Source organism: Garra rufa, chromosome 6 (genome assembly GCF_049309525.1).
Source record: "Garra rufa chromosome 6, GarRuf1.0, whole genome shotgun sequence".
In the NCBI taxonomy this organism is placed as follows: Eukaryota; Metazoa; Chordata; class Actinopteri; order Cypriniformes; family Cyprinidae; genus Garra; species Garra rufa.
The window spans coordinates 10,268,051-10,412,229 of record NC_133366.1 but is presented as its reverse complement, the minus strand read 5'-3'; the positions used below and the strand labels follow the sequence as shown (position 1 = coordinate 10,412,229).

The window sequence follows — 144,179 nt, the reverse complement described above, 5'->3', positions numbered from 1 at the left end:
GTGTGTGTGTGTGTGTGTGTGTGTTCTATGTATATTAAAAATAGGCATTGTTTTCTTAAAGTATAATATAGAAAATGTCAGTGTGGTTGTTTACATGTTGCACTGTGATGTCATGGTGGACTTTGTTCAGAGAGAGAATGGCATCTGTTTTTGCTCATTTCTGTGTCTGAGATGTTTCTAGGATACGGCACGTTCTGTCGTTTAGTTTGAGACTGTTGTCATTGTCAGGTGGACAATCCCCCCTCAACATTGTTGAAAGGAACATATTGTCTCTCAGTGAAATAGGTAACAGATTTCATCTAAACTAAACAAGGAACCCACGCCTGGGGGAAGTCTAATATTTCCACTCACACACACCCACATGGACACAAACGGACACACACACACACACACACACACACACACACACACACACACACACACACACACACACACACACACACACACACACACACACACACACACACACATGTTGGGTTTACATGTTTTATGGGGACATTCCATAGGCGTAATGGTTTTTATACTGTACAAACCGTACTTTCTATCACCCTACACCTAAACCTAGCCCTCACAGGAGATTGTGCACACTTTTACTTCATCAAAAAACTCATTGTGCATGATTTATAAGCCTGTTTCCTCATGGGGACCTGAGAAATGTCCCCACAAGGTCAAAATCTACTGGTATTCCTATCCTTGTGGGGACATTTGGTCCCCACAACATGATGAATACCAGGTACACACACACACACACACACACACACACACACACACACACACAGTACATGTCCAACACATAGTCTGTTATTCAGATGGGCCTTGTGCGCTTAATAAATACTGTGTAATAATGTATTCATCACTCTTTTTTTAGTTCTGTAGGTATTGTAGACTTTTTAAAAATTAATATCATTTGAGTTTTAGTTTTATTTATTGTAGTACATAAGCTTAGTACTTATTAAATAGAACCTAGACACAATATGATGATATTTAAGTAAATACATTACACAAAAAGCATTATAATAAAAGAAAAAAGTGTGTGTATATATGTGTATATGTGTGTATAAATATATATATATGTATATATATACACATATACATATATGTGTGTGTGTATGTATATATATACTTTAAATTATATATTTAATAACATTTATATTATTATTACATATATAATTACAATAATATAAGTATATACATAATAATAAAATATATTTTATTTATTAAATTAAACAATAGATTCATTATATTTAAAATAAATAGATTACACAAAGTATTATAATAAAATAAATATTTTATTAAATGTGACACTATATGAAGATATTTTAAATATATTACACAAAAAGCATTACAGTAAAAAGAAAACATTTCTAATAAATGTTACAATATATACAAATATAATTACTGTAAATGTTATTTTATATTACACAATATATGATTATATTTCTAAGTAAATACATTACACAAAAAGCATTATTATAAAATAAAAAATGTGTAGTGTATATATACATAAATATAAACATAATAAAACATTTTATATTTTTTATACATATTTACTAAATTATATATTTAATATCATTTATATTATTATATTATAATATTACATATTACATAAATCTAATTTATAATGTATGTATATAATTATAATAAAATATATTTAATTTATTAAATTACACAATACATGAAGATATTTTAAATAAACAGATTACACAAATTATAATAAAGAGAAAAGGTGTATATATTACAATAAACAAAATATTGTATTAAATTTGACACTATATTAAGATATTTTAAATACTTTACACAAAAAGCATTAAAAAGAAAACATATTTCTAATAAATATGTTACAATATATACAAATATAAGACCTGAGCTCATTATCGTTTTATTTTTTAAAATCTCCCAGAAATCTGGGCTCTGAGCTCTGGCTCTGGTTCGTGAGATTGACTCGTGCTGGGCGCCACCTACATATAGGTTTACTCCAGTTCGGAGCGCAAAGGGTTAACGTGCTTCTCCCTCAGAGTGAGAAGATATATTACACACGCGTATGTACTCTCCAGGCTAGTACACAGTGTGTATGTGGATCCCTCGGCAAAGGCGGTAGTAGCTAGTGCAGATTCCACGCGTAGCCTACTCATCAGTACAGCACAGGAAGGAATGATTACTGTACTTCATTCAGAAAGAAGCTCACGGAGACAATCAGAGCAGGATGCATTTCACATAAATGATGCCATTACTGCTCCAGCTGCCAGGGAATATGATATGATGTCGATGTCCTCTGGGGGACAGACTGTGGTCCATTAGTGCGGCTGGATATCTCGTTAGTGCTCCAGATGTCCAAAAGGACCTCTCTTTGAAAGCACGCGCCTCGGTCGCGCCCCCGCGGACTGAGAAAGTGAAGATCAAGATCACTCAAGATGAATCTTTTATTTGCTTCTCGCCGTAAAAACCAGGCACTTTGACCCTGGGCATTGAAATCGGAGCGTTTTAATTATTATTAAACGATATTCCGGGTTTTTTTAACAGTTATCTGGTGTTACTTCACATTAGCCGGGTGTTTGTTGTTGATGTGTTGTGCTTCGCAACGCCCATGATCTTCTTTACCTGAGGTGGGAAATGCAAACGGGGAGAAACTTCTGAACATCAGCTGTAGGCGTCTGTCACCACGTGGACTTGGATGTGATCTTAGAAGGATTTTTTTAGGCTGACACGACAAGATGAGCGATACCATGGATGACTCCGGGATTATCCGCAGGCGGAGGATGCAGGTGAGATGACGTTTTGTATCATTTTAGTTTACAAGCAATTTACATAAAATGTTTCTTATCAGATCTGATATGGCTTAAAGGAACACTCCACTTTTTTTGGAAATAGGCTAATTCTCCAACTCCCCCAGAGTTAATAAGTTGATTTTTACCGTTTTGAAATTCATTCAGCCGTTCTCCTGTTCTGGCGATATCACTTTTAGCATAGCTTAGCATAGATCATTGAATCCTATTAGACCAATAGCATCACGTTCAAAAATGACCAATGAGTTTCGGTATTTGTCCTATTTAATGCCGCGTTCCATGCAACCCGTGACTCGTGTTTTTCCAACCTTCTACCCGTGAAAGTGCACCCGAACTGCAGTCAAACCCGTGACTTCCCACTGGTGAACTCGTACTAGATCTATGTACTCCCAGTTCCGAGTTCTGACGTGACATAGCCCGAGAAACAACAATGTCAGCACCTACGGGTGCGGTGTTTATGCAAGTGGTATACAGTGAAAAAATAGACTTTAGGACAATATAACGTTGCAAACAAATTAATAATAATGTAATAATAATAAATGCGCTCAGGCAGTTTGGGGTGACTTGCCTGGAACGCTATAAAGTCGTGAGTCGTGATTTGCAGTCGTGATTTACCAGCTCAAAAACCTGCCTGGAAAGCAGCATTACACTTGACTCTTCTGCAGTTGTATCGTGTACTAATGCCGCGTTCCAGGCAACCCATTACTCGTGTTTTTCCAACCTTCTACCCGTGAAAGTGCAGCCAAACTGCAGTCAAACCCGTGACTTCCCACTCGTGAACTCGTACTAAATGATATACTCCCAGTTCCGAGTTCTGATGTAACATAGCCCGCGAAACAGTCAGCCCTAATGGGTGCGGTGTTTATGCAAGTGGCACACGGTGGAAAAATAGAGCTTAGGACAATATAACGTTGCAATCAAATTAATAATAATATAAAAATAATAATAATTCATAAATGTGCCCACGCAGTTTGGCGTGACTTGCCTGGAACGCTACAAAGTTGTGAGTCGTGGTTTGAAGTGGTGATTTACCAGTTAAAAAACATGCCTGGAATGCAGCATTAGACTGGCGGAAAATGTAAAAATGCGATTTTCTAGGCCGATAAGATTAGGAACAACACTCCCATTCCGGCGTAATAGTCAAGGAAGTTTGCTGCCGTAACATGGCCGAAGCAGGTGCAGTAATATCACGCAGCACAATGTGACCAACTGCATGCACAGGGAGCATTCCTCGTTGAAAGTTACCTAGCTGGGAACTAATTTCAGGCGCTGCGTGATATTACTGCGCCTGCTGCGTCCATATAACGGCAACAAACTTCCTTGCCTATAACACAGGAATGGGAGTGTAGTTCCCAATCTTATTGGACTAGAAAATCGCATCTTTACATTTTCTGCCGGTCTTAGTACACGATATAACTGCAGAAGAGTCAAGTTTTAAATAGGACAAATATCGAAACTCGTTGATCATTTTTGAACGCGATGCTATTGGTCTAATAGGATTTAATGATCTATGCTAAGCTATGCTAAAAGTGATCTCGCCAGAACAGAACAGCCAGAACGGCTGAATGGATTTCAAATCAGTAAAACTCAACTTATTAACTTGGGGGGAGTTGGAGAATGAGCCTATTTCCAAAAAAAGTGGAGTGTTCCTTTAAGTCGATAACCTGAGAAACCACAGCTGTCAGTCATTTGGCGCGGTCAAGTCGAGGAACCAATCAGAAACGCTCTCTATCTGTCAATCATTTGGCGCGTCCGATTTGCTGACATCTGATTGGCTGGCGCGTCAACGGAGGGCGGGGTTCTGAAGAAGGCGTGTCATTTAAGTTTATAAAATGGCAGAAGTTAGCAAAACGGTTAATTGTTTTTTGGACTGGAGCTTTATAGCCTTAAAGGGAAAGTTAAACCAAAAATGAAAATTAGCCAATTTTTTACTCACCCCCCAGGCATCCTACTGTAGGAGTATAGTGCTGCGTCCGAAATCGCATACTGCTTCAGTAGTACTACATTTAAATTTGAATGTACTCCGGACTGTTAAAAAAGTACATTCTATATAGTATGAACAATGGTGCGTTCACACCAGACGCGACTTGCGTGAATAAATCGCGCTATTCGTGCGTAGTTGGACGCTTGAACATTCTGAGTTTACTCGCTTCATTCGCGCATGAAATTCATTTCACAACAGATGCGAATTCGCATCAAGGAGGGGCTTCTGCCACTTTTCAGCGGGAAAGTAGTTGTCCTGTAGCGAATCAATGCATTTTTATGAGAAGAAAATCCATGTTTTAAACTTAATCACTTTCATGTAGCTTGCAACAACTGTTGTACACGGAAGCTACTCAGGGTGGATGACGTAGGATGTCGGCGTGTGTCTCATTAAAAAAAACAAACGTTTGTTTACAGGAGCAAAGGAAGCAAAGTTTCCATACTTTAGCAAAGGAAAAACAGTCTCTTTATGGTTTATATCAAATAATATAAACCATAATTTTTAATATAACTCCGATTAGATTCGCCTGAAAGAAGGAAGTCATATACACCTATAGAATGCCTAAAGAGTGAGTAAATAATGGGCTAATTTTAATTTTTGGGTGAACTAACCCTTTAAAAAAAGCAAAAAAGTATTACATATTTGGTCCTTATGAGTTATTCCTGTATTTTAAAGAGTAAAATGGCAATGTGAATGTAAAGTGCAAGTGTAAATGTGCTTTCCATTGGGGCGAATGAAGTCTGGTTTCGTGCTATGTCATGTGACCTGCCGCACACAGTCTGCTCCGGTCCAGAGACACGATAGCATAGAGCCATTTTTGGAGTATGACGACTCCTCTCCCGGAGCCTCATGGGATAGGAAAGTGTCCATGTTATGCGTACTGCAGAATTTGGGCGGAAGCAGTAGGTCATCCGGGTACTTCTCGCCTACTGTATTTCGAATACTATGAATTCGGACATACTACTCGCCTTGCATACTGTTTTTCGTATACTATTAGTAGGGAAGTATGCGATTTCGGACGCAGCTTATGACGACTTCTTTCAGGTGAAACCAATCGGAGTTATATTAAAAATTATCCTGGCACTTTCAAGCTCTGTCATAGGTGAGTGTTTCTCTTCATCAGTCCAAAGCAAGCCTCCATCCTTAATTAAAAAATTGCCTCACACAGCCCTGGAGGGTAAATAAAGGCCTCCTGTAGCGAATAAATGCGTTTTTATAAGAAGAAAATCCATGTTTTAAACTTAATCACTTTAATGTAGCTTGCAACAACCGTTGTACACAGAAGCTACTCAGGGTGGATGACGTAGGATGTCGGTGTGTGTCTCATTAAAAAAAACAAACGTTTGTTTACAGGAGCAAAAGGAAGCAAAGTTTCCATACTTTAGCAAAGGAAAAACAGTCTCCTTATGGTTTATATCAAAATCCTCTTATGTTTTTCTTTACAAATCCTCGTTTTGTACTTCTAATTCGACTCTCCACTTGTGCTTCCTTGTGCGTCACGTCTGAGCGGCGCATTGGCAATGGCGACATCCTACATCATCCTCCCGAAGCGGCTTCTGTGTACAACAGTTGGTGCAAGCTAAATTAAAGTGATTATTACGATTTAAACATGGATATTTTTCTCACAAAAATGCATCAATTCACTACAGGAGGCCTTTATTCACCCCCAGAGTTGTGTGAGGCACTAGTTATTATGGACGGACGCACTTTATTGGACTTGTTTGGGACTGATGAAGAGAAACACCCATCTGTTGCAATGATAGAGCTTGAAAGTGCCAGGATAATTTTTAATATAACTCAGATTGGATTCGTCTGAAAGAAAGAAGTCATATACACCTAGGATGCCTAAATAATGAGTAAATAATGGGCTGATTTTCATTTTTGGGTGAACTAACCCTTTAAAAACGCAAATTTGGTCCTTATAAGTTATTCCTATATTTTAAGGAGTAAAATGGCAATGTGAATGTAAAGTGCAAGTGTAAATGTGCTTTCCATTGTCTGGTTTCACACAGTCTGCTCCGGTCCAGAGACACGATAGCATAGAGCAGATCATATGCGTGAATCTGCGCAGACCACAAAACGTATTGGATACACTGTCAAATGTGGCTTTACCGAGCTCAGCAACTTTGGCCTAAGCTGTGATTTAAACAAAATGCTATTGGCTGTTTAAAAAAAAACTGCTTGATATAAGCCCTGCTCCGCCCTGTCTTCCTGTTTCAGATGAAATTACATCAACGCAGAACAACGCTGCATGTTTCAGAGCACTTCAGTGGACTTTTAAGTTAGCAAAATGATTCAATTTTTGGGGGGCTGGAGCTCTTTAAGATTGAATATGCAAAAAATATTATATATTTGGTCTTTATGAGTTATTTCTATATTTTAAGGAGTAAAATGGCAGTGTGAATGTAAAGTGCATCAAAAAGACCTGAATCTACTTTAAAGTGGAAAAACGTTTTACTTGGTTTACTTTTTAGTGCACTTAAAGTCTAAAAAATAAATAAAACAAACAAACTGGCTGGTATTAATTTAATGTGGCTTCTTATTAATCTAGTTTGCACAATCTGTTAATGCTGAAATAACACCCAACAGAATGTAAATGTGAAGAGTTATCTAAACCATAATAGTTAGATTGGATTTGTTTTCACTGTCAGTTACTCCGTAGGTTCCAGCATACACACAGGAGTTTATATTTGCTTTGTGTTTGGGAGTTATTGTTTTCATCTCTCCGGTTCTTGCCTAGAGCAACATAAACAGAAAAAAGAAAAACATAAAAGAGGTTTTGAGTTGTCGTATTATTGTTGGTACAGTGCGGAAACCATCTGCTCTTATATGAAGTCAAAACAAAATGTGTGCGTATTACTTTCACTTCCCCTCTTTCATTGCCGAAAATAAACAAGCCGTTTTCAAGCTCCAGCTGATCTGAGTTTCGGAGCGCCGCTGCACTCCACCCCAGACTGTTAGACATTTTCCAAAAAGGTCAGCACCTTTCAGCTCCTTTACTGGAAAATAAGAGAATCAGTGTTTATACTTTAGCCTAAAGTGCTGGTCATCAGTTTTAGCTGCTCATATTGACAGTAACTTTTTACTGCAACTAAACTTCAGAGCGTAACATTATGTATTTCATACAAGCATTACAGCGAAAATGGCATTACACTGAAATGAGTCATTTCAATGAGGAATAAAGTATTCCCTGATCCCTTTTGTGATAAAGAGTTCATTGTATTATGAAAACATACAGTACGTTTCAAAAAATAAAAAGAGCATTTATTGAAACTAAGCTGTAAAAATGGCTTGTTTCATTATATTCTCCTGCAACTTTTGACATTTAATGCAATGAACACCTATCTGGTGTTCTAATGTTTTTTTTAAAAAGTCTCTTATGCTCATCAAAGTTCCATTTATTTAATCAAAAATACAGAAAAAAATAATACTATGAAATATTATTGCAAACATTTTAATTTACTTTAAAATAAAATTTATTTCTGTGATGAAAGCTGAATTTTCATCAGCCATTATTCCAGTCTTCAGTGTCGCGTGATTCTTCAGAAATCATTGTAATATACTGATTTATTACTTTTATCATCAATGTTGGAAACAGTTGTGCTGTTTAATATTTTTTTGAACCTTTTTTCAGGATTCTTTGATGAATAAAAAGTTAAAAAGAACAGCATTTATTTAAAATAGAAAGCTTTTCTAACAATATTAGTTAGAACTTTACTATCACTTTTTATCAAACACATCCTTGCTGAATAAAAGTATTAATTTCTTTCAAAGAGAGAAAGAAAGAAAATATTTACTGACCCCAAAACTTTAAACAAGGTGTTTATTGTTACAAATTTATTTTTATTTTTTTAAATAAATGCTGTTCTTTTTTTAACATTTTATTTATTAAAGAATCCTGAAAAAAGTATCACTGGTTCCAAAAAAAAAAAAAAAAAAAAAACAGTTTCCACCACTGATAATGAATCAGCATATTAGAATAATTTCTGAAGGATCATGTGACACTAAATACTGGAGTAATGATGCTGAAAATTCAGCTTTGCATCACAGAAATAAATTTAGATTTTAAAGGTGCCATAGAATGCATTTATACAATATTTTAAATTGTTCTCTGATATCTACATAGAAGGTATATGGCATAGGAAAGGGCAAAAAATTTCCAGAAATGGTTTTACAGACGTAAATCACTGACAAGCTACGCTAAATCGCGCTCAAAATCGCATTCGATTTCGAGCGCGATTTGGCGTAGGTTGTCAGTGGTTTACGCCTTTGTGTATTAATTGCCGAACGCTGAACGCACGTGATGGAGATTTACTACTAATCAAAGTACCGGCTTCATTGACTAAACGCGCCTCACAACATCGTGCGATTAATCGTGCAGCCCTAATTCAAATAGAAAACCACTATTTTAAATTGCATTAACATTTCACAATATGACAGCTTTTTCTGTATTTTTATCAAATAAACGCAGGCTTAATGAGCAGAAAAGTCTCCTTTAAAAAGCATTAAAAATCTTATTGATTCTAAGCTTTTGAGCGGCAGTGTGTATTTAACTCAACAGAAAAGTCTTAAAGGCACATCAGCGTTTAATTCTAAAAGTGGGATGGAAATGGAATGGAAATTGGTCATAGAAACACTAAATGACTGTTTAGCAACTGTTTTTCATGCAAAAGAATACTAAAAATATAATTGGACCTCCGGGGGAACATTTTTATGATATAAATATGAACATTTAAAATGTCCTCTGTAGGCCTAATGAAAACATTAACATAATTTCACTCTCTTATTCAGGATCTATACCCAACGAGACACTTATCCAGGTTTTCAGCTCTGCTTTCTGCCAGAAAGCCATCTGGATCTATGAGATGCGTAGTTGCAATGGCTTTCAGCCTGCCAGGCATTATGAGAGATTAAATGTAGACCACAAATTAGTGGTTGCTTTCAGGGATGCCAGAGAGTTTTGAGCAACTTAAGGCTTTGTTTTAGGGAGCACTTCTGAGAAACCTGTCCACTTGAGAATTGACCCCTTGGGAAGTCTGGGAAGACGACGTAACAATTGGATGCAGCTTTATTGTGTAGAGGTGCATCAAAGCTATAGCTAGGTAGTAAACGTTTGGATCAGTGTGTGTGCGTGTGTGTACATACAGGATGCATAGATTTCACTAGCAACCACTTTGAATCTTAGAAATGCTTACTGAGGCATAGGCTTACAGGAAATGCTTGCAGAGACAGATACACACACCTCCTCAACACACATTCAGGTCCATACCATCAAGCGATCAGAGCCCCCTGTGCTGGATATTGAGATGGACTTTAGGGAGAGTCTGATTTTCCTGGGAAAATACAATTTGGTCTTCAAGCCCCATTAGGACGTTAATGGCAGCCTTACAGCTTACAGCCTTGGGGAATTAAATTCGTAGTGTTTATATAAAGTAGGCTGGGCAATAAAAATATCATGATATTTTTCAGCCGTTTGATGATTTTCAGTATATTTCTTAATATAATGTGATGTTTATGTAAATGAAAAGATGTAAAATAGTAAAATCTAGTTAAAAATAACAAATGCATTTTTCCACATTTTGTCACTAAATAAAGTAGGCCTAATTTTAATATTTTTAATTATATTAATTTCTTTTATATGCACAAATTTAACCATACATAGTAAAATAATGTGTAAAAATTGATGTGATCATAAATATAGTAAAAAGAGTAATATTGTCAAATATTATTACAATTTAAAATTACAATTTCCTATTTTAATTTTAACATTTTTAGCAGCCGTTATTTCAGTGTCACATGATCCTTCAGAAATCATTCTAATATGCTGATTTGCTACTCAAGGAACATTTATTGTTATTAAAAATGTTAAAAACAGTTGTGTTGAAACAATGATTGAAAACAGTAGATTATGACGCGTAGTGTATTTTTACTAAAACACAAAAAACTCACAAGCAGACTGGGCTTTTTTTGAATCATGACTTATGTGAATCGTTCAGTTAGAGTTTTGAATCAGTGTGAACTGATTCACTCAAATGAATCAAAACCTTTTATCCAACGATTCTGACTTTTTTTCTAGCAATTGCAAATTTGCATCTTAAAGTTCAGACTTTTTTTGTCAGAATTGCGAAATATAAATTCACATTTGTGAGTTTTTATCTCACAATTCTGACTTTATTACTTACAGTTGTGAGTTCATATCGCACAATTCTGAGAAAAAAGTCAGAATTGCAAATTTATCTTAAAAACTCCCAATTACAAGTTTGTATCACACAATTTTGAGAAACAAAGTCAGAATTGCAAGTTTATTTCTTAAACTCTCAGTTGCAAGTTTATATCGCACAATTCTGAGAAATTACGTCAGAATTGTGAGATATAAATTCACATTTTCAACAAAAAAGTGTTCTGACTTTATAACTCGCAATTGCAAGTTCATGTCACACAATTCTGAGGAAAAAAGTTAAAATTGTGAGTTTAGATCTCAAAAAGTCAGAATTTGCAAAAAAGAAAAAGTCATTGCAAGTTTGCATCTCAAAAATTCAACTGGGAGTTTATATCTCACAGTTCTGAGAGAAAAAGTGAGAATTGTGAGTTTATATCTCAAAAACTCTTAATTACGAGTTTATATTCAATATTCAATTCTGAGGAAAAAAGTCAAAACTGCAAGATATAAATTCACATTTTCAACAAAAAAGTCAGAATTGCAGGTTTTCATCTCATAATTCTGACTTCAAGTTCATATCACACAATTCTGAGAAAAAAGTCAGAATTATGAGTTAAAATCGAAAAAACTCTCAAATGCGAGCTCATATCTCACAATTCTGAGAAAATTGTTAGAATTGTAAATTTAAATCTCAAAAACTCTCAAATACAAATTTATATTTCACAATTCTGAGAAAAAAGTTAGAATAAAGTCAGAATTTCGAGATATAAATTCACATTTTCAACAAAAAAGTCAGAATTGCAAGTTTTCATCTCAAAATTCTGACTTTATAACTCGCAGTTGCAAGTTCATATCTCACATTTCTGAGAAAATAGTTGGAATTATGAGTTTAAATTTTAAAAACTCAATTGCGAGTTTTTATCTCACAGTTCTGAGAAAAAAAGTTAGAATTGTGAGTTTAAATCTCAAAAATTCTCAATTGCAAGTTTAGATCTTACATTTATGAGAAAAAAGTTAGGATTATGAATTTAAATTTAAAAAACTCAATTGCTAGTTTTTATCTCAGAATTCTGCAGGAAAATAAGTCTCAATTGTGAGATTAAAAGTCACTATAACTTTTTTTTATTCAGTGGAGGAAATGGGCTTCCATAGTCACACGAGCACTAAACAGCGCTGTGAGATCCAGTGTAAAGTGCCTGAATTCAGCAAAAACACAAATGACTAGTTTAAACATGATGAAACAGCGCTTGACAAACAAGAGAAACACTTTGCGCAACAATAAAAGCCTTTCGGTCAACAAATTGCCATCATTTACCATGGATTTACTGTAGTAACACTAACTGCAGCATGGTATTGTGGCAGAAATGGGATATTCACATCGAGTTTTATTATAGAGGTGTGTGATATATGTTTTTGGATCATATTCTGACTGCTAAAAGTTTGAAAAACTAAATGATTTAGTAAATACCCGCTGGTGTAAATTTCTGGAGTCATTTAAATTGAATCTTTCTAGTTGCTTTTTGATTGACAGCTTAGTCTGGCATTGTGGCGACTCTGTTATTACCCTCATTCCTCTTTTCTGTCCCTTGTTTAATCTCCAGTTGGAGGGATGGGGCTTTCTTTTTTCTGGGCGCGGAGCCCAGTCTGTTTGATTAGTCTCAGCTGTAGGCTGGATGTTATTCATCACCGGTCTGGAAGTTCACAGACTTAATGAGCCCGGTGTTTGTCAATATCGTCTTTTGCCATTATGTCAAGTGCATGCAATGGATATGTTACTTTCTGCATCTTATATTGATTCTGTTTAGCCACTCCATTGGGCGTGAGAGAAACATAGCCTTGAGAAGGCGGTTGCATTGCAATTTCCATACTTATTTGGCTCAAGTTTGTACGTACAGCAGTATTGAGACATTATCACGTCATAAAATCGTCTGGTTGTTGATATTACAGACTTATATTAGTCTAGTCTAATCTATTGCTAGGTCACTTCAAATGACGGATCAATAGCTGTTCTGTACTGCAGCGGATAGCTGGAGGATTACTGGTTTAAAGCCACTAGGGACGGATGTAGTTTAAATGCAGGTAGTAACCGAGCAACTTTGATTAAAATATCAAATGTCTCTTTAGCCTTTGCTAAAGACACTGAGACAGTAGGGAAGATGGTTTTAGCGAAGATCCCTTTTCAACCCTAACCTTTGACCTAAACATCCAAACAAGGTGCAGAAAACATTGTTCTAGTGAATAAATAATTAAAATACAGCAGGATCAGCAGAGCAGAGAATCTCAGCTTTTTTTCAACAGTTCCTAGAATAGAGTTCAAAGAGGAGAACAGAGCTACATGAAAATGTAAATGAAGTGCGGCTGCGGAGAAAATAACAGCTTCTTTTTCCTGTTCTCTCACTCCCTGCAGAGAGGAGCAGAAACACGCAAAGAGCATGGCACAACTTTAAGATTTTGTCTGAGAGATAAAGCCACACAAAGTCTTGAAATGGAAACCAGAGCCCAGTTTAAGGTGGTTTTCATTATTTTTAGGTCAGGGGTTGCTGCTTAAGTTTTTATAATAGCAATTTGCATATACTCCAGAATGTTATGAAGAGTGATCAGATGAATTGCATAGTCCTTCTTTGCCATGAAAATTAACTTAATCCCGAAAAAAATTGTCCACTGCATTGTTAAGGCGGCTTCAGGGCGTCCAAGAAAGTCCAGCAAGCGCCAGGATGGTCTCCTAAAGAGGATTCAGCTGTGGGATCGGAGTGCCACCAGTGCAGAGCTTGCTCAGGAATGGCAGCAGGCAGGTGTGAGCGCATCTGCACGCACAGTGAGGACAAGACTTTTGGAAGATGGCCCCATCAGGGACAGATTGATCTTCTGCAAAAAGTATGGCGAATGGACTGCTGAGGACTGGGGCAAAGTCATATTCTCCGATGAAGCCTCTTTCCGATTGTTTGGGGCATCTGGAAAAAGGCTTGTCCGGAGAAGAAAAGGTGAGCGCTACCATCAGTCCTGTGTCATGCCAACAGTAAAGCATCCTGAGACCATTCATGTGTGGGGTTGCTTCTCATCCAAGGGAGTGGGCTCACTCACAATTTTGCCCAAAAACACAGCCATGAATAAAGAATGGTACCAAAACACCCTCCAACAGCAACTTCTTCCAACAATCCAACAACAGTTTGGTGAAGAACAATGCATTTTCCAGCACGATGGAGCACCGTGCCATAAGGCAAAAGTGATAACTAAGTGGCTCGGGGACCAAAACGTTGACATTTTGGGTCCATGGCCTGGAAACTCCCCAGATCTTAAAACTTGTGGTCAATCCTCAAGAGGCGGGTGGACAGACAAAAACCCAGTAATTCTGACAAACTCCAAGAAGTGATTATGAAAGAATGGGTTGCTATCAGTCAGGATTTGGCCCAGAAGTTGATTGAGAGCATGCCCAGTCGAATTGCAGAGGTCCTGAAAAAGAAGGGCCAACACTGCAAATACTGACTCTTTGCATAAATATCATGTAATTGTCGATAAAAGCCTTTGAAACGTATGAAGTGCTTGTAATTATATTTCAGTACATCACAGAAACAACTGAAACAAAGATCTAAAAGCAGTTGAGCAGCAAACTTTGTGAAAATTTATATTTGTGTCATTCTCAAAACTTTTGGCCACGACTGTATATGTATATACTGTATATGTACACCACAAAACCAGTCACAAGTAGCATGGGTATATTTGTAGAAATAGGCAACAATACATTGTATGTCCAAATTATTGATTTTTATTTTATGCCAAAAATCATTAGGATTTTAATTCTGAGAAAAAAGTCAGATTTGCGAGTTTGTATCTCAAAAATTCAAATGCGAGTTTATATCTCACAATTCTAAGAGAAAGTGAGAATTGTGAGTTTATATCTCAAAAACTCTTAATTACGAGTTTATATTGCATAATTCGGAGAAACTGCGAGATATAAATTCACATTTTCAACAAAAAAGTCATTGCAAGTTCATATCACACAATTCTGAGAAAAAAGTCAATCTTTCTGTTTCTGTTTCTTCTGTCTGTATAAATCTTATTTTAATTCTTTTAATTGATTATCTTTAAATTAATTTTTACTCTAATCTATCTGTCTATCTATCTATAATCTAAATCTGTATTAAACACCTTCTGTCAGCTATTGGTTTCATATCATGCTTGTTTTTACTGCTTTTATATGTTTAATTTGCCGATTGTAATACTTAAAGTATATTATAGCTTTTTTTTTACCATTATGACAATAAATTATAAAATATAAAGTGTCTATAAAGTGTAGAATGCAGCACACACACACAGTGGCCACAGACTATTTGTCCACTTAATCCTCCATTAGTTGCTCAGTGGCGCCAGTCATGCTGGCAGGGAAGTCCTTGTCACACACGATGTCATCAAAGTGAGTCACAGTGGGTGAAGTCATTTCCCCCCGACTGAAGCCCTTAGTGTACCATCACATGCACCAGCATGGCCTCTTTCCCGCTATCTAACGTGCACACTCTCTCTGGCTCTCTCCAGTGACCTTGTTTGTGTAATTGGCCAGTTTAATGTTTTGGGGATTGTTCTCCCCTAAGTGCTGTCCTCCCTCTCAGAGATCTGAAGAGCATTATGGGTCATAATGAATGTCAGCTGGCATAAGATTATTCCAGTTTGGATTCATCAAGATATTTATGGCCTGAAGCAAACTGGTATTGAGCAGTTATTGATGTTATCATTTTACACTGGGTAATATGATCACTCAGTCTATCATTTCTCTCTCTCTCTTTTCCAGAAGGATCTTCCCTTGCCCAGGAAGAGCAGTGGGTGAGTGTAGCAAATCCACTTTACCTGATTTAATTCTGCATTTGTTTGTCCAAATGTTGTCTGTGGATTTTTTTTTTTTTTTTGCTGAGACCTAGCATAATGTGGTACTGAGTAAAAGCACTTTTCCAAAACACAATCTTAAATAAACAACCCTGGACTTGTGTCCATTTTCACTCCACCTGTCAACATTGAAATTACTGATGTGTTGAATGAAAGTGACAGACAGCTGGAAATCAAAGACTGGCCTTGTGCAGAGACAGTGATACACTAGTGCAGGGATGCATGGACACAGTGATGCACTAGTGCAGGGATGCAGTGGTGCAGAGACAGTGATACACTAGTGCTCTCTCACTACTGCAGGGACACAGTGATGCACTAGTGCAGGGATGCAGGGACACAGTGATGCACTACTGCAGGGACACAGTGATGCACTACTGCAGGGATGCAGTGATACACTAGTGCAGGGATGCAGGGACACAGTGATGTACTAGTGCAGGGATGCAGGGACACAGTGATGCACTACTGCAGGGATGCATGGACACAGTGATGCACTACTGCAGGGACACAGTGATGCACTACTGCAGGGATGCATGGACACAGTGATGCACTACTGCAGGGACACAGTGATGCACTACTGCAGGGATGCAGTGATACACTAGTGCAGGGATGCAGGGACACAGTGATGTACTAGTGCAGGGATGCAGTGATACACTAGCGCAGTGATGCAGGGACACAGTGATGTACTAGTGCAGGGATGCAGTGATACACTAGTGCAGGGATGCAGGGACACAGTGATGTACTAGTGCAGGGATGCAGTGACACAGTGATGCACTACTGCAGGGACACAGTGATGCACTACTGCAGGGATGCAGTGATACACTAGTGCAGGGATGCAGGGACACAGTGATGTACTAGTGCAGGGATGCAGGGACGCAGTGATACACTAGTGCAGGGATGCAGGGACACAGTGATGCACTACTGCAGGGATGCATGGACACAGTGATGCACTACTGCAGGGACACAGTGATGCACTACTGCAGGGATGCAGTGATACACTAGTGCAGGGATGCAGTGATACACTAGTGCAGGGATGCAGGGACACAGTGATGCACTACTGCAGGGATGCAGTGATACACTAGTGCAGGGATGCAGGGACACAGTGATGTACTAGTGCAGGGATGCAGGGACGCAGTGATACACTAGTGCAGGGATGCAGGGACACAGTGATGCACTACTGCAGGGATGCATGGACACAGTGATGCACTACTGCAGGGACACAGTGATGCACTACTGCAGGGATGCAGTGATACACTAGTGCAGGGATGCAGTGATACACTAGTGCAGGGATGCAGGGACACAGTGATGCACTACTGCAGGAATGCAGTGATACACTAGTGCAGGGATGCAGGGACACAGTGATGTACTAGTGCAGGGATGCAGGGACACAGTGATGCACTACTGCAGGGACACAGTGATGCACTACTGCAGGGATGCAGTGATACACTAGTGCAGGGATGCAGGGACACAGTGATGTACTAGTGCAGGGATGCAGGGACACAGTGATGCACTACTGCAGGGACACAGTGATGCACTACTGCAGGGATACACTAGTGCAGGGATGCAGGGACACAGTGATGCACTACTGCAGGGATGCAGTGATACACTAGTGCAGGGATGCAGTGATACACTAGTGCAGGGATGCAGGGACACAGTGATGCACTACTGCAGGGATGCAGTGATACACTAGTGCAGGGACACAGTGATGCACTACTGCAGGGACACAGTGATGCACTACTGCAGGGATGCAGTGATACACTACTGCAGGGATGCAGTGATACACTAGTGCAGGGATGCAGGGACACAGTGATGCACTACTGCAGGGATGCAGTGATACACTAGTGCAGGGATGCAGGGACACAGTGATGCACTACTGCAGGGATGCAGTGATACACTACTGCAGGGATGCAGTGATACACTAGTGCAGGGATGCAGGGACACAGTGATGCACTACTGCAGGGATGCAGTGATACACTAGTGCAGGGACACAGTGATGCACTACTGCAGGGACGCAGTGATACACTAGTGCAGGGATGCAGGGACACAGTGATGCACTACTGCAGGGATGCAGTGATACACTAGTGCAGGGATGCAGGGACACAGTGATGTACTAGTGCAGTGATGCAGGGACACAGTGATGCACTACTGCAGGGACACAGTGATGCACTACTGCAGGGATGCAGTGATACACTAGCGCAGTGATGCAGGGACACAGTGATGCACTACTGCAGGGATGCAGTGACACAGTGAGTGATGCACTACTGCAGTGATGCAGTGACACACTAGCGCAGTGATGCAGGGACACACTAGCGCAGTGATGCAGGGACACAGTGATGCACTACTGCAGGGATACAGTGATGCACTACTGTGCAATTTAGTGCAATTTATACACTAGGACAGTTATCCAGGGATGCAACACCACACCTGTGCAGTACTGCAGTAATACATTATGCAAAAAATAAAGTTTTTGTGGCAGTGCAGTAATGCAGGAGTTCTGGAGAACAGTGGTTCTCAAATGATGGTCATGAGCTCAAAATGGATCTGTCCTGATAGTTTCGCGGACAGCAGTGGTAAAATGCTACATGCAAATAATAAAATGCAACCATCCATAAATGTGCATAATTGTTGTAGCAACATGAATAGAGATTTATCAAATTTTACAAGAAAGGAGAAACCTCTTCTCATATTTTCATCTTTTAATGCTAACTTCAAAGACTGTACATTCAGTCAACCTACTTTGGCACAATATCAAAGATGCCAACATCAGCAAAAGCCATAAATTCAACACAGACTAAATTAGATACTTGCACATGAGTATCCATGGTTTCTGGCAACTACAGTGTGCTTTGCGCAGTGAATTATTGGCTTCAAAGAAAACTAAATCTTGAAATTCAAAAGTTAATCACTTTAAGAGTTTATCTGAAGGACCTTTTTGTTAACTTTTAAGCAATATGTAATTTTATCACTGTGTTGCTCTCTGATGTGAAATCAGTTGAGAGCCAGTTCTGTAGAGTTTAAGCTGCACAGATAATGAATGAAGCGCTGGCCTTGGTGCTGAACCCTTCTCAGGCGTGAGAGACTCCCTGGATGTTTTTCTTATGCCTGTCTATACTGAACACTTGTGTGTGTGTGTGATCTTCTGCCTGTTTATTGCCTATATATAGCACCACAACACCTCCATTTCACACATTTAGTGTCAAAGAGTGTGTGAGCGTGTGGGCTTCGTTAGCTCCTGTGAGAGTTTTGGCTTTTTGTATGCTGATCAGCTCCCAATGGCTGTTGTTTGTAATGGGCTCTATTGTGGACAGTGCCACTAACCATTAGCATTCACATACCTGCTATAAAGAGCCTCTCCAATGACTGGCACACACAATACAGGTGCTCAAATGTGTGTCTGTGTGTGTGTGTGTGTGTGTGTGTGTGTGTGTGTGTGTGTGTGTGTGTGTGTGTGTGTGTATGAATAGAGCTCTCTTGGGAGGTTTGTGAAGAGTCAAGAAAATGTGGAAGGTTTTTTGTAGGCTGCTTATGGCAGCTAATAACGGATGGGTCTTTTGTGCTCAGTACGGGTCACGCTGTTTAATTGGGCTGATACAGTAGATTAATCAGCAGACGATCAATATGACATTTCCAGGACTGCTGAACCGTGCCAGCTATAATCAGGGTACGTCTCACCACTGTCTGGACTGCTATGACTTTCAGAACGTCTTGCATCCAGTCTAGGAAAGCTTTAGATGTCTTTGATTTCTTTGGATGTTTTTGATGTGATTTTTAATCAAATTGTCAATTTAAGTCCTGCTAGTGTGACGTTTCCATTGTGCGACTGGACAGGTCACCGCATCCTCCCTCCATCCATTATTCCAGGTCATATTTTCCCTTCTATGAATTTGACCCGGTAACTCCTAAAAGCTCATCTGCATCTCTCTCTCTCATCTATATTTCATCTCTCTTTCCACCATCCAGATCATTTATTATTGAAATGAGCAGCTTTTAATGTGTGTCTGCGCCGGTGCGCAGCTGAGTGCGTGTGCTTTGGGAGACGGCGGCCCTCCCCGTCCCAACAGACCCTCCCGACTGTGACATGACGCGATTCGAAGGTTCAGACAAGGTTTATTGTGGTGAGCTATCTAGGGCACAGAGATGATGTCAGTTCTTATATAGCCTGGCATACAGGGAGAGATGGGCGGGGCTCTGTAGCCACATCACAATGGAATCGACCAATCGAATGCAAGCATAGAAATATAAGCATCCCGAAACCCTGTGGTGTGATCTCTGCATAAGAGCCCATTAATATAATGTACTTCTCTCTTTTTTTGACCCTTCCTATGCGTCTGATTTAAACTTGGTTAGTCAAAATTACATTGGAATTAGAAAGTAACATTCATCTGCTTGTTTTAGTGAACTCTTACAAAACTCATTAATTTTGCTTTATTTATTTTTATTTATTCACATCTTTGTCTTTTTGTGAAAATGTTCTTATATTTAAAATGTTCAATGAAAAATAGAAATACAGATTTCCATGAACTATCATTTATTGTTATAGTAATTATTTCATATTTTCTAAATATATTTTAAAATGAATGTTAAATATATTCATTTTAATCTATCTATCGTTTTAGTCTGTCTATCAACATTATCATTACTTTTTTATTATAAATGATTAATACATGATTCTTTTTATTATTGTCTCATTATTTTGTATTATTGAATCAAAACACAGATCTGGAATTTTTGGAAAAATGCTTAAATAAATTTTAAATGATTAAATAAAAAATCTAAGTAAAGGTTTGCATTATACATTATTATTAAACAAATTAAAAATAGTATTTTAAATATATTGTAAACAATGTATTAATATTTTGTAAATATATGTTTTTCTCTGTTCAAAATGGTGTGCAAAACATATCCTTATGTTTAATTGGATTTGTATTATATTCACTATATACTATACTTAACTGTATTAACTATATTTGGTCCAAATGATGGTTTTCTGAAAAAAAAATATTATCTTAATCATTATTATTATTATTATTTATTACTAGTGAGACAATTTAGACTGTCTCAGTGAATTTAATCAAAACTCCTTTTCAGTGATTAATTGTGCTTTATTTTTTTAATTTTCACAATTTTTTTTAGTTTATGATTTCTATATATATATATATATATATATATATATATATATATATATATATATGTGTAAAAAATCTGTTCAAAACAGTGTGCAAAACATCCTTATGTTTAATTAGATTTTCACTATAATCTCTATACACTTTATTTTACTGTATTATTAACTATATTTAGTCAAAATTATGCTTTATCTGGAAAAAAATCATAATCATCATTTTTTTTATTATTATTAAGACAATTTAGTTTATTCAAAACTCCTATTGAGTGATTTAATTGTGCATTATTTTTTTGAAAAAATTCCCAAGGGTTTATCTTTTTGTGGAATATTTGGAAAAATTAAAGATATAAAATAATTAAAAAAATGTTTTATATATATATATACACTTTATATATATTTTTATTATTATTATACAGATAAAAAAGTAAGTTAAAAAAAGTATTTTAAATATATATAGTTTATTATTTTTTTTTTTAATATCTATATATTTTTAACATTTATATATTCTATGTATGCAAGATATATCCTAATATCTTTAATTTCTGAAGCATCCTGTGACACTGAAAACTGGAATAATGATGCTGAAAATTTAGCCTTGCATCACAGGAATAAATTACATTTGACAATATATTCAAATAGAAAACTCTTATTTTAAATCATAATAATATCATTATTATATATGTAATACTATTTAAGACACTTCACTGCAGATACGTACATATAAATATATATTAAATCATTAAAAAGCTAAAAATATAGAAATGCAGTTTCAGATAACCAGATAACCTGTGGTATATTTTATGAACAAGATCAACATAATCCTTTCCTCTGTTTCTTTTATCCCTCCCATGTGTCATTCAGATTTCCATTACCAGCGGCGCAGTCCTGAGCCCTGAGCTCTGATAGGCTTTTAATGGCCACACACACATGCTGACAGCCCTCCTATGAGCCCTCCCTCCCCCTCTCCTCTCTCTCTCTCTCTCTCTCTCTCTCTCTCTCTCTTGCTGTCTTTACTTCCTGGCTTGGCACATTACCCTTGAGAGCCACCTTCTCTCTCTCTCTCTCTCTCTCTCTCTCTCTCAATTCAATTCAATTCAATTCAATATGTGCTTTATTGGCATGACAATTATTACAGTGTATTGCCAAAGCAGAGTGTTTACATTGAATGTAAAACAGGTATGTATGCAACAGAAACATGCATGTATATACATTTTTAAAAAGCAGGACAAATAATGAACACATTAGAATTCTATGAACAATTTAAAATTCAATGTGATGTGTGTGTGTGTGTGTGTGTGTGTGTGTGTGTGTGTGTGTGTGTGTGTGTGTGTGTGAGTGTGTTTGGGTGTGCATGCGTGTATGTGGCGGGCGCATCACTGATTTGTTGACTCCTCCCTCTTTTTGTGACAGGCATCAATGTATCTTGCTGCTAGTAAGATACAATCTTGTTTTTCACCTAATAAATATTGAAGTTGTGTTTTCTTGTTTAACATTTTAAAGCCAGGGCAAAGTGTTTCAAATTTTGGATAAAATTTTGTTCTAATTTCTTGGTAGTTAGGACAGCTGGTGAGGAAGTGTTGCTCTGTCTCCACTTCCCCATGATTACAGTATGGGCAGATGCGGCTCTCTTTGGGCAGCCAGTGCTGTCGATATCTGCCCGTCTCTATAGTCAGAGAATGATTGCTCAGTCTGTACCTCGTCATTTGTCTTCTTAATTTACAGTTTTTCACTGTACTCAGATAATCTGCAGTTGCGTAATCTCTATGTAGGGCCAAATAACATTCAAGTTTACTTTGTTTTTCTGTCGTTTCATTCCAATAGGATAGATAATTTTCTTTGTGTGCTTTTATAATTTGGTTGGGATGAATTTTGTGAATGGATATTTCATTTTCCTGATTCTGGATGTTGTTAGTTATGTTAGTGTGTTTTTGCAGCTTCAGGAGCTATTCTCTCTCTCTCTCTCTCTCTCTCTCTCTCTCTCTCTCTCTCTCTCTCTCTCTCTCTCTCTCTCTCTCTCTCTCTCTCTCTCTCTCTCTCTCTCTCTCTCTGTATCTCCATCAGTCAGCCACACACCCAGACGAACCCGGAGCATGTGTGAGGGAGGACGTGATGTGTCATGGCGTAGTCGGCTGCTTTCTGTGAATGTTGTTTAAGTGTGTGTTGACACACTCGGCTGCCGCTGTCACTCTCATCGCCGCGTGTGCGCCTGCCAACCGGCCGTCCTGGCTAGCAACATGTTTCGCCGAACCAAAAGGTAAACCAGAGAGAGAGAGAATTATTTGGCTTGTGGTTGCAATTATGGCTCATCAGAATGTGCTGCTTGGGCTTTGATTTTTCTGATAAATTGGTGATGGTGATTTTGTTATTTTTGGTGATGGTGGTGGTGAGGATGCGCTGTGATTGTTTACACTGATGTCATCGTCTCTCGGCTGTTTCGTGGAGGGGTGACAGCTTGTGTTTTGCAAGTGTGTTTGCATGTGTGAACTCATGAGGTCTCGTCTTTCTGTTGAAGGAGTGATAGACCGATCTATCGGTCAGGGGGAATAACTGGTCATTGGTTATGTGGAGATTATTTGGAGATTATTGGTGTTGGCCAATAACCGGGTTCAAAATTGACGTTTTGCCACACCTGCCAATGATGGATAAGCGTTTACGTCACATACATATTTCTGCATTATTTACATAATGATAATACTTCAGATGTATTTAAAATTAAGTCTCTTCTGCTCACTTAACCTGCATTTTTTTGATCCAAAATACAGCAAAAGCTGTAATATCACGAAATAAAATAACAGCTTTCTATTTGAATATATTTTAAAATGTTATTTTTTCCTGTGTTATTTCAAAACTATAAATTTTCTGCATCATTACTCCAGTCTTCAGTGTCATGATCCTTCAGAAATCATTCAAATATGTGACCCTGGACCACAAAACCAGTCTTAAGTCGCTGGGGTATATTTGTAGCAATAGCCAAAAATACATTGCATGGGTCAAAATTTTAGATTTTCCTTTTATGCCAAAAATCATTAGGAAATTAAGTAAAGATCATGTTCCATGAAGATTTTTTGTAAAAATTCCTACTGTAAACATATCAAAATGTAATTTTTGATTAGTAATATGCATTGTTAAGAACCTAATTTGGACAACTTTAAAGGTGATTTTCTCAGTCTTTTTAATTTTTTTGCATCCTCAGATTTCTGATTTCTAATAGATGTATCTCAGCCAAATATTGTCCTATTCTAACAAACCATACATCAATAGAAAGCTTATTCATAGAGTGTTCATATGATGTATAAATCTCAGTTTTGTCAAATTTAACCTTATGACTGGTTTTGTGGTCCAGGGTCACATATGTTGATTTGCCGCTCAAGAAACATTTATTATTATCAATATTTAAAACATTTGAGAACATTTTGTCAGAATTCTTTGATGAATAGGATTAGAAAGATCCAAAGGAAAAAGCTTTTGTAACATTATGCACTATACCCTTCAAAAGCTTAAAATCAGTATAAGAAATTATGGAAATGAATACTTTTATTTAGTAAGGATGCTTTAAATTAATCAGAAGTGATGATAAATACTTGTATAATGGTACAAAAGATTTCTATTTCAGATACATGCTGTTCTTCTGAACTTTCTATTCATCAAAGAAACCTGAAAAAATTATACTCTGCTGTTTTTAGCATAATAAAAGCGGATTCCCCAAAACAAATCAGCTTCCAGAAGAGATCAGATGTGCTAATACATTAGGCACATTTAAATGCAGACTCAAAACTCATCTGTTCAGTTGTGCATTTATTGAATGAGCACTGTGCTACGTCCGAACAGATTGCATTATTTTATGTATAATCATTTTTGCTGTGTTAATTAATTTTAAATCAATTCTTAAATCATCTTAAATGTTCTTAAATTCTCTGTTTTTATTGTTGTGATTATTTAAAATTTTTATGATTTTTATGCTATTATGCTTTTAATTCCTTTTATGTACAGCACTTTGAATTGCCATTGTGTATGAAATGTGCTATATAAATAAACTTGCCTTGCCTTGCCTAATAATAATAATGATAAAAGTTTTTTGAACAGCAAATCAGCATATTAGAATGATTTCTGAAGGATCATGTGACACTGAAGACCGGAGTAATGATGCAAAAAAATCAGCTTTGAAATCACAGGAATAATTACATTTTAACATATTTTCAAATAGAAAGCAGTTTTTTTAAATAGTAAAAATATTTAAAAATTGTACTGTTTTTGCTGTACTTTGGATCAAATAAATGCAGGCTTGGTGAGCAGAAGAGAATTCTTTAAAAAACATTAAAAATCTTACGGTTCAAAAACTTTTGACTGGTAGTGTAACTAATTATTATTTTATCATACTATAAATATTGGCTGACACATAATAGAATTAGTTAATTATTAACTTTTTTAATATTATTATTAAATTGAATATGAACAGCGTAACAGCAACATGTCCAGATCATTTGTGGCACAAAAATGACTAATTCAAAATATATGAAAATGTCTTTAATCTATAGTACATTTTAATGATTTCTGATTTCTTTTTTAAAATAAATAATTTTATTTAGCTAGGATGCATTAAATTGTGACAAAGACATTTATGAATGTCTTTGAAATCATAAAATAAATGTTTCCATAAAAATATTAGCCAATAAAACATTGATAGTTATAAGAACCATTATTAATAATGAAACAATAATTTAAGAGCAAAAAAGAATCTTTTTGCCACACCTGCCAACCACACTTGCATTTAGATAATAATTAAAACATATTTCCATTTAAATAAATATTATTTTATTGTATTATAAATATTTTATGCCACATAATAGAATTTATTACTAACTTGTTTTTTATTGAATATAAGCAGCATAATAGCGTAACGTATAGTTTATAGACATGTACATTTTCTGTCACATAATATAATTTTTTAAAACTATTTTTAATTGAATATGAGCAACACAAAAATGACAAATTGAAAATATTGTCTTTAATCTAACATTTTAGTGATTTTTTATAATATATAAATAAAGAATTTTATTTAGCAAAGATGCATTAAATTAATCAAAAGTAGAGACATTTATGAAATGCTATAAAATGCTATATTTTTTTACTTTATGTTCATGAAAGAATTACAGAACCATATAAAATAATTAAACAATAATTGAGCAGCAAATCAGAATATTAAAATGATTTCTGAAGACTGGAGTAATGATGCTGAAAATTCAGCTTTGATATATATTTTATTTTTATATTTTTAAATGTATTAAAATAGAAAGCAATTGTTTTAAATGGCAATAATATTTATTACTTTTTCTGTTTTTAATGCATTTTGAAAAAAAAAGCAGCTAACCTCAAATCTTTGAATGCTAATATAAAGTATATATATATATATATAAAATAAATAAATACATTAGGGATGCTCATTTCGGTTAATTTCCCTGACCGACAACCGCTGCTCATTATCCGAACATTAACCGTTAACTGATAAAATTAGAATAATAAATTTGTTTAAAATAAAAATAGAATGCACGAGTATCTGTGATGATACATAAAAAATACAAGCAAATGTTTTATTTTAACGTGCAAACAGCAGCATACAGAGCAACAACCAAAACTGCATTCATATATAGGCTACTCAAATTATCACGCATCAGCTGCGCTTCTGAGAACAGAGAAAATCAGAATGAAATAATATAAATAGGCCTACACTAAATATGTATAAATTAAATAATACCTAATTAAGATGGCAAAACTAAAACACACTGAATCCTTCTATGCGCTTTGAAGAACGTGTTTTCACAGCGTTCGATAGCCAATCACAGACATATCTGTTGATTTGTGGCCAATCAGAGGCGGCTATGTTACAATCCACTCACCACTCAAAGTGCAGGTTTCAGTTTTGCTGATTTCTACACCTCCGCGAACTCTCTCATAAAAACAAATAAAGTGTAGACATGATGTAAATAAGAGAATAAATGTACAGTGTAAAGGTTATTTTATTACTTTTTATTAACTTTGTGAGGTTGAGATGAACTACAGTAATGTATGAGTGACAGCCTTCCAGTGATTGTAAGGGGAGCGTGCACTTGTTAGACTATAACAAAGCAGTGTTGTTTTTGACAACCATCTTAGATTTAGTCTTAGTCATAGTCTTTTGGACTAAAATGGTTATTAGTTTTAGTCAAATTTTAGTCACTTCTATATGTGATAGTTTTAGTCCAATTTTAGTCGACGAAAAGTCAAAAAGGTTTTAGTCTAGTTTTAGTCAAAAAAGGGGGAAAAAGTAGTCTTTTAACAAATTAATGTAGGTCAGTAAGTATTTTGCTGTTGGGTAGTGTCACTTAAGTTCTGAAAATAGCAGATCTATAGTTCAACACAATGTGAGCTTCCGGATCGACTATATTCACCAATAATTACAATAATGAAGGAATGTTTTAAAACATAAAAGACAAACAAGGATGGAATGCTAAAACGGCTTGCCATACTAGTATAGCAAAGAGTTTTTAATGCTAAAACGGCTTGCCATAGCGGCAGATACTAGGTTTTAATTGGCATGCACAATAAGCAGAAATGTCATGCATTTTAAACGTCTGACGGACCACCCACTAACATTTTCGTCTATTCTCGTCTCGTCAACGAAAACTCACACACGTCTCGTCATGTTTTAGTCATCAACGAGCCATTTTTATCTCGTCAACGTCTCGTTATCGTCATGGAAAAAAGTGGCGTCAACGAAATGATTTCGTCATCGTCATCGTTGACGAAAACAACACTGCAACAAAGTATTCTATAGTCTTTGACTATAATTAATTCAGATTTTGAATACGTTTATTCACGGATTCATTCTCTGGTAACCCAGTATCGCCATTGCCATCGTGTTGCATATAGGCTACTACATCAGTTACACAAACTAAGAGAAGGTAAAGCAGCTGCTTACTCAGCAAAATATGTCTGAACAGCCGCACTCGACACGCTCCCGTGAGTAAACATTTTTTTTCACCATGCAGCAAACGTAAAAAAATAAAAAATAAAAATAGAAAAAAAATTTTAAACCGTTTAACTGATAGTAATAATCGGTTAAAATTCTTACTGTCGGTTAACGGTTAAACGGTCAATATGAGCATCCCTAAAATACATAAATATATAAACTAGGGCCGGGACTTTAACGCGTTAATTTAGATTAATTAATTACACAAAAATAACGCGTTAAAATTTTTTAACGCATTTTAATCGCACTTAGTTTTGCACCGCGGAACGTTTCTCACTGGATGAGATTCGGCGGACCGATTATACTGGAGCACCAACTAGCGTTCAGACAAGCTGCGTCCGTCCTACATAGTATTGTATGTCCCAAATCGTAGTATGTTTAAAAAGTATTCCAAAGATTCCCGGATGGTCTACTACTTAACGATCAATGCACACTCTAACGGCTTATATTGCCCGCAACACACTGCGCCGTGAACGAGGATTCGATTAGAACTACAAACACGCATAAAAAGTGTTAAAAAACTACAAACATGGAGGATATGCGCGACCAACGTACAGGTAGAGAAAGGGGTTTACATGATAAATAATCAGTGTGTAACCTGATAAAAAATATTTTTAAAATGTTATCCGTGTTATATTCCATGTGCAGCAACATTTATAATGATAGGTTTGGTCATTAACGTTTAAATGCATAATTAAGCAAACACAAGAGCAGAGTTCTCGGCATGAAAGACTCGTTAAAGAACGTGCCTCTTAATTTCTCTCTAATACGGTAGGAAATTAAATTAAACGAAATGTAGATAATGTTAACTGTGATGATTGACAGGCAGTTTAAACAGTGACAGGATTCAGGTAACTAAGCAACAGAGTGTCCGTTAAAGAAGCAGTTATGACGAAGTAGTATGTCCCAAAGCTTGCCTACTATTCTGCTACATACTCAAAAGTATGTACTTTTCTTCACAAAAAGAGTACATACTTATAGGGCATAGTATAAGTAGGCGAATTGGGACGCAGCAAAACAAACCACAGTGAACATAGACAAAAAAGCTGATGAGACCGCTTTGGTTGGCCCTGTGGATGGGAAATTTTGTTATAAAAAAGAATGGATGGAAGCGTCGATAAGAGCATGGTTGTGTGCAAGCTATGCAACAAGGAATTCGCATATCACTGTAGCACATCGAGTCTATTGCTACACTTAATGGCAATATTGCACTGGTCTGTTGGACTTGGTTGAACAAAAATAAACAATATTTTGTTGCTTAAGCTTATGTATTCAGTCATTATTCAATGGTATACTAGAAATCCATGTAAAAATCTTACTTCTCACTGTTCTCAGGTCAAATATTTATATGCGATTAAAATGCGATTAATTTCGATTAATTAATTACAAAGCCTCTAATTAATTAGATTAAATTTTTTAATCGAGTCCCGGCCCTAATATAAACACTATTGACTAGAGATAAAATCTCAAAATTGTGCATTATTGACATATATAATCAGCCTTGTTTACTGTATATTACAATATATCGGCCTAATGCTAATTATATTGGCTATTGACCACCTTGATCTCAAGATATTGAATTTTTGGTATTGGAAAACTTATATCGGTTGACTGCTATTGATGAATGTATGTAGCTGGTAAGCTGTGCATATGCACATACACTTTGTTTTTTTGGCTTGGCATGAGGATAACAGGGAAGCAGCGACTACATGTGTTTGTGTTTTGTGCATATGCTGCGCGTGCTTCTGTTTGTGTGTTTATATGTGTGATAGAAGAGATTAAAGTGGCTTTGAACACTGTGTGTGTGTGTGTGTGTGTGTGTGTGTGTGTGTGTGTGTGTGTGTGTGTGTGTGTGTGTGTGTGTGTGTGTGTTTTCTCTCTCTCTTCATCTCTGTCTGTCCCCCATGGTGCTCCATTCTGTCTGCGCTGACGCTGTTGAGCTCACATTAGTCATATTCGGCTGTGTGTGTGTGTGCGACTGAGGGCTTATGAATAGTTAAAGTTCAATTATTTTATCCAGCACTGCAAAAAGATGAATTTATTTCTTATTAAAGGAGTAGTTAATGCAAAAACGATTTTTTTTACTCTAGTTTTCTGATGCTGTCTTGTCACCGGAGTCTGGTTACACCTGATGAACCCACTGCACCTGATCTATTATTTATTATTCATGTTTTTTCAGATTTGCTCAGCGAGATGTGCTGTGCGATCAGATATAGGTGTATATCAATTTTATTTTATTTTAGAGGTATAGAGGAAGGTTTATAGAGGTATATAAATCACAAATATTTCATCATATTTTAGTATGCTTTGTTTTATTTTATTTAGTTTTATTTATAGAGGTATGTAGGTTCCAAATAATCTAATTGTGAAAAAGTGAAAAAGAACATCTTATAATTTACAGTTTAAAAAAAGGAAGTAAATGCCAAATATTTTGTCATATTTTAGTAGATGTTTTTCTTTCTAAACTTTAATTTTAGAAACTATAATTTTCTGTAAAGCTGCTTTGCAACGATTTGTATCGTAAAATGCGCTATACAAATGAACTTGAATTGAATTTTATTTTACTTTATTTTATTTAAAAAACATTTTTAGGTAGAGGTAGAAGTAGATATAGATTTTTATTATATTTTATTTTATTTATAGGGGCATATAAATAAAAATATTTAATCATTTTATTATTATTATTATTTTATTTTATGTTATTTTATATATATCTGTGATTTATATCACAAATATTGAATTATATTTTAGTAGATGTTTTAGTTATTTTTATTATTTTTAATTTATGATTTTATTTCAGTTCTACAGGTGTATAGCTTATGTAAATAATATTTTATTTTGTTTTTATTTTAGTTTTAGCTTATAGAGGCATGTAAATCCAATCTTACTTTATTTATAGATGTGTATAAATCACAAATATTTAATTATATTTTAGTAGGTGTTTTAGCTATTTTATTTTATTTTATTTCAATCTATTTCCGTTCTAGAGGTATATAGCTTGAGTAAATCAGAAATATTTTATTTTATTTATAGAGGTATATAAATAGCAATTATTTCATTATATTTTAGTAGATGTTTTAGGTATTTTATTTTACTTTTTTCTATTTTATTTTAGTTTTAAAGGTATTTAGTTCATGTAAATCCAAAATATTTTATCATATTTTAGTAGATGTTTATTTGATTTTATTGTATTTATAGAGGTATATAAATCCTAAATATTTCATCATATTTTAGTAGATATTTTAGGTATTTAATTAGATTTTTTTCTATTTTATTTTAGTTTTAGAGATATTTGGTTTATTTATTACCAAATTTATTTTATTTTATTTTATTTTATTTTATTTTATTTTATTTTATTTTATTTTATTTTATTTTATTTTTAGAGGTATATAAATCACAAATATTATATTTCAGTAGATGCTTTATTTGAATTTATTTTTGTTTTATTTCATTTGTTTTGCTTTGGGGTTTTATTTTAGTTCTAGAGGTATATAGTTTATGTAAATCTACAATATTTTATTTTATTTTATTTTATAAAGTTATATAAATCCAGAATATTTCATCATATTTAGTAGATATTTCAGCTATTTTTTTTTTTTTTTTTTTTTTTTTTTTTTTAAAGGTATATAAATCACAAATATTATATTTCAGTAGATGCTTTATTTTAATTTATTTTTGTTTTATTTCATTTGTTTTGCTTTGGGGTTTTATTTTAGTTCTAGAGGTATATAGTTTATGTAAATCTAAAATATTTTATTTTATTTTATTTTATTTTATTTTTATTTTACTAACCCTAATATTTCATAATATTTTAGTAGATGTTTTAGGTATTTGATCAGATTTATTTTTTTCAATTTAATTTTAATTTTAGAGCTATTTAGTTTATGTAAATCCAAAATATTTTATCATATTTTAGTAGATTTTTTTGTTTATTTTATTTTGTTCTACGTATATATATTCCAAATATTTAATCATATTGCCATTTTTTTATGTAATTTTTTTTTTTTAATTAATTTCTCATTTTTTAAACCACGAAACAGACTTGTGCTGCGTTTACGTCACAGCTCTGGAAAGTCGCTAGCAAAGGCCTTGGGATTGTGCACAGAATTAAACTGTATAGCTAGAAGCATAGTGTTTAGATTATATTTGGGGAAAGTGTTTTGATATTTTGTTGTCATCTCTGTGCGTTTAGTGCTTTCTGTTCATCTGTCATTTGGGATGGGCTGCTCTGAGCCTCCACTGCTTTTATGGAAGAAAACAGACGGCGAGGGAATATGAATGAGAGAGAGAACAGAAAGCGTGAGCCTGAGGAGATGTCTTGGCCTATATTTGACAAGAGTGGAGTGGGTTAACTGAGTTCCTCTCTCTAAAACACCTGCTCTTGTGCTTCTCTCTCTTCATCCTGCACTTCACTTTCCAACTCACTCATTACTGATCATCAAATCTCAGCCGACACAAATCAAAGGCAGAACAAGAAAGAGATAGAGTTTGGAGCGCCGGCTCTTCAAGGACTCAAAATGTTCTGGTGAGAAACGCGTCCTCATGAGAACTTTGTTTTCAAAGCTGTGTTTGTTAAGACATAAAAAAAAAACAGAAAGTTGTTTTGCTTATTTATGCTTTTTAAATTTACTTGGCAGCAGTATGTAATTTTAATTTTTAATGCTAAACATTATTTATTTTTGTACATACTCTGTAAGAAATTATTGCAAAAACGGTAAAGAACCGTAAAAAAAAATGTGACAGTTAATTGGTTAACTGTAATAGTTCTAATCTATAAAGTAATTGTACAGTAAAATACTGTAAGATGTACAGTTTTTGGAAATGAAAATGAACAAGATCATCATAATTTACAGTAAAATACAGGGTTTTATATTACATCTAATCTGTTAAACCTAAAATGTTGCTGCCTATTTACCATGATACAATTCTGGAAACCACAGCAATTTTTTTTTACATATTTAAAAAAAAAATCAGTTGTATTAATTTTTTTATTTTTTTATTTTATAAAAAAAAATTATATATTTTTTTTCCCAGTTTATTTATTGCCATGTAAGAGTAATCTAGAATTTTAAATTTTATGAAAGACTTAGGAAAATGTTTTATTTATTTATTAGTTTATTTATTTATATTTATTATTATTTTAAGTTTTTATTGCATTTTGGAGTATTATTATATATATTTACTATATAGTGTGTCATTAAAATACTTGGCAGTAATATATTATTTTAACACTAAATATTTGATTTATTGCCATTTTGGTAGATTTTTTTTGTTGAATGAATACATTAATTTTCATTTATTTCTAAAGACTCGGCTGTAACAGAGCTTGATATTTCCATATAATATATAATATATAAATCTCTGTAAACGAAATACCTCTACAAATAAAATAAATAAAATAGAAATAACAAATAAAAAAAATGGCTAAAACATCTACTAAAATATGATAAAATATTTTTGACTTATATACCTCTATAAAAATAAATAAATAAAATAAAAACATTTTTTTTATTAAATAGCTAAAACATCAACAAAAATGAATAAAATAAATAAATAAAATAAAACAAAAATGTAAAAAATCAAATAAAAAATTAAAATGAATTAAATGCAATAAAAATTAAATTGCTAAAACATTTGCTAAAATATGATCAAATATTCAGGATTTATATACCTCAATAAATAAAATAAAAAATAATGAATAAAATAAAAACATCTAAAATTACAAATTTTAAAATCAAATAAAAAACTGATTTTAATAAAATAAAATAAGATAGAAATAAAAAAAAACGTTATAATAAATTAAATAAAACAAAATTCAATTAAATGAAATTCAATTAAAAAGCTAAAACATCAACTAAAATATGATAAAATATTCAGGATTTATATACCTCTATATATAAAATATAATATAATAAATAAATTAGCTAAAAATGGCTAAAACATCTACAAAAATATAATAAAATATTTGGGATTTATATACCTCTATAAATAAAATGTAAAAAATAATATATAAAATAAAAACATTAAAATGTGATAAATGATATTGGGTTTACATACCTATGTAAACTAAATGCCTCTAAAACTAAAATAAAACAGAAATGTAAAAAAAAATCCAATAAAAGAATTATTAAAATGAAATAAAATATTTGTTTATAGAAGAGTATTTATTTATTTTTATCTCTTTTTTTTTTGCTATATTCTTTATTGCATACTTCAAAATGTTATAGCATTGAAATACGTGGCAGTAATATCTCATTTTAATTAATAATTATTAACACTAAATCTTATTTACTGCTATTTTAGTAGACTTTTTAATTAATGAATAAATAAATTTTAATTTTATTTCTAAAGACTTGACTGTCACAGAGCTTGATATTTCCATATATATTTGTTTATTTATTTGTATATAACATTAAATACTGAAAAACCATATTTTATGTCTGGTGCTACTCAACTCTAACTCCTCATTTTTGCTCTATTTAAGACTATACAAATATAAAGCTCTGTGACTGTAAAAATGAAAATGATAGACTATATCAAAAGTCCCATATGGCAAAAGCAGTATCTGAGATGATTCAGAGTTCTCTTGAGATCATATAACATATATATGATTCGTCAAGCATGAAATGACAAACCTCCATGACTCCACTGCCTCATGTAGCAATCAGAGCTCAGGAAATGAAAGCGCAGCAGGAAAAATGAAAGGATGACGTACAAGCGGATGAACGGAGGAATACTGGAGGGGTAATCTTGTTTGTCTGTGATTTACAGATAATCTGTCAGATTATAGTTGGAGTGAATGCTGGTGATGCTGGAGCAGGAGAGTTCAGGAATCACTTCATTCATAACCACACCATTCATTCACAAAGAGTTTGCCAGCATGACAGCGGCTCATATAGATCCCAGACCTGCAATGAGCACTATGACTGACGTAATATTTTCTTGTGTATTTTCGAGACATTTTAATATATTTCAATATATATCTTTTTTGTTTGTTATTTTGTTTTGCAGGTAATTTGATGACAATTTTTGTTTGGTATTTAGAATTTGTTTTTGAAAAACAACATTTATTTTACAGATGTACAGTGTCCTCATTTTCCACGAACAATAATTGTTTTGTTTTATTTTATTTTTAAATGCATTTTATTGTATTAATTTTTATTTAAATTTTGTTTGGGATGTTTTATTTAAACTTAGTGAGTCTAAAAGCTGAAACCTGGCCTTAATTTGTTTTATTTTATTTTGTTTGGGATATTTCATTTAAATTTAGTGAGTCTAACAGCTGAATTATTTAAATTTCATTTCATTTAATTTAGTTTTATTTTATTTACATTTTATTTTAATTTTGTTTGGTATATTTAATTTAAATTTGTGAGTCTAACAGCTTGGCCTTGATTTTATTTTATTTTATTTTATTTTATTTTGGATATTTATTTTAAATATTTTAGTGAGTCTAACAGCTGAAACCTGACCTCATTTTAATTTTATTTACATTTAATTAAATTTTTTTTTGTTGGTATATTTAATTTAAACTTGTGAGTCTAACGGCTTAAACCTGGCCTTATTTTATTTTAATTTTTTTTTTTTGGGGGATATTTATTTTAAATATTTTAGTGAGTCTAACAGCTGAAACCTGACCTTATTTTAATTTTATTTACATTTATTTATTTATTTTTTTTTTTTGGTATATTTAATTTAAACTTGTGTCTAACAGCTGAAATCTGACCTTATTTTATTTTATTTTATTTTGGATATTTATTTTAAATATTTTAGTGAGTCTAACAGCTGAAACCTGACCTCTTTTTATTTTATTTACATTTAATTAATTAAATTTTTTTTTTTTTTTGGTATATTTAATTTAAACTTGTGAGTCTAACAGCTTAAACCTGGCCTTATTTTATTTTATTTTATTTTATTTTATTTTATTTTATTTTATTTCATTTTATTTTATTTTATTTTAATTTTATTTTGTTTGGGATATTTATTTTAATTATTTTAGTGAGTCTAACAGCTGAAACCTGACTTTATTTTAATTTTATTTACATTTAATTTTATTTATTTTTTTATTTTGTTTGGTATATTTAATTTAAACTTGTGTCTAACAGCTGAAATCTGACCTTATTTTATTTTTAATTTAAAATTTTGATTTTAATTTAGTTTGGTATATTTAATGTCTTACAGCTGAGACTATGTCATTTATTATTATTATTATTTATTTTAATTTAATTTTAATTCATTTTAATTGTAATTCATTTTAATTCATTAGGGCCCGAGCCCAGAATGATCTCAAGACATTGGGGATGCAAAATTGCCAGGGGATTTTTGATATCTCGAACGGTTTGGCCGTGGCAAGGCGACAAAGTTATGGCGGGAAATGAGAAACAGGAACTGTTGCACACATTGCCTGATTTTGATGAAACTTCACCAGTTTGTTCGTTGTATGATGCCGATTACATAAACGTGACTATTATGTGTCAAAGTTATAGCGCCACCAACTGGCAGCAGGAAGTGTGTCATTTTCAAAATGCTTTGAAATCAGCCTCTTAATTTTACTAGATTTTCTTCAAACTTCATCACAATAATGTCAAAACACGACCGATGAGAATCTGTGAAGGGTGTTATCGATAACTTTTATCACGTTGCCATGGCAACGTGTCAAACTTTAACTTTAGTTTTTTTGTGTTTTTGAGCCACTTAAAATGCTTAGAATTTCATGAAACTCAACACACACATCTGTATTAATGACAGTTAAACACTGATAAAAGCCCATGAATGGGCACTGAGCGGGCGTTCCATAGAGCCACCTTTTGACAAAAGTTGGGGTGTTACTTTCTCCTACAGTCACCAAACTCGGTACATATATTGGACTCATCAAGCCGGACAACTTTCTAATCTACACCCATTAGCTACAATCAACAGGAAGTCGGCTATTTTTATTTAAATGTGGATTTTTGGAAAAATCAGGCTGTGGAATTTGAAATACTCCTCCTAGGCCTTTCCACCGATGGCCACCAAACTCGGTCAGCATGACCTCAAGACATTGGAGATGCAAAATTGCCAGGGGATTATTTTATTTTTTATTTTATTTTATTAATTTTAATTTTAAACTTATTGAGCTGTTAAACTTATTCCCCTGCTTTCACAGACCAGGCTTAAGCCTAGTCCTAGACTAAAATGTAAGTCTGAGCTGTTTCAACTAACAGAAACTTGCACTGACTAATCTGAAAATATATCAGTGCCTTTGGTTTGTCTCAAGAGGCACACCAGTAATATTCTTTTCTAAGCACGTTTATAAAAATGACCTTAAATGTCCCCATTAAACTATGGCATAATCCTGGCTTAGTCCAAGCCCTGTCTGTGAAACCGGGCCATTGAGTCTAATAGCTAAAACTAGGCCATCTATTTATTTTATTTTATTAATTTTAATTTTATTTGGGATATTACCCTAAACTTATTCCCCCGGTTTCACAGACAAGGCTTAAGCCTAATCCTAGACTAAAATGTAAATCTGAGCTGTTTCAACTGAAAGAAACTTGCACTGACTGATCTTAAAATATATCAGTGCCTTTGCTTTGTCTCAGGATGCACATCGGTAATGTTTTTTTCTAAGCAAGTAAAAAAAAAAAAAAAACTTAAATGTCCTAATTGAACTATGGCCTAATCCTGGTTTATTCTAAGCCCTGTCTGCGAAACCGGGTCATTGAGTCTAACAGCTAAAACTAGGCCATTTTTTTTTTTAGTTAAAATTGCTATTATAAGGAATATATGCAATCAGATGATCAAAATCAAGAATTTATCAGTATTAGTTTTTATTTCATATGATTTGATTTCATTTCAGATGATCAGCTCTGCTGTTGGTAGTGTTTTTGTGGTTTTGCAGCATTAGAAGCGACTATATTTTCAGTTCAATCTGTGCAGAGATGTATCTGGAATTGAGTTGACTTTTATAGTCCGTCCATAAACTTAATATAGTCGATAGATGTTAGGTAATAAATGCGGCTCACATGCTGAATTAATCATGTATATATATCACCTGAATCCCAGTGAAACACCGCTCAATATGCCAATGCTGCTTTAAAATTAAAGTTTGATGTGAAGCCAGCGTTACTGCGAAGTTGGCCGAGGTTTAAAGATTGCCTGCTTTAGCCTTTAGAAGATCACAGCATTTTATATTAAAAGCAAAGCCTCTCTGGTGATTTCCTGCAAAATTGAGAACAGTGATCAAACACACTTGACCAGATAATCAAAGATGTAGGGTTCAAATTCTAATTACATTTTTTAAAATGTTTTATTTAATTTAAATTTTGTTTAGGATATTTAGTAAGTCAAACAGCTGAAACCAGACCTTTTTTATTTTATTTTATTATGTTTTTTTATTGTAATTTAATTTGGGATATTTAATCTAAATTTAGTGTGTCTAACAGCTAAAATAGGCCATATTTTATTTATTTTATTTTATTTTATTTTATTTCAGTTTTGTTTGGGAAATTTAATTTAAACTTAGTGGCCCGGTTTCACAGACAGGGCTTAGTCTAAACCAGGACTAGGCCATAATTCAATTAGGACATTTAAGTAATTTTTATAAACATGCTTAGAAAAAAACATTACTGGTGTGCATCTTGAGACAAAACAAAGGCACTGATGTATTTTAAGTTCAATCAGTGGAATTTTATTTCAGTTGAAACAGCTCAGACTTACATTTTAGTCTAGGACTAGGCTTAAGCCCTGTCTGTGAAACCGGGGGAGTAAGTCTAACAGCTGAAACCTGACCTTATTTTTATTTTAGTTTAGTTTAGTTTATTTATTATATTTTTAATTGTAATTTTATTTGGGATATTTAATTTAAGTCTAACAGCTGAAACCTGGCCTTATTTTTTTATTTATTTTTTTTTTGTTTGGGATATTTAACCTAAACGTAGTGCGTCTAACAGCTAAAATAGGCCATATTTTATTTTATTTCAATTTTGTTTGGTAGATTTAATTTAAACTTAAGACCTTATTTTTAAACTAGGCCTTTTTATTTTATTTCATTTTATTTCATTTTATTTTATTTTTAATTTTCTTTGGGATATTAACCTAAACGTAGTGAATTTAACAGGCCATATTTTATTTTATTTTATTTGTTATTATAAGGATATATTTATATTCTATTTATATATTTTTTATTTAGATTTTTTAAATATTTATTGCAAACATTTATTTTATTTTATTTACAATTTTAATAGTTTCCTTCTATTATATTTTCCTTTATTTTTATATAGTAGTTCCTAGAAAATGCACATCTGTAATGTGAAAGCAGGAACATTTCGTTTCCTTTCTGCAATGTCATCCAGTTGAGCAGCAAAAAAATGACCCCAGACATTGTGGCTGGAGGACATTGTGAATATTTTATTTAAATCATTAAGTCTCACAGCTGAAACTGGGCCATATTTGGATTTTGGTGTAATGTGTTGGACACTGAGACACACACCTCGTGAAAGCAGGACATCCGCTCACCCGGTTTAACAGTCCTGTTTGTCCTTCTTTCTCTCCACCTCTCATGAGCAGAGACAGGAGTGAAGGTCCTCTGTGAGCTTTGCTCTCTCACACTGCCGCCAGAGTCTACAGTCGTGGCCAAATGTTTTGAGAGTGACACAAATATTAGTTTTCACAAAGTTTGCTGCTCAACTGCTTTTAGATCTTTGTTTCAGTTGTTTCTGTGATGTACTGAAATATAATTACAAGCACTTCATACGTTTCAAAGGCTTTTATCGACAATTACATGACATTTATGCAAAGAGTCAGTATTTGCAGTGTTGGCCCTTCTTTTTCGACTTGGCATGCTCTCAATCAACTTCTGGGCCAAATCCTGACTGATAGCAACCCATTCTTTCATAATCACTTCTTGGAGTTTGTCAGAATTAGTGGGTTTTTGTTTGTCCACCCGCCTCTTGAGGATTGACCACAAGTTCTCAATGGGATTAAGATCTGGGGAGTTTCCAGGCCATGGACCCAAAATGTCAACATTTTGGTCCCCGAGACACTTAGTTATCACTTTTGCCTTATGGCACGGTGCTCCATCGTGCTGGAAAATGCATTGTTCTTGACCAAACTGTTGTTGGATTGTTGGAAGAAGTTGCTGTTGGAGGGTGTTTTGGTACCATTCTTTATTCATGGCTGTGTTTTTGGGCAAAATTGAGAGTGAGCCCACTCCCTTGGATGAGAAGCAACCCCACACATGAATGGTCTCAGGATGCTTTACTGTTGGCATGACACAAGACTGATGGTAGCGCTCACCTTTTCTTCTCCGGACAAGCCTTTTTCCAGATGCCCCAAACAATCGGAAAGAAGCTTCATCGGAGAATATGACTTTGCCCCAGTCCTCAGCAGTCCATTCGCCATACTTTTTGCAGAAGATCAATCTGTTCCTGATGTTTTTTGGAGAGAAGTGGCTTCTTTGCTGCCCTTCTTGACACCAGACAATTTTCCAAAAGTCTTGGCCTCACTGTGCGTGCAGATGCGCTCACACCTGCCTGCTGCCATTCCTGAGCAAGCTCTGCACTGATGACACTCCGATCCCGCAGCTCAATCCTCTTTAGGAGACCATCCTGGCGCTTGCTGGACTTTCTTGGACGCCCTGAAGCCTTCTTAACAAGAATTGAACCTCTTTCTTTGAAGTTCTTGATGATCCTATAAATTGTTGATTTAGGTGCAATCTTAGTAGCCACAATATCCTTGCCTGTGAAGCCATTTTTAAGCAACGCAATGATGGCTGCACGCGTTTCTTTGCAGGTCACCATGGTTAACAATGGAAGAACAATGATTTCAAGCATCACCCTCCTTTTAACATGTCAAGTCTGCCATTCTAACCCAATCAGCCTGACATAATGATCTCCAGCCTTGTGCTCGTCAACATTCTCACCTGAGTTAACAAGACGATTACTGAAATGATCTCAGCAGGTCCTTTAATGAAAGCAATGAAATGCAGTGGAAAGATTTTTTTTGGGATTAAGTTAATTTTCATGGCAAAGAAGGACTATGCAATTCATCTGATCACTCTTCATAACATTCTGGAGTATATGCAAATTGCTGTTATAAAAACTTAAGCAGCAACTTTTCCAATTTCCAACATTTATGTAATTCTCAAAACTTTTGGCCACGACTGTATATTTATCCCATTCACCTCTTCTGAGCCTCTCTTTGCCTCATTCATCTGCACCCTCGTCTGTTCTCTTACCTTTTGCCTTTCCTTCTGTTTCTTTAAAATGTGTGCAAACCAGTGTCTGCTGTAGTACCCTCATCCTATTTCCTAGCAACTAGAAGTCATGTGACCTTAAATCACCACACCCTTTGCAATATGAGTTGAATTTTTAAATTTCCACTCCATATGCATCAAATGTTAGGGATGGATTTGTGAATTAAAATATATAAAAATTAAAAAAATAATTTTATTATTGGGGATATTGGATCTAGTTGGTGAGACCAGCTGAAACCAGGCCATATTTTATTTATTTTATTTTACTTATTTTATTTTTGTTGGGAATATTAAAATTAAAATTGGTGAACCAGGCCATATTAAATTTAAATTTTATTTTATTTTATTTTATTATTTTTATTATTATTATTATTATTATTATTATTATTATTATTATTATTTTTTAAACCAGGCCATAATTTAATTTGTTATTTAATTTAATTATTTAATTACAAAAATTTTTAGGGCTCTTAACAGCTAAAACCAGGCCATATTTATTTTATTTTATTTTTTACTTTATTTTATTTAAAAAAAACATTTGTAGGGGATATTGAATTTAATGTTGGTGAGTCTAACAGTTGAAACTTCTAAATTTAATTTAATGTAATATTTAATTAAATTATTTAATCATTTAATTTAAATTAAATTAGAATTTATTTATTTATTTATTTATTTATTTGTAGGGGATATTTAATTCAAAGTTGGTGAGGCCATATTTTATTATTATTATTATTATTATTATTATTATTATTATTATTATTTGTTACCAATGCGGTCTCTGTGGCTCCCTCTGACCGTCGCCAGCGGGAACCCTCACCTGAGTACTAACACTACATTACCCACAATCCTTACCTGGGACGCACACTTCTGGTTCCGGGTCGTCCGGGTTCACTTCCTCTCGGTCGGCCATTTAAGGATCACCTCGCTGGCTTGTTCCTTGCGAAGTTTTGTATAGTTATGCTGACAATCCCGAGCGCTATTACCTCTGACTGCCTACCTGTTGCCGACCGGACTGCTTATCCACTTTGTGAACGTTATCTGCCTGCCTTTTGTCGACCCACGCCTGTCTCACGGATTACCCCTTTCGATTGCGGCCTGCCTCGACCCTTTGCATGGACTATCGTTCACTCTAACGGATTATCTGCTCCACACCAGTCTGCTGTTATTCGACCTTGCCTGTTTACTTTGATTGTGTTAATAAAACTGTTGCAAATGGATCCAACGCCTCCGGATCAGTCTATGACTTCGTCACAGAAAACTTCGCCACATCCGGATCCAGCGACAGTTTACCAGCTCACCACGGAGCTCTCGGCCCAGGCCTCCGTTTTAACGACGCACCAGCAACAGCTGGATCGACTCACCCAACTCACAGAACAGCTAGTTGGAGCTCTGCAAAGATTGCAGATACCCGCTCAACCCGCCGCTCCTCAGCCGAGCCCACCACCAGCAGGGATTCAATCTCTCACCGCCAGCCCACGTCTAGCCTTCCCAGAGAAGTTTGACGGTACGTCTAGCAAATGCAAAGGTTTTCTGTTACAATGCACGCTCTTTGTGAATCAACAACCGCACTTGTATCAGCACGATGAGAGCAGGATTGCATTTGTTTGTTCTCTTCTTACCGGGAGAGCTTTGGATTGGGCCACTGCTGTTTGGGATTTGGATCGACCCACTTTTCCTACCTTTGCCACGTTTCTTCAACGGTTCAAGGAAGTTTTCCAACCCAGCTCAGAGAGTGGTGAGGCGGGGGACCAGATCGTCATGCTGCGCCAAGGTCGACGTACAGCCGCTGATTATGCTCTCAACTTTCGCACACTCGCGGCTCAGAGCGGATGGAACGATGGGCCTCTCAAACTGCATTATCGCAAAGGTTTGCACCCCGATCTGCAGGTGGAACTAGCTTGTAGAGATGAAGGACTCACCCTGAATCAATACATCGATTTATCCATCCGGGTGGATAACGTCATGCGAGCACGTAAGGCCACACGTACATTCACTTCTGTGCCCTCAACCTTGCCGGCAGCCGAGGCCGCCCCAGAACCCATGCAGCTGGGGGTTACTAAAATCTCCCTGGAGGAGAGGGAGAGGAGGCTTCGTGGTCATCTCTGTCTGTATTGTGGTCTGGCAGGACACATCAGATCCAACTGTCCCACTCGACCACCTCGACCGCCTACATCGGTGAGTAAAGTCAAAGCTCCACTCAGCCGATGTGAAATTCCCGTGAGATTAACCTCTGGAGATGTTTCAATTCAAACCACAGCCCTTATAGACTCCGGTGCTGCTGGAAATTTCATTGACAGTGACTTTGCTATTTCTAATGGTTTACCCATTCTCTCCTGTACTCCCTCTGTGGCAGTGGCCGCCCTCGACGGGAGACCACTAGGATCCGGACGGATCGACCACACCACCAACGACCTTACCCTACACATTCACCCCGCTCATCAGGAGACCATCCGATTCTTCATCATCTCCTCACCTCAATCACCAATCATCCTAGGCTATCCATGGCTCAACTTGCACGAACCCATCATAGCTTGGACTCGGGGAACCATCACCAACTGGTCATCTCACTGTCAACGGCACTGTCTACAACCCACCATCCGTGCACCTGAGTCAACACCTCCTCAGGACCACAAATGCACCTTACCCAGCGAATATCATCATCTCAGGGAAGCATTCAGTACTACCCGAGCCTCACAACTACCTCCTCATCGCCCAGGAGACTGCGCCATTGATCTCACTCCTGGATCTACTCCACCCAGGGGCCGTATCTTTCCACTCTCCCAACCGGAGACTGCTACCATGAACACTTACATTCAGGAGGAATTAGCTAAGGGGTTCATCACTCACTCCACCTCACCTGCTTCGGCGGGATTCTTCTTCGTCAAAAAGAAGGATGGAGGCCTTCGTCCCTGCATTGACTACCGGGCACTCAATGACATTACGATCAAGTACCGCTACCCACTTCCACTCGTTCCCTCCGCCTTGGAACAACTGCGGGCTGCCAAGATCTACACAAAGTTGGACCTTCGATCAGCTTACAATCTGGTCAGGATTCGGAAGGGGGGACGAGTGGAAGACCGCCTTCTCTACCACCTCAGGTCACTATGAATACCGGGTCATGCCCTTTGGCCTGGCCAACAGTCCCTCGTTCTTTCAGGCTTTCATCAATGAGGTGTTCCGGGACATGCTGAACCGCTGGGTAATAGTCTACATTGACGACATTTTGATTTATTCAAACTCCTACACCGAACACATCCAACATGTCAAAACTGTACTCCAGCGTCTCATCCAACACCAACTCTATGTGAAGGAGGAGAAATGTGAATTTCATCAGGAAAGGATCGCCTTCCTCGGCTATATCATCAGCCCTGAGGGAATCGCCATGGATGAGAAGAAGGTGAATGCTGTACGTCACTGGCCACTTCCTGCCACTCTCAAGGAACTTCAGAGGTTCTTGGGGTTCTCCAACTTCTACCGCCGTTTCATCCGACAGTTCAGCACGGTGGCAGCTCCCCTCACTGCCATGGTCAAGAGGGGTAGTTCTCGTCTCACCTGGTTACCACCTGCCATCCAAGCCTTCAACGACCTCAAACAGAGGTTCACCACCGCACCCATCCTTCACCATCCAGATCCTGAGAAGGCCTTCATCGTTGAGGTGGATGCCTCAAATAGCGGTGTGGGGGCTATCCTATCACAGAGGCAGGGTCAAAACCCTAAGACATTTCCTTGCGCTTTCTTCTCTCACAAACTGACCCCCGCAGAGAGAAATTATGATGTGGGTAACAGAGAATTGTTAGCCATCAAACTAGCACTCGAGGAGTGGCGACACTGGCTTGAGGGCTCCCAACTCCCTTTCACAGTAATAACAGATCACAGGAATTTGGAGTACCTTCGCTCTGCCAAAGTCCTGAATCACCGCCAGGCCAGATGGGCCCTCTTCTTCACACGGTTCCAGTTTCAGGTAACCTATCGCCCAGGCTCTATGAACACTAAGGCTGATGCCCTCTCACGCATTTACGAACCTGACTATTCCCCACCATCCTCGGAGAACATCTTACCCACAGCCATTATGTTGGCTCCTGTTAACTGGGATATCATGACCGAGATCTCGGAGGGACACACACAGGACCCCACACCAGCCAACTGCCCTGCTAACCTCACCTACGTTCCCCTCAATCTACGTCCACGAGTATTGGCCGAGGTCCACTCTACTCCGAGTTCTGGTCATCCAGGTATTGAGGCTACCCTTCAATTACTCAAAAACCGTTTCTGGTGGCCTTCCTCTCGCCTTGACACCATCAATTTCATTCAGAACTGCTCAGTCTGCAACACTGCCAAGGTCCCTCGCCAATTGCCTGCCGGTCTCTTACAACCTCTGCCCATACCTCAACGTCCTTGGTCCCATATTGCTGTGGACTTCGTCACAGACCTCCCATCTTCCAACGGCAAAACCACCATATTAACTGTCATCGATCGATTCTCCAAGGGCTGCCGTTTCATACCTCTCCCCAAACTTCCCACAGCCATGGAAACAGCAGAAGCACTCTGTGACTCAGTCTTTCGTTTCTACGGGCTACCGGAGGATATCGTCTCTGACCGAGGGCCCCAATTCACCTCTCGTCTGTGGTCCAACTTCTTCCGCCTCTTAGGAGTCAATGTCAGTCTCACATCGGGATACCACCCGCAATCCAACGGACAAGCCGAGAGACTGAACCAGGAGTTGGCCCGTTTCCTACGTTCCTACTGCCAGAATCATCAAGAGGACTGGAGCCGCTACCTTCTATGGGCTGAGTATGCCCAGAATTCCCTACGAAAACCTTCCACCAACCTCACTCCATTCCAATGCATCCTAGGATTTCAACCACCTCTGTTCCCCTGGTCTGGCGAACCCACGGAACTACCTGCGGTCAACTCCTGGTTCCAACACAGCGAGGAGACATGGGATCAGGCTCACGTCCATCTACAGCGGGCAGTCCATCGCACTCAGATCCAGGCCGACCGTCATCGCCGACCCAATCCCACCTATGAACCCGGACAATGGGTCTGGCTGTCGACCCGGGACCTACGTCTACGCCTACCTTGCAAGAAACTCAGTCCCAGGTACGTGGGTCCTTTCAAAATCATAAAACAAATCACTCCTGTATCATTCAGATTAGAACTCCCAGCCGAATACCGTATCTCACCCACATTTCATGTATCTCTGTTGAAGCCCGCTGGGGACCCGGGAGGAGAGGAGAACCTAGATGAGACCGCTCCCCAGGAACCTACCCCCCTGATCATCGATGGCGAGGAGGTATACCGAGTCAACACCATCCTGGACTCCCGACGCCGGAGAGGTCACCTCCAATATCTGGTCGATTGGGAGGACTTCGGTCCTGAAGAAAGATCTTGGGTGCCTGCCGAAGACATCTTGGATCCCTCTCTTACTACCGACTTTCACTCCTCCCACCCTAATCGACCAGCCCCCCGTGGAAGAGGTAGACCTCGGCGTCGGTTACCTCCTCGCGCCAGGAGTCGCTCGCAGGGGGGGGGCTCTGTTACCAATGCGGTCTCTGTGGCTCCCTCTGACCGTCGCCAGCGGGAACCCTCACCTGAGTACTAACACTACATTACCCACAATCCTTACCTGGGACGCACACTTCTGGTTCCGGGTCGTCCGGGTTCACTTCCTCTCGGTCGGCCATTTAAGGATCACCTCGCTGGCTTGTTCCTTGCGAAGTTTTGTATAGTTATGCTGACAATCCCGAGCGCTATTACCTCTGACTGCCTACCTGTTGCCGACCGGACTGCTTATCCACTTTGTGAACGTTATCTGCCTGCCTTTTGTCGACCCACGCCTGTCTCACGGATTACCCCTTTCGATTGCGGCCTGCCTCGACCCTTTGCATGGACTATCGTTCACTCTAACGGATTATCTGCTCCACACCAGTCTGCTGTTATTCGACCTTGCCTGTTTACTTTGATTGTGTTAATAAAACTGTTGCAAATGGATCCAACGCCTCCGGATCAGTCTATGACTTCGTCACATTATTATTATTATTATTATTATTATTTACTTTATTTTATTTTTGTCAAGGATATTGAATTCAAAGTTGGTGACTCTTAACAGCTGAAATCAGGCCATATTTTATTTTATTTTATTTATTTATTTCATTTTTTTATTTTATTTTTTATAGAGGATATTTAATTCAAAGTTGTCTTAACAGCTGAAACCAGAACATATTTTATTTTATTTTATTGTCAGAGATATTAAATTCAAAGTTAGCGAGTCTAACAGCTGAAACTGGGCCATGTTTTATTTTATTTATTTATTTCATTTTTTTTAATTCAAAGTTGGTGAGTCATAACAGCTGAAACCAGGCCTTATTTATTTATTTTTGTCAGGGATTTAATTGAATTGAATTTAAAGTTGGTGAGTCTTATTTATTTATTTTATTATTTTATTTTATTAATGACTACTTATCTCATGCAGACCTGCTTTTCTCATTACATACCTTGATCTTGAGCCTATTTTTTTTTCCTCTACAGGGTTATTTGAAGGTTAGATCTTATTAATGACACCTGTTTGAAAGTCTGCAGTTGTTTTTGTGACTCTGTTTGGTGACACTCAGTGCGCATTGGGACGCCGCACATCTGTAACTAAACACAACATATGCTGGTGACCAGTCGTGTTGTTCTCTACAGCAGGAGCAACAGATGAAGCATCAGAGACGCAGCTCTAGAGACATACTGTATGAAGATGAGAAATGTAACAGGTGTGCAGTAAGGCTGATGAAGCGTCCCGCCGCGGAGCAGCTTTCATAGCATTAGGAAATTGACTGCTGTTCTGTAGAGCAAGCCAGCGTTGTGTGCTGCATTCAATAAAGTCAATCTCCCTGCTGTGTGTCGTTAAACAGGTTTAGTGTATTAGTTGTTGTGTTGTAGTCTAGTTATAGATTATTAGTCTTCATGTGAGTGTCTGAGCAGGTGTTAATTGAAGAAATGTCTGGGTCTGTCTCCATGGCAGTTATTGATTTAACCTCTGACCTTGCAATGACAGATTTCATCCGACTGGAAAATGAGTATTGTGTTTTTGTGCCTTTTAATGGTGTCTTTTGTTCACACTGCATATACTTTTGTGTCATTCTATCATTCATTCTCTTTTTTTTTAAAGATGAAAAGGTTTTGGGTGGTGTTTTTCTCTTTTAATCCCTGATTATATAAATTGAGGAACAGTCACAGTGTCTTGGTCAGATCTCTGCTTCACTGCACTTGCAATCCTTTAAATCCCACACCAAAGAATCACCAGCATTTACATCAAAATCAAAAGGTCTCAAAACTCATATACTTGTATGTATACAAATATCAATTTATGTGTGTATGTACTGTATATGTGACCCTTTTTGCATTGTATTTATCATTATTATTATTATTTATCTGTATGTGTGTGTGTGTGTGTGTGTGTGTGTGTATATATATATATATATATATATATATATATAAACTGAAAATGGTAACATCTGAATTAATTGTTTTTAAATCAAAAATACTACAATACTTAAAATCCCTGTATAAACTCAAGTGTGTTTATTTATACAATTATATATAATATAATGTAATAATAAATAAACAAAACATGAATTAATTAAATTTAATTAATTAATTTTCAAAATAAACCCAAGTACATTTATTTATACAACTATAATATAATTAAAAAATAAAGAAATAATTAAATAACTAAAAATGGTAACATCTGGATTAATTGTTTTCAAATCAAAAATATTATTTAATATCACTGTATAAACCCAAGTACATTTATTTATACAACTATATAATGTAATATAATATAATATAATATAATATAATAATAAATAAACTAAAAATGGTAACATCTGGATTAATTGTTTTCAAATCAAAAATATTATTTTAATATCACAGTATAAACCCAAGTACATTTATTTATACTTATATATATGATTATATTTATTAATATATATTTAAACTATAATATAATAATAAAAAAAATTAAACTAAAAATTGAATCTAAATGAATTGTTTTTAAATCAAAAATATTATTTAATATAGCATACAAAACCCAAATACAATAAATATAAATAATATAATAATAATAATAAATAAACTAAAAATGGTAACATCTAATTTGTTTTCAAATCCAAAATATATTGTATATTTATATATTATAAATATAAATATTATATATTTACATAATAATAAACAAAAATAAATATCTAAAATATCTAAAATCAAAAATATTATTTAATATCAGCGTACAAAACCCAAATACATTTAGTTATGCAGCTATAAAATAATGTAAAATAATAATAAATAAATGAATAAACTAAAAATGGTAACATCTATATTGTTTTAAAATAAATAAATATATTTTTATATATTATAAATATACATATTATATATAATATAATAATAAATAAATTAAAATGGTAACATCTGAATTGTTTTTGAAATCAAAAACATTATTTAATATCACTGTATAAACCCAAATACATATATTTTATACAACAATATAATATAATATAATACAATATAATATAATATAATATAATATAATATAATATAATATAATAATGGTAGCATCTGATGGTAGCATCTGAATTAATTGTTTTCAAATCACTGTATAAACCCAAATATATTTATTTATACAACCATATAATATAATATCATAATAAATAAATAAACTAAAAAATAATTAAAATCGAAAACATAGTTTAATATGTTAATTAGAGTGAGTTTTTTGCTTGCTTGCTTGCTTGCTTTCTATCTTTCTTTTTGTGGTGAATAAAGTTCTGTCATGTTGTAGTGGGGTGGTGAGATTGACTTTGCCGTTCACAGGTGATGGGCTGTAAGTCATGCAGACGTTTTGCACACAAACAGTGGCTTTACGTTTCTACTCCAGTGGTTGCCATAGTAACGGCTGACATTAGCCCAGCGCACAGGAGCGCTTGTGAATGTTCATCCTCAAGTCTTGTCTTCTCATTAGGTGTTAAAGCTTCTGAATATACTGCCTCTTATGCAAAGCGTGATATCATGTGGGTGAACCATGAGAAATCGGTGGGATTTTACCGCTTAAAGGCTTATTGGTGTGTATAAACAGATGCTTGAGTCTGTATTTGCTTGTCCATTACAGACTAGAGACCTTTATCACGAGCCACGCGTTCGTCTCCTGAGAGCTAGCCTGCACTTCTCTTAATGGACAGCCTCCAGCTTTGATTAGTTATCTACCTTCATTGAACTATGCAACGAACCTTAGATTTTGACATTATTTCTGGAGCTTGGTATCTTAATGTTTTTGCAAATTTGCTAGCATTCCCAAAAATGTTCTCCTATTTTGATCAGTTATCTAACTGATCTATACAATAAATCTCATATGTTGACATTATTTCTGGTATATTAGTGTTCTGTGTGTGTACAAACGCATGCAAATTTGCTAGCACAGTCACTGGAGGATTGAATCTTTCAGAAGTGCAAAAAATAGCTTGACTTGTGAGTTGTTGCAGGTTTTATGTAATGAATATGTAATTTGTGACATCTTGAATGCTGAATGGTGATCTCATGAATATTCATTAGAACGAATAGACGAATATTCGAATCAACTTATGACTGGTGTTAGTATCGCTGAGATATTATAGTTTTTATTTATATTTTGAATCAGTTTTTATTTTACAATTTTGTTTTCATTTATATTTTAAAGTTTTTGTACTTTTGTTGTACGTTTTTGTCATTTGTATTTTTTTCAGGTTTTTATTAGTTATTTTTAAATAAGATTTTTAGTACTTTTTCAGTACTCTTCAGTTATTTTAGTACATAAAGTTAAACTAACTGAAAATGAGAAATATCACCTTGGCAAAAATATAAGTTTGGGTTTTTTACTTTTTTTTTCAAGTAATGAAAAATTTGGTTTCAGTTTTAGTTTTTTTGTTAAAAAAATCATCCAAGATGTTCATGTCTTTCTTTCTTCAGTCGGAAAGAAATTGTTTTTTGAGGAAAATATTTAAGATTTCTCTCCATATAGTGGACTTCTATAGTGCCCCTGAGTTTGAACTTCCAAAATGCAGTTTAAATGCAGCTTCAAAGGACTCTAAACGATCCCAGCCGAGTAAGAAGGATCTTTTAAAAAATTGACAATTTATATACTTTTTACCCTCAAACACTTGTCTTCTCTAGCTCTGTGTGAACTCTGTGTATTCCGGTTCAAGACAGTTATGGCGCTTTTCCATTACACAGTACCAGCTCGACTCGGCTCGCCTCGGCTCGACTCGACTCGGCTCGACTCGGCTCTGTTTGGTTTTCCACTGTGTAAAAGTTGGCTGTGTCCAAATTCAGGGTCTACATCCTTCGGAGGACTCATTTGAAGGATGTTACGTCACAGCGCCGCGACTAAGGCTGTCCAAATTCATAGGATCCTTCAAATGCGGCCCACAAATACGTCCTCCTTTTCCCCGAATTTGAAGGATGGGTCTGGTGGATCCTTTCCCGTCCTACCTATCCCACAATACCTTTCGGCAAAGCGCTTCCAGAATTTTCGCGGTAGTAATGATGGAAGTTTAAAAAAAAAACTGGCGTTTCAAAAAATATTCTTTTACAGCGGTTGTCTAGTTAGGCCTTTGGTTTTAGCGTTAAGCTTTTTTTTTTTTACATTTGTATGTATATATGTTAAAAAACATCACTTTCGTAAACTAGCTTCTTTTTTACTGCCTGTGTGAATATCCCCTTACACACAGGTAATTTCTTGTTAGTGATTGAAGCTGTTTTAACGCTTTTAGGGATGAAAGAGTAGTTATTTTGTTTTTGTGCAGTACAGATAACCTTACTTCTTGCTTAGCGCTGTCACGGTTGCTAGGCGACAGGATATGAGCAACGGGGAAGGGAGGGAACTGAAAGAAGTGTAGGCTGTCCAAATTCACTGACACCTACTTCCCGGTTTTGCGGTCTTCGGAGGACCCCTCCTCCTTCAACCTGGTAGGAAGGATCCTAAGGAGGATGCAGACCCTGAATTTGGACACAGCCGTTGTACCTGTACCTCCAGCGACGCTGCAAGAAACTGCCGTGATGTAATCTTCTACGCGACACACACCCGCTGTCTGCACCTCCTCGTTTGACCACGGCGTATTCTTCCGAGTTGCCATAATATGTAATGGAATGGATATGTCACGCAATCTCTGGCCAAACTTTTTAAAAATGGCAGAGTTATTCTGGATACTATTGCTGGCGCGTGCAATGATGACGCAGTGAATAGTGACGATTCTCTCTGACCAATCAGTAGTCTGCTGTGTTTTCACGTCACATTTTAGTATCGCCTTAGCTCGACTCAGCTCGCTTGGAACCTCGCCTGAGGTGGTACGAAAAAAAGTACCTGGAAGCCGGTACAGGTACAACTTTTACACAGTGGAAAACCAAACAGAGCCGAGTCGAGTCGAGCCGAGGCGAGCTGAGGCGAGCTGGTACTGTGTAGTGGAAAAGCGCCATTAGGGTATGTCAAAGTTCAAAATCGTCCTACATCGCTGTTTTACCTTTTTTGTAAAGGGCATTTGATCTTCTTTGCATGTTCACTTTGTAAACACTGGGTCGGTGCTTCTGCAGCAATATAGGGCGATTTTTTTTAAGTTGGAGGAGAAAATGAGATGGGAGTTTTTCAACATACCCTAATGCTGATGACACACTGGGCAACTTTTTGAGCAATGTTGCCGGGCAACTTTGGCAAATGTTGCCGTAAACGGGCAGCCAGGTGTGATACAGAACCCACAAATTTTCCAGATAGAAATGTGTTACCCATTTTTAATGAGAAAGTGCCCAAGCAACATTGCTCAAAAAAAGTTGCCCGATAAAATTGCTCAAAAAGTTGCCCAGTGTATCATCAGCATAACTGTCTTGAACTGGAATACACGTTTACGCAGTGCTAGACAAGACCCTTGTTAAGTTAAAAAGTAAATAAATTCCAATGTTTTTTTAAGAAAATAACTGATTGTTTCACTAGATAAGAGCCCTTTGAAGCTGCATTGAAAAGTTATAACTCAAAGACACAATAGAAGTCCACTATATGGAGAGAAATCCTGAAATGTTTTCCCCAGAAACACAATTTCTTTACGACAAAAGAAAGAAAGACGTGGATCTTGGATGACAAGGGAGTGGGTACATTATCTGTACATTTTTGTTCTGGAAGTGAACTACTCCTTTAAAAAACCAATTCATGTAAATTAAATACTGCCAAAAAGACCAAACTAATTTGCCTTTTAATTAGGGCTGTCACGATTTCTCGATTCAAATGAAGTACTCCATTTAAAAAAAAATCGTCATTTTGCCAATGTCGACTAACCGTCAAAATACCGGAAGTGGCGCATTCCACTGACGAGAATCCATGAAATGCAGTATTAGACCGTTTTCCAAGGCTTTGCGATATATTAAACCCATTTAAACCTTATAATGAAGCATTATGCTATTGTGAATTTACAAACGCTACGATTCAATTAAATATATGCGACACAGGCTGCTTCAAAGGAACTGTTATCATGTACGTGTGTGGAGCGTCTCAAACTCCGTCTCTGCATATTGATGTGATTTTGGATTTATTATAACATTTATCTGGGAACGCAACGTGCCCCATTTCATCAGATTTGCAAGGTAAATCATTTATAAACCTACGCAAACACAGAAATACATGAGGATCTTCCTCAAAATGCTAACTGTTTATCGCGATTTCAAAATAAAAGTTTAAACCCTCGCTCGTTTTAAAGTTTAGACGTTTTGGTGTCCACATATTGAAGAAATTACAGTGGCTGTAGCATTTATGTCATAAAGAAATGGCCAAATATTAAAGATTAAGTTAATATTTGAATTAAATGTTGTTTTGTCAATATTAAAAAAGGATTAGATCGTGTAGTAAAGTGTAAACAATCGTTTGGCTGTTGGCGCCCTCTGCAGTCATTTGTTATAATGCGTAATGTACGTTAGCTCTTGTTTAAAATACATTAAAAACAGATTTGAGAGTCTTATCTAGTATTAATAATAAAGATTAAGTTAATATTTGAATTAAATGTTGTTTAGTCAATGTTAAAAAAATGATTAGATCGTGTAGTAAAGTGTAAATTTAACAATCGTTGGCGCCCTCTGCAGTGATTTGTTATAATGATAATGTATGTTAGCTCTCGTTTAAAATACATTAAAAACAGATTTGTTCAATAAAACCACGATTATTTGGTTTTGATAATTCATTTGAACTAATTATTATTGCCTCATTGATATCATATATGGATTTTAGGTATTTTAAAGACTATAGTTCACTTATACGTCTATTTTTTATTAGGCTACTACAACAAATCAATTTAGAATGATCCGATTACATGATTAATAATCATCAGTATAATCGACTGATTACTTGATTACCAAAATAATCATGACAGCCCTAGTGTTTCATACATTTGCAGCTCGTTGATCTCTTTTATATTTCAAACCGAATGCAATCCCCAACTTACATTTCCAGCTTTATTAATTATTCATTTAGAGAGCTTACTGTAGTCATATTCTTTGATATGCAGCTTTAAACGCCTGTAGTTCCCCTTGAAACCATAAACTGTGTGCTTTCATCCAATGTTTTTCTTTTGACTTTCGAAGAACTGAAATTGAGTGTTTGATGAACTTTTCCTGATGAGCCGAACATTAAAAACCATTAATGATTCCACCTAATGGCCTGGCGGAGGCTGTAAAGGACACTGAAAAAAGCTGTGTTTGTTTACAAGGAAACATTGAAAGGAGTTGATGAAAGAGAGTTTGCTAAATGGGTCAGTGCGGCTGAATGTCAGTGTTATTGTGGCAGTTGTGTGTGTTTTATTTTTGGTGCTGAATAATGCGCTCGCGACTGGCAACATCAGAAGAGAATCAGGCGCCGGTGTTTTCTCCGCGGGTGGCCACGCTTGTGTGCGCTGCTTGCTGTCAGAGGTGTTTTTGATTTATTGCCCTCTTCGGCTGGAACTAAGATCCAGCACAGATCAAGCATATGCACACAGACACACATTTCATCTCGCGACTATTGTGTTACACACAGAAAAGCTATGAAACTGGGGATATAAGATCCGCCTGTCAGTCATGTTTTGTGTTGAAGAGATATGAACGCATCCTGTCTATAGGACACTTCCTGTCTCCAGCTATATGAAAGAGATACCGCACCATATCCATCCAGACGTCCAGGCTTCTCTTCTTTATAATCGAGTGTTTACTTTGTGTTATTCATCCAACAGTGATTGTTGTTCTGAGTTTAGATCAGTGCTGTTATTATTATTAACTCAAAAACTAAAAGTATTAAAGTAATTTTCATTCATTGAAATAAAACTGATATAATTTGTATATTAGATGAAAAACCTAAAGTTAAAAGGCAAGTAAGTTAATATTAAATTATAATTTATAATATTATAATAGCATTAAAATTACTGAAACTGAAAATAAAAATAAATTAAAGCTGAATAGGAAAAAAAAAATTACTAGAACTTAAACTAAAATAAATTCAAATTAACATTTAAAAATTATTAAAATAAAATATATTAATAAATAATTCTATTTGTTTGTTGGATTTTGTAGATGATCTCACTCAAATGTTCCATTAAGTACTAAAATGCCTAAAACTGAAAAAAAAATTTTAAAAAAAATTAAAAATGTTTTAAAAACAAGACAACTAATACATGCATGTATTATAATTAAATGAATAATTAAAATATTACTAAAAATATAACTATTTGCTTTTTTTAATTTTCAAGATGATCTCAATTAAGACTAAAATACTGAAACTGAAATAAAAATAAATTAAAGCTAAATAGAAAAATAATTTAAAAAATTACAATAAAAATAGCAAGGAAATTAAATTATTAGAACTTAAACTAAAAGAAATTTAAATGAAAACTTAAAAATTATAAAATGTATATTAATAAATATGACCAATTTGTATGTTGAATTTTCCAGATTATTTCACTCAAATGTTTCTTGAAGTACTAAAATTGTTCAAACTGAAAGAAAAAATGACATAAGCACGTAACAAAATGACAAAAATTAAAACAACAACAAAAATTGTTAAATTGTAAAATTATTTATAATATTTATTTTGTTTAAGATGTTTCTTAAAGAACAAAAATGACTAAAACTAAAATAAAAATAAAGCTAAATAAATATATATATATATATAAAATACACAAGCAGAAAACATATTACAAAAAACATAAATTAAAACAAAAACATAAAAATGATTAAAATAATTTGCTTGTTGAACTTTCTAGATGATCTCAGTCCTACTGATCAGTGTATAAACATGTTTCCTGAACGTGTTCATTGGCATTAATGGTGCAGAGAACAGCAGGAAGGCCTTTCTCATATTTCAGTAAATGATATGAAGTGATTTTCACTGTGCATGACACAGTATTTGACAAAAGACATTGAACCGAATGGTCCTGGAGGTTAATTTCTCTTGTAAAGAGCGCAAGTGATTAGAAAAGCCATTTCTCAAGCAACATAATAAACAAACTCATCAAGAATCACACAAAGAAAGAGAGACAAGCAATAGAGAGAGGGACAAAAAGAGTAAAAGACAGACAAAGAAAAAGACAGATATTGGGAAAAGAGAGAATTTGGGCATTTATTCATTTATACACATTTGGAGCAAAACCTTGAAATTAACCTTATAACTTTAAAATAACCTTAGAATTTAGAAATAAAAGTACTAAAACTAAAAGAAAAACACAACAACAAAAAATCTAAAAAAAACAAAAAAAAAAACAATACAACTAATACAAATTACACAAGCACATAACAAAATTGCAAAAATGTAAACCAAAATTAAAACAAAAATTAAAATATTAATTACAAAAATAATATATATTTATATATTTACATTTATATAATTAAATTAATAATTTTTTTAAAATTTTAAGAAAATTAAATTATTAGAACTTAAACTAAAAGAAATTTAAATGAAAAGCTGATATGAAGATATAGTGTATATGTGAATATATGGACGCTTTATAGCGATTTTGGTTCTTTTTTCAATAGAAACATCATGTTTTTGGTAACTTTTAACTGTTATAGCGCCACCTATGGTCCGATTTTCATGAAACTTTGAATGCTTGTTAAAAGTCATCTGGTACATGTTTTCACCAATTTTCATAAAGTTTTGATTTTTTGTTTAGGTTTTTTCTAAATGAAGCCGTTATATCTAACCAAAGGACAAAATTCAATTTTTTTTTTTTTTTTTTTTTTGATAATTATTAATCTACAGAGTCTGGAGAACTGCACTGCAGTGGTTTGGGTGGAGATTGGGCGAAAAATCTAGGACTAGTTCGCTAAAGTAAGTTTTTAACATAATTGAGAATAATTCATGAACGATTTGATTGACAGCAATGGTTCTTGAGGCAAAGTTTCTCAGCATGAGGACGGAGATCTATCAAATGATATCCATATTGTTTGGATGTGTGAAACACCACGTGATTACAGAGCCATAAAACTCCTTAGCGCCAACTAGTGGCCGATTTCGTCGAAAATCTAAATTCAGAATTCTTCATTCAAAACTTCATTGGCTGATGGCCGCCATGTTTTTTGAGATACATCAATGTCCTCATAGACACTTGTGCCACTTTGGACCAAGACACTGCATACCAATTTTCAAGTCAGTCAGACCAATGGTTGTGTAATTATAGCAATTTATATGTTTTTTTTATATGCAATTTTTTTTTTTTATTTGACCAAAGATTAAGCTTATACACATGTGTACAGAGTTTGGTTAAGATGTCTCATTTCGTTCAAGAGTTATAGCTAAATGAAGCAATTGGCTAACATTAGCATAGAACATTTTGGTGTTCCTATCCGACCGTGAGTTAAAATTTAAACTTTTTTTGATTATTATTGATATTCAGTGTCCAGAAAATATTTCTGCATTGGTTTGGGTCCGATCGGGCGAAAAACCTAGGACTAGTTTCGGATATAAGTCCATTTTTCGGGGACAACCGTTCGTCGTAGCTCAAATTTATCTAAATCTATGACTAACGGTGTATGAGCTACGGCCAAAAATGTCTACATTTTAGTAAAATTTTTGTTTTTTGCGCTGTAGCGCCACCTTTAGGCCAATTGGGGCGAGCCTTTGGATCTGAGTAGCAAGCTGACCAAGTTTCAGCTCTCTAGACCTTACGGTTTGGGCTGCACAATCAGTTTTACCGGAGAAAAATATTAATAAAAAAAAAGACAGTAATTGTACCCTGGAAATCCAGAGGTCTCGCGAGAGCACAATTTGAATTGTCTCTGCAAGACACTCTGGCATCGAGCAATGATGCACATTACTGCATTACGTAAGCAGTTCTGGGAACCAATCAAATCGGTGTATCTGATGTAGGCGGGCCAGAGGCGAGCTAAGCTGATGACGACAGCGCTGCGACGTCCAGAATCATTTAGTAAACAGATGAACACCAGTTGTTTGAAACGGCTTTGGCCGCTACAATGAACGAGTTAGACTTGGCTTTTCATATAAAAGAGGAACAGAAAACCGCGCTCGAATCGTTCCTTTGTAAGAAGGACTTTTTTGCTGTTTTGCCGACTGGATACGGCAAGAGTTTAATCCATCAGTTAGCTCCGCTGGTAGCTAAGCGTATGGGGCTTAGTGAAAACTTAGTGATTGGTCGTGGCGTTATCCAATTGCGTGCATTGAGAGTTTCAAATGCATGCTTGGTGCCGCCCCTCGAGTTAGACACTTTTCATTGCTCGATGCCAGACCCTTAATCTTAATAGATTAGGGTCTGGATTTTTCCAGGCTACAGTAATTGGGGAAAAAGAGAGAATTTGGGAATTAAGCATTTAATTATTTATTCACAGTTGGGGCAAAACAGTAACCTTATAACTTTAAACTTTAACTTTTAAACTTAACTTTAACCTTAGAATTTAAATTCAATTTAAGAAATCAAAGAAGAACTATTAATAAAATAACATCTGTTAAAGCAACCATTTGAGAGAAACAGACGAGGAGAGACAGGCAGAGAGATAGAGAAAGGTGTGAGGTTTTTAAATAAAGCTTGTGGCAGCAGGCGGAAGATCATGAAAAGATTTTTATGAATCTTCACACACTAGTCGTATTTTTGTGATCTGTGATAGTGAAGTGAAACTGAGAAACAGTGATGACAACAAGGAAGGTGGAGGACAATTAGGTGTTTTTATCTCCGCTGGGCTCCTGTCTCTCACACACACAGGAGGTTTGAAGGAAGAACATTACTTACTGCTTCCTGCAGTCTGATGCTAATGCACGGCTCTTAAATATTTCACAATGCGCACAGTCTATCTGTCCTGTTACAATGTGGTTTCTTGTCACCGAGCGTTAGTCTCTTCACGATAAGAGAGAAGCCGAGGAGAGAATTGCGTTCGCTCTGACAACTCCTGCGATTTCTGTGTGTATATTTTTAGTTCCACATCTCTGCCTCGTCCTCTGCCTCTTCCCCTCATGTTTTGTCCTATTTTCTTAAGATATTCTCTTTTTGAAGTGGATTCTGAATTGTGGGATTTTGTGAGAGTTCGTCTCAAAACCGTCAGTTTGAATGCTGAAGCTGTGCATAGTTTTAATGTTGCAGAAACAGTATAAGTAGCCACAGTATTATACTGAATTTTGAGGAGAAAACACCAAAGTCTAGAGCACATCTATATACACAGACTTTCTTACTGAGAGAAATGCAAATGTAAAATGTGATGTAAGCTTCAAACACTCTGTGTGTGTGTGTGTGTGTGTGTGTGTGTGTGTGTGTGTGTGTGTGTGTGTGTGTGTGTGTGTGTGTGTGTGTGTGTGTGTTTCACAGTTTAAAGCATTAAGCAACTACATTGCAACTAGTAGCAAAGTTATAGTTATGGAGCAGAAAGCAGAGCTCATGAATACTGATCAGACCGAGAATCTCACTGAACCTGTCAACAACATGTCCTGGTCATATTTCACCATCATATATATATATATATATATATATATATATATATATATATTTTTTTTTTTTTTTTTTTTTTTTTTTTAATATTTAAATTGCTTTAATGCTTTTACATGTTTTGCTAATTTTACTCAGTTTCAAATTTTTATAAACAACTAAATCGAATGAGATTACCTGCCTATTTTGGGCAAGTGTGCTGAGATTTTTTGTTTTTGTTTTAGTTTTTTTTTTTTATATGACAATTTTCAGATAATTAATTTCTTAGAATATATGTGACCCTGGACCACAAAACCAGTTGTAAGTCGCACAGGTTTATTTGTATCAATAGCCATTGATACATTTTATTGATCAGAATTATCGTTTATGTTCCATGAAGATATTTTATAAATTTGATACTGTAAATATATCACATCTTAGTTTTGATTAGTAATATGCATTGCTAAGAACTTCATTTGGACTACTTTAAAAGCGTTTTTAATTCAATGCTTTGATTTTTTTGCACCCTCAGATTCCAGATTTTCAAATAGTTGTATCTCGACCAAATATATACATTAATGGAAAGCTTTTTTATTCATAAAAAAGACCCTTATGACTGGTTTTGTGGTCCAGGGTCACATATATCTAGTTCTATCTTTTCAATGATTTCAAAATGAGTTAATTAGTTAGTTTAATTGGACACTTTCAATGATTTAATCAACTCACAAACCCCCTGCAGTTCATTCGAGAACCCCAGTTTGGGAAACCCTGGAGTAATGTAATGTTTAACACACTACACTTCATGAAGTTGAAATGAAGAATGAAATAGATTTTTTGAGTCAGGGCAAAAGTAACCTAAAAGTAATCAAAAAGTAGTCAGAATACATTACCTAATGTGTGACCCTGGACCACAAAACTTAAGTCTTAAGTAGCACAGGTATATTTGTAGCAATATATCAAAACTTAATTTTTGATTAGTAATATGCATTGCTAAAAACTTCCATTTGGACAACTTCAAAGACAATTTTCTTAATATTTAGATTTTTTTGCACTCTCAGATTCCAGATTTTCAAATAGTTGTATCACGGCCAAATATTGTCCTATACTTACAAACCATACATCAATGGAAAGCGTATTTATTCAGCTTTCAGAAAATGTAGAAATCTCAAAATTGACCCTTATGACTGGTTTTGTGGTCCAGGGTCGCATATGTGTAATCTAATAGATTACATTACAAACTCAATCATGTAATTTGTTCAGTTTCAGACTACAATTTGTGATTTTTTTAAAATTGAGAATATGTGTAAGGCCCTGTGAAATCCTTTATTTTTTCCCCCAAATTCTATTTTTTTCTGTTTAAATTTTACTGGATTTCATTTTTTCCATTTAAATTTTTCTATACCCTGTTTTAATGGTTAAATAAATAAAACAATATTAATCAAAAAGCTTGGCTAGTTAATTGAAATCATGAAACTTACACAATTTAACAGTATTTTATAAGTTTAACAAAAATTCATTTTCAATTTCATTTCAAATGAAACCAAACTTTTATTTTGACGTGTTGCTGTAAAGACCTTTATGATATGACGGTAGATTTTCTCAAAAGAAACAGTAAAATGCTCATTAAGTGACTCAGAGCTTTTCTAAAGATTATGTTCATGTGTTCATGTACATTAAGGCAACAGAGGCTAAAAAAACCACAACAGTATGTCTGTAGTAAACAAAACCGCGTGTCTGCGACATTAATTCACACAAACACCTAGAACTTGTAGGATTCATATTTGTGACCCTGGACCACAAAACCAGTCATAAGGTTAAATTTGACAAAACTGAGATTTATACATCATATGAAAGCTCAATTAATAAGCTTTCTATTGATGTATGGTTTGTTAGGATAGGACAATATTTGGCCGAGATACATCTATTTGAAATCAGAAATCTGAGGATGCAAAAAAAACCAAAAAGACTGAGAAAATCACGTTTAAAGTTGTCCAAATTAGGTTCTTAACAATGCATATTACAAATCAAAAATTACATTTTGATATGTTTACAGTAGGAATTTTACAAAAAATCTTCATGGAACATGATCTTTACTTAATTTCCTAATGATTTTTGGCATAAAAGAAAAATAAAAAATTTTGACCCATGCAATGTATTTTTGGTTATTGCTACAAATATACCCCAGCGACTTAAGACTGGTTTTGTGGTCCAGGGTCACATTTAAATAGTATTTTAGCAGCTTAATATTCCCAGACACTAATCTATACCATGTTTTGATTTAAGTTTAATGACCTACTTTTGATTTATTCATCCAAAATTTGGCAAATGCTGTGACATTCCGAGTTATACATTAAATTCCATTTTCATGACTGGATTCGGCATCGAAGAAATCATAGGGCCCTAAAATATGTGCACGTTTGTCATTACAAATACTGTTCTCTTGATTATGGGGTTTAAAAGTGACCTGGATATGTTCTTCAAGGTATTGTGAATATTTTTCTGCCGCACACATTCATACACACTTTTAGATGGGAATCTATGGGTGCTTTCACATCTGTGGTTCGGTTCATTTGGTCCGGACCAAGGGCAACAAATGATACATTGTAGCATTTTTCTGCCGTTTTGGGTCCTTTTCACACCACACTGATTGCTCTGGTCCGAACCAGTTGAAACGAACCAAAATGCCGTCATGTGACAACATCCACATCACTCGTTGGCCAGATCGTATCATTGAACCACTGATCTATAATAGAGAATTATATAGATCAGTGTATTGAACGTATTTTCTAAACTGTTAGGGGCCGTTGTCGCGTCTTTTGCGCGCTCAAGCTCGTGATTTCAAATGTAGACGCGCGGTATGCGCGCTCAGAATGGAGACGCGCAGGCGGTGCGACGCGCACGTTTTTTCCATTCGCGAGCGTGCCGTATCGAGATAAAAACATCTGAACTTTTCACAATGCTGCAAGCACACCGCAGGTCATGTGACATGAACCAACCAATCAGCTTCATCCTTTCCCTTAATAACATTGAAAGCACTGGCAAGTTGGAGAAACAGCTTATCATAGCTGTACAGGAATAAACATTTTTGAATAAATATAATAGCAGAGCTACTGCAAGCAATTTTTAATGCGCAGGTCATGGTTGCTTAGCAACGGCAGATGCCACTGGAGCGCAAGCTACAGAGCAGTTTGGCAAGAAAGAGAAAGCGGCACGCCTAGCGTTTTCCATGCGTTTTTAGGCGCGACATGTGAACGGCCCCTTAAACAATGAGAAAGATTGTGATTTTGTGAGTTTTCGAAAGTTGGGACCTATATGATCATCAGACCAAATTTATGAGGCTCCGCACCTCCTCACAACTTTGTCCGCGAGCTGTCATGGGGCTATGTTGCTAAAGCGCTAACTGTCAACAAATACTTGTCCTCATCCCATAATGAACAACACAGCGGACTACGGCAGCTGGATTAGTCCATAAAGGCGCAGTACTTTTTGCGGTTGGGTCTGTTCTAGTTCGGTTCATGTTCTCACCACAAACGAACCGCTCCAGTGTTCGTTTGAAAGCGTACCGAGACCACTTCTTCAAGGAGGTCTCGGTATGCTTTTTTGGTCCGCTTTTGGTGCGCACTCGAGTGCGATTGCTACATTCACACCTGCCCAAACGAACCGCACCAAGAGGGAAAACCAACTCTAGTGTGATTCAACCGAACTAAATAAGGCAGGTGTGAAAGCACCCTATAATGCAACACTCAGCCTGAGGAACTACAAGAAACAAATGAAAGTGAAACAAGGGAACAAGAATCTGAAAAGATGATCAGAAGGGAGGAGAGCAGTGGGACAAAATAGGAAGATCACTCGAGATTTTAAACAGTATGAACACACACAAAAACACATGCACATCTACATATACATCAGGTGTGATGAGCAAATTGTTCACTCTATGCAAATAAACTTTCCGATTATTGCATCATGTCATTGAGCGCGGCTGTCATCCACAGCTGTGTCTCAGGGAGTTTTATTGGATGTGATGAAGTCTTAACCAGCCAATCCCTATGCTGATTTGTCCTGCAGAGGCTGCCGGCATTGTTGCCGTGGCAGCATGCCATTTCACTTTCTTCTTCGTCCCTTGTGTCCGGCTTCACTCGCTGCATTCACTCGCTGTATAACTTATTCCTCTGTCTCAGCAGTTCTCTGAGGTTACAAAGTCTGTGTTGAGTTTTATATATAGGAGAGAGAGAGAGAGAGAAAAGAGAAACTTGTGTTCATTGGCTGTTTTCTGTAGCATCTCATCCTGAATGTGTGTGTCTGTTTGTTTTTCAGTTGTCGCACCAGTAACCGCAAGAGTCTGATCTTGACCAGTACGTCTCCTACTCTTCCCCGGCCTCACTCTCCTCTACCAGGACACATCGGTGAGCACAGCACTCATTACTAATCACATGATCTGCATCTCTGAGATACAGAAACCTTCAGTGTATCTTAGGGCTGTCACTAACGATTATGTCGGTAATCGAGTAATTTGTTGATTATTCTGGCGATTAATCGAGTAATTGGATAATTGTAATTAGTTTGAAGTAATAAAAATAGACCTCAGGAAACAATTGCATTTAAAATGACTTAAAATACATATGTAATAGCATTGAAGCAATAATAATTAGTTAAAAAAAGTATCAAAAGGTAATCGTATGTTTCATTAAACAAAACTGTTAAAATACATAATGTATAAAAAACAATTAGGGATGTAACGATAAAAAAATCTCACAATATGATAATATTGCAATATGAAATCCACAATACAGTATTTATTGCAATATTTAAAAAAGGAAAAATGTGTACATGTTAGAGTTAAATTCTTCTATCTAATGCACTTTGAGAGTTTAAAATTAAGAGCTCCAACCCATGTTCTTAACTAAGAAAACTTAAGTCAGAAAATAGTAAGTGAATTGACTTGTACCTGAACTTTAATGGGGATTCAACCATCTGTTTAGTTGTGATATACTGTCTCAGCCTAAATTACATTTACAGTGGTGTTTTTAAAGCCAAACAAATTAGAATATAATAATATTAGTAACAACAATGACAGTAGTATCCATATATTGTAAACAGTTGCGCTGCAAAATAAACGAAAATGAATATTTCATAGGTATTTTATTTTTGTTTTACACTAAAGTAGGAAAATTACAAAAGTTCTTTCCTAATTTCTACACTTGAAAGATATTTTGAATTTGGACTGCAGTAACGTTACCCATTTAAACTGCTAGCTGTCGGCAATTCATACTGCACTTTTAAGCTTTTATTTTGACAGAAACGGCAGTAGAGCTTTTATTTTGAAGGAAAACTCCAGCTCCAGTGAAAACTGGAAAACTGAAATCTAGTGAAATGCTGTAATCATCTGCTGTGAAAATAAAGCATAACTGCTAGCTGTTGCATTCCCAAATGCACGCTAAATTCACAGTACATGCAGTAAAAGAGTTTTGAGGCAGGGTAAACACCAGACCACGAGCTGATCGCCTGAACGAAGTGCGCACTTCGCTTTGAAATGCGCAGCGGAAACAGACTTGTTGAAGGCTTTTGGTTTTAGTTTGTTTGACAGATACTGTGGCAAAGCATGATGGCCCAAAATACAACTTGAAAGACCTTTTATGTTAGAATAAGAAGTTTAAATATATTTTAAAAACTACAGTTTTTGCCCAGAAGACCTTTCGTTTCATATCGTCATGTAACCATGATAATATCGAGAGATTTGGTATTGCGTTACCACGATATTGATAATACCGTTACATCCCTATAAACAATAGAGCTAATGCACATCATGCATTAAAACAAATAAATTTGACAATTATTTTTGTACTTTACTGCACAATTTAATTATTGTTTAATATTGACTAAACACCATTTAATTCAAATGTCCACTTAATCTTTAATATGGTAATTTCTTTACAACAGAAATGGTACAGCCAATGTAATTTCTTAAATATGTGCACATCAAAACTCCGAGTGAGGGTTTGAGCTTTTATTTTGAAATCGCAATAAACAGTTAGCATATTGAGAAAGACATTGATGTATTCTCCTGTGTTTGCATAGGTTTATAAATGATTTACCTTACAAATCTGATGAAATGCACACATTACCATCTCGGATGAACGTTATAATAAACCCAAACTCACAACAATATGCAGAGATGGAGTTTGAGACGCTCCACACATATAAATTATAACAGTTTGTGCGGAGCAGCATTTACTGTGAACCTATGCATAACCTATGTAACCGACACGCATGTAAATAATTAAAGCATTGCATATATTTATTTCATTCAATCATAGCGTTTGTGAATTCACAATATTAGCATAGCGTTATGCTTTATTATGATTTTCAAATGAGTTTAATACATAAGTGATAACGCAGCCTTGGAAAACGGTCTAATAATGCATTTCATGGATTCTCGTCTGTGAAATATGCCACTTCCGGTATTTTGATGGTTACTTGACACAGGTTTTTTGAAATCGAGTACTCGAATTGAATCAAGGAATCGTGGCAACCGTATTCTATCTACATGTGTAATTTTCTTTGTCTGTCCCACAGGAAGCAGTCCGCTGGACAGTCCTAGGACGTTCTCCCCCAGCGCACCGGCCCATTTCTCTTTTGCATCATCTAGAAGGTAAATAAACAAATAACTAAACAACCAACAAGCTGTTCTCCATTTGTTCCATTAGGCCTTGTTCAAAAATCTGCTGTTTTTGGCATGTGTCTGTCTGTTTAATAATAGTAGTACAGTAATGTCTCTGTATTTCTTGAAGCTTCACATGTTGAGTGTCAGAGTGAAATGTCATGAGGGATAGTTTTCTGTCCTCTCTTTCCACATTAGCTGCCACTGTCTCATGCTGACATGCTTTTGCCAGCAACACTGACGACAGTGACTTAACAAACGGATCGGATTTCATCACTCAGGGACAGTCAGTCCTAAAGATCAGATCTGAAGAACAAATTGAGTTCGTGTGAGCAAAGCCTGACTGAAGCTGCACATTTTCCCTAGTCGATCTTGGTTTTACTGCTCAACAGCACAGCAGTCTCAGGACTCGAAGATGTTTAACATCCAGAGCAAAGCTCAAATCAATACAAACTGTGCTTTTAGCTAAAAGTTGCTGGGTTTTCTTCTGCTCACCAAAGCTGCATCAAAAAGACAGTAAAACAGTACATTTGTAAAATATTATTACAGTTTAAAATATCTGTTTTCAATGTGAATATATTTTAAAATGTAATTTATTCCTGTGAGTCAAAGCTGAATTTTCAGCGTCATTACTCCAGGCTTTAGTGTCACATGATCCTTCAGAAATCATTCTAATATGCTGATTTGCTGCTCAAGAACATTTGTGACCCTGGACCACAAAACCAGTCATAAGGGTATTTTATAATAGTATCTTTTTTTGGGGGATTCTTTGATAAACAGAAAATTCTAAAGAATAGCATTTATTTGAGATATATAATTCTTTTGTAAAAATTTCTTACTGTCTTTACTGTCACTTTTTTATTTATTTAATGTGCTCTTTTTAGAATAAAAGTATTCATTTCTTTTTTCTTTTCTTTTTTTTAAATCCAATGACCCCTAATGTTTGAATAGTTGTGTACATTAAAAATCTTTCATCTTAAAATAGATTTAAATTATTTAGTTTTTAAATCATAAAATGATGTCCATTGAAACATTAAGGTCAAACGTGAATTATTAATGCTTTTTGTATGTGTTTTTATTAAAAGTGCATTTACTTCCTGTCATCTCTCTACTGTCCTGTCCATTAAAGGCATAAAAGCCCAAAAAATATAACTTAAAAAAAATTTTTTTTACAAAGACCAGTTGTAGGGAAATCATATTTGTATTGGCTATGTATAATATTTTATTAAAACTAGTGCTTTCAATCGATAAAAAAAATGAACTAATTAACACCTTTTTTCGGAAATTAATTGTGATTAATCCCACTTAACATTAACGTAAATTTACTTTCATATACCAATAATTTCACATTAAGTTTTCAAATGAATGTAGAAACAACATAAAGACAGTATATTTTTAATATTGTTAAATATTTTTTATGACTAAAGGTGAGTATCACTGATACCAATATTACTAATGTCTTTTTTCTTAATATTTAACCATTGATTACAGCCATTCAACATTACAGTATAATTGAGAGCTATCAGTTTTAACATTTACTAGACTTAAAATAAATAACTTCTAATTTAAGAGAACTTTAAACAATCATCACATAAAACCCATTATTTACCTTTCCTCTTCAGCAAGTAGAAAATATACAGAAATGTATCAAGTTATCAAACACCAAATACTAAAATACTAAAATACTAAAATAAATATAAGAAGACAGCCCTAATTATGAATATTTCTTTATTAAAGCTGTTCATTTAGGTTCTTTATTGTCAAAATCAAATCTGCTTTTGCTGTGGTTCAGCGGTTCGGGGAAGTTCAATGTGTCTGTTTGCGAGCAGCAGCAGGAGGAAGGAGATTCTCCAGACGGCTAACACACACACACACACACACACACACACACACACACACACATCTCAGCATCATCACTCCCCAGCGAACGACAGCCCTTCACACAGCCGTTTGTCTGAAAGACGAGTGCAAAGGAGAGATTGAGGGACGAGAGACAGACGATTGATCCGTGCGTTCTTTCCTGTCTGCCCTGCGAGGGCTAATATTGGATTTAGCCTGTATAAATCTTGTGCAACGAAATGGTTGCACAGCATGTATCATCAATCCTGTCCAAATCACAGAGCAGCTGCTCGCAGCAAACACAGGACCATGAAATATAGTGCTTGACAAAAAAGACACAATCCAGTCCAGTGCAGCAATACATCACAACTAAAGTTTGTACATGTGCATCATCAACAAATGTCCTGAAACTCGGTTCAGGATGTTCTTTTCATTATGTGGAACCGTTGGCTCTTGGTGCACTGGTTCTCCTTTGAACATGCTTTCTTGTAATGTTGTGGGATGACAGTTATAATGACCCCACTGGGAACGTTGCCTGCACGGAAATACACACTAAACAGTGCACAAATGCGACGGTTGCCTAGCAACCGCACAAGAATGCCGCCACATGAAACAGACTTTTAAACTGCCCACAAAGAACTGTGATGACTGCACTTGCTCGCTCGCATTTAATGCTTTACACAAGAAACATCAAACAAATTTCAAACACTGATATTGTTTAGGCAAACGGGAAGCTCCTCCCCCAATGCACGCTATTGGTTGAGCTGATGTTTCTGTTTGTTGCTGCAAGTGGCAATGATTTTAAGGCTGTTATGCTTATCAAAGCTGCATGTATTTAATTAAAAATAGAATAAAAACTGTAAAAAGGTGAAATTTTATTACAATTTAAAATAAATGTTTTCTGTTTGAATATATTTTAAAATGTAATTTATTTCTGTGATACAAAGCTGAATTTTCAGCATCATTACTACAGTCTTCAGTGTCACATGATCCTTCAGAAATCATTTTAATATACTGATTTGCTGCTCAAGTAACAGTTCTTATTATTGTCAATCTTGAAAACAGTTGTGCTGCCCCTAGTAAAAAAAAAAGTAATACTAAGTACGTCAAAGCCATTAACATATTTAATGACACTTAAAGGAACACTCCAACTTTTTTTGGAAATATCACTTTTAGCATAGCTTAGCATAGATCAAGTTTTGGTATTTGTCCTATTTAAAACTTGACTCTTCTGCAGTTATATCGTGTACTAAGACCGGCGGAAAATGTAAAGATGCATTTTCTAGGCCGATAAGATTAGGAACTACACTCCCATTCCGGCGTAATATTTAAGGAAGTTTGCTGCCGTAATGTACTTTGGTTGCAATAACCATTTTTTTCATTTACATTTTTTCACTTAAGATAAACTATGGTAATACTGTGCAAAATCTGGTCCATTTTGGTAAAGGTTATGAAGCTTTACTCTGTCTCTCTTCATAGGGCCGATGGCAGACGCTGGTCTCTGGCCTCTCTTCCCTCCTCTGGATATGGGACCAACACACCCAGCTCAACGGTACAGGACAAGCTCATTCATAGAATGCTTTTGCATTTATATTTTTGGCTAAATAAGTATAAGTAAGCTATTTTTGCAAAACTACTACAGCCACTGAATTACTCCTCTACCATCACATATATATACGCTGGTGAAAATGCATGTGTTTTGCATATTCAAACACCTTCAACATTTCTCACATAATCACAGTATCACAGTTTATTCGTTATAGTTTAGAAAATGGTAATAAAATATGACAGGAACTTAGAGTTAAACTGTCAGAACAAATTCTTGATCTTGATAAAGTCAGATAACTTTGATAGAAAGGTATGTAATGGATTATAATTAACCAAAAATTCAGACAACTGTTAATAAACAATATTTACACAACTATCAATACTTGTTGACCAATTACCAAGCAATTCTTAATTATGTTCAGTCTGTGATGTAAAAAGATCGCATTAGCAATTAAAGAAAAAAACACTTAAGCAAGACACGGTCGGGTCAAAGCGTCAGAGTAATTTTTGCTTCTAAATTTTTTTAATCAGTTTTACTGGTAGGCCACTGAATTAAGAATTTTTGGGTTTAATATGTCACAGTTTACTTTATTTTGCTATCCTCACTTGAAAAATGAACTATAGTGCCCTGCACCCACTAGTAAAAAAATACCATAAATTATTACAATTCAACTTGAATGATTCAACTTAAAAAAGTTTTTGTGCTGCCTTAAAATTTTTCAAATATCCATGTAATTTTTGGTTTGACTATATAAATGTATATTTGTATTTTGCATATATATGCAGATATATAGATATATATATACATACAATGCAAAACAAACACTCTTTCTCTTTTGTTTCCTCTTTTCTTATATATCTCACACGCTCAGTTAAGCAGCTGATTGACTGTAGCAGCACCTGTCAGAGAAACACAATGTCAAGTTGAACAGGAGGCTCAGGCCACATTTGACAGAATGAAGCCAAGAAAAAAATAACACAACAAACAGCAGCAGTAGCTTTACACACATTATCTTTAATTTCTTGTTCTTTATACATGCCAATGCTAAAAATAAGTTTGTGTTCATCCAACCATTCGATGACTATTTAAGCTGTTCAATTGTTAGCTGTGATAATGTCAATGGCTGTTATATCTAACCAAGTCTCTGGAGTTTTCAGTAATCAAAAGTGTTTCATAGTAGAAATAATAGCGGATTTTTATTGGTGAATGTGTTTTTAAAGGTCGTGCTGCATGCTCTTGGGAAGAGTTCTTGGGTTCATCTGTTTTTTTCCTCATAAACCCAAGTTGCTTTTGGCCTTTTATTGACTCCACAGTGACATATATTTGCGATTAAAGCCAGACTCGTTCACTCATTAACACAGGGGAGCATCGAGTAGGAGTGAAAATCATTACTGCAGGCCTGTTTCATTTACAATTCACTCGACTCATTTGGGTCGGTAATCTTCTTTTATAAGTCTGTCCTGGATTTACTGCACAAGACATGCAGAGCGTACACAAATAAATGAAGTTAGACAGCTCAAGTGCTTTATAAACCTCATAAAATGGCTGTTGCAGTGTTTCTGGTTCTGAATATTCAAGCCTGCTGTTTATTGAATGAAATGAAAGAAGCTGTGATTCTGATGACACTGTGTGACATGTTTTGTCCCATGTCTTGCGAGTGTATAAATGTGTCTCCCTTGTGATGTATGGTGTTATTTCCTAACTCGGTTGTATCGTTTCTTTAGTCTTCCAGCTCGTCTCAAGAGCGGTTGCATCAGTTGCCGTTCCAGCCCACACTGGATGAGCTGCACTTTCTGTCCAAACACTTTGGTAGCACTGAGAGCATCACCGACGATGACGGACGGAGATCACCGCATGTGCGGCCACGCTCGCGGAGTCTTAGGTACACACATGGCCGTAGCCTGGCTTTTGGGGGGGTGGATCGGGGATTGGTTGTTAAAGAATTGTGTATAATAACCCCTAAAATTAAATACAACTACATTATATACATTATAAACACTTTAAAAGAGACAGACATGGAGATCAGGGATGCACCAAATGTTCGGCATCTGAAATTATTCGGCCGAAAATAGCAAAAAAAAAAAGCTCTTTCGGTGTTCGGCTGAATAAGCAAAAAGGCTGAATAAATTATACCAAACAATTATGTGACATGATCAAATAGAGGTGCGCACTAATGCAGCGAACATGTCGTCAGTGTGGAAGCATTTAAAACTGTCAGAGAAAGAGCAAAAATCATTACAAGCACTGACAGCACAAGACTGTTTAGTATCGCATCGCATGTCTTCCATGAGAAGAGAAAGGGCTGGTTGTTGCTGGTTACTGTATGATGACTGAAATCGCAAAATGGCCTAATAAACTACAGAACGTTATGTTGCCTAATACACATACAAATTGTATTTATTCTGATAACTCTGCACAAGCTCCTTAGCCAGGGTTCAAAGTCCAAAGCACAGGAAAATCTGTGCAATGAGAATCATTCATAAATCTGCTGCTGTCCGCAAAAAGTAGTACTGAGGTCTTCTTGTGGGTTTCTGCCAAAATAAAAGTCAACATTCATAAATGTTAGCATTGTAATTTTACTGTTGTTCTGTAAAATAAAAAAGTAAGACAAAAATAATGATAACAATCATTACAACAGCAAAAAAGAAAAATACAATACAACAATTTAAAAATATTTACTTAACACTGAACTTTTTTTAATATTCTAGTAGACATTATAGCCTACCAACAAAGCGCAACTTAACTTAAAATTAATAAGTTAGTAAAATAATATTCTTTGGCCATTTTTAAGACCCCCTTCTTGAATCAGGCATGTACTTTTAATGTACAAATAAATGCAGCCTTGCTGAGCAAAGGTGAATGTCAAAGTCAACTTTATTGTCAATTCTGCCACATGTACAGGACATACAGAGAATTAAAATTGCGTTACTCTCAGACCCATGGTGCATACAAGTAACATTAAATACAAACAGTAACATTAACTACAAACAGTAACATTAAATACAAACATTAACATTAAATACAAACAGTAACATTAACTACAAACAGTAACATTAACTACAAAGGTAGAATTTAAAAAATATGAATAAATACAAATAAACATAATATATAAAATGAAAAACACAATATACAAGTAAGGGCACATGGTAGAGAGTGCAAACCACGTAAACAATGTAAACAATGTAAACAATATAGTGCAACAGAGCTTGTAAATGTGTAAAAGTGTCAGAGTAGTCTTGTAACTGTCTATGAGCAGTGTGAGGTAGTTGGCAGACCAATGCTGCACAAAGTGACTGGTGCAGGTCAGTGTGTGTGTGTGTGTGTGTGTGTGTGTGTGTGTGTGTGTGTGTGTGTGTGTGTGTGTGTGTGTGTGTGTTAGGGGTGGGCGATATGACCTAAAATTAATATCACGGTATTTTTCATCTTTTCAACGGTGCCGGTATAATATCACGGTATTACTTTTTTTGGTACATTTTCGGAGAAGTAGCCTGTCCTGTCCATTTAGTATGTGAATAAAGTTAATCTTTTCATACTATAATAAGTATATGGAAGGTATCCTTATCAAAAAGAGACATGGGAGAGTATTATGCATTCTCAACATATTTATTTTGCAAAAAACCTAAAGATCTTACTTAACAGTGTACAACAAAACAAAAATTATTTTTTTAAATTTAATTTCTGCAATATTTAAAACCTTTAAATAACTGGGGGAAATCAACCCATGGCAACAGTTTAAAAGTAGACCAATTCTGTGGGGAAAAACGCGGACTTGGCAACCCTGCATCCAACATGAGCTGCTGGAGTTAATGTCTTTGCACACGTGAGTACGAAATTTTCGTCCGACATTTTTGCACGTTAAAAAAAATACAGGTTATGTTAATCGAGTTTACACACTGCCTCTGAAACTTTCATCCGTCATAAAAAAATTTGGATCATGTTTGATGTTCTGCATTTTCACATCCATAATAAGCATTTTGATAAGGATGGCGAATATGAGAAAACAAAAAAAAAAAAACACACATACGAAAATCGGACTCAGTGTACAATGACCTTTAGATTTGAACGATCACGGGTCGAAAGTAAAGAGAGATGACAAAAATAGACTGGAGGATTTGTTGCAATCTTGTACTCACTGACAAATAGCCTATCTATTATAAGATGTGCTGCTCCCTTTACAAAATCGAAAGTAAACGTAAACAGGCCGGTCGCGTTCGCCTCGCGCCTGCTCAATTTGTGATCCGCTGTGTAAATCCTTTGGCCGGCCGACCGGGAAAAGTCCCGGACGTCCCGATTGCCACTCCGCCCCTGGTATAGGCTACAGGGCCGACCTTTCTTCACGATGTTTCACCAGCCGTTTAATGGCCACTCCCCTTTTACCTACCACCTGCAAAGCTGATACGAATATGTTTTACTTTTTTATTTACAACAAGATATATAGTATAAGGACAGGTATTCAGACCACAACTGAACGTTTGAAGAAAATTTAATGTTTTAAATATACCGGTATTGACGGTATTAGAAAATCCATGTCGTGGCGCTATCTCACACCGGTGATGACTATGACACCGGTGTACCGCCCACCCCTAGTGTGTGTGTGTGTTAGAGTTCAGAAAGTTTGTGGGGCAGAAGAGGAGAGTGAGGGGAGTGGGGGCAGAGTAGGGAGAGAGTTGAGCTTCCTGACAGCCTGATGGGTGAAGCTGTCCTTCAGTCTGCTGGTCCTCGCCTGGAGACTCCGCAGTCTCCTCCCTGATGGCAGCAGGCTGAAGAAGCTTTGCATTGGGTGGGTGGGATCGGCTGCTATGCAGAGGGCTTTTTTGGTGAGACGTGTGCTGTAGATGTCTTGGAGGGAGGGGAGAGGGACACCAATGATCCTCTCAGCTGCTCTGACTCTGCGTTGGAGAGTTTTTTGGCAGGACGCATTGCAGGCTCCAAACCACACAGTGATGCAGCTCGACAGGATGCTCTCGATGGTTCCTCGGTAGAATGTGTACATGATGGGGGCTGGTGCTCTTGCTCTTCTTAGTTTGCGGAGGAAGTAGAGACGCTGCTGTGCTTTCTTGGCCAGTGCAGTGGTGTTGTTTGATCCAGGAGAGATCCTCAGTGATGTGCACACCCAGGAACTTGGTGCTGCTCACTCTCTCCACAGACGCACCGTTGATGGTCAGAGGAGCATGCTGAGTGTGCACTCTCCTGAAGTCAACAACAGTGTTATAATAAATGTATTAATAGAGCTGTTGTAATGATTGTTATTTTTTTGTGTTACTTTTTTATTATTTTACAGAACAACAGTAAAATTACAATCTAACATTTATGAATGTTGACTTTTATTTTAGCGGAAACATGCGAGAAGACCTTTGCCTCAGTACTACTTTTTGCTCACAGCAGCAGATTTATGAATGACTCTCGTTAGGCTGTTTCAGCGCAGATTTTCCTCAGGTTTTGGACTTTTAACCCTGGCTAAGGAGCTTGTGCAGCACTGTCAGAATAAATACAATTGGTGTGTGTGTTAGACAACACAACCTTCTGTAGTTTATTTACTAATGTTTTAAGGCCATTTCAGGATTTCAGTCATACAGTAACCAGCAACAACCACCCCTTTCTCTTCTTATGGAAGACGTGCGATGCAATACTAAACAGTAATGATTTTTGCTTCTTTCTCTGACAGTTTTAAATGCTTCCACACTGCCAACATGTTTGCTGCATTAGTGCACGCCTATAATTTATTCGACATTTTCGCTTATTCGGTTGCCCGAACATTTGGTGCATCCCTATAAAACACACATATTTTTTATTTGAGTATCAATACTTCAGGATCGATACGCCCATCCCTAACTCTCAACTCTCTCTCTCAAACCTCATTCACTCCGGCTGTGTCACGCAGCGATCATTTTCATACCACAGACGTTAAACATCCTCGCAAACTGTCTAAACTGAATTATACATGTCATGCAGACACCCTTATAAGGAGTTTAGCAGCACATTAGTAATTCAGAGAACAAATTTTATTTTTGAACATTAAAAATGTCCCTCATAGCTGGCTACGGGGCCTGGGTACACAGTCACGCAGAAAGCACATCTCAACCAATTTATGCAAAATATCACCTAGTCATCTTTCATTTTACTCTCTCTGTTGCTCTCAGTCCAGGGCGATCACCTTCCTGTTACGACAATGAGATTGTTATGATGAACCATGTTTATAAGGAGCGGTTTCCTAAGGTTAGTGAAACACAAACACACACTCCAGACTATCATTGTGATTGCATTGTTGCATTATTGTCTGGAAATATCAACAAGTGTTCATTTTGGACCTGTTAAAGACACGTTTAGATGTTGTCTATCTGTTACTTTTAGGCCACGGCTCAGATGGAGGAGCGTTTGGCTGAGTTTATCGAGTCGTATTCGCCTGAGAACGTGCTGCCGCTGGCTGACGGGGTCCTCAGCTTCATCCACCACCAGATCGCAGAGCTGTCCCGAAACTGCCTGACCAAAGCTCGTGAAGGCCTCATCACCACTGTTTACTTCTACGAGCTACAGGAAAATCTTGAAAAGCTACTGCACGAAGTAAGCATATGTGTGGGATGGATATATGTGTGTGTGTGTGTTTCAGTTTATGTGAATTGATATCTCACTTTGTTTGTCTGGATAATTAAATTGTTCTATTAGTTTCATAATTTCATTAGCTTAATGTTGTTTGATTGTTTAAAGAAATGATCTAGTTAAATCTTTTTAGATTAGATAAATAGAAAGACATTTCCAGAATTTCTCTAGAATTTCTCTAGAATCAGACATTGTAGTAAAATTCACATGAAGTTTCACAACTTAAAGGAACATGTTTTAAACATTTAAATTGTAATTTGGCCCTCTATACATTAAGTCCAGGATCAAATCTTTTCTTTGAGCTTCAAATATTATAAAGCAAACCTCATGTCAAACATTCAGAGAAATATCAATTCAAATTGTTGACTGGCTGTTTTAAATTTTCCCAGTAAGTTTTTTCAGAGATTCCAATGGTCAAAATGTACTTTTAACTGAAGAATCACTCGCATATGAGTCCTTTTTTAATTTAATTTAATGATATTCTGTTATCTGTCAGGCCTATGAGCGATCAGAGAGCTCGGAGCTGAACTTCATCACAGAGCTGGTGAAGAAACTCTTCATCATCATCTCCCGCCCTGCCCGACTGCTTGAATGTCTAGTGAGAGTCCACACACACACACACACACACACACAGACACGACTTGATCTGCCGGTCGCTGGGCTTGGTCGCTTCTTCAGCCTACGTTGTGCGGTTGCCGTAGCAACTGGCTGATGGGGTCACCAGAGGTCAGGTGAAGAAAGTACAATGTGCTGAAAGGCTCGAGTATTATCAAACATAAAACCCCCCCTGAAAATGTGTCCAGTAGTGCGATCACTGGAAACATGGATCAGTGGATAAATAAATAATATGGATCACCAAGTAAATACATATGTGGACACACTGCAAAAAATGCTTTTCTTACTTAGATTTTCTGTCTTGTTTCCAGCCAAAATATCTAAAAATGTTTAAATCAAGAAGGATTAGTTAAAATTAAGTGTGTTTTTGCTTAGAACAAGCAAAATAATCTGCAAATGGGGTAAACAAAAAAAAAATCTTATTTCAAACAGAGAACAAGATTATTTTTCTTACCCCATTGGCAGATTATTTAGCTTGTTTCAGGCAAAAACGCACTTAATTAGGGCCCGAGCATCGGTGGTGCGTGGACCCTATTGGAATTGCTCTGTGTTTTATATTCTTCAAAATGAATCGCATTTTTGAGAGCCTAAACATGCTTGAAACTCATGAAACTTTGCACACACATCAGAACTGGCGAAAATTTACGTCTGATCTGGGTTTCAGAAGTGGGTGTGGCAAATTGCCTCAATAGCGCCACCTATACACGTTCAGAGGTTTGCGCTTTGAGCTATGCTTCACGTACATGCGTACACACATGTAGCACACCAATACCTACAAAAAAGTCTCTTGGAGCAAAATCCAAAACCCAACAGGAAGTCGGTTATTTTTAATTTTCTCTAAAGGGAAATCACCATGGAAATGGAAGTTGTTATAACTCAGCCATTAAATGTCCGATCTGTCTCATACTTCACACGTTCGATAAGAGTCCTGGCCTGAACACATCTGAAGGCCAATAATCAGTTATAGGCATAGCGCCACCAGCTGGCAGCAGGACGTTTGGCACATATAAATGACTTTGACATATTTCTCCTATATTTACTATATAAAAAACATACTGCCCACGATTCGCTGTTTTCCTAAAGCCACCAGTCGGCGGTGAGCCTGGGTGCGAGGGCCCTTTCATCGCTGCTTGCAGCTTTAATTTTGACTTATTTCTGAAAACGTTTCTCTTTACTCGTCTAGAAAATCCTTCTTGGTTTAAGAATTTTTTAATATTTTGGCTGGAAACAAGACAAAAAAATCTAAGTAAGAAAAGCATTGTTTGCAGTGCATGAAATATTGAGTTGTTTTGTTAACACTTTACAATAAGCTCTCATTAGTGTATGATAATAAAATAAATTATAAAATAAATAATAAAAATGTTTCTTAAACAGCAGATCAGCATATTTGAATTATTTCTGAAGGATCATGTGGCACTGAAGACTGGAGTAATGATGTAGAATTCAGCCTTGATCACAGGAATAAATTACATTTTAAAATATAGTCAAATAGAAAACAGTTATTTTAAAGGGGTCATCGGATGCCCATTTTCCTCAAGTTGATGTGATTCCTTTTTAGAGCAAGCTATTCTGTTGCATGTTTCTTTAAATGCTAATGAGCTCTGCTCGCCCCACCCCTCTCTGCTGTGAGATGACGAGCCATAATCTTTAATTTGGCCGCGCTTAGCTGCATTTAGCCACGTTTAGCCGCGTTTAGTGGCTAAACTTGCTATCAAGCACATTATTAAGAAAGGCCATTTGCAAAGATGCATAAAAAACCCTTATACTCACTCAAGTATAGTCAAGAATGATTTGCATGAACATAGACTCATATGTAGATCGGGATCGGCGCTTTCCTTTTAAAAACGAAACAAACGTTAATCCTCTGCATCTTCAGCGGCTCAGATATTGGGAGTAAATGACGACTACTATGTTCATTATTACATCAAACAACAGAACACCTCAATCGCTCAATCGAAGACATTCTTGTCTTCCCCTGCACCTGAGTGAGGGCGGGTCTAAGGTAAGGCGCTCATGTCAATCGTGTGTCGTCACACCGACAAGAAGCTGAGAATGACCTGATTTTAAAAAGGGGATATTACTTTTAAAGATAAAAAAAAATACCACTGGGTGGATTTGTATCAGTGTAGGGTGGTTGTGTACACAAACTGCCAACACACATTAATGTTCAAACAACATGTGAAAGTGAGTTTTGCATCCGATGACCCCTTTAAATTGTAAAAATATTACAGTTTTTGTGTATTGTGTATTTTTAATCAAATTAATGCAGCCTTAGTGAGCATAACAGTTGTCTTTTAAAAATACTGAAATATCTGCAAACCCTAAAAATTTGAATAGAAATATATTGGACTGCAGAATGCACCAAAAAAGCATGATTTCCATCTTTCTTCAGGAGTTTAACCCTGAAGAGTTCTACCACCTACTGGAGGCAGCAGAAGACCATGCTAAAGAGGGCCAGCTAATGAAAGCAGACATCCCGCGATACATCATCAGCCAGCTCGGCCTGACCAGAGACCCTCTGGAAGGTGAGAGAGTCAAACACGACTGAACATCCTCACACAGCGAGCGTGTTTGTCTCTGGAGGGAAAGAGCGTAGAAGAAGCAGGAGAGAGGAAGGGAAATGTAGGTCACGCTGAGAGACATTGTTGAGATTATGGAACAGGTTAAGGTGGCGCACCGGCAGTGGGAAGTTTGTATTCCTGCCAGGGACTCCGGGAAATGTGTAAGCACTGCTGTGAACCTGGCAAAAAGCAGCCGGCTCTGAGTAATGGGGCTTTTTATGAAAACATACACTTACTTACTCTCTCTCACAGAACAACTGAACACAACAAAACACTTTTCAGGGAGAAAATGCAGTGTATTTTCTCTTCTATTCCAGTTTAAAGGATTAGTTCACTTCCAGAATAAACTTTCCTGATAATTTATTCACCCCCATGTCATCCAACATGTTTTTCTTTCTTCAGTCAAGAAGAAATTAAGGTTTTTGAGGAAAACATTTCAGGATTTTTCTCCATATAGTGGATTTCAATGGGAGCCAACAGGTTGAAGGTCCAAATTGCCAAATTGTTTCAATGCAGCTTCAAAGGGCTCTACACAATCCCAGCCGAGGAATAAGAGTCTAGCAAAAATGCTCTGTCATTTTCTAAAAAAAAAATACTTTTTTTATATAATTGATATACTTTTTAACCACAAATGCTTGTCTTGCTTGCATGGTTAATTCTTCATCTGTGTACCTTGGTTCAAAAAGGTACTTTAAAATCATCTGACGTCATTGTTTTACCTTTTTTTTGTAAAGGGCATTTGACTTTCTTTGCACATTTTCTTTGTAAACACTGGGTCAGTACTTCCACCTACGTCATGTGCGACCTTTCCAACATGATTGCGTAATGCATGAGGTTGAGCTGGTGCAAGGTGAGCATTTGTGGTTAAAATATATAGAAATTTTTCATTTTTTAGAAAATGACTGATTGTTTTGCTAGTTAAGGCCCTTATTCCTTGGCTGGGGTCGTGTAGAGCCCTTTAAACCTGCACTGAAACTGCAATTTGGACCTTCAACCCTAATCCTAATTGAAGTCCACTATATGGAGAAAATCCTGGATCTTGTATGACATGGGGTTGAGTAAATTATCAGAAATTTTTTATTCTGGACATGAACTAATCTTTTAACTTACAGATATATGTAAGATGTTTCAGCATCTCATCAGTCCTACTTAGTAGCATTGGCTCAACCAATGGTGTGGAGTGTAGGCCATTGACTAACCAATGGCAGACTGATCTAGCGTAAGTAAGCAAAAGCGTAAGTAACCTTAGTAAGCAAAAAAGACTTTTTCAAAAACATTTAAAAAATCATTTGTAACAATAGCCAACAGTACATTGTATGTGTCAAAATCATCGAATTTTATTTTATGGCAAAAATCATTAGGTTATTAAGTAAAGATCATGTTCCATGAAGATATTTTGCAAATTTTCCTACTGTAAATATATTAAAACCTAATTTTTGATTAGTAATATGCATGGCTAAGAACTTCATTTGAACAACTTTAAAGGTGATTTTCTCAATATTTTGCAACCTCAGGTTCCAGATTTTCATATAGTTGTATCTTGGGCAAATATTGTCTTATCCTAACAGAACATAAATCAATGGAGCTTATTTATTCAGCTGTATAAATCTCAATTTATAAAAATCAACAATATTTGGCTGAGATAGAGCTAGAAAATGTGAAAATCTGAGGGTGCAAAAAAATGAAAATATTGAAAAAAAAATCACCTTTTAAGTTGTGCAAATGAAGTTTGCGTATTACTAATCAAAAATTACATTTTATATATATTTACAGTTGGAAACTTAGAAAATATCTTCATGGAACATGATCTTTACTTAATATCCTAATCATTCTTGGCACCCATACAATGTATTTTTAACTATTGCTATAAATATAACTGTGCTACTTAAGACTGGTTTTGTGGTCCAGGGTCGCATATATATCTAATCCATTTCATTTGGGTCCATCTCAGAATCCATCACATTATTTATCTGGATGTAGTTTTAAATCCTGCACTGCTCTGCGTTTCATCCAGCTTGAGTTGAACACTGTGAAACTGGATCCCTGGGAATACAGATTTAACTTGGGTGACTCAAATCTGGTGTGAAATTGCTCGTTTCAGTCAGTTCACTTAATTTTCTGGCTGCACAAGATGCCAGAGAAAATGAAGTTTAAAATCCCAGATGTGTTGAAGATGTTATTTTCCACATGTCGGTTTATTGATCTCAGCTAGAGTCTGACAAAGAAACTGTTTTAATTGCTGCTTGTTTGTGTTTATTTCAGTGTTGTTGTTTATTTATATCATAGTCTTTATTTAGATCAGTGATGCTTCATTTTTCTTTTTAGAATGGTTGGGTTGCTGTGGTGACTGGAGGCAATATGCTGCTGAATTGCTCATAGACAGGCAGACAGTTAGATAACTCTTTGTTTGTTGGGAGTGATAAAATATAAAAGTTTTGGGTACATACTGTATGTCTTCAATTGTTTAAGGTCAGTAAGATTACTTGTGTTTAGCAAGGATGCATTAAATTGATCAAAAGTGACAATAAAGACAATTTAGACCCTGGAGCACAAAACCAGTTGTAAGTAGCACGGGTATATTTGCAGCAATAGCCAAAAATTAATTTGCATGGGTCAAAATTATCTATTTTTCTTTTATGCCAAAAATCATTAGGAATAAGATCATGTTCCACGAAGATATTTTGTAAATTTCCTACCATAAATATATCACAACTTAATTTTTGATTAGTAATATTGTCATTTGGACAATTTTAAAGGTGATTTTCTCTATTTAGATTTTTTTGCACCCTCAGATACCTCAAATAGTTGTATCTCGACTAAATATTGTCCTATCCTAACAAATTGTACAGTTTTTATTGTATTTTTGATCAAATAAATGCAACCTTGGTGAGAAAAAGAGTTTTCTTTTAAAAATATTAAAAAATCTACAAACCCCAAATATTTGAACAGAAGTGTATTTTATATTATATATATATAAAATTTTATTCCTCAAAGTCAGTATATGTTTATTGCATAGTAACATTTATTAACCAAACATCATCCTTGCATGCAGAAATGGTGAACTTGGAGAGTTATGACAGCGAGGGACCCCACACACCAGAGACGGACGACTCGGCTGAAGTGAGTGTATTGTTGTAATCATGTGTATGTTGTTTTGCAATGACCAAAAAGATTGCATCTGATCATAAGTTTTTCCTACTAGTTATTTAAGAGAAAAAAGAGAGTGAAAAACAGCCCAGAACAAGATGTGTTATATAAGCCTGCAATTTTCTCACTCTTTAACATGGAAACACATTTTTAATGAAGGACCAAGCAAACTCGCAGCATAACTTTCGGGGATAAAAGTGGTAGAAATGAAACGGCATAGGGAGTGAAATTATACTCCGGTTGATTTATTTCCCCTGCACTGAATCTTTCATCTGGCTTTCTCTCAGGGGAAGCTCAAAGCCATCAAACCGCCCTGTGAATCAGACTTCCAGACTATCAAACTCATCAGCAACGGAGCGTATGGGTGAGAATATCACTATTTACTCGCAAATTACTCTGAAATTAGTCAAAACCAATGTGTAAATATGGATAAAGCTGATGTCTCCCTCTCATTTTGATCGCAGAGCTGTGTATTTAGTCAGACACAGAGAGACGCGGCAGCGCTTTGCGATGAAGAAGATCAACAAACAAAACCTGATCCTGCGCAACCAGATCCAGCAGGCGTTTGTGGAGCGGGACATCCTGACCTTTGCTGAGAACCCCTTTGTGGTCAGCATGTTCTGCTCTTTTGAGACACGCCGTCACCTGTGCATGGTTATGGAGTATGTGGAAGGTAATACATGACACACACTCAATTACTCAGTCCTAGCTTGTATAAAAAGGCAGAATTTTATTAAAACGACTTCATTTTTTGTTTAGGCGGCGACTGTGCAACCCTGCTGAAGAACATCGGAGCACTTCCTGTGGAAATGGCCCGGATGTACTTTGCGGAGACAGTTTTAGCACTGGAGTACATTCATAATTATGGCATCGTACACAGAGACCTGAAACCAGACAAGTAAGTCGGCGACCCCCTGCTGTGAAGTAGAATAGTAAAAAAAGTGTCAGTCTCAACCTTTTTTTTTTTCACGAAAGAGCGGGTGCGGCCATTTGTACAATTTATGGGTTTGGCTTCTGGTCTCATACACGTCCAGCTATTTTTAGCTGTACAAAACAGCTTGTTTTGCTGCTTGATATTGCAAACTGGTGTGTCTTACCATATTATTTTAATGTATTATCTTAATTCTGAACACACTGGTTTGACGTGCAAACAGTTTTGCCATTTATTGCATGTTATTCTTCTCGTTGTTCCCTATAGCGACTAATGAACGGAAGTCTCACCCATAGACTTATTTCTATGTTAAAGAAAAAGGTGGATAATAACAACAAAATGTGTTTAAAAAGCACATTTGAAAACAACATAAATTGATCTAAAGTGCTGTACCGTACAGAAAATCTATAGTGCAAAAGCAACTTTTACATATTTCCAAAAGTGTAAAGATTCAAGAAAGTTTCACTCTTTTAAAATGTCACCAGACATGTAACCCGCAAATATCCTACATAGAGTTCATTAGTGCCTGTCCATTCTTTCAGCAGCATTGGTTACAGAAGTATTTTCCTGTAAATATTTTTTATAGGCAGTGTTGGGTAAGTTACTTTTAGAAAGTATTTATTTACTAGTTTCTAATTACATCTTCAACAGTGTAACTAGATGACTGTATTGCTTATTACTAATTACTTTCTAATTTAAATCCTATATCAATCTCGAAAAGTTAATGATACAAGGATAGACATGAAATGTTCTTTTAATTTTTTCACATAAATAACAGGTAACTACATACATTAATTCTCACTATTAACTATGACTTTTGCCTCAATATACTCCTAATCACTGCTTATTAATCCTTGGTGAGAATAAAACTTTTTTTGATAAAAATTAAAAAACTTACTGACCACAGACTTTTGAACAGTAGTGTATTATTATTATTATTATTATTATATATATGCATTACCTATTCATTTAATTCTCACTATTAACTAAATATATGCCTTTTGCCTCAATATACTCCTAATTACTGCTTATTAATACTTAAGAATTGAGTAAGGATTTAGAATAAGGTCTTGCAGAATAAGACATTAATATGTGCTTTTTAAGTAGTAATAAACAGCCAATATCCCAGTAATATTCTGCTATTAACCTAGTTATTATATAGTAATAACTAGTTAATAGTGAGAATTGGACACTAAAGTGTTACCAGTATTCTTATTAACTCACTTAAAGTGAGAAGTACATAAAAAGCATGCATTTTAATGTTAGACTTTTGATAAATGTTTTGTTAATTAAACTATTGTATTGTATATAAATGTTCTACATACTATATACAGTATTAGGTTCTATTACATAAGAAGTAAATGTAATTAAATTACAGAAAAAATAAAAGTAATCCTTTTTACTTTTTCAATGGAAAAGTAATTAAATTACAGTAACTAATTACTTAGTAACTACTAACACCCAACACTGCTTATAGGTACTTTTTAAGTCTTTGTTTGAGAGTTATAAGCCAGAAACCAAACCAACAAGCAACAAGGTGAATCACAAGTTCACAACATTACAAACTTTGAAGAAGCAATTGAAAATCAGACAAAAAGACAAAAAATTAAGACTGTTTACTTAATGTCTTACTACTGCAATTTGAATGACATAATTGACTTAAAAACAGATAATTATAAAACTACTGATTTAAAGATATTGATATTGATTAATGTAAGAACAAAACATTTTAAGTTCATTACAAAATATGCATATATATATACAAATATTTAAGTAGTTAGAGAGCATAAGAAAGCTGACTCACATCATTCATAGTGCTTTATGGGACTGGATGTTTTTTTGGCGTAATTTGCTTGTCTCAGTCTTCCAACTGGTGGAGATTTTTTGCAGAATCATGGGCAATGTAGTTTTTCACCAGAAATTCTGTTGTTAAACATGATTATTTCAAAAAGTTGAAATAGTGTGGACTAATGGCTTCAGATATAGCATTTACCATCGATTAACCTTGTAGCTCGTGGTACTTCTGTCTTTACAAGTTTATATGGAGAGGGGCGAGAGATTTCTCTGCAGAATCATGTGTAATACAATTTTTCACCAGGAATTGATCACGATTGTTTTAAAAATAAGTTGAAATAATGCAGGCTGATGGCGTCAACAAAAGCATATATTATCTATAAAATAACTCATAGTTCACTGTAGGTCTGTGTTAAAGGAATAGTTCACCCAAAAATGAAAATTCTGTCATTAATTATTCAACCTTACGTTGCTCCAAACCCGTAAGACCTTCGTTCATCTTCAGAACACAAATTAAGATATTTTTGATGAAATCTGAGAGCTTTCTGACACATAGACAGCAATGCAACTGACATGTTCAAGGCCCAGAAAGGTAGTAAGGACATCATTAAAATAGTCCATGTGACATTAGTGGTTTAATTGTAATGTCATGAAGCTACGAGAATACTTTTTGCGTTCAAAGAAAACAAAAGTAATGACTTTATTCAACAGTTTTTGTTGCGTGTGCAACAAAATGCGTGTGCATTCCTCAACAAGGCTTACTGCATCCAGGTTCTACGTCAGAACGCACAAAAATTCTTTTTGTAGCTTCCTAAAATTACGGTTGAATCACTGATGTCACATGGACTATTTTATCGATGTCCTTACTAACTTTCTGGGCCTTGAACATGTCAGTTGTGTTGCTGTCTAAGCATTATTTTGGATTTCATCAAAAATATCTTAATTCGTTAATTTCTAAGGATGAACAGAGATCTTACAAGTTTGGAACGACATGAGGGTGAGTAATCAGTGACAGAATGTTTTGGGTGAAAACCATGTAATGGTTTCTAAGTTATCATTAAAAATCAGTTGCCCTGTGGAGAAAATAAATGGGATTTTTACTTAAGGAAACCAACCGTTGTTTTTTTATTACAAGGTGTAAAACAGATGATCTCATCTTTTGATCTATTTCTGAGGTGCACACTCATGGATCGTGGTTCTTCTTTCACAGTCTGTTGATCACATCGATGGGTCACATTAAGCTGACAGATTTTGGCCTGTCAAAAATGGGGCTCATGAATCTCACCACTAACCTGTATGAGGGACACATCGAGAAGGACGCCAGGGAGTTCCTGGACAAACAGGTAAGGAAGCAGGCCTGTCGTGTTGTGATTAGTTCACATGGCAGGTGTAAACAAGAAAGTATTGTTTCTTTGTCTCAGGTGTGTGGCACACCGGAGTATATCGCCCCAGAGGTCATTCTCAGGCAGGGCTACGGGAAACCTGTGGACTGGTGGGCCATGGGTATCATCCTCTATGAATTCCTAGTGGGCTGCGTGCCGTTCTTCGGAGACACACCTGAAGAGCTGTTTGGTCAGGTGATCACAGGTGAGTCTGAATCTTGAGGTGATTCCTGATCGCACTTCATGTCCCAGCACGTCGGAGCTTCCAAAGCAACACCTGAGTTAATATTAGCACAGCGGTGTTGATTAGTGCAAAAGCAAACACATTCTTCTCCTCCAGAAACCTCTTCCAAAGTGCTCCATTTTTCTCACAAAACAGATTTCTCTGTGTGTTTGTGTAGATGATATTGAGTGGCCTGACGGAGACGAGGCGCTGCCTATTGAAGCTCAGAGCCTGATTTCCGCCCTGCTGCAAACCAATCCACTAGTGCGAGTGGGCACAGGTACACATCCACCAGTTTACCACACCTTCACACACCTATGCGATAAGACAACATAAATTTAGACTGGATGTTTTGACTTTAATACATATTCCTGGTCTTATTGTGAACAATTCATCTGAGCATATTCTTTCTTTAGGGGTTCAAACATGTAGTGTTGAAACCCTATTGTAATTGTTAGAATGGCCAAGGATCAGCAATCTCCACATAAAACTGATCATGCAGACCAAACCGTAAGTTGTAGAGACTTGAAACTTGGAGGGATGGTAGTACTCACACCGCCAACAACGTCACCAAAGCTTGCCCCAATCGGCCTTACGGGGGCACTACAGCGATCAAAAGTACCAAATCAGATTGGATCGTGAGCCTTTTCGGCTCAAAAACCTACTTTTACGAACTAGTCCTAGGTTTTTCACCTGATTGGAACCAAACCAGTGCAGAAAGATTCTCTGGAGAGTGACTATCAATAATTATTAAAAAAAACTTTTGTTTCACCAGTGCAAAGGGATGCCAAAACCTTCGAAAGGGGCAGGGCCACTTTTAGTTAAATGCCTATAACTCCTGAACGGAATGAGATATCTTTGCCAAACTCAGAACATTAATGTAAGAGCTCAGTCTGAGGTCACAAGGCAAAAATTGCGAAGCTTGGCCACTTGGTGGCACTATAAGAGGAACAAAACATAAAAATGGCTATACCAACACAACCATTTGTCCTATTAATAGGAAAATCGCTGTGCACGGACTTGGTCCAAAATGCCACATGTGTCTATAAGGACATTTATGTATCTAAAAAAAAAATGTCCATCGCCATTGTCTGATGATGTTTGAGCACCTATTAGACAAGGTTAACAGAAAGCGATCGGAATGAAACTCGGTGAGTTTGACTCATGGCCCCAAAGGTCTGTGAGAAATTTGAAAGAAATCGACCACTGGGGGGCAATATTGCATTTTCCAAGGCTGGAAATGATTATACATTGTGTGCTTTTTCGCACATACGCTCAATATTCGTATCATATAATATAACTCCTAATTCAGGACAACTTTGCTGCTAGAACCACTGCTGGCAATCAAATTGTTTGTTAAATGATTGAGAATGTAAAAAAAAAAATAAATAAATACTTTTACAAAACTAGTCCTAGTTTTTTTTTTGCTCAATCTAGAAAAATGCCTGTCCAAATTTAACCCAAATCCTATAAAGCCTAAAGGAAAACTCAAAACTTCACAAACCCGGTGAGCACATGCGACAGGTGATTCTAAACAAGCACGCAAAGTTTTAAGGAGATCGGACCACAGCTGTGCTTTAAGTCATAAATGTTAAATATGTAATGTTTCAGTGGTAAATTACCTAGATTTGCCCAGATTGTTATAGGCTTGCTAAATGATGTCTTTTTCATTTGTGCTTAAATGCCTTAAAGTGCTTGAATCCCGGTAATCGCTGCTTGCAGCTATATTATTTTTTGTAGAATTGTGTGTATTCCTTTTTTGTTTCTAGAATTACTGTCATGATTTTTTCAGCGTCATGTTGTTCCATATGATGGTTTCTGTCACAGAATGTTAAAGTTGCTGTTTTCCATACCATTAAAATAAAAGGAACTAGAAGTTGTCAAGTTCCAGTTCCATGTCAGTCTTTAACATACATTTCATGATTGCGTGTTTGTCTATAAATGTACTTCTCTTTACTCTTGTAAACAGGCGGAGCGTTCGAAGTAAAGCAGCACTCATTTTTCTCAGGATTGGACTGGAATGGTTTACTCCGACAGAAGGCCGAGTTCATCCCTCATCTAGAGTCTGAGGAGGACACCAGCTATTTTGACAGTGAGGACACTCACATTTGCTTTTGAGTCTGCCCTTGATCGATCTCTCTATCTCACCATCGTCTCGTGCTCCCTCTGTTTCAGCACGGTCCGAGCGTTATCGGCACATCAACTCCTATGACGAGGACGACACCAACGACGATGAGCCGGTAGAGATAAGACAGTTCTCCTCCTGCTCGCCGCGCTTCAGCAAGGTCAGTCTGACACATGGCTGCATCCATATTTCATGCTTTCTTTCTCAGAAAACACTCTTGAATGTGTAAACAGACACATTAACACTCATCCTTTATATTTGTCTGTCTTTTATTTAATTTTTTATGATCCATTAAGGTCACATTGAATCCTTTGATTCCTTTACAGGAGACCAGGCCTAGTTTTCACTGTTTTTACTCCAGTGATTATGTTTTTGAAAACCATTTTTGTATAGACTCTGTGCAACTGATTTAAAAGCTTATAGTTGTTGATATTAAGTCATGTGACAACTAGCCCCGGTCTTTTATTCTTATCTCTTTTTCCAGTTCATATACACTGCATAAACATTTTTTCCTGGAAATAACAGGAATCTTAATGTGTTTGTTTTGAACATAGGTGAGTCATTAAAAAAACACTTGTGTGAAGCAGTGGCCTTCAGATAAGCGCACAATTGCACGCTTACATAATAAACATTCTCTGATCTTCTTTGGATTGAATGTGCTGAGGGTTTTTCTCAAGACGTGCAACCCTCTTCAGGACCACTTGCTAAACAAAGACCTTGGATTATATAAACAAGGAGACAAACGCAATTATGCAAACAGCCAAACGACTAGATGATAAACAGCACGAGCTGTTTCAAGCACCAAAATACGTGAAGGTTAAAAAGAACAGTATAAAAATAGAAATCTTTTGTAACATTATAAATATCTTTATAAAAAAAATACTTACCTCAGCCAAAAATGACACTTGACTCATCCTCATCTTACATGAATATATATACATACCTACATATGTGAGCAATACACATACAGTTGAGGTCAAAAGTTTACACCTTGCTGAATCTGCTAAATGTTCATTATTTTACCAAAATAAGAGGCATCATACAAAATGCTTGCTATTTTGTACTTAGTACTGACCTGAATAAGATATTTCACATGAAAGACATATACATATAGTCCACAAGAGAAAATAATAGTTGAAATTATAAAAATGACCCTGTTCAAAAGTTTACACACACTGGATTCGTAATACTGTGTTGTTACCTGAATGATCCACAGCTGTGTTTAGTGTCTGTTTAGTGATAGTTGTTCATGAGTCCCTTGTTTGTCCTGAACAGTTAAACAGCCCGCTTTTCCTCAGAAAAATCCTTCAGGTCCCATAAATTCTTGTTTGGTTTTTCAGAATTTTTGTGTATTTAAACCCTTTCCAACAATGACTGTATGATTTTGAGATCCATCTTTTCACACTGAGGACAACTGAGGGACTCATATGCAACTATTACAGAAGGTTCAAACACTCACTGATGCTTCAGAAGGAAAACAATCCATTAAGAGCTGGGGGTTTCCTTCTGAAGCATCAGTGAGTGTTTGAACCTTCTGTAATAGTTGCATATGAGTCCCTCAGTTGTCCTCAGTGTGAAAAGATGGATCTGAAAATCGTACAGTCATTGTTGGAAATACACAAAAATGCTGAAAAACCAAAGAATTTGTGGGACCAGAAGGATTTCTCTAAAGAACAGCAAGACGCACATTTCTACACCACATGCGAGGTGTAAACGAAGCATCCTTTGGCATTGTTCTTTGTCTTTCAGGTGTATAGCAGCATGGAGCACCTGTCCCAGCTGGAGCAGAAGACACCTGTAGTCACTCGTCGAGAGCACAAAGGTCGCCGCGATGACAAGATGGCCAAGCGGGAGAGTCTGGGAAGCTTCACTATGAGGGACAAGAGCTGGAGGACGGGCTCGCCTGAGATGTACGCTTGAGAGAGTTAAATTGAATATATGCCACTGCATATGAGGATACTCTATCAAAATTACTATACTTTAACATTCCCTCTCACTTTCTTCTTTTATTCCCAAAGGAAGCGTTTATCATGCTCTGAATCTCTGTATATGGAAGGAGATTACAGTCCTCCGATGGGTGCCCGGCGCCGTTTTTCAGCCTTAATGGACACACACCGGTTTGCCGCTCCTCAAGAGGGCGATGGAGAGGTCTCTGAAAAACAGGTTGCCGCTAAAGCTCCAGGATCATCAATAGAGGGAGCCACTGCTCCACCATCGCCCAGTGCTAATGAGCAGAGGAAAGAAGTGATGTCAGCCAGTAAAGGTCCAGGTGTGTTGAAAAAAAGATATATATATAGACCACATAACCAGTCATAAGTAGCATGGGTATATTTGTAGCAATAGCCAAAAATACATCATATTGGTCAAAATTATCGATTTTTCTTTTATGCCAAAAATCAATAGGATATTAAATACAGATCACGTTCCATGAATATATGTTGTTAAGTTTCTATAATAAATATTAGAGCCCTGCACGGGCCTTAAATCTAAGCCCTAGCCCGGCCCTGGCCCGAAACGCACAGGCTGTAGCCCGGCCCGTGTCCGACAGCTTATCAAAAATTTTGGCCCGAGTCCGACCCGAAGCCCGTCTTTTTTTCCGCCAAACAGCTTATACTGTTACAGCCATTAAAATAGACCAGATTCGTATTTAATAGAAAGTTTATGTTTTTTCGTTTTGTTTTTTTTATCAGAACAATTTAGAGAAATGTTTGGAGTTTTTTGTTTGTTTGTTTGTTTGTTTTTTAAATGTAAGTTTTAGTTTTTTAAGTGACATCGATATCCAAGCGGTATGTGGTCCACAGTGAGTTTACTCAATTTAACCTATATATCAAATCAACACTTGACTAGTCTACAATGCAATCCACAGATATAAAACAAACATCAATATATCACAATGTTAGATTTAAAGTTTATTATCACCATCTCAGAACAAAGGCATTTCAAACTGGGCAGGCAGCTCTGCTGCGCAAAACCGGAACATACAAAGTCGCAGTGGTAAAGTAAACGAATAATGAACAAATATATAAAGAATTAATAATAATATAGAAAACTTCAAAAACACAACTTTACCACGTGGCTGAAAATCTCTGTGCTGCGCAGAGTATGTAAGCGGAGTGGAGCGGCAACAATTTCCCCCCGCGCTCCTTGCATTTAATAATCGCTCTGCTCCAGCTCCACTCCTCGCTCACTGATATCAGAAACACCGCTCCGCGTCAAAAAATAAATAAATAAATAAGTATGTGTGAAATGTAACAGTCCTGTTCATAAAATATAATAAAATAACAGGAGATTTTCAAACATAGTGTGCAATATTTGTTCCGACCACAGCTGATAATTGTCAGCATTAAAAGAGTATTGCTGCTTTATCCAGTGCAAAGTTTGTAATGAAAATAATACGTTTTCGTCAGTTATTTTACCTACAGATCACACTATTTCTGATTTGAGTGATCCATCTCTATCAAGCTGAACATGTTTAACATATGATTTCCTGCTTAATGTGCAGTTATATTATGGACCATTGGCATGAATTGTACTCATGATGGAGCGGTGGTGGAGCGCTCAGCGCTCTTGAAGAGAGTGAAAATCATGACGCTCCGACTTTTAAAAAAATCCGCTCTTTCCTCCATTCAAAATCACACCGCTCCACTCCGCGCTCCGCTCATACTCTACTATGCGCGAGTTAGGCATCACTGGCGCTTCCGGGGACGCACGCATTAAATCTCATTAAACTTTTTATTTTTTTTCTAAAGCAGGCCCGAAGCCCGATATGCGTGCAAGTTATGACGTGAAAATTGGCCCGAAGCCCGGCCCTAGGGGCAAAAAAAAGTCGGGCCCCGACGGGCTCGGGCTCAAATGCAGGGCTCTAATAAATATATCAAAACCTAATTTTTGATTAGTAATATGCATTGCTAGGAATTTCATTTGGACAACTTTAAAGGTGAATTTTTCAATATTTTGATTTTGATTTTTTTTATGCACCCTCAGATTCCAGATTTTCAAATAGTTGTATCTTTCAGATAATGTATAAATCTCATTTTAAAAAAACTGACCCTTAATAACTGTTTTTGTGGACCAGGGTCACATTGGCGTATATACAGTGAAGTTTCTAAATAGACATTTTTCTGTGTATGTAAATTTGGCAGACAAGCCATTGAGACCAGGTGAGGCATCAGCACCACAGCCCATACCATCTACAGGAAGCATATCAGTGGTCGGTAGGGATATAGTGTCCATGGGTGACAATGTTGGACAGCGAGCGACCAAGGATCTGGTGCTGCGACAAGCACGTCATCAGCAGCTGTCAAGCGATGGGGAGAAACGCACCTCACGTCCCAGCAACAAGGTCATCAAATCTGCATCTGCCACCGCGTTGTCTGTCATCATACCCGGAGGTACAGTTCAGCCTTCATTCCTTGTAAAAGGAACATTTTCTTTCCAATTCTCATTACCAAAATGCTAAAAACCACAATAATTTACTTTTTTGCTTAAAGGAATAGTTCACCCAAAAATTAAAATTCTGTCATTAATTAACATTTCATTCCAAACCCGTTAGACCTTCATTCATCTTCGGAAGTTCAAAGCCCAGAAAGGTAGTTAGGACATCAGTAAAATAGTCCAGTGTTTCTCAACTCCAGTCCTCGGGACCCACTGCTCTGCACATTTTGTATGTTTCTGAGTCTGACACACTCAGTTCAGTTCATGAATCTTTCTACTAATGAGCTGATGATCAAAATCAGGTGCCTTAAATGAGGAAGACATACAAAATGTGCAGAGCAGTGGGTCCCGAGGACTGGAGTTGAGAAACACTGAAATAGTCCATATGACATCAGTGGTTCAACCGTAATTTTGTGAACCTATGACAATACTTTTTGTGTGCAAAAAAATAAATAAAACAAAAATAACGTCTTTATTCAACAATTTCTTTTCTTCCTCGTCAGTGTCCAACAAGTGTTCAGGAGAGTACCACAATGCATTCTTGTAGCTTCATAACAATATGGTTGAATCACTGATCACATGAACTATTTTAACGGTGTTCTTACTACCTTTCTGAGCCTTGAGTGTGTCAGTTGTGTTGCTGTCTATGCAGGGCCATAAAAAAGCTCTCTGATTTCATCAAAAATATCTTAAATTGTGTTCCCAAGATAAACAAAGTTCTTATGGTTTGGAACGACATGAGGGTGAGTAATTAAATGCAAGAGATTTTTATTTTTGGGTGAACTATTCTTTTAATAGTTTACAATTTTAATATATTGATTATTGACTTTTAACTATCTAGTTGAGCAGCACGGTAGCTCTCCACTGGCCAGTCCAATGTCCCCACGCTCTCTCTCGTCAAACCCCTCATCGCGAGACTCCTCTCCCAGCCGTGATTACTGCCCTACAGTAACAGTGCCTCGTTCACCAATTACTATCCACCGCTCTGGGAAAAAGTATGGGTTCACACTCCGTGCCATTCGGGTCTACATGGGAGACTCTGATGTCTACAGTGTGCACCACATAGTCTGGGTGAGACAGCAGCACAACTTGAAAATAAATTTTATGAGGTTAAGTTGTTGGGTTAATTAGTAATACTGTCCTCAACCAATCACAGCATGTGGAGGATGGAGGCCCTGCTCAGGAGGCAGGACTATGTGCTGGTGACCTCATCACTCATGTCAATGGTGAATCGGTACATGGATTGGTCCATACAGAGGTGGTAGAGCTTATACTTAAGGTGAGACATAAGATGTTCTCATCATATGAAAGTAACAACTACAATGGTGATCTTTCTCATCTCAGAAAGATTTACTGATAGATATTCAATCAGCCCTATGAGTTTCTTTGCTTTTTCTTTGTTCAGAGTGGAAACAAGGTAACTGTGACCACAACGCCTTTTGAGAACACATCCATTAAAGTAGGACCAGCACGCAAGTCCAGTTACAAATCCAAGATGGCTAGACGCAGTAAGAGGGCGGTCAAAGAGGGACAGGAGAGGTACAGAGAGGAGAGGTCCAGTTGTTAAGATTGTCTGTATAAAGAATATCTTTTTTCTTACCCTACCTGTTTCTCTCTTTTTCTTCTGTGATCATTCATAGTAAGAGGCGCGGGTCTTTGTTCCGCAAAATAACTAAGCAGTCCAACCTGCTGCATACAAGCCGTAGTCTATCATCTCTAAACCGGTCCCTGTCATCCAGCGATAGTCTTCCTGGCTCTCCGACACATAGTCTGTCTGGTCACTCCCCTACCCAGAGCTACCGTTCAACACCTGAGTCATCACACCTTGGTGAGTAGTTCAAAGCATATTTTGTGATGTAAACTAAAAAGTTTAATGAACATATTCATTTCAATTGGCTGTTGATATTCTTGACCCAGGTGGCTCCTCCCAGAGCAGTTCTCCTGCTTCTAGTACTCCAAATTCCCCCGCAACAACCCAGCATATGAGACCCAGTTCTCTGCACGGACTTTCCCCCAAGCTACACCGCCAGTACCGTTCAGCCCGCTGCAAGTCAGCCGGTAACATTCCCTTGTCTCCATTGGCGCATACACCATCCCCAACTCAGTCCTCACCACCTCCTTTGCCTGGGCACACAGTTGGAAGCTCCAACACCACCCAAACCTTTCCTGCCAAGCTACACTCGTCTCCACCAATCATAAGGCCCCGACCCAAGAGTGCCGAACCACCCCGATCACCGCTTCTCAAAAGAGTGCAGTCAGCAGAGAAACTCGGTTCACCACTTTCGTCTTCATCCGAGAAGAAAAGTGGGATCGGAGTGATGAGGAAGCACAGTTTGGAGGTCGGACATTCAGATTATCGCAAGGATGGTTTCCACTGTGAGCTTGGCCTCCAGAGTTTGGTTGAGATTGAGGGTGAAAATCTGGCATCTGCCCCGACAACTTCTCCTTCACCCACTCAACCGACTCCATCATCACCTGAAACGGGTGTCCTGAAGCCGGTCAGGAAGCTAGGAAGGCAGGAGTCACCTTTGAGTAGAGATGCTTTGCTTGCTGGAAGAGAAAGAGATCGAGACAAGGAGAGGACTGGTGGAAGTCAAGCTAGTGAGCCTAAACCAGGGGCGGTCAAAGAGATGCTCCCTTCTGGTGGCATTACTAAGAAATCTCCAAGTGTTGAAGCATCTCAGAGGCCTCCTTCCACACTTCAGGAAAGCTGCCTAGGAAAGCCTCAGACTTGGCAGCCTCCATTGACCAAGTCTTCTCCGGTAGCATCAGAGTCCAAGCCTAGTGTAGTTGCCTCCATTCCATCACCCCTTACCACAATGTCTTCCCCGTCCATCAAAACAACAGATCCAAGTTTCATCAAGGAAACTGGAAATGATGACCAAGAAAGTCTTACAAAAGTTGCCCAAAGCCAGGCACTAGCAACCACTAAGCCTTCAAGCTCTGCGAGTATATCAGGTGTTATCAACAAAGACTTGTTGGAGAAAGATACTGGGAAGAAAGAGGTGAAACCAGAATTTGGCAAGACTTCAACTTCAGTGAAGCCAAGCATGCCATGCAGTGCTCCTGGGAAGACAACAAGCACAGAGGTAACCAAAGCAAGTAAGGGACCATGTGACGGAGAGAGTCTCAAGAAGAGCATATTAGATTCCCATACCAGAACTTTAGATGTCAGGCCAAGGACTGCTCCATCCAAAGGGGTTGTCCCATCCCACCCACCCCAAGCGCAGTGCTCTGCTTTGGGAAAACTTAGGCAGGACAAGGGCTTAGCTCCGGTCAGCTGCTACCGGGGAACATTAGATTGGGAGGACAAATGTCTCTTGGAAGTTGTTGAGGAACACTCTCCATCTCCCACTCCTTCTCCAACTGGAGTGCCTCCCGATCTGCCCAAGTCTCCTGGTGAAAGATCTGGTTTGGCTACACAGTTGACAAGCACAGGAAAATCAACAGGGCCTGTTGGTGGAACTCAGGAGGGGCCCAAGGCCAAAGATACCACCAAATTGTTGGATGTCACCCAGGCTTGTGCACCAGGAAGACCTGATCCTACTTCTGGGGGTAAACCAAGCTCCAAAGGAGCTGGACAGAGTCCTACAAGCACCTCTCCGCAGGTGAAGACTGTCATTACTCCTAAGAATGGCTCTTGATCTTGTACTACTTGGAAAAATAAATGCCTTTATTGAGGGGTTTAGCAGAATTAAATGTTTTTGAGCACTTAGACATTTAGGGACATTCCAGCCAATGAAAAAAGACCATATTACGCCGAACAAAGACAACAACTTCAAGGTTCTTTTAAAGCCTGTTATTTAGTGTACATGCAGAGCAGTGTCAGAAGAAGATAATAGATGTATTATATTAGATTGTGTGTTGTGTGCGTGTGAGGAGTTGAATGGGTGCATGTTTTGTGGTGCTTTTGCAACAAGTTAAAAAAATAAACGACAAGCGTAAAGTGCTTTAACAGATCAAACAATGCTGAATACTGTGAACACCAAAATAATGTTCCTACTTTTTTAAGGTGACCAACCACATGATTTTCTTAAACACAAAAACTGAAAAGAATTTGTTTAAGGTAAAAGCATGTCAGACAGAACCTAATCAAGGACACATTGCTTACATTGCTATTTTTTGGCTTGTTACATTTCTAATCAGGTTTGGCATATCCATTAGTGGCTAGGGTGGAAGGGATACCTGGAAGCTACAGGCAGGTGAATTTTTATTAGGGTTGAAGCTGAACTCTGCAGGACTGAACTTGCCTACCCATGCCATAGAACAGGGGTGCCCAAACACAGTCCTGGAGGTCAGATGTCCTGCAGAGTTTACCTCCAACTTGCCTCAACACACCTGCAGAGAAGTTTCTAGTATGCCTAGTAAGAGCTTGATAAGCTGGTTCAGGTGTGTTTAACTGGGGTTAGCGCTAAGCTCTGCAGAACACTGGCGCTCCAGGACCGAGTTTGGGCACCCATGCCATAGAAGAGGACAATACTAGGTATGCCAAGGGTGCCCAATCCTGTTCCTGGAGATCTACCTACCTGCAGACTTCAATTCTAGCCCTGCTCCAACACAGCTGTCTGTAATTGTCAAGTGCTACCTAAAATATTAGTTAGTTGATTTAGGTGTGTTTGATCAGGGTTTGAGCTGAACTTTGCAGGATGGTAGGTCTCCAGGAACAGGATTGGGCAACCCTGAGGTATGCATTGTTAAGTAGGCTCCTCTATCTTTGCATACTTGCCTAGAGTATGTATTCAAGCATTACAGCATCTTTGTAAATTTACAGTTTACAGGCAGATGATTTGATTCACGCTCACAAGTAGGTCAGTGTTGTGCACAGCTCTTGACATGGATGGGTGCATCTTTACTCTATTCTGTGCTACTGAATTCTCCTCGAAAGTGGTCGTTGACCTCACTGTGACTCTAGCACTCAAGTCTCATATTCGCTACCTGAATAAAAATTCTTGAGCCATAGTGGTTTTCAGTTGATTAAAGCAAAGAGGTCAACGATCTGGCTGGTTAGCATGCCCTGGTTAGCCCCGGCTGATAGATAATATAACCACACCATCTGGCTGCAAAAAGAGCATTGACAGTCATTAAAAAGTAGCTGGGTATTGAAATGAATGCTAATGTGTTTTGTAAATCAGTAATATGAGAGAATTGTGGTTAAGGGTTTGAACATCTTTGCAATGCACTGGCTTGGTTTTCTAGAGCGGTGACTATTAAAAGTGAGCATAAAGTGATAAATGCATATCAAAACAATATTGGAAGGCATCCTGAGTATCGTCCTCATGACAGAGATTGTTGGATCAGCAGAGTGAAGGAGGATTGTATGGTAAATATATTCTATAGTTACTCAAGCATCAGTAAATGTCACTGTTGTCATGGCAACTCAGAGCTGGTGTAGCCTGCCGTCTGTTGGCGTTTCTTTGTGATCCCTGCTGAAAAAAAAACAGCTAAAACCAGCCTAGGCTGGTTGGCTGGTTTTAGCTGGTCAACCAGCCTGGTTTTAGCTGGTCATAACTGGTCACCAGGCTGGTTTTAGAGGGGTTTTGGCCACTTTTTCAGGCTGGTCTTAGTTGGTCAGGCTGGAAAACCACCAGCTAAAACCAGCCTGGCCAGCCTGGCCAGGCTGGGAAACCAGCTATAACCAGCTACTTCCAGCTTAAACCAGCTAAGACCAGCTAACCAGCCTAGGCTGGTTTTAGCTGGGGGGTTTTTCAGCAGGGATCTAACATGCAATGCAAACATTTGTTTCTAAACTCTGTTTTCACTTATGCATATGCAAAACAAATGTTTGTAGGGATGCGACTGATGTGTTTTTGTAGCGTTTGTTCTTTTGCCATTTCACTAGAAAACAGCTGTGAAGATAAACAGTGGTTTTACTACAGTAACCATAGTTTATCTGTGATACTAGTAGTTAAACAGTAAAGAAATTATATAAACAGTAATCAACTAAATAGTATAAATTGTATTTGCCTCAGTATTATCAAGTTTATACAACAGACTAAAACGTTTTGTGTTTTCAAACTCCTACCCACCTTATTTTTCCTTAAGCGCGGGCACGGCCATTTTGTAAATGTATTCGGTCTGGCTTCCGGTGTCGTTGCTTCCAGCTATTTTTAGCTGTACAAGACTCGTTTTGCTGCTTGATATTGCAAACTGGTGTGTCTTACCATATTAATTTAATGTATTGTCTTAATTATAAACACACTGGTTTGTAGTGCAAACAGTTTGACCGTTTACTGCACTTTGTTATTCTTCTCGATATTTCCAACAGCGGTTAAACCGGAAGTCTCGTACATTCACAAAAAAAAAAAAAAAAAAACGGCTTACATCCCCGTTGAAAAATAAGGTGATTTTGAGTCATTCATCAGATTACGACACTTAATTATTTCATGAACATATAGACTAAGGATTTTTTTTTTTTTTTGATTAGTCGTTTAAAGTTGCTGTGTATAAGCATATTGCATATGCATACGAGCGTACTGCTAAATATAATACAAATATATATCACAGACGACAATTTAAAGGGTGGCAGGAATAAATGGAGTTATGCTGCCATCTGATGGCTAACAAAAACACTCACTATTTTACACCTTATATTTACATGGTAATAGTAGTAAGAGTTGCAATCAGTGAGGAGACCAAGAGTGCTTTATTTGTTTGTATTTCATAGTACCGTACAGAGGTATTGATTTACTGTAGCATGATGATGCCTTTGGATAGACATTTAGATATCTATTAATCCTTCCGTAAATGTATTCTGACGCTGTTTATCTCTTAAGCAGCTCTGTCATCTCAAATATCTTTTGCTGTTTCATATCTGGTTTCAGTGTTAGTGAAGATTTCTTTATATCTATAAAAACATTTATTTATTGTATTATATCAGTACAGAGTTTATCAGAGAGTTATTTGGATGTGTCAGTGAAATGGAGAAGTGACGATAACATATGCACAAAATAATGTAAAGATTTTGGGTGAATGTGTTAATACTGTATATCTAATTGAAAACTGATTTATTTGCCCTTTCCTGTGCATGGATTCTCAGTTAAAGACGACTAACACTTCACTGGCCTGAATGTTTCCACTTTATACCATGTGACTGTTACTAGTTGATCAAATACGAGCGAAACTAACTCTGAGATGTTTTATAATGTTCACTTAATCTGTACTGTAAAACCCTGTGTCTTATTCGCTTCTGAATTACACTGCAGAATTGATTCACAGAGTGAACTGAAAAACAACAATCCACACATATTGAAAGTAAGCCGTCCACTTCTTTGTGTCTGAATATATTCTTATGTGTTTGTGGCCATATTTGAAAGATTTCTGTTTTTAAATGTAATTTCCTATAAAATGTGATCTTTTGAGAATGCACTTTATTTCATGTGTTTTTTAATACGTTCTTTGTTGTCCAAAATCCTGTACAATACTGTACATAGAGGTAAATAAAGACAGATATTCTGTTCTAATGTGAATGTCCTACATAGGAGAAATGAAGAGTATCTCAGTCTTGTATCACCTGTTGTGTGGCATTTTGGACATGAATTTGTTAATTTATTCTATTTATTTGGTTCTGTACATCACTTTTACTTACTGCAAATGTCATTCAATCCATTAAACTGAGGTGCAGTGTGTGTAGTCAATTAATAAAGAGATATTGTATAAAATTACATGCTGCTTTTGTTTGCCTTGGAGAATAATCTACTTGCTAGTGTTTATTTTTTGTCTGTTTGCACAGTTACAGACTTGTGGTCAAAGAGCTTTTGACCTCTCTTATCACAGTTATGGATTATGGACCACATGATGCTATAGTGCTCTTCAAGCAGAATTTACTTAAAGCTAAACAATACAATGACCTTTTACTGATTCATAGTAATGGTGAATGCCTGACACAACTTGTTTATACGAAATTTGTTATACAAACTGGAACTTGAGTGGGCATTTTTTCCCTCATGAATATAAATACCAACATATTTTATTTTCGTTTGATACCCCAGACTATTATTTTCATTTATATTCATCTTGTATCCAGTCAAAAGTTTTTGAACAGTAAGATTTTTATTGTTTTTAGAAGTCTCTTCTGCTCAACAGGCCTGCATTTGATCCAAAGTACAGTAAAACAGGGACATTTTGAAATATTTTTACTATTTAAAATACCTGCTTTCTATTTCAATATATATTAAAATGTAATTTATTTCTGTGGATCAAAGCTGAATTTTCAGCATCATTACTTCAGTCTTCAGTGTCACATGATCCTTCAGAAATCATTCTAATGTGCTGATTGGCTGTTCAAGAAACATTTTTAATTATTACTATTATTATTAATATTTAAAACGGCTGAATTATTTTTTTTTTCAGGATTCTTTGATGAATAGAAAGATCCAAAGATCAGCATTTATCTACACACACATATATGTGTGTGTGTGTGTGTGTGTGTGTGTGTGTGTGTGTGTGTGTGTGTGTGTGTGTGTGTGTGTGTGTGTGTGTGTGTGTGTGTACGAATTTATTTATTTTTTTTAGGGAAAGAAATTAATTGTTTTATTTATCTTAGATTAAGAATGATAAAGACTTTTATAATGTCACAAAAGATTTCTGTTTCGGATAAATGCTGTTCATATAAACTTTCTATTCATCAAAGAAACCTGAAAAAAATTCAACATAATAACAATAATGTTTTTTGTTGTTGTTGTTGTTTTTTGAGCAGCAAATCAGAATATTACAATGATATCTGAAGGATCATGTGACTGGAGTAATGATGCTAAAAACTCAGCTTTGAAACCACAGAAATAAATTACATTTTAAAATATATTCAAATAAAAACGTTATTTTAAATAGCAAAGATAAAGTTTTTTTCTGTACTTTTAAATAAATGCAGGCTTGGTGAGCATAAGAGACTTAAAAAAAACATTAAAAGTTTTACTGTTCAAAAACGTTTGACTGGTAGTGTATTTGATAAATTAAATAAATAAATAAAATAATTTATAATTAATCGACTACAATTTCTCGTACGTCTACCTCGTCCAATCATCAAACGGCAACTGTCGAATCTGACCAATCACGTCGCTCGGTGGGCGGGTCGAGGGTGTGTATGCGCAATGACAACAGGAAGTGGCTGCGTACTGGTTTAATCGCTCGCTCTTTTATACACTATTCGTCTCTCAGCTGACAGTTCGACCGCTGCGCAAGATAGTAAAGACGCAGAAACTCATGACTACAGCTTTAAAATCGCTACTAGCCGAGATGACGGCGCCTGAAGAGGCCTGAGCTCGGTCTCACCCAGCGGTCGTCCTTGCCAGACATCCAGACAAGCGGCTCGCTACTGGACACCGCTGACTATTTATAGCAGAAGTCGGAAAATATCCGAAACATCAAACATGCCGGGTCTAACGTGAAGGTAACGCCTCTAGCTGGCTAAAATGACTTTTGAAGTGCACTAGAGTCGCAGTGTCTGGATACATGATATCTGCTCCATACTTGATTTGAAAATATTTCACACAAAGCCACAGAATCAAGCTGCCTTAAGAAGATTCACAATATACCATGATTTTAGGGCATTTAAAGCTATATCGTGACTAGAAGTAGGCGATTGCTCAGTTTAAAAATGAACATGGATTATTTCCGATGACATGAACTAACATTGAGTCACAGAAAACTGGATTTTCCTCTTAGGATGTGTTCAAAATGAAATACTAGTGTACTTAATAGTGCAGTATATGGTTGTACTGTCTATTTTCTACAATGGCTTGTCACGTGAGTTCAAGAAGTTGCATGTTGAATTGAGATAAAGCAGTCTAGGCGTCATTTTGTAAATAATGGTGTTCATTTACTATTTTTTAGCATAAATGTGCTGTAGTATGCTATTCTGAATGAAGCCATTGTGATGACCTGGGTGTTCACTTTTTCTGCTGAGCACTCAGTGGTCACATGTTGTAAAATTCACATGTATCCCCTTTCCCTGGGCAGTCTGGTGTACTAGAATAAAGTGGAATTTTTCAGATTTTGCATTATTGGGAAATGACATTGACATAGTCTCATTTCCTTTCGTTAGACTGTAAACTCAAGGTTACGTGAGAGAATAAGGAAATGGAAAGTCAGAATATTCCCAATGTAATGTGTGCTTGAGTTCTTGTGGCCACCGGTCGCCACACCTGTCCTCAGTCAGGGCTCATGTGACAGGCCGGTTTCTCACACACAGCTTGTTTGTTTGCATAATGCACAGGTGGAATGTTTTCTGGTTTGAGAGGCGTGTATTAAAGTGGTGTGACTAATCTGATGCTTCTACAGAAAGTATCGTAACTTTGTTATGGTATTAGGTTTGATATGAACTTGTGGTATGAACACAGGCAAGGTTATTACAGTCATGGAAAGCATGAAAATATCAGTGAAATTGTAAATTTTCAGGCATGGAGAAAACATGTAAGTTAATAACAATTGAAGAAATTTATAGTTTTATTCCACAAGAACTCAATAAATTAAATTACCAATGAATTTCTTTAAAAAATGCATCACGGTTTCTACAAAAACACTAACTGATTTCAATATTGATAACAGTAGGAATTTCCAAATTCAGCTCTGCCGTCACAGAAATAAATTACATTTATAGAAATGTAATATGAAATTGTAATATGTTTCACAATATTATTGTTTTTACTGTATTTTTGATCACATAAATACAGCCTTAGTGAGAAAAAAGTATGGAAGCCCTTTCCGCCACTGAATAAAAAATATAAAAAAATGCTATTGTCACCTTATCTCACAATTTTGACTTTTTTCTTAAAATTGTGTGATACAAACTCTGAATTCTGACTTTTGTTCTTAGAATTGTGAAAAATAAACTTGCAATTCTGACCTTTTTCTCACAAATGCGAGTTTGTATCTGCAATTATGACTTTATTTCTCAGAATTGCAACTTTTTTCAGAATTGCGAGATTATGTCTCGCAATTGCAAGTTTATAACATGCAATTCTGAGGAAAAATGTCAGATTTGCGCGTTTATATCGCATGTCTGAGAAAAAAGATTTGCAGGTTTATATTATTCAATTCTGACATTCTTACTTGCAGTTGTGAGTTTAAATCATGCAATTCTGTGGAAAAAATGTCAAATTTGTGAGTTCATATTATGCAATTCTGAGAAAAAAGACTTTTCAAGTGAAAAAGATTTTTAAGTTTATATCTCACAATTCTGACTTTATAATTTCCAATTGAAAGTTTGTATCACACAATTCTGAGAAAAATAGACAGATTTGCTCATTTATATCTCTCAATTCTGACTTTATAATTTCAATTGCGAGTTTATATCTCGTAATTCTGACTTTATAGCTTCCAATTGCAAGTTTATATCATGCAATTCTGAGAAAAAAGTCAGGTTTGCAAGTTTATATCTCAAAAAAGTCAGAATTGTGAGATAAAAGTCACAATTAATTTTTTTTAGTTTTTTATTCAATGGCAGAAACAAGCGTCTATAAAAAAAAAAAACCTTTTGAACAGTAGTGTAGGTCTGTACACATTTTTCTATTTGACTGTGATAAGCTCTAAAATCATTTATAAATTGCTTTGTGTGAGTCGGTCTCTAAAAGGATTATAAAATCCATACAGTAATCTGGATGACTGGGAAAAACCTAGAAAAATCATTGATCAGATAGTGTGGGAATCTAATCTTGTACATTATGCAAATTTATACAGTGCCGTTCAAAAGTTTTGGATCAGTAAGATTTGTAATGTTTTTAAACAAGTCTTTTTTGCTCATCAAGGCTGGATTTATTGGATCATAAATACTATAAATACATAAAAAAACTGTAATATTGTGAAATATTATTGCAATTTAAAATACAGGTTTCTATTTCAATGTACTTTAAAATCTTTATTTATTCCTGTGATGCAAAGCTGAATTTTTAGCATCATTGCTCCAGTCTTCAGTGTTACATGATTTTTCAGAAATCATACTAATATGCTGGTTTATTATCAATGTTGGAAACAGTTGCGCTGCTTAATTTTTTTTTTTGGAATCTGTGATTTATTTATTTTTTCTCAGGATTTTTTGATGAATAAAAAGTTAAAAAGAACAGTATTTATTCAAAATAGAAAGCTTTTCTAACAACATAACAATCTATCAATTTAACACATCCTTGTTGAATAAAAGTATTAATTTCTTAAAAAAAAAAAAAAAAAACATTTACTGACCCCAAAGTTTTTAACACAAGTGTATATTCTTACAAAAGATTTCTGTTTTAAATAAATGCTTTTAACATTTTTATGAATCAAATAAATGCTGCCTTAAGAGACTTCTTTAATAAAAATCTTTTAAGCTTCGCTATTTAAAAAAAAATAAAAATAAAATTGATATTATTTTTTTTTTAAATATTACCTTTAAGTGAGTGCTAGATGATGACAAAGGTCATCTAAAAAGAAGAAATATAATGCACAATTAAATCTCCATTATTGACTGATATGAATGAATTAAATAACTAATATGGTAGCAGTATTTTAAACATCTCTAGCCTGTTGTCTAACCTGTTTTCTCAATATAACTTCACAGTGAAACTGAATAGTCATCAATAATTATGTAAATATGGGTGTTACATGTCAATGCTTTAGTGTTTCTGATGTCAGAAATCTGATTTCATTTTCAGAATGAGACATTCTTGCAGTTTTGTATACTTTTTTTGAACTGAGGAAAGCTTGTGAGAAAACCACTGTTTTATTTTAGACATTAAGGAACCTCTCATACCATATCTTCTCTTTCTGTCTGTTTCAGGCTGAAGTTCTTCTTTAATGCTGCTGTATCCAGCCTGAACCATGAACTCGGTGTCTCCCAGCGCCGTTCAGTACATGGTGGGCGGCGGCACTCATGAGGACAAGCCCGCAGCGCAGTCCAGACGCCACAACGGCCACGGCTCAGTGCCTGACGGCATCAGAGAAGGCTCAGGAGAACCCGATGAAGTGGATCGCCTGAAAGCCAAGTTCATGTCCGCCTGGAACAACGTCAAATATGGTTAGTTTTCATGCATGTATTTGGGATTGTTATAGTCTGAGAATTGGTTTCTATGACTGACACCAAATAATGACACAAATGGTTAGTTCCTTTTTTCCCAAGCTATTTTTGAAGTCAGATGTAGAAGCACATGCTAAAAATGACCACTGCTGATGTCACTAAGTAACTTCCTGTCTTCATTTTCCCAGGCTGGACAGTTAAATCTAAAACTACCTTCAACAAAACCTCCCCTCTGATTCTCCTCGGTCAGTCCTACCTGTTCAATTGTGAAGGTGAGTCGTGTGATCTTGGTTGGAGTCAACCTAACCTACGAAGACTTCACTTGTAGTCTCTGTGCTTTAAAGGGGTCATCGGATGCCCATTTTCCACAAGTTCATATGAATCTTTAGGGTCTTATTAAAAAGTTTGTAATATACTTTGGTTAAAAATTCTCAACAGTAGTGTAAATAAAACACCCTTTTACCTTGTCAAAATCAGCTCTGCAAAATATCAGCTCATTTTATTGCATGGGCCCTTTAAATGCAAATGAGCTCTGCTCGCCCTGTCCCTCTCTGCTGTGGGATTATGAGGTGTATTGTTTACTTTAGCCACATTTAGCTGCGTTTATTGGTGAAACTTGCCAACAAGCACATTATTAAGAAGCAAAGATGCATTAAAAACCTTTATACTCACTTATGCTGTGGGTGAAGCTAGACGCATATGTAGATCGGGATCAGCGCTTTCAGATGTCGGGAGTAAATAACTACTGCTATGTTCATTATTACATCCAACAACAGGACACCTCAATCGCTCAATTAGAGTATTCCTCTGCAACCCACAGTCCACACAATGCGATCGTATTCGTACTGTTTCAGCTCGGTGAGGCCGGGTCTAAGGTAAGGCGCTCATGTCAATCTACTGTGTTTTGTCACAATGACAAGAAGCTGAGAATGAGCTGATTTTAAAAAGGGGATATTACTTTTAAAGATTTAAAAAAAATACCACTGGGGGGATTTTTATCATTGCAGGGTGGTTGTGTACACAAACTACCAACACACATTAATGTTCAAACAACATCTAAAAGTTAGTTTTGCATCCGATGACCCCTTAAAACTAGAGAATAAATCATAGCAAAATGTTGAAGGTTGTTTAGTTTCACGACTCATTCCCAGATGAGGTGGATCGCTTCCGGCAGGCATTTGTGTCGTGCGTTTGGCTCACCTACAGGAGGGAGTTTCCTCTGCTGGAGGGATCGAGCCTGACCACAGACTGCGGCTGGGGCTGCATGTTGCGCAGTGGACAGATGCTGCTAGCGCAGGGGTTACTACAGCACCTCATGCCTACAGGTCTGATCTATTTTCCTCTTTGTTTATTTGCATGTAAATCAAATGCAAATTATAAAGTGATATGTGACCCTGGACCACAAAACCAGTCATAAGGTTAAGTTTTACAAAACTGAGATATAAACATCCTATAAAAGCTCAATAAATAAGCTTTCTATTGATGTATGGTTTGTTAGGATAGGACAATATTTGGCCGAGATACATCTATTTGAAAATCTGAAATCTAAGGGTGCAAAAAATCTAAATACTGAGAAAATCACCTTTAAAGTTGTCCAAATTAAGTCCTTAGCAATGCATATTACTAATCAAAAATTACATTTTGATAGGTTTACAGTAGGAATTTTACAAAAAATCTTAATGTAACATGATCTTTACTTAATTTCCTAATGATTTTTGACATAAAAGAAAAATCAATAATTTTGACCCATATAATGTATTTTTGGCTATTGCTACAAATATACCCCAGCGACTTAAGACTGGTTTTGTGGTCCAGGGTCACACATAGTAATGATGCAAAGCATAATGCCTAAAACCTGCTTAAATATAAAAAATAGCTTTTATTAACCATAAGTAATTGCAATAAGCAACTGTAGTTAAGTAATATACATTGGAAGTCAAAAGTTTACATACAGCTTGCAGAATCTGCTAAATGTTAATTATTTGACCAAAATAAGAGGGATCATACAAAATGCATGTTACTTTTAAATTAGTACTGACCTGAGTAAGATATTTCACATAAGTAAAAATAATATTTTTTTAATACTATGTTGTTACCTGAATGATCCACAACTGTTTTTTTTTTTTGTTTAGTGATAGTTGTTCATGAGTCCCTTGTTTGTCCTGAGCGGTTAAACTGCCTGCTTTTCAGAAGGAAACATGATGCATTAAGAGCTGGGGGTGTAAACTTTTGAACAGAATGAAGATGTGTACATTTTTCTTATTTTGCCAAAATATCATATTTAACAGAAGATACAGAAGATACTTGCTTGTTTCTCAGAAGAATCATCTAATATTTCTCTTAATGCTTAAACTTTTTTTTTTAAACTTTTGAACAGGGTCATTTTTATAAATTCGACTATTATTTTCTCTTGTGGACTATATGTAAACATCTTTTATGTGAAATACCTTATTTAAGTCAGCACTAAATAAAAAATACCATGCATTTTGTATGATCCTTCTTATTTTGGTAGAAATATTTAACATTTTGCAGATTCTCCAGGTGTATGTAAACTTTTGACTTTAACTGTAGTTCATCAATGCTTTAATATATACTCTATATATGGTTAAAAATCTTGTTTTGAAAGAAAATTTTGCTTTTAAGTAAAAACAGTAATATTGTGGAATAATATTACAATGAAACAAAAAATAGTTGTAAAATCTAATTTATTTCTGTGATGCAAAGCTGAATATTTAGAATCATTACTCCAGTCTTCAGTGTCACATTATCCTTCAGAAATCATTCTAATGTGCTGATTTGATGCTGTTAAACATGGGTGTGATTGATTTCCATAGACTCATGTTGTCTGCTCTCTGAATTCCAGACTGGAGGTGGGAGGATTGTCATCCACTGACAGACGTTGATTTTGAGGTGCTGAAGCCTCGCTCGCCCTCCCGTCCAGCTGGCATGTCTCTTCCATCTTTCAGTTCCTCCTGGACCAGCCCCATTTCCCAGAGAGATCTTAGCTCTGGCAGCAGTGAAAGTCACAGGCAGCCCACGGCCCGATGTTCTGCAGCCTTCCACGATCCTCAGGTGGAGGTGTTACACCGAAAAGTAGTGTCTTGGTTTGGGGACCATCCCTCAGCTCCTTTTGGCGTCCACCAGCTTGTTGAGCTGGGAAAGGAGTCAGGGAAGAGAGCGGGGGACTGGTACGGCCCATCCATAGTTGCACATATGATGAGGTTAGAGGAATGGAAATGAATATTACCGTATTTAGATTTTAAAAGTTTCTTTTTGATAACTGAACTTTATCAGTTTCATGATTTGTAATATCTTTCTACCAGAAAAGCAGTGGCTAGAACCACTGAGTTTCACAACTTGGCTGTATACGTGGCACAGGATTGCACGGGTGAGGCTTCATGTTCAGTCTTGTGGGTTGTGCATCATGCGATTTTTGTTTTAGAAAAATAAGTTAGTGAAACTGAAACTGTTGTCCGTACACGTCTGTAAGTGGTGGTTAGCTCATGCTTCTGCTTCTGTGTGTTCTGCAGTGTATAAAGGAGATGTCATGAAGTTGTGTGAGCTGCCTGAGCCGGATGAAACAAGCTGGAAATCAGTCATCATTCTAGTGCCAGTACGGCTGGGAGGAGAATCACTAAACCCCTCCTACATTGAGTGTGTTAAGGTACAAATACAAATGCAAATAAACTAACACCTGTGTGTGGGGGAAAAAATCTGAAATGAAATATATAAATCAGTGTTGTTTTCGTCAACGACGACGATGACGAAATCATTTCGTTGACGCCACTTTTTTTCATGACGATAACGAGACGATGACGAGATAAAAATGGCTCGTTGATGATTAAAACATGACGAGACGTGTGTGAGTTTGCGTTGACGAGAATAGACGAAAATGTTAGTGGGTGGTCCGTCAGACGTTTAAAATGCATGACATTTCTGCTTATTGTGCATGCTAATCAAAACCTAGTATCTGCCGCTATGGCAAGCCGTTTTAGCATTCCATCCTTGTTTGTCTTTTATGTTTTAAAACATTCCTTCATTATTGTAATTATTGTTGAAAATAGTCGATCCGGAAGCTCACATTGTGTTGAACTATAGATGAGAAGTGACACTACCCAACAGCAAAATACTTACTGACCTACATTAATTTGTTAAAAGACTACTTTTTCCCCTTTTTTGACTAAAACTAGACTAAAACCTTTTTGACTTTTCGTCGACTAAAACTAGACTAAAACCTTTTTGACTTTTCGTCGACTAAAATTGGACTAAAACTATCAGATATAGAAGTGACTAAAATTTGACTAAAACTAATAAGCATTTTAGTCCAAAAGACTACGACTAAATCTAAGATGGTTGTCAAAAACAATACTGATATAAATCACTTTGCAAACTGGCTAAAATAGATAATAAATTGTTTTAAATTTTGTATTAAAATATTATATTATACATTGGACTCCTATTTTGGTGTCTGCATCAAAATTAATTTACAAAAGTGATTTTATATACATAAAAAGCATATTATATACATGTGTCTACTTGAATGTTTCAAATAACTTTTGTGGACATAAAATATTAAAAGATGGGTAAAACAATGTTTCATCATAATTCAGAATAACACGTATTTATGTAAAATGAAATTTTATATTTTTATGAAATAATATATTATATTATATTATATTATATTATATTATATTATATTATATTATATTATATAAGCACTCTCAGGACTGGATTGCGTCAAGAAAGGCATCCGGCGTAAAACGTGCCAAATTGGCGGTGCGGATCAGGCAACCCCTGATTAAAAAAAGGGAGCAAGCCAAGAGAGAAAGAAGATATTATATATTATAAATTATTAATTTTCACATCATCCAAATAAATCATATGGCTCTATTTTATTATATGAGTCCACGTAAAGTATATATAAAAAATAATGTACTAGGCTTATATTTTAATTAGCATGAACAAAACAGAATAAAATTGTTAATCTATATTATATTATATTATATTATATTATATTACAAAAAATATGAATTATTAATTTTCACATCATCAAAATAAATCATATGGCCCTATTTTATTATATTTATTATATTATAGTCCAAGTAAAGTATATATTAAAATAATGTATTAGGTTAAATTTTAAAATAAAATAAAATAAAATCGCTATTGTATTATATTATATTTTATTTTATTTTAGTAATCATAAATGTCAAAAAATATGTATATGTATATGTATATTTTTTGTATTTTATATATAAAATACAAAAAATAATATATAATGCATTTGGACTTCATTTTAATCGCCATGAACAAAATAATAAAGATTAACATTGTTAATTGTAATTTTATTATATTATATTATATTTATAAATACATAAAAATATATATTTTCACAGCATTAAAGTAAATAATATGGCCCTATTTTATTATATATTTTATTATAATTCATGATGTGTGTGTGTACGTCTTTTTTATTTTTTACAAAATAAAACAAAATTATTAATTAGAATATTATAACGCTTTTCAGTTATTTGAGTAAATGGCTTCATGTTGACATTTAAATGAAAAACCTGTCTCTTCCTAGAACATTCTCAAGTTAAAGTGCTGTATAGGAATCATTGGAGGAAAACCCAAGCATTCCCTGTTTTTTATTGGCTTTCAAGGTATGTGTCTATTAAGAACTATGTTTTGATTGGTTTCCACATTCCTGTCTGCTCTCTGATTGGCTGCTCTCTGTCTTCCAGATGAGCAGCTATTATATCTAGACCCACACTACTGTCAGCCAGTGGTGGACGTCACCCAAGGCAACTTCTCTCTGGAGGTGAGATGGAAAGCAACCCTCTTAACTCAAAGAGAAATAATAAAACATTACATTTGCATCAGAAGGGTCAAGTTACAAGCATTTATATAGAGCTTTTAACCATGCAGATTGCGTATTAAACAGCTTTACAGTATTAAACAGGGAAATAGTGTGTCGAAAACACTTACATTTGGAAATTTTAACCATGTATGAGGAACTGAAACTGCATCTGTCTTTTCTCTCGTAGTCTTTTCACTGTAGCTCGCCCAGGAAGATGAACTTCAGCCGTATGGATCCTAGCTGCACCATCGGGTTCTATGCGCAAACTAAGAAAGACTTTGAGTCGTTGTGCTCAGCGGTCAGTGAAGTGAGTGTGTGAATGTTTCTTGGAAATAAAAATGTAAATAATAATGACAGAATATTTATAAAAGAGAGAATTATATTTATTTTCCCAAAATAATATATTATATAGACAACAACGTTTTTAAACAGTAAGATTTGTAATTAATAATAAATAAATAATTTTTTAATAATAATAAATAAAATAAATAAAAATAATAATTTTTTAAAGAAGTCTGTTCTGCTCACCAAGCCTGCATTTTTGTGATTCAAAGTACAGCAAAAATAGTAAAATTGCAAAAATATTTTTACTATATAAAAAACTGTTTTTTATTTGAATATATTGTAAAATGTCATTTATTCCTGTGATTTTGAAGCTGAAATTTTTGCATTATTATTCCAGTCACATGATGCTTCAGAAATCATTTTAATATTATGATTTGCTGCTCAGAAACATTTCTTCTTATTATTATTATTATTATGTTGAAAACAGCTGAGTAGATTTTTTTCATGTTTCTTTGATGAATAGAAAGTACAAAAGAACAGAATTTGTCTGAAATAAGAGCATTTTTTAACATTATGTCTTTATCATCACTTTTGATCCATTTATAGCATCCATGCTAAATAAAAGTATTAATTTCTATTAATTTATTAGCCCCCACCCAAAAAAATTATACCCACCCAAAGCTTTTGAATGCTGTAGTGTATAATGTTACAAGAACATTTTATTGCAGATAAATGCTGATCATTAGACCGTTATAAATATTGATAATAATAATAAAAAATGTTTCTAGAGCAGCAAATCAGCATATTAGAATAGAATGATTTCTGAAGGATCATGTGACACTGAAGTCTGGAGTAATGATGCTGAAAATTCAGCTTTGCATCACAGGAATAAATGATATTTTAAAATATATTCAGATTTACTCTTTTTGTGTATTTTAGATCAAATAAATGCAGCATTGGTGAGCAGAAGAGACTTTAAAATGGATTCTTTTTTGACTTTGAGAGAAAGAATCATAAATATTGAAATATTATATATGTATTTTAATATATGAGTACTATTTTTTTGCTTTTTTTTTCAGGCTTTGTCATCCTCTAAAGAGAAGTATCCCATCTTTACATTTGTAGAGGGCAAAGGACAGAACTATGGACTGGAGGGTCAGAGCGGGGGGTCCACGGACGGGCCTGCAAACATTTTCTCATGCAACAGAATGAGCAGGAACAATAAGAGAGGAAGCACAGACGAGTTTGTGCTCCTGTGAGGAGCGTATCGCATGTAAGACAGACCCCACACCAGTGATGCTGCACCCAACGTCATTAAACTGCTGTTCCTCACGTCTGTACACTGCAAAATATAACACTGACATCATTGAGAAAACCTATCTTAGTCATATTTCATCCCAAAACCAGGGGGAAACTTTTTAGTATTTATTGCATTAAGAAAATGTTGCATAGTTTTAGAACTACATTGCCGTTCAGACGGTTGGGATCAGTAAGATTTTTAATGTTCAAGGCTTTTCCTTGATCAAAAAAAATATTATTGTGAACTATTTTAAAATTTGAAATTTAAGCTGAATTTTCAGCATCATTACTCCAGTATTCATTGTCACATAATCCTTTAGAAATCATTCTAATATTCTGGTTTATTATCAATGTTGGAAACTGTTTTTTGGAACCTGTGATTTTTTTTTATTTTTTTTTTAATGATTCTTTAAAGAATTAAAAGTAAAAAAAAAAAAAAAGAACAGAATTTATTGAAAATAAAATCTTTTCTAACAATATAAGTCTTTGCTATCACTTTTTATCAATTTAACACAGCCTTGCTGAATAAAAGTATTTCTTTAAAAAAACAAATACAAATTTACTGACCACAAATGTTACTTTATAGTGTTACAAAAGATTTCTGTTTTACATAAATGCTGTTCTTTTTAACTTTTTATTCATTAAAGCATCTAGAAACAAATATCACAGGTTCCAAAAAATGTTTCCACATTGATAATAAATGTGATAATCAATATTAGAATGATTTCTGATGGATCATGTGACACTGAAGACTGGAGTAATGATGCTGAAAATTTAGCTTTGCGTCACAGGAATAAATTACATTTTAGAATATATTCACATAGAAACCAGACATTTTACATTTAAATAATATTTCACAATATTACTGTTTTTTCAGGATTTATTGAATAAATAAATTCAGCCTTATGAATAAATTACATTAAAACCCTTACTCATCAAAAGCTTTTGAACAGCAGTGTTTTGATGTTATTTTCATGACAGTTAAACACATTTTCCTCAAATGTATCATTAACGCAATGACAAAAAACACTCATTCTCCATACTATAATTTAAAAAAGTGTTTTTTGCACTGCCCTATATTTATTTCATTTGCAATTAACTAAATTGTTGATAGTCATGGCTGCATTACAGTTAATTAATGAGAATTTTGAGAGATGTAATAATTCTAAAACTAAGACTAGTTTTCTTAATGCATAATAGAATTTTGGGGTGACACCTGCATTTTTTTTTTGGTAAATTGTTTCATAAATGTGGCATTTGTTCATGAATGGATGAGAAACGCTCTCCATCATTGCAATTTCTCAACTGATTCAGGAACATTAAAGCAATATTTCACTCAAAAATGAAAATTTGCTAAAAAAGAAAATTTGTGCTCTAAGGCCAGTCAAGATGCAGATAAGTTTGTTTATCAGAAAAGATTTGGAGAAATGTAGCATTAGGTCACTTGCTCATCAATGGAGTGAATGGGTGCCGTCAGACTGAGAGTCCAAACAGCTGATAAAAACATCACAATAATCCACAAGTAGTCCACACCATACCACTCCAGTCCATCAGTTAACATCTTGTGAAGCAAAAAGCTGTGTGTTCGTAAGAAACAAATCCATCATTAAATCATTTTTAACTTTGAGCTGTCACTTCAGACTAAAATATGAGCCTATAATCCACAATTTTTGCTTCCTCCAGTTTAAAAAAAGTTGCCTTGTCATACAACAAGATGTTAACTGATGGACTGGAGTGGTGTGAATTACTTGTGGATTACTGTGACGTTTTTATCAGCTGTTTGGACTCTCAGTCTGACGGCACCCATTCACTCCAGAGGATCCATTGATCCAAGTGATGTAATGATGGTGTATTTCTCCAAATCTGTTCTCATTAAGAAACAAACTCATCTACATCTTGGTCAATACATTTTTAGCACATTTGTGGCTGAACTATTCCTGTAACACATGCAGAATTGTTTATACACATTAACATTAACATTTTGTCTAACACACTGAACACATAATCCTGCTGTCGTGTTGCTGTCTTTAAGAAGGTAAACGGGTACTCTAAGTGTTTTTCCCTTTGAGACTGTGCTATAACAGAGCTGGAGGGATTGTGGGTCATTATGCCAATGAGTAAACCTCATTGCTGCTGTATGATACGGCTGGTTTTCTAAATTGTGTACATTGTGAATCTCTCAGCTTGTGTTCTTGGACTGAGTGCGTTTTTGTTTTAACTCATTGTGCTTCATTTGCCACCAGTTTACAGCTTTTGTCTTATTTAATTGTGTATTTTATGGGGAATCACAGCTGTAGTACCTCCTCAGGCTCTGGAAGTTGTGATGCTGGAAGCTGTCTGAATATTTGATGTCTGGTTTTGCTTTGGCTTATTCAGGTCAAGAAAATTTAGCTGTTACTGTACGATCTTATTTAAGATGTTAATTTTATTTTTGAAACGTGTATTTTTGATCATCGTTCTGAAGATGCACCGGATGAAGCTGAAATGCTGTCACTGTTTGAACAATCGTTTTGGAATAATTGTAGTTTTTTCATTGTGTGTCTTTTGTCTTTTACGTTTCGGACTCCTTCCTGGACACGGGACCAGTGAACAAGAGATTATGTGGACTTGTGGAATTTTTTTTCAAAATTGGAAGATGGAAATTATCAATTAAATGTAAGAGAGAAGTAAATTGGCTAAAATTGTCCTCACTGAGTAAATGATCTTAAAATAGCTTCGCGTATTCTTGGTATCACTTAACAGGTGAGCTACTGTTTTGCTTTTGAGTTTTGTGTGTAGTTTTAACAAAAGTGTGTTAAAGTTAGAAAAAAATAAAATAAAATTTGTGATTTTTATTTTTACCTGAACTGTTCATATACTTTTAAGCTCTGAATAAGCACAATGTTAAACAGCCCATATCATTTGATTTGGATTTTAGGAACATTTTGTTTACTTTTGTATAATATTCTGGTTCCTGAAATAAAAAACACTTTTCATTGTAAGTACACTACCAGTCAAAAGTTTTTGAACATTAGGATTTTTAATGTTTTTTTAAGTCTGTTCTGCTCACCAGGCGTGCATATATTTGATCTGAAGTACAGCAAAAGCAGTAAAGTTGTGAAATATTTTTACTATTTAGCATAACTGTTTTCTATTTGAATATATTTTAAAATGTAATTTATTTCTGTGATTTTAAAGCTGAATTTTCAGCATCATTACTCCAGTCTTCAGTGTCACATGATCGTTCAGAAATCATTCTAATATTTTGATTTGCTGCTCAAAAAAGCATTTATTATTATTATTATGATGTTAAAAAAACTTTTTTCTTTTCAGTTTTTTTCATTTAATAGCTTTTAATCAAAATTATTAATATTATAATTTAACCTTTAAAAAACATTTTTTATATATTATAAGGTTTAGTAATTTTGTTATTAATTCTGTTGTTAATTTTGTCCTTTTTATTATATTTTTATTTACCTTTCATGTTTTTTAATTCTGTTTATATTTTAGTACTGTTGTTAAACACATTTCTATTAGTTCCAAGGCAACATTTCATTGTTTATATATATATATATATATATATATATATATATATATATATAAAATGTCTTTCATTCAGCCATTGTTAACATATTAATGTTGTTTAAGCAGTTTTTCATTTTTTCATTTTAAGTTAGTTATTTACGTTATTTTTCATTTGTATTAGGTTTTTATAGTTCCATCTAGTCCTGAAATAATATCACTTGAAAACCACTATTCATTAAAAAGGGAATTTTTTTTTTATCATAATTATTATTATTATTATTATGTTGAAAAACAAATTTTTGTCAGGTTTCTTTGATGAATAGAAAGTTCAGAAGAACAGCACTGATCTGAAATAGAAATCTTTTGACACATTATAAATGTCTTTATCATCACTTTTGATCAATTTAAAGCATCCTTGCCAAATAAAGTATTAATTTCTATAATTTTTTTTCTTTTAAATGGTGTAGTGTATAATGTTAAAAAAATATTCTATTCTTCAAAGAATCCTGAAAAAATGTACTCAACTGTTATAATATTGATAATAATAATAATAATAAATGTTTCTTGCACAGCAAATCAGCATATTATAATTTATAAAGCATCGTGTGACATTAAAGATTGGAGTAATGATGAAGAAAATTCAGCTTTGCATCACAGAAATAAGTTGCATTAAAAAAATTACACAGAAAGTAGTTGTTTTAATTACTAAAAATATTTACAATATTACCGCTTTTGCTGTACTTTGGATCAACTAAATGTAGGCTTGGTGAGCAGAAGAGACGTCTTAAAAATAAAAATCTGACTGGTAGTGTAGATATTTTTAGTAATTTTCATTTGTAAATGATTTACAAAGCTTTTATTTTGAAGCTGCAGATACGCTTTTGTTTTGAAGCGTCGTGGCGGACTTTTATTTTGAAGCGGTGTGAAGGGCAGGGCTTCGACTTCCGCCTGGCCGAAGACAGCAGCAGCGGCAGCGGCGGCGGAGGTGCTGAGATCAGGGCGGATTCACCGAGTCTTGGAAACATGGACAGTCAAGGCAGGAAAGTGGTGGTGTGTGACAACGGAACCGGGGTGAGTGTGACTGCGGACCTCATATGGGCTCGGTCCGGTCTGGATAATGCTTTTATTTTGCGGCTGTGTGTGATTTAATGACGGCTTGCAGGAGAAAGATGCAGCGGAACAGGAAGTGGACTGATAGCACCTTATTTTACACTCTGATTATCTGTGATTTACACACGACCTGTGATGTGGAAAACACTCGGAACGGATGCAGGGAATTCATAGCTCGGGATGGATTAGAAATGGGTTTGCATGTGGATGTTTTGAAGGAGCTTTAGACATGTTTTGACACGATTGACATTTTCACCCATTTTCATTGATATTTTAATGAGGTCGCAGTGTGAGCGTGCATAATTAAGGAAATGACCTGTTTGTGTACATTTATATCAATGGTGCATGTGTGTTTGTGCCAGGAAAAGGAAAGATAACGATGATCTCAAACTCACTTCCGAGTTTGTAATCTCACATCTGGCCGAGAGAGGAAGTGACATACGAGACAAACCATAGACACACATTCCATCATCATTCTCTCCATTCAATTCAATTCAAACAGCTTTATTGGCATGACAAAATCACATTTTGCATTGCCAAAGCATACATAAGAATAGAGAACATATACAACATATGGAAATTTGGGACAATTGAGTTAATTGAAATAACATTTGAAGAAGTAAGATTAAAGGATGGACATTAGAACAAGAAAGAAAAAAGATAAGAAGGTTGAATAGTAAAAAAAAGAAAAGTCTCTATCTGCTAATAAAACGCTACAGCAAGGTACCTTTTGTAGTACATATCATGGTATTTGCATGATAAGTGTCCAGAAAAACATGCTAACGCTTCAAACATGCATATACTGCGTTTACATTCCGTGATAAATGTACACAAAATATGTCTATTTAAATTACCCTGTCAAATTAAAAACATTACTACTACTAATGATAATGTGTATTTATTGTAAAGAGACTTTCTCAGCTAAATATTAGGATACATATATATGTCATATTTTCAGTGCGTTTATTTTGTTATCTGTTGTTTATATTTTTGCATGACAAAAGGTGAAAACGTTTCTTTGTCATGAAGAGCACACTAATTTTGGGCTGTTTCTGTTACATTTACAAAAGCATTTTTCTGTTCTTTTCATTTAATAGCTTGTGATTTTATTTCTTTCCATCAGTCTGTGTATTTCCATTTTAATATTATTCTTAGTTTGTTGTTAATTTATCTTTCAGTTTTAATCATTTTAATACTTTTATTTCTATTAGTTGCAAGGCAACATTTTTTTCATTCTGATTGGTCATATTTTTAATAACAAGTGTTCTAACTTCCTGTCTTTTTCCAGTCAATATTACTAATATTTTGTTTTTGTTTGTTTTTATTTATGATTTTTTATTTTTATTTTACTTAATTTATCTTATTTTGTCATTTGTTTTGGTTCTGTTATGTTTCTATTTAAAGTTTATTTCAGTTTTAGAAATTTTTATACTTCAACTCTAATTTCTGTTAGTTTTTTTCCAACGGGCTGCCTTTTGTTCTTATATTTCTATTTACCTTTTAAATAATTTTTATTTCAATTCTAGTAATTTTATTTCTGTTTGTTGCAAGGGAACTTTTTTCCTTCTGATTGGTCATATTTTTAATAACTACTGTCCTAACTTCCTGTCTTTTTTCAGTCAGCATTACTAATATTTTATTTTTGTTTGTTATCTTTTTTTTTTTTTTTTTTTTTCAATTTTAATTTTTTTAGTACATTCATTTCTGTTAGTTGCAGGGCAACATTTCCTTTTTTTGGTTCTGATTGGTCATATTTTGTTAATAACTAGTGTTTTAACTTTTTTATTCAGTCCATATGACAATTTTTTTTTGTTTTTGGGTTTCATTTTCATATTTTAAATTCTTTTCATTTTTCTTTTTCTTAATTTATTTTCTTTGTTTTTATTAGTATTATTTCTATGTAGCTTTATTTTATTTTAATTTCAGCTTTGGAAGTTTTAATACTTCAACTTGAATATATTTACTTCTGGTAGTTACCAAGGCCATTTTTTCTAACTGTCTGTCTCTCGTTCTTTCATTCAGTTTGTGAAGTGTGGATATGCCGGCTCTAATTTCCCCGAGCACATTTTTCCGGCTCTGGTTGGGAGACCGATCATCCGTTCCACAGCCAAAGTGGGAAACATCGAAATCAAGGTAAATTTCCTCACCCTACAACTTTCCCTACACTGACACCAAGTCTAGGGCTCTGTCCCAATCACCTAGTACACTGCCTTGCTGCATTATACACCCTACAGCAGTCTCCTATAGCAGCATTTTGGAAATGAATGAATTATAGGTACGTTTATAATCTTGTTTTGTCCACTTTCATTTGTTACTGAGCTCGTTGCAATTTATTTTGGCATTGCCGTGAAGGATTTGGCTGAAATGAAGTATTGTAAAACATGTCTAATGACGCTTTGAAATGCTGAATATGTAGACCGCTCACTAGAATTTATATCAGAGGTTATAAGTTGTCATTACAAGGGTTTCAAAGAAATGCCGTCAATGGTCATATTTGGTAACGGGACATAAACAGCACCTTGAGTAACTTCCTGCTTGACTTCCTGCAGCATCTTTCTCACTAGCGGTGGAGCTGCTTTGTGAGGCTTTTACAGGTTTCTCTGATTGAAATATCTTTGATGTCATTTCAGAAGACACAGAAATATTCAGAGAGACTGTACATTATTAGAGCCATATTATAGCCATGTCACCTGAGTGTAGTGTTCATCCTGGACACTTTTTATTTAACCATAAACACATTTTTAATACCGCTTTAATTAGAAATGGATGCATTTCTAGTCTTTCAGCTAATGAACCATGCAGATAAACAGGTTTTTATAAAAAAAAAAAAAAGTATAAGTATTTCACTTCGTTTTCTGAAGAAAAAAAAATCAGTTTTTAGGCAACTAAGACAGTATATCATGTAGTTATGTTGGGTATTTATTAATACACACTACCAGTCAAAAGTTTTTGAACAGTAAGATTTTTAACAGTAAGTTGTATCTATGTATTTGATCGAAAATAAAGCAAAAGCAGTAATATTGTGAATATAAATTAATACTTTTATTTATCAAGGATGCTTAAAATTGATCAAAAGTGATGATAAAGGCATTTATAATGTTATGAAAGATTTCTATTTCAGATAAATGCTGTTTTTCTGAACTTTCTATTCATCAAAGAAACCTGAAGAATTATACTAAACATAATAATATCATAATAATAGTGATAATAAATGTTTTTTGAGCATCAAATCATAATATTAGAATGATTTCTGAAGGAACATTTGACTGGAGTAATGATGCTAAAACTTCCGCTTTGAAATCACAGCAATAAATTGCATCTTAAAATATATTTAAATAGAAAGCAGTTCTTTAAATGGTCAAATTTTTTCAAAATTGTACTGTTTTTGCTGTACTTAAGATCAAATAAATGCAGGCTTGGTGAGCAGAAGAGACTTCTTTAAAAAAACATTAAAATAAACTTACTGTACGGTAGTGTATTAACGCTGTGCATTGAGCACAGAATAAAATACTTTCCTAAAAATGAACCTTCATCTGATGTTTTGATGATTAATCAAAGTGTTGACAGAACCAACAGTGGTTACAAGACAACAAATTGCATTTAAAATCATTTAAATTTTATTTAAAAAATAAGCAATGAATGCCCCTAGTATCCTGATTTTCTTAAGATTCACATGATTATGATTTTTTTTTAATTTTTTTTTTTTACATAAATAGGACTTTTGTATATAGGACATGTTATCTCCCTTATTTTAAGAATCAGTGTGCAATAAGATCTCTGATTCTGCATCAGGTTTTACTCTTCAGGAGTTTTGCTCTCTTTGCTCACATCCTGATCTCTCCATATTTGTCTTTCTGTCTTCTGTTACTGTATTGAGGTGCTGTAGGATTATAGGAGGATGGTAAGTGTGTAATGTGTGTGTTTGTATGGGTTTGAGTCTAACCTGTAGTGATTTTCTCTCCAAACCTTCTCAGGAGATGCAGAGCTGGTAACACAGCATAAACCTGACTCTCACTAACCCCGATGAAATGATCTTGCTTGTATGTGAGCAGTGTTTGACATTATCCAGAATGCACTGGTCTGTACGAAATTGCATGAGTGTGCTCTGTCTAAATAGGATATATGGGGTTTATGGTCATTGGAAACCAGGAAATGTCAGAATTTTAAAATCTGAAAAGAATACATTTATAGTATTAATAATATTTTGCTATATTATAATAATAGCTTTTATATTTATACTTTCAGCTTTTAATTTTAAATTTGAGTAATTTTGTGCTTTTGTAATCTATTTTTTATAGATATATTTTCAGTATTCATTTATGTTTCAATTTCTGTTTGGTTTTGTAATATCTCTTACTATATTATTTTATTTTATTTCAGTTTGAGTAATTTTAGCAGTTAAGCTTAAATTTGAGTTGCCAATACAAGATTTGTAATTTTCATAAATTCTCATTACTTTTTGTAACTCACGTTTTTGTTTGGAATATATATCTTTTGGGGGGTTTCTTTAAGCTTTTATTTCAATTTACAAATTTATTTTACATTAATAATACTAATGGGAACCCTGGTTGTCTTCATTCAACACCTTTCTAGCTACAGATGTTGTTTTGACCCGTTTACTCACTTTTAATGATTTTACTGCGGTGCTTTTAATGTTTTTGCTGTCAGAAGGAATTCATGTAATCCAAAGTGTATTTCATAAATAAAACACACACACACACACATTGAATCTGATGAAATTAAGTTTCATTTCCCAGTTGTCTCCAGTTCAATTCAACACTTTTATTTTCTCTTTCAACCTGGACAGCTTCCGTTAAGCTCAAAATTAAGACCTTCTGAATTTTGACCTCTTCTGTGTGACCTGTAGGACCTAATGGTGGGCGACGAGGCGAGTGAGCTGCGCTCCATGCTGGAGGTCAACTACCCGATGGAGAACGGCATCGTGAGGAACTGGGACGATATGAAACACCTGTGGGACTACACTTTCGGTCCTGAGAAGCTCAACATCGACTCACGAAACTGCAAGATCCTGCTCACAGAGCCGCCCATGAACCCCACCAAAAACCGAGAGAAGATCATCGAGGTTTGAGCACCCTTTAGTTGAATTATATCTGTGAGGAACCTCAGTGATTTTTGTGTTTGTGATTTTTGACCCTCTTGTCTCCCTGTAGGTGATGTTTGAAACCTATCAGTTCTCAGGGGTTTATATCGCCATCCAGGCCGTGCTCACTCTGTACGCTCAAGGTAATGAACCTTATTAATAATGTAAAAAAATTATATGAAATACAATAATCAAAAATAGTTAATGTAAAAAATACATAACAAATACATATTATAATGTGATATAATATTATACAGTCAAACCAAAAATTACACTAGATTTTTATTTTTTTTTTTACTAGTGGGTGCAGGACACTATAGTTCATTTATGTAAGTGAGGATAGCAAAATAAAGAAAACTGACATATTATACCCCAAAATTCTTCATACAGTGGACTACCAGTATAATTCAAAAGCATTTGGGACCAAAAATTATTCAGACACTTTGACTTGACCATGTTTTGCTTAAGCGTTTTTTTTTTCTGTAATTGATAATGCAGCCGTTTTACACCACAGACTGAACAAAATGAACCCTTTAAGACCTAAGGGCAAAATAGGTCATTTTCACAAATTTATTTGACTGTAAAATTCTAACAGTATGTGCTATTTTCAAGTGCAAGGTGTCATTTTTTTTCACAAAAACAAATGTGTTTCAAAAAAGTAAAGTTATTGGCCATTAATGTTGTGGGGTGAGTTTGTAAACAGAATTTAATTAGACAAAAAAAAAAAAAAACAGTAATACATTTTTTTGATTTTTTTATTAAAAAAAAAAAAGAAGGAAAATCCAACACTTCTTACTTCAAAATTAAACTGTATTACAGATATACACATTTTTAACACTTGGTTGCACAGTTTTTATTTAGGAGGCTTTTTTGTTCATATGCGCACATTTACACATGCATACACCCATGTTTTCACACACAGACTCATTATAGCGATGCACACACCACATGTGAAAAAGTCTAACTCAGCCTGCTCCCAATTCTCATAAAAAAATCATTCCAATCACTTAATGTATTTACTCATCCTTCGCCATGTTTTTGTGCATTATTTTATGTAATCTAAAACTCCATGCTCCATATCTCTCCATTCAAATACACCCTTCCCGCTCTGCTGTCATTTGACAACAGAGTGCAAGAAAGTACTGTAATAAGCCATATATTGCTGAAAAGCGCATGTTGTTTACTGTCTGGAGCAATTATTTTGATAGAGCAAATGGTTGAAGAGTTATGATAACATGATAACATTGGTTTGATGTGTCGGCACGGACACAGCCAGGTTAAAAGGGTTAAGCATTGCTTGATAATAGTCCAACAAAGTTTTGATAGTTGTCAGAATTTTGGGTTGATTGATCCATTACATATCTTTCTATTAAAGTTTGAATTTGTTCTGACACAGTTTACCTCTGAGTATTTTATTAGCATTTTCTAAACTATAGCGAATAAACTGAGATAATGTGAGAAAGGTAAAATGTGTCTGAATAAATTTAGGATTGACTGTATAATAAAAAACAACTCCATGTGAGACATAAGCTGATGTTTGTGAATGCCTCTTGTCTGTGCAGGTCTTCTCACAGGTGTGGTGGTGGACTCTGGAGATGGTGTCACTCATATCTGTCCAGTGTACGAAGGCTTTTCACTTCCTCATCTCACGCGTCGTCTGGACATCGCCGGACGAGACATCACACGCTACCTCATCAAGGTACCATACTACATCTCAGTTACTGACTGTTCACATATGTGACCCTGGACCACAAAACCAGTCTTAAGTCGCTGGGGTATATTTGTAGCAATAGCCAAAAATACATTGTATGGGTCAAAATTATTGATTTTTCTTTTATGCCAAAAATCATTAGGAAATTAAGTAAAGATCATGTTCCATGAAGATTTTTTGTAAAATTCCAACTGTAAATATATCAAAATGTAATTTTTGATTAGTAATATGCATAGTTAAGAACCTAATTTGGACAACTTTAAAGGTTTTTTTCCCAGTATTTAGATTTTTTGCACCCTCAGATTCCAGATTTTCAAATAGATGTATCTCGGCCAAATATTGTCCTATCCTAACAAACCATACATCAATAGAGAGCTTATTTACTGAGCTTTCATATGATGTATACATCTCAGTTTTGTCAAATTTAACCTTATGACTGGTTTTGTGGTCCAGGGTCACATATTTACTTCAGTCTAGCTGTGCATTTCTAATGCAGTGTAATGTTAATGTTTTGTATATATATATATATATTTTTTTTTTTAATGTGCTTTTAGATCGTTTCCACATTGAATCATAAGATTATTTCACATATATTTTATATTATATTATTTCACAGAATAAAAATGTCCTGATCGTTTACTCACCCTCATGTCATCCAAGTTGTTCATGTCTTTCTTTCTTCAGTCGAAAAGAAATGAAGGGTTTTGAGGAATACATTCCAGGATTTTTCTCCATATAGTGGACTTGGGTGGCCAGCGGGTTAAAGGTCTAAATTGCAGTTTCATTGCAGCTTCAAATGGCTCTACGCAATCCCAGCCGAGGAATAAGGGTCTTATCTAGTAACATGTATGTACTTTTTAACCACAAATGCTTGTACCAGCCCTGCATTACATAATCAGCTTGGAAAGGCAAGTACCCAGTTTTAAGCTACAGCGATCTATCACACCACATCAAAGAGCACCAATATGGTTATTTATTGCTTGAATTTGTTAATAAAATGGACAGAATTTGAAATCTGAGACTTTTATATTAAAAGTTACAAAGACGTTTCATATCAAAAGTAACGAAGCACAAAGCTTAGCCTAGGGCTGTGCAATTAAGCAAAATTCAGTTTCAATTTCGATTTCGGCTTCAAACGATTTTGAAAATACAATAATCAAGATAAAATGATTATTGCCCCCTTGGTGCGCTTTCACTCCTCTATAAAAGCCCAATTTCACATGCAAATCAGTAAACATGACTTGCATAAAATAGGACATGCTTGATTTATTAATGTTTATCTGATGTTGTGTTTTTTTAAAAGCACGAAAGAGAATTTGCCCTGTTCTGTGTATGCGCTCAGAGACACTTTTTAGCTTAAGATGTGTACCTAAACGGTCAAATACATGCAAATATATGTCAAAATGTGATGTTTGGTGATTGTTGTTGTAAACCTTCGTCAGTTATGTGTCAAATCAACATAAACAATTGAAAATGAAAATACACATGGTCCGTACAGCTCTTAAAGGGGCCACAAGTAATATTCCTTCAAAGACAAATCACTCACTGCTCTTGACGGAGGGACTTTTGTAGTTTTTATAAGAAACAAAGCATGTTTAATTTTTACAGTGAAGACTATGCTGTTTTATTTTACATTCAATTGATTACATAATTTTTTTTTAACAATCTGTTTATTGAGATGTATCAAAATATAACAATGTAATACAACAATATTGTAGTTACATATTTTCATATGGAGAAAAAACTAATAATAATAATAAAAAAATAAAAAAATAAATAAATAAAAGGCACAGGTTATTTTAAATAACAACACAGGTTATTCCAGAAAGTAATACAGTAGGAAGGGGAAGTTGAAAATACAAAACATGCATAGAAGGCATACAACAAATCATTATTTAACAATGTTTTCTCTAAATAAAAATATGAAAAGGGGGATAAGATAGGTCAAGTTTCAAGTTATCTTGTCTTCTCCTGTCTTACTTAGTACATCCCCAAAATCCGAATTTGATATAAAGGGTGTCCAAATTTTCTCAAAAGAAGAAATTTTACCTTTCAAGATATGTTATCTTTTCCATAGCTAAACAGAAGGACATGTTATTGGTCCACTGTACGATAGATGGCTTTTCCACTTTCTTCCAGTAAAAGGCTATTAGACGCTTTGCTTGAAGTATACTAATATCAACAAGTTTATGAGTGCTGCCATGGTCCCCAGTATTCTCAGGAATAATTCCCAAAATAAAAATTTCAGGTTTCATTGGTAGATTTATAGACACCATCTAAGAAATAAATATAGCCACCTCCTTCCAAAACTCCTGCACCTTTGGGCAGTTCCACATGATTACATTAAATTTACCAAAAATAAATTTCAATTGTATCTTCGTTTTTTTTATTATATTGCTATTTTTAAATTAATCAATCATATAAACTTCCAGACCCACTTGTAATCATGTTAAATAATTGCAATAATTACAATATTGACCCAAATAATCATGATTATGATTTTCCCATAATTAAGCACCCCTAGCTTAGCCTGTTGTGATTTATTGGGAGGTGCACTGTTCATTCATCAACTGAAAACAGCATTGACCAAAAGATCATTTGGGATTTAAGAAACGATATCGGTTCACAAAAATGAGAATGTTAAAAAAATATAAAATAAACGCAGCTCTAGCATATTTTGTTGTTTTAGTGTCCTCCGCTGTCACTGGGGAGTGTGTTGAACATGAAAAGTGACACACAATCTCTGTTCATCTGTTCTCTTCAAAATAAATGTGTAAGCCTATATGCTAGTTCTGTAGTATCATGATTGAAAATGAAAATGTGAACAAAAATAAAAGCAATTGACATAATTAAATGACAGGAAATAATAGATTATGACGGAATTTTTACAAAACACTGTCTGTCAAAATGACAATGTTTAAGTCTAACCCAACCTCAGGTACCGACCAAGTGTTTACAAAGAGAATGTGCAAAGAAAGTCAAATGCCCTTTACAAAAAAGGTAAAACAACGATGTTGGACAACACCCTACCTTTTTGAACTGGAGTACACAGACGAAGAACTAACCATGCATAACCTTTCCAATGTGATTGCATTATGCGTGAAGTCATAGACAAGCATCGCAGAGCTTAAAAAGTATATACATTTGAATTTTGTTAGAAATCGTTTTGCTAGACAACACCCTTATTCCTTGACTGGGATCATGTAGACCTCTTTGAAGCTGCATTGAATCTGCAATTTGGACCTTCAACCCATTTGCTCCCTTTGAAGTCCAGTATATGAAAAAAAAAAAATTCTGGAATTTTTTCCTTAAAAACCTTCATTTCTTTTTGACTGAAGAAAGAAACACAACCATTTTGGATGACATGGGAGTGAGCAAATTATCAGGAAATATTTATTCTGGAAGTAACGCTGTCTATCTCTCTCCAGCTGTTGTTGTTGAGAGGTTACGCCTTCAACCACTCGGCAGACTTCGAGACGGTGAGGATGATGAAGGAGAAGCTGTGTTACGTGGGCTATAACATCGAGCAGGAGCAGAAGCTTGCACTGGAGACCACCGTTCTGGTGGAGTCCTACACGGTGAGTTCAGCCTGATGGAGGAACATTGAGAGATGAGCTCTGTTTCATAACCTGATGAGCATTTTAAACCATTGTAAACAGTTTAAAAACTAGACTGGGACCCTCTTGATATTGCCACCAGAGGGCAGCAGTGTGTCGTGTAAAGTTAAAGGATAACTGTTGCCAAAATGCAACCTGGGCTGTTTTTTTTACTTTAAACGAGACAAACTTCTATCTAAAAGCATAATTACGACAAACGAGCCGTTTTTGAGATTGACCGTGATTTTGTTTTGTGGTCAGTGGCCGGTGAATGGGAGTACTAGGGGCAGACATTTGAGCGCATCAAAATCGATATTTTTATAACACTAAGAAGGCTCGACACACCATGACACTTTGCTCGAAGTATCGCTTGGGTCTCTACACATGAACTCCAGCATTGAGAACATTGTTTGTGTACACACAGTTTACTAAAAAGAAAGGTTTTGAACAACTCACTTTCACTGTTTGGGTTTCCGCTCGCGGCCGTCTTGCCAGTCAAGAGGTGTCGATCTCCGAATGCGAGGATGGATAGCTCCTAAAGCATATTTCCATATAAATGCACGGCTAATTCGTTGTTTTGGCGCAAGTGAAAAACAATATTAAACTTCTAGTTGTAAAAAGAGCCTCATATAAGCCTAATATTTAGTTCTATGGAGTCCATTCATTCGCATTCTGAGATCGACACCTCTTGACTGGCAAGATGGCTGCGAGCGGAAACCCAAACAGTGAAAGTGAGTTGTACAAAACCTTTTTTTTTAGTAAACTGTGTGTACACGAACAATGTTCTCAATGCTGGAGTTCATGTGTAGAGAACCAGCCGATACTTCGAGCAAAGTGTCATGGTGTGTCGAGCCTTCTTAGTGTTGAAAAAATATCGATTTTGATGCGCTCAAATGTATGCCCCTAGTACTCCCATTCACCGGCCACTGACCACAAAACGAAATCACGGTCAATCTCAAAAACGGCTCGTTTGTCATAATTATGCTTTTAGAAGTTTGTCTCGTTTACAGTAAAAAAAACCAGCCCAGGTTGCATTTTGGCAACAGTTATGCTTTAACCCATGCAAACATCAGCAGTGTTTAAAATGGGAGAATTGACACTGGTTTGTCACTGGGTTTGTAGCTGCCGGACGGCAGGGTGATTAAAGTTGGCGGTGAGCGGTTCGAGGCTCCGGAGGCTCTGTTCCAGCCTCACCTCATAAACGTGGAAGGAGTGGGTGTGGCTGAACTGCTCTTCAACACCATCCAGGCAGCCGACATTGATACCAGGTCAGTTAAAATATTTATATTTGATATTTGATATTAATGTATGAGTATATTGTATTATATTTCTGTCTTTTCCTGTTACTATATATAATGCTTATATATTGTATAATATAACATAAATTATAAGTAAGCTATGAATTATAAGTAAACTGTGACATATTATACCCAAAACATTTTCACACAGTGGAATATCAGTTAAATTGATAAAAATTTGGGACTAAATATTATTCAGATACTTTGACCTGACCATGTTTTTATTAATTGCTGATGTGACCTTTTGACATCACAGACTGAACCAAATGAAGCAATGCTTGATAATTGTTCAACAAAGTATTGATAGTTGTGTAAATATTGTCATACTACTGGTTGATTGTAATTCATTACATACTTTTCCATTAAAGTTATCTGACATTATCAAGATAAATTTGTTCTGACACAGTTGACTTCTTGTCATATTTTATTAGCATTTTCTGAATAAACTGAGATAATGTGAGAAATGTTGAAGGTGTCTGAATAAATTGTGGTTTGGCTGCTTATATTATATCTTTCGGTTATATATATTGCCAAATAATATTACACTATTTTTAGAAAATTCCTTTTTTCATACAAATGTGGAATATCTTTTAAAAAATAGATTTAAAACATTAAAAAAAAATTTGCAAAACAAAATATATAAGTATTGTACATTTATAATTGTATAATTTTATATATAAATGTTATTATAATATTATAGTAATACTAAACTATTGTCTATAATATATAATCTTTAATATAAACATATATTATATAATTAATAAATTGTGTGTGTGTATTTTTTTTATTTCATCCCAGATAGCATTTGTAGTAATAACCAATAATTATATATTTTGTTTTATAAAAAATAACATGCTTTTAATCTATTTAAAAAAAAAAAGATATTGCATATTATCATGTAATATTTAAAAATGAATGTAAAATATTTACATAAAATATAATTATTGTATATTATAATTGTGTGGTTTTAATATATAATGTTATTTTATTTATGCTAATATTTTTTTAATTATAATATCATTATCTCTATCTCTATATTTGTATATATATTTTATATAAGTTAAAATATTGTTTATTACATGTATCTTTATCTGTTACATATATTGTCTAATATACAATGCATCATGTAATAATTTTAGAAAAATAGAAAATATGTTGATAATATTTTATAGCTATAATATTATCATTATATCATATATATTTGACGTGAAACTCACACTCAAATTTGTCTCTCTTTATCTCAGGGCTGAGTTTTACAAACACATCGTCTTGTCTGGCGGTTCTACCATGTATCCTGGTCTGCCGTCTCGTCTGGAGCGTGAGCTCAAGCAGCTCTACCTGGAGCGAGTGCTGAAGGGAGACGTGGACAAGCTCTCGGTACCGATAACACACCTTTAAACACAACTAACCTCTAATACACACTTACTCCATTTGATCATCTCTAGGATGTAGGTTCTGACCACTAGATGGTGCTATTCCCCTCTAACTGACTACTTAGCACTGTTGCATTTTATCCAGCAGTATTTGAGATTATGTCAGAAAATAACTAGAGGGGAACTCCCTCCTGAAATTGGGACTTTTTCTTTCTTTCTGAGGGCTATGTTATGATTGTAGATGCACTAAACTGATAACTAGATAGACCTACAATAAAATGTAGTCAAATGATATCTATATTCATTTTGGGTTTTATTAGGTTGGCTTGAGAAAGATCTGCTACTTTATACTTTATAGCTTTTATTTAAATTTCTGAACGCTACTCCTGCTAGAGCTTTCAAGCTAGAACCACCAAACTCAGCCCAGCTCTTCAGACTGATCTGACTTATAGTTTTCATAAAATTGAAGATTAAAAATCATAAAATCCAATAGACTTACAGGGCTCGAAATTGCATATGCTCCGAAATTTAATCTGCGCGACCTCAAATTATATTTGGGAGCATTTGTGCGAGTGTGAGTAATTGTTGTGGTGCGACTTACTACAGCGTACAGTCTGTCAGATACAATTCTGCCGCCTCCGTCTCAATTTACAGTACATCGCCGCATAAATTCGCATCAGATGATAACTCAACGGCAGAGTTCCACTCACGCAGCGGCGTAATTTCCACTCGGGACACTTTTCAAAATCCCGTTGGTGTCCTCCCACTTTCAAATGGTTTTGTTAAAGTAATCTCTTGTATTGTAGAATGCACGCGGTATCGTTAAAACGAAACCAAAAGTAAAACGCGCACACGCATTCAAAAGCAATTTTAATACCCCACGTTTAAAGAGCGACTGCCCAATGTGCACAAATTAGGCTACATATCATATCTAGGCTGTTATAAGTATGTGGGCTATAATAAGCTGTATTGTGTCTATAGCTCTGTATCAGAAAAATTCGGTCATTTGCACTTTGAATATTGAAAGAGTGGCCTACTTTGATCATGCCTGCATTTATTGTCTACACGACTAAGAAAGAAGTGTTGTTTATTCTGTAGATTGTTTAAAAATGCAGTGGTTGCCTCTAAATGGCTGTAACTATAATAGAGAAAATAAACCTTGTTCATGTACTCATATTTTCATTCATTCTTGTCCCTTGCTTAAGGCGTAAAATAAATGTATATAAAAAAGGCTTTCAGAGTCAGCCCATTTGCTTGTAAAACATCTGCATTAAAGGAACACTCCACTTTTTTTGGAAATAGGCTCATTCTCCAACTCCCCCCGAGTTAATAAGTTGAGTTTTACCGTTTTGAAATCCATTCAGCCGTTCTCCTGTTCTGGCGATATCACTTTTAGCATAGCTTAGCATAGATCATTAAATCCTATGAGAACAATAGCATCACGTTCATAAATGACCAACGAGTTTTGATATTTGTGCTATTTAAAACTTGACTCTTCTGTAGTTATATCGTGTACTAAGACCGGCGGAAATGCAAAGCTGCGAGTTTCTAGGCTGATAAGATTAGGAACTACACTCCCATTCCGGCGTAATAGTCAAGGAAGTTTGCTGCCGTAATAAGGCTGAAGCAGGAGCAGTAATACCACGCAGCACATGTGCAAATGCTAAACTAGCTGGGAACTCATTTCTGATATTACTTCGCCTGCTTTGGCCATATTACGGCAGCAAACTTCCTTGACTATTACGCCGGAATGGAAGTGTAGTTCCTAATCTTATCAGCCTAGAAACTCGCAGCTTTGCATTTCCACCGGTCTTAGTACACGATATAACTACAGAAGAGTCAAGTTTTAAATAGGACAAATATCGAAACTGATATCTCAAAAATGCAGCATTGCTGTTATTCTGAATCTGTCTTTGCTTCTGCTTCTGTAGAAGTTCAAGATCCGCATCGAGGATCCTCCACGCCGTAAACACATGGTGTTCTTGGGCGGAGCGGTGCTAGCCGACATCATGAAGGACAAAGACAACTTCTGGATGACCAGAGAGGAGTACCAGGAGAAGGGCACACGTGTTCTGGAGAAGCTGGGCGTCACCGTTAGATAAATCTCACACACATACATATAAATATATATACACACACACACACACACACACACACACACACACACACACATTGCACTCACACTCCCAGTAAGAGGGTGGCATTTTGGCAGCGTAAACACTCAGAGGTTTTTGGCAGATTATGAGGAGATACTTGAGAACAACGATATTCGAATACTTGAACTTCCTTTGCAATCCAAAAAAAGACGACGTTTGTACGACATTCCAAATGTGAAGATTCATATCACCACTGAAATCAAATGAATTTGCTTCCAAAACGACTCGTTTATGCTGCCAAAATTAATCCTCAATCGATCCCTCGTGTCTCACCATATCATGACCTGTTTGTTTTGAGTCCCATCTGCCTCATGACTTCACATCAAACCCTATAAAAGGAGAAATATCGCTCTGAAGAGAGTAAGAAACAGGAGGATGTTGTGTAAGTAGAGGGACTAAACAATAAAAAGATGTATTTTTAAGAAAAGAAAAAAAAAGGTTTCTTTGGTCAGTTTTTACTACAAAAAACTGTTTTTGTAGTAAGGATACAAATCGCTGCAGCCAATTTGCTAATAAAATAAAAATAATATGAAGAATATAATCGTGGCCAATAGTATCAAACAAACAGACGTACTTCTAAAGGCTGATTGCTTTTGCTGAAACGTCTACTTTCTTTCTTTAACTTCCTGTGATGTCTTTCTCTGTCTTTAATCTCAGCATCTGCGCAATCCATTATTGGACGCCCTGAAAATAGAGAGGGGAAAAAATGCAGTAGCAACCGGGACCAACTTCCCCAAATAGCATTTAACAGAACATTTGAAGAGCGTGTTTTTGTCAAATGAAGTCGCTGAGGATGCTTTGAACGCACTCGAGTCTCATTTTAGTCGTGACAATTGGTATTTGGAAGTCTTTACATATAGACTCTCTGTTCGTGGCATTCCGCCTGCAGTTGCAGCATCAGTTTAAAGGACCTTTGTAAACAATAGTATGAAAATCAGACCACATTTGAAAGGAAAGTGATAATATTCTGCCGCATGTCTAGCGTACAATCTAGAACCTAATTTCTGCATCTAGCTGAAACGTGTCTGGGTCACATTTCACTCCAAAATCAAAAGAAATAAGACATTTTTTTGCGTTGTGACATCGTTTTTGTGACATTTTAGCACTATTTTTTCCGAAATATTCTAAAATGTTCTCATTACCATTATGTAGAACAATTCTGTCGTTTTTATTTCCGTTATGCAAAAAAGAAACCTTTTCATTATTGAAGTGCAGGGGGAAGAGTGTTGTCGTTACCATAATGGTAAAAATAAATCATTCTCATGACCATAACACAGAAAACTCATTTTTATTTCCATAGTTTTCAGAACTGAAATGCGGAAAATGTTCTTTACCATCATGCGCTATCATTACTGTAGAAAAATGAAAATAATGCAAAATAAAAATACCTTTTCATTACTGAAATGCAGGAAAAAAAAATTCATTTGCATAATGCTAAAAAATCATTCTCATTACTGTAATGTAGAAAAATACCTCATTTTTATTTTCATAATGCAAAAAAACAACAACTTTGCATTACTGAAATGCAGGAGAAAAGTTTTTTCATTTGCATAATGTTAAAAAAAATAATTCTCACTTCCATAATGCAAAAAAATAAATCTTTTCAGTTCTGGAATGTGGGAAAAAGGTATTGTCATTACCATAATGCAGGAAAAAATCATCATTTTAGATTAAAAAAAATGCAAAAAATGCAAAAAATAAACATTTTTGTTACTGAAATTCTAAGAAAAAAATATTGCCATTACCGTAATGCTTTTTTAAATTGTGTAGTACATGGTAGATTTTGTTGTACTGGCAATTTAAATGTAAAAATAAATAATTGGATTACCATATTTGTACTTAAATACATTAAAACGACAGTAATTAGAATCTAAAAAGGATATTACCATCCTGTACAATTATGGGAACTACAAAACTTACGGAAGTAAAATGTCCAGTTGTGTTGCGGTAATGAGAATATGGAGGATGAATGTTTGTTTAATTAGTCAAGAAAGTAATGTCACAATGCAAAAAGCTTTATGATACTAAAAGAGGATAATCAAATTTAGTTCTTTTTGATTTTGGGATTCACCACAGAGAATCGACCATAAAACAATGCGAGCTGCTGCAGCAGTGCATATAGTCGTGGCTCATGTGCGTCATCCATCCATGCGGCTTCAGTTAGCACATCGCTCATTTCATTGCAATAACCCTGCGTCCTTTTCATCAGCTCATTTGTTTAGTGTATTGACGAGTCTCACTCGGGTTTCGCCCGCCAAAAGAGCCTCACGATGGTCCACTTCGCTACTTTTGTCTTATGTTATTTTTCGTTGCTGTTTGCTGTTGGGTCATTTTCATGTCCTAGTCGAGTTGCATCTTACCGTCTGGGAATGAAGGGCCTCGCTGACGCCCGACGGGTGTTTCTGGGTCAGGCGCTTCATTCCCAGACCGAAGGCACCCGTGATGTAACGGTTTACTGCCTGTTTGAAATATGAATGGCATAATAATGATGGTATTGATAATGATGCTAATAATTTTAGTGTTTGTACTCGTGACAGCTGTTTGGAAGCTGGATCAGTGATGTTTCTGTGTTTGTACACACTCGCACATGGAACAAACCATACCGCGACTCCATTCATTTCACTCGCAAGCATTCTTCCAGTGCCAAGTTTGGGTATTGTAGTCATTTTGTTTGTTTGTTTGTTTGTTTTCTGCTTTTTGGTTTTTGTTTCATTTGTAGCGTACTGCCAGACCACTGATTTAAATAAAGAAAATTGATTTATAACTCAATGGTTAAAGTGAGTCTTTTATGCAAACTAAAGCCAGGGCTGTTTTGTGTGTGTGTGTGTGTGTGTGTGTGTGTGTGTGTGTGTGTGTGTGTGTGTGTGTGTGTGTGTGTGTGTGTGTGTGTGTGTGTGTGTGTGTGTGTGTGTGTGTGTGTGTGTGTGTGTGTGTGTGTGTGTGTGTGTGTGTGTGTGTGTGTGTGTGTGTGAGAGAGAGAAACGGTCGTTTTTCTTCATATGTGGCATGATGCAACTATGAAAGCGCACAAGGAATTGGCGCCCATCTCGGTTACTGAGGAGATGTGCTGTACACAAGCAGTGTCTTTACTTTCAGTCCATCTCTTAGAGCTGTAATTTACAGTACCAGCCTCAGACAGACATATTCATTATTTATTCAAGCTATTATCCATATTTGTATAAGTAAGTGTGTACACACATTTATATACATACACGCACCGTCACAAAATGATTAAATAATTTATGCAAACACCCTCAAATAAATATTACATGTTCATTTAGTTTCCTGTCTGATAAGTAGATGTGTATCCTGTTTCCGCTACTAAATAAAAATGGTAATTATGTTAACTTTTTATCTCACAATTCTGACCTTTTTCCTTCAATCACGAGTTTTCGTCTCGCAATTCTGATTTTTTTCCCCTCTGAACTGCATGATACAAACTTGCAATTCTGACTTTTTTTTTCTCAGAATTGTGAGAAATCTAAATTGAGAATTGCGGGATATAGAGTCACAATTAAATTGTGAGAAATGAAGTCAGACTTGCAAAATATAAAGTCAGAATTCAGAGAAATAAAGTCAGAATTGCGAGAAACAGAATTGCGGGATATAAAGTCAGAATTGTGAGAAATAGTTAAAATGATGGGATATAAAGCCAGAATTGCGAGATATAATGTTAGAATTGTGTGATATAAAGTCAGAATTGTGAGGAATAGTCAAAATTGTGAGATATAAACTTGCAATTGTGAAAAATAAAGTCAGAATTGCGAAAATTAAAGTCAGAATTGTGAGATACAGTGTCAGAATTGTGGGAAATAAAGTCAGAATTGTGAGAAATAGTTAAAATGATGGGATATAAAGCCAGAATTGCAAGATATAATGTCAGAATTGTGAGGAATAGTCAAAATTGTGAGATATAAACTTGCAATTGTGAAAAATAAAGTCAGAATTGCGAAAATTAAAGTCAGAATTGTGAGATACAATGTCAGAATTGTGAGAAATAGTCAAAATTGTGGGATATATAGTCAGAATTGTTAGATATAAACTTGCAATTGTGAAAAATAAAGTCAGAATTGCGAAAATTAAAGTCAGAATTGTGAGAAATAGTTAAAATTATGGGATATAAAGCCAGAATTGCAAGATATAATGTCAGAATTGTGGGATATAAAGTCAGAATTGTGAGGAATAGTCAAAATTGTGAGATATAAACTTGCAATTGTGAAAAACAAAGTCAGAATTGCGAGATACAAAGTCAGAATTGCGGTATATAAAGTCAAAATTGCGGGATATGAACTAACAATTGCGAGAAATGAAGTCAGAATAGCAAGATATAAAGTCAGAATTGCGATATAGACTTTCCAGAGTTTATATCTAGCAATTGTGACTTTTTTTCAGAATTGTAAGTTTATATCTCACAAATCAGTCTTTAGAACTCGCAATTGTTAACAAAAAACGAAACCTTTTTATTTATGAAATGCAACAATTAAAAACAAACAACCAAAACTTACTGTCATTACCTTAATGCTGTTCAGTTGCTTAGTATTAATACTACATGGTGGGTTTTTTGTGCTACGTTTAATGCTGATTTAAATTTTAAAAATCAATAATAACTGAATTACAGCTATTTGTACTGTAATACACTGAAAAAGACAGTAATGGGAACCTAATAAGAATTTCCGTTTTGTAGAATAATGGGAATTACAAAATGTATAGAAGTAAATGTCTAGGTGTGTTACGCTAATGAGAATAAGGTAGATGAATGTGTCTAACTGTCAAGAAGGAAATATCACAGTGCACATTTTTATGAAATTCACACATGGAGAATTGGCCACAAAACAATGAGTCTCTCTTGGGTCTGGGTTGGGGTAAAAGAAAAGCATGTATAGCTTTAGTAGCAAATATTTGTAGTGTTTGCAACATTAGTTTTTGGACGACACAAAATGTTTGTCTCTTTATGTTCTTGTCTTTTCTCAAATAGACGGGTTCTTGAAGATACAGTCATCCTGCATAGTGATACAGAGCTGTGGTCTGATGATGATATGTCTGTGTGTGTGTGTGTGTGTGTGTGTGTGTGTGTGTGTGTGTGTGGAGGAGGGGGTGATTGTGTTCACATTTGTTTCCGATTTTATTCATGTAAACAGGGGGGCTGTCAGACTCAGTGGGGCCTGTTTAAATTAAGGCCAGGCTGCTCTGCACACAGCCACTCACTCGCTGTATGTTACATTACACATACTAGTTTATTGTACTCAGAACAGTGGTATATTTGCATTAATGAGACACAAATGCAGATTTTGTCCCGATTTCTGGTGGCTATGAAGAAGTTCACCCAAATCATTTATTCACTGGTGGAAAGAAAAAACAACCAAAAAGTGGCATAAAAGTACTCTTCCTAAATCATACAGTATCTTTGTGAGAATATTAGTAATTATTAGCTAAAAATCATCCCCTCCATCACATTTGAAGATGGATTGAACAAGATTAGTTGTCTATGGTATCTGCTTAATGACAAGTAACGTGGTACACTGCAGAAAACAGTGTTATTCACATAATATATATCCCACAATTCCACTCTGCACTGTACACATGACTGAACTGCCCTCTGGGGAAGAGAATAGTTATTCTGTTCAGTTGAACACCGCATGCCATATCCAGCGCACAACAAGCTGATTCATTGGTGTATGAAATGAACCACAGACATGTTTACTATCAATATCATTATGCAACCGGACTGTGAGAGCAGAAATCTGGTGTAAATGCTCCTTTCTAGCAGTTTTCAGGGTTATTTGCTAAGACAGTTGGCACAAGGGCATGCTGGGATTGAGTTCGGAGTTCGTTTTTACATCAGTAATGAATGAAATGTTTTATGTGAAATGGAACATGTAGGTTGGGACTTCAGAGAAATAAAGTCAGAATTTGATACATTTGCGAGAAACAGAATTGTGGGATATAAAGTCAGAATTGCTAGAATAAAGTTAGAATTCAGATAAATAAAGTCAGAATTACAGGATATAAAGTCAGAATTTGGAAAAATGAAGTCAGAACTGTGAGATATAAAGTCAGAATTGTGGGATATAAAGTCAGAATTCAGATAAATAAAGTCAGAATTACAGGATATAAAGTCAGAACTTGATACATTTGCGAGAAACAGAATTGTGGGACATAAAGTCAGAATTGCTATAAAGTCAGAATTGTGAGAAATAGTAAGAATTGTGGGATATAAAGTCAGAATTCAGATAAATAAAGTCAGAATTACAGGATATAAAGTCAGAATTTGATACATTTGCGAGAAACAGAATTGTGGGACATAAAGTCAGAATTGCTAGAATAAAGTTAGAATTCAGAGAAATAAAGTCAGAATTACAGGATATAAAGTCAGAATTTGGAAAAATGAAGTCAGAACTGTGAGATATAGGCCCAGTTTCACAGACAGGGCTTAGACTAAGCCAGGATTAGGCCATAGTTCAATTAGGGAATTTAAGTCATTTTTATAAACGTGCTTAGAAAAAAACACTACTGGCATGCATCTTGAGACAAAACAAAGGCACTGATATATTTTAAGATCAGTCAGAACATGTTTTTTTCAGTTGAAACAGCTCAGACTTAGACTTTAGTCTAGGACTAGGCTTAAGCCTTGTCTGTGAAACCAGGGGATAAAGTCAGAATTGTGGGATATAAAGTCAGAATTGTGAGAAATAGTAAGAATTGTGGAATATAAAGTCAGAATTCAGAGAAATAAAGTCAGAATTACAGGATATAAAGTCAGAATTTGATACATTTGTAAGAAACAGAATTGTAGGACATAAAGTAAATATATTCAAGTGGAGGGCGGAGCATTTATTTCGCTTACAGACTACGTAAATGGAGAGAGCAGCTCCAGTGGATGGCAGCAACCTTCAGAAGATGACAGCTTATATCTCCATCTCTGTGAGTTAACGAAATTACACAAGAAAAAATACAACACACACATGAAACAACTAGTTACTGAGAAAAACTGTGTTTTCCGATATATTTATGAATAGGGGTTTCTATTACAAAGCGTTCCTGTAGCGTTGAGCAGTGTAGCCAATCACAGAGATAGCTGTTGATTTCTTGAACGCAATGGCCAATCAGAATCGTTTACGTTAGAATCCACTCACCGCTGTTTTCTTGTCTAGTAACGTTAATGAAGTTCTAATTTGCTCGCGAATCCTCTTATTAAGACAAACGATGTAAAGACTGACTGAGCGATAGAAATAGGCCTATGTCAAAATGGCCGCTTTGGTGGGTAGTCACACAAACACAGACTGCATTGTGGTTGTTTTTCACTCTCTCTCACACACACACACACACACACACACACACACACACACACACAAACAAACACAGAATTATGAAGAGGATTTATGCTCCTCAGATGGTAAAACTCGACCTCACAGTAAAAGCTCTGCACAATTAATTAATTGTTTGTTGCATCTAATAAAGACTATTATTGAAATGTTATTGAAGATACATATTTTTTAATAATATTATATAATATTATTGCAGTGCTTTAAAAAAAAGCATTAACCAAAAAAAAGAAAAGAAAATGAACAACCTTTGTGTTTCAGCCCTTTCTCCGCTGTGTGCTTTTTTTCTCCATTATGGCTGATTTGTGGATTGTACCCCCTATGTATTTCCCATCTATTTCCCATGCCATTTTTAACCAGGAACAACACAAGACTGACTTTTTAAACTCTTTCGAATCAAGTTTATATATTTTTTTTGTGTTCACATACCAAGTGCCACAAAAGTCACCAAGTTTCACAACATAGAGTGTGACACTTAAATATTAGAATATATACACTAAGTCAAAAGTTTTTGAACAGTACGATTTTTAATGTTTTTAAAGATGCCTTTTGCTCACCAAGCCTGCATTTTACAGCAAAAACAGCAAACTTTGAAATATTGTTATTATTTTAAAAACTGTTTTCTATTTGAATATATTTTAAAATTTAATTTATTCCTATGATTTCAAAGCTGAATTTTTAGCGTCATTACCCCAGTCTTCAGAATTACATGATCTTTCAGAAGTCATTCTAATATTCTAATTTGCAGCTCAAAAACATTTATTATTATTATTATTATGTTGAAAACAGCAGAATAGAATTTTTCAGGTTTCCTTGATGAATAGAAAGTTCAGAAGAACAGCATTTATCTGAAATAGAAATCTTTTGTCAAATTTTAAATGTCTTTATCATCACTTTTGATCAAATTAAAGCATCCTTGCTAAATAAAAAGTATTAATTTTTGTAATTTTTTGTCCACAAAAGAAATTATACTGACTCCAAGCTTTTGAAATAGTATAGTGTATAATGTTACAAAAGCTTTTTTATTTCAGATAAATGCTAATCCTTGGATCTTTCTATTCATCAAAGAATCCTGAAAAAAATACTCCACTGTTTTAAATATTGATACAAATATTTAATGTTTCTTGAGTAGATCAGCATATTAGAATGATTTCTGATGGATCATGTGACACTGAAGACTGGAGTAATGATGCTGAAGATTCAGCTTTGATCACAGGAATAAATTACATTTTAAAATATATTCAAATAGAAAACAGTTATTTTAAATAGTAAATAAAATTCAAATTTTTACTGTTTTTGCTGTACTTTGGATCAAATAAATGCAGGCTTGGTGAGCAGAGGAGAAACCCTAAAAAACATAAAAAACCTTGCTGTTCAAAAACTTTTGACTGGTAGTGTATAATCAGTAACTTTAAATGGATAGTTTTAACATTTCTAATTTGATTAAATACCAATAATTGTATTTTTTTTCCCTTACTAAAGCCCAGTCTTGAGGCAACTTTTTTGCCTCAAATCAAAATGTGTACTGTTTTGAATCCCCTCGTAGCTAGTCGGCTTGCTTCATGGCTTATAGCACTTTAACAAAGATTTTTTTTTTTAATAAATCCCTTAGGGAAAAATGAATGGAAGAAAAACTTCCGGAATCAGCACCACTGAAAAAGGGGGAGGGCACTAATGCACTCTATTCCAATGAAGTAAAATAAAAATTCAAAACATATTTTTATTAGCCCTAAAATAACAAGACCATAGGGTTAAGAGTGTAAAGGTAACATGCAATGTGTTCATCCTCTTCCTTCCCGTTCCAGATCCGTGTCTGTTTCCCATCATGCTGTCTGCTTATAAGAAACTGCTCCCATGGCTCTATTGAGACCAGTTTTACTGTGTCGCTCTCAATACTTTAGTCTCAAGGATCCAGACGCTACCAAAAAACTCCAGACTTGGACTCTTAAAATGCACTTTAACCGGATTTGAAGCGCTGTATCGCTCCGCAGAGACGTGCACGGTCCAACGGGCTTCCAGCTGACCTCGGACTAATGCAGTAAATTCATTACCGTGACCTCTCAGGCCCTGCAGACAGGTTGCCAGATAACTACTGCTAAAAGTAAACAAACAAGGGTGTACACGGGGAAAGAGACAATGCTGGCCCGGCCCTCTCTTTTCCTGCAAACACACACACGCACGCACGGCTCCTTCCGAGGTCCCTGCTCAGTGTGGGAAGACTCCTCTGGAGACACAGACGGCTCCTTCACTCCCCTCTCGCTCTCCGAACATCTCTGTTTCCTCCCTCTTCCTTTTTCTTTTGTGTAAAGCTACAGTGTTGATATCGATGTCCATTTCATCTTTGTTGACCTTCATCTTTGTCACACACACACTTCAAACTCTTAGTTGTGTGTCATGCACAATAACATCCTGGTGTGTGTATCTGTGTGTTCCCAACTGGGAGGAAGCCGCGTTGCACAAACACTTGTTTGCAAATCCGTGCGATTGCACGACAGGGTCCTGAATGAGATGGGGGAGCGTCATCATGGCGCCTCCTGCAGCCTGGGAGTGAGGTTGGGGTGATGGGGTTCAGCTGCGTGCAATCAGGAAGATGGGCCATTCTGACAGTAATGCATACAAATGAGCGTGTTTTAAGATTAAGTATGCCTA

General features: G+C 35.6%; 3 protein-coding genes across 3 annotated transcripts; all 3 read left to right on the top strand.

Annotated features, from left to right (window-relative positions):
* Positions 1-44,279: 44,279 nt before the first annotated feature.
* On the top strand, positions 44,280-101,594 carry mast1a (microtubule associated serine/threonine kinase 1a). The gene is made up of 27 exons (XM_073842555.1): positions 44,280-46,638; positions 50,160-50,230; positions 64,355-64,481; positions 66,652-66,727; positions 70,055-70,127; positions 71,849-72,006; positions 76,265-76,340; positions 76,476-76,685; positions 77,218-77,319; positions 79,729-79,861; positions 82,950-83,017; positions 83,332-83,408; positions 83,509-83,717; positions 83,804-83,942; positions 86,980-87,112; positions 87,191-87,356; positions 87,553-87,654; positions 89,344-89,466; positions 89,550-89,659; positions 91,249-91,409; positions 91,518-91,768; positions 93,642-93,890; positions 94,775-95,004; positions 95,090-95,212; positions 95,339-95,472; positions 95,574-95,761; positions 95,851-101,594. The coding sequence occupies exons 1-27, from the start codon at positions 44,280-44,282 to the stop codon at positions 97,575-97,577; spliced, it is 7,575 nt and encodes a 2,524-aa protein (XP_073698656.1). The 3' UTR covers positions 97,578-101,594.
* A 1,428-nt stretch (positions 101,595-103,022) lies between these two features.
* Positions 103,023-117,030, top strand: atg4da (autophagy related 4D, cysteine peptidase a). Its single transcript, XM_073841908.1, has 11 exons — positions 103,023-103,318; positions 106,679-106,915; positions 107,104-107,187; positions 108,067-108,240; positions 109,779-110,136; positions 110,239-110,303; positions 110,446-110,579; positions 112,500-112,578; positions 112,660-112,736; positions 112,963-113,082; positions 114,140-117,030. The coding sequence occupies exons 2-11, from the start codon at positions 106,720-106,722 to the stop codon at positions 114,317-114,319; spliced, it is 1,467 nt and encodes a 488-aa protein (XP_073698009.1). The 5' UTR covers positions 103,023-103,318; positions 106,679-106,719; the 3' UTR covers positions 114,320-117,030.
* Positions 117,031-118,800: 1,770 nt separating this feature from the next.
* Positions 118,801-136,972, top strand: LOC141336382 (actin-related protein 2-A). Its single transcript, XM_073841969.1, has 9 exons — positions 118,801-118,934; positions 120,996-121,106; positions 123,841-124,056; positions 124,145-124,217; positions 125,637-125,773; positions 129,214-129,363; positions 130,504-130,649; positions 131,924-132,056; positions 133,984-136,972. The coding sequence occupies exons 1-9, from the start codon at positions 118,887-118,889 to the stop codon at positions 134,152-134,154; spliced, it is 1,185 nt and encodes a 394-aa protein (XP_073698070.1). The 5' UTR covers positions 118,801-118,886; the 3' UTR covers positions 134,155-136,972.
* The last annotated feature ends 7,207 nt before the right edge of the window (positions 136,973-144,179 follow it).

Bases quoted from the DNA above. Each gene is read 5' to 3' on its own strand.
- atg4da (XM_073841908.1), top strand. From the start codon at position 106,720: ATGAACTCGGTGTCTCCCAGCGCCGTTCAGTACATGGTGGGCGGCGGC. The intron at 110,580-112,499 runs GTACAAATACAA...GTCTCTTCCTAG, and splicing joins CCTACATTGAGTGTGTTAAG to AACATTCTCAAGTTAAAGTG. The intron at 112,737-112,962 runs GTGAGATGGAAA...TTTCTCTCGTAG, and splicing joins AAGGCAACTTCTCTCTGGAG to TCTTTTCACTGTAGCTCGCC.
- LOC141336382 (XM_073841969.1), top strand. From the start codon at position 118,887: ATGGACAGTCAAGGCAGGAAAGTGGTGGTGTGTGACAACGGAACCGGG. The intron at 124,218-125,636 runs GTAATGAACCTT...TTGTCTGTGCAG, and splicing joins GCTCACTCTGTACGCTCAAG to GTCTTCTCACAGGTGTGGTG. The intron at 125,774-129,213 runs GTACCATACTAC...ATCTCTCTCCAG, and splicing joins TCACACGCTACCTCATCAAG to CTGTTGTTGTTGAGAGGTTA.
- mast1a (XM_073842555.1), top strand. From the start codon at position 44,280: ATGCCCTTTGGCCTGGCCAACAGTCCCTCGTTCTTTCAGGCTTTCATC. The intron at 95,005-95,089 runs GTGAGACAGCAG...AACCAATCACAG, and splicing joins GTGTGCACCACATAGTCTGG to CATGTGGAGGATGGAGGCCC. The intron at 95,213-95,338 runs GTGAGACATAAG...TTCTTTGTTCAG, and splicing joins TGGTAGAGCTTATACTTAAG to AGTGGAAACAAGGTAACTGT.